This window comes from Zingiber officinale, chromosome 10B, assembly GCF_018446385.1.
Source record: "Zingiber officinale cultivar Zhangliang chromosome 10B, Zo_v1.1, whole genome shotgun sequence".
NCBI lineage: Eukaryota > Viridiplantae > Streptophyta > Magnoliopsida > Zingiberales > Zingiberaceae > Zingiber > Zingiber officinale.
The window spans coordinates 28719522-28863700 of record NC_056005.1 but is presented as its reverse complement, the minus strand read 5'-3'; the positions used below and the strand labels follow the sequence as shown (position 1 = coordinate 28863700).

The window sequence follows — 144179 nt, the reverse complement described above, 5'->3', positions numbered from 1 at the left end:
AAACTCTGCAGGTGGACTTAGTCCGACATGACGATAAGGTTGAGTGGTACTACTCTTGGATTAAGATATTAATTAAATGAGTTGTCAGTAACTCACTTAATTAGTGGACATTCGATATCTTAAACACAGGGAGACTAATACACTCATAATAAGAAGGAGCCCAAAAATGTAATTTGGGATTAGTGTGGTAGTTCAATAATAGTTCTCTAGTGGAATGAATTATTATTGATAAAATTAAGTTATGTGTTCGGGGCGAACACGGGATGCTTAATTTTATCGGGAGACCAAAGCCAATTTCTCCTCTCGATCCCTATCGTAGCCTCTTATTTGTAGAGTAATATACCCACCTATACCCACCTTCTATACCCACCCAAAGGGGGCCGGCCAAGCTAGCTTGGGAACCAAGCTAGGGCCGGCCTAGGTATAAATTGGGGTGGCCGGCCCTAGCTTGAACCCAAGCTAGAGGGGCCGGCCATATTAATTTAAAAAAGGATTTTAATTTTAATTTTTATTATGTGGGAGATATAATTTATTAAAGAGAATTAAAATTAAAATATCTCTCATGTAAAAGATCTAAAAAAGATTAAAGAAAGAGATTAGATCTGTTTCCTTATTTGTAGATTGGTGAGATATTTTATTTTCTCTTTAAAAAGTATTCACATGTTGTAAAATTAAAATTATAGAAATTTCCTTTTATCAACCATGAAGAGATTTTTAAAGAGAAATTTTAATTTTAAAAATTTCCGGAAATAAATTAGGAAGTTTTAATTGTTGATTAAAACTTGTCTAATTTATCTCTTTTAATGTGGCCGGCCATTAGAGATTAAATTGAGAAATTTTATTTTATTTTTCTCAATTAAATCATGTCAAGGAAATTTTATTGTAATTAAATTTCCTAATTTGCCTAGACCAAGGAATATAAAAGAAGGGGTGAGGGTGCCTTCACAAGACACAACCTCTATTATTTTCTCTCCCTCTTTTATTCCTTGGAGTGGCCGGCCATCCTCTTCCTCTCTTCCTCTTTGTGGTGGCCGAAACTCTCAAAGGCTTGGAGCTCTTGTGGCGGCCGGATACTACTTGGAGAAGAAGAAGAAGAAGAAGGAGAGAAAGCTAGCATCTCTTGGAGCTTGGTTAGTGTTTTGTTCTTCATCCTTGGTAAAGCTTTTTGTGGCCGAACCTAGCTAGGAGGAGAAGAAGGTGGTTGGTGGTTTCTCATCTCGGAAGATCGTTGCCCACACAACGTCCGAGATTAGAAGAGGAATACGGTAGAAGATCAAGAGGTCTTTCTAAAAGGTATAACTAGTAGTTTTTCCTTTTCCGCATCATACTAATTATTTATGGAAATAATACCAAATACAAGAGGCTTACGTTCTAGTATTTCGAATATGATTTTTCGATGTTGTGTTCTTTTGTTTTATTTTTCCTTGTGATTTGATTGTTGTTTTCGGTTAACCTAAAGTTATTTTAGGAAATTAAATATTAGCTTTCTATAAAAGGTTTTGTCTAGTCGGTGGTGGTTGCTCCCATATCCAAGAAGGCCATGTGCCTCGCCACGTCAGTACTGGGAACCAATTATGGAAATTAATATTTAATGGAATTAATAACTTAAGGTGATTTGGGTCGAACGTGTTAAGTTCCGCAGGAGACCCAAGTCAAAACCTAAAAGAACGAATAGATTAAGTTTTGGATCAAACGTGTTAAGTTCCGCAGGCGATCCAAAATTGAATTTAAAAGAACACATGGTAGCTAAGAAAAGGTTCAGTCCTTTGTACAAAATTTTTGTACAGTGGAACCTCTAGGTTTTCCGAGTAGCAACCAACAATTAGTATCAGAGCTAGGGTTTTGCCTCTGTGTATTTGGTATTAGTTTAATTATGCACATGTCATACATAAATTAGGCAGGTTAATAGTAGGATGTGCTAACTTTGTGGATGCAGGATTCAACTATTATGGCTTTTAGTTATTATGTGTGTGATTGGACCCTTGGACATGTCAAGGGCATTTATATGTGTGTGCATGATTGTATTAAAATACAGCAGGAGCTGTATTTAGTTTTATTAGGATTTTATTTTTGATCTAGATACATGTACATTCCTTTTATGGAATATAGGATCAAAAATATAAAATTCTATTTATGTCGCGGATCAAATCTTGCAAAGCGTGGAACCTTCTAAGAACCAGAGGCGCAGCGGAACTAGGAGCAAGATGGATGCGACAGCTAAACCCGGTGGCGGTGGCCAACTATGGCAGCAGCTTGGGATGACAACACGCGGAGGACAACTAGAGATAAAAGCCATAATAGTTGAAAATTAGATTTTCTATTTATTGCTTTTATGTTGTGCTGTGTGTGTATGTTAGTTTACATGTTTAGTAGGCTAGCATAGTTAAAATTCCTCATTTATAAATAACTAAGTGGGAGAGGGATTTTTAAGTAAATCCCATGGTCTCCATTACTAGTTTGTAAGTGATGCAAACAAGCTTGCGCGTTGGCTCTGAGTGCCTTCCTCCATAACGGATGAGCTTGTTTGTGGATCATTAAAACAGATTTCCATTTTTGGATGACTATAGGAAGTTAATTAAGAGCGTGTGATCTTCCCCAACGGAAGGGGCATAATCTTTTTAGTGGACTTAGTGTCAAGTAATGGTATACACTTAGACACATCTAATAGTATCCTTCCCATCGGAGTCACTGCTATTATTTGTGTGACCAAAAGACACCAACTATTAATTTTATTTGTCAAAAAGTTAGGTTGACAAGATAATAAAATTAATGGGTTAAAACCCTCCTTTTACAAATGATGAATTTGTATACGTCCACACTAACGTGACATACAAAATTCACGGTGCTTTGAGGTGTTGGTTAATTTAAAATAGTATTGTTTGAGGAATCAATATTATTCTAAATTTAGAGTTCTGACCAAAAGTTATTTGTGATTCTTAGGATGACTTTCAACCCACTGTCCATCATACTTCAACAGAATAGACTTACTGGACCAAATTACATAGATTGGAAAGAAACCTGGACATTGTTCTTACTGCTGAAAGCTATAAATTTGTACTGACTGAGCCTTGCCCTGAAGCACCTACTGGTGAATCTACTCAAGAGGAGATTGAATATCATAGGAAATGGGTAAAAGCTGATGAGATGGCGCGGTGTTACATTTTGGCTTCAATGTCAAATGTATTGCAACATCAGCATCAGGATTTACTAACAGCTTATGATATTATGAACAATCTCAAGGAACTCTTTGGTCATAGGATAGGGCTTCTAGACAAGAAGCCATGAGAAAGATAATGACAGCCACCATGCAAGAGGGTACTCTTGTGAGGGATCATATCCTAAAAATGATGGCTTATCTAAACGAAATACAGATCCTTGGAGGAGAAATTGATGGGGAAACCCAGATCGATATGATCCTCCAAATGCTACCTAGAAGTTTTGAGCAGTTTCGCCTGAACTATAATATGAATAAGAGGATTTATTCATTAGCGGAACTACTGACAGAACTTCAAGCAGCAGAAGGATTATTTTGTCACAATGCTCAAATTCACTATGCTGAAAATGGTTCTACTTCTAAACCGAGAGGAAAGAAGAAGAAGAAACAAGTAGATTCAAAGAAAGAAAGTGAATAGATCTCAGACGGGATTTAAAGTCGGAGTGAAGAAGCAAGGGCAAGTGCTTCATCTATAAGCAGGACATTGGAAGGCGGACCGTCCTCGTAGGAACCAAAACAAAGGTATATCTCATACTCTAGTTGTTGAAACATGTTTAGCGGTGTTATCTACCAGCACCTGGTGTGTAGATACGGGAGCCACTGATCATGTCTACAATTCCTTGCAGGGGTTCCAGGAAACCCGATGACTATCTGAAGGAGAGATTACCGTCTACATGGGCAATGCTACTCAGGTGGCAGCAGTTGCAGTGGGAGACGTCTACTTATCTTTGAGTAGAAATAGAAATTTGATTTTAAGAAATTGTCTTTATGTACCCAGTTTTAGAAAGAATTTAATTTCAGTTTCTAAATTATTTTTAGATGGATATTCAGTTTCTTTCAGTAACGATGTAGTTATTAAAAGAAATAAAGTGATTATCTGTTCTGGTGCATTAGTTGGCAATTTGTATACTTTAAATCCAATTTCTTCCACAAAGCAAAACATGGAATTTATAACTCATCTTCTAACTCTAATAAGAGAAAAGAACCTTCGGAAATGAACCAAGCATATCTTTGGCATCTAAGGCTTGGTCATATTAACTTGAATAGGATTCAGAGGCTTATAGCCGATGGACTTTTGAGTTCATTAGAGTTGGAAAATTTTCCAACTTGTGAATCTTGCTTGGAAGGAAAAATGACCAAGAGGTCGTTCAAGGCCAAGGGGTATAGAGCCAAAGAAGTGTTAGAATTGGTTCATTCTGATTTGTGTGGTGCTATGTCTGTCCAAGCAAGAGGTGGTTTTGAATATTTTGTCTCTTTTATAGATGATTATTCAAGATACGGATATATTTACCTAATGCGCCGCAAGTCTGAGTGCTTTGATAAGTTCAAAGAATACAAGGCTGATGTGGAGAAACGATTAGGTAAAAGTATCAAGACACTACGATCTGATCGTGGTGGCGAATACCTCTTAGGAGAGTTTAGGAATTACTTATCAGAGGTCGGGATCCAATCCCAATTGTCTGCACCTGGAACACCCCAACAGAATGGTGTAGCAGAACGAAGGAATATGACTCTTATGGAGATCGTTAGATCGATGATGTGTTATTCAGAATTACCAAATTCGTTTTGGGGATATGCTCTGGAAACAGCAGTATACGTTTTGAACTTAGTACCTTCTAAATCAGTTTCTTCTACTCCCATAGAATTGTAGAATGGGCAAAAACCCAGTCTAAGACATATTCGGATTTGGGGTAGTCCAGCACATGTGCTGAAACCAGATGCTGATAAGTTAGAATCTTGTACAGAAGTTCGCGTGTTTGTGGGATATCCCAAAGGAACGAAAGGTGGTTTATTTTATAGTCCTAAAGACCAGAAGGTCATTGTTAGCACCAATGCCCAGTTTTTAGAAGAAGACTATATAATGGATCATAAGCCCAGTAGTAAAGTTGTTTTAGAAGAACTAAGAGAGGACACGTCTACTTTAGTACCAACAGTACAAGATGAAGTACCACAAGAGATTACAACACGTGTCACACATGATACACAACCACAGACAGTGCCTCGTCGTAGTGGGAGGGTTGTGAGGTAGCTTGAGAGATTCATGTTTTTGGGAGAGTCTTCGGACTTGATCTCGGGTAAACATGAACCTGATCCCCGGACATATGACGAAGCATTCCAAGATATAGATGCAGTATCTTGGCAAAAGGCGATGAATTCAGAAATAGAGTCTATGTACTCTAATAAGGTGTGGGAGCTTGAAGAACCACCTGATGGTGTAAAAGCCGTTGGATGTAAGTGGATCTACAAAAGGAAAAGAGGGATAGACGGGAAGGTAGAAACCTTCAAAGCTAGGCTTGTTGCGAAAGGGTACACTCAGAAAGAGGGAATCGATTATGAGGAAACCTTTTCACCGGTAGCCATGCTTAAGTCTATCTGGATACTCTTATCCATTGCTGCTCATATGGATTATGAGATTTGGCAAATGGATGTCAAGACAGCTTTCCTTAATGGAAGTCTTGAAGAGAACATCCATATGAAGCAACCAGAAGGGTTCATTGAAAAGGGCAAAGAGCATCTAGTGTGTAAGCTCAATCGGTCCATTTATGGACTGAAGCAAGCTTCAAGATCTTGGAACATCCGGTTTAATGAAGTAATCCAGTCATATGGATTTATTCAAAGTCCGGATGAGTCTTGTGTATATAAGAAGTGTAACGGAAACGTGGTGATATTTCTTGTACTATACGTAGATGATATTTTGTTAATTGGCAACAATGTCAAAGTATTATCAGACGTAAGGGTATGGTTGTCCAAACAATTTGATATGAAGGACTTAGGAGAGTGTGCACACATTTTTGGGATCAAAGTAATAAGGGATCACAAGAAAAGAATGTTGTGTCTGTCCCAAGCTTCATATATAGATACAATCCTTGCTCGTTTTAGCATGCAGAATTCCAAGAAAGGTTTCTTACCTTTTAGGCATGGAATAGCTCTATCTAAAGAGATGTCTCCTAAGACATCAAAGGAGATAGAAGACATGAAAGCAGTTCCTTATACCTCGGCTGTAGGAAGCCTTATGTATGCAATGCTATGTACGAGACCTGATATTTGTTTTGTCGTGGGCATGGTCAGCAGATATCAGAGTAACCCTGGACAAGGACATTGAACTGCGGTAAAGCATATATTAAAGTACCTGAGAAGGACTAGAGATTATATGCTAGTTTACCAAGCAGACGATTTGCTCCCTGTGGGTTACACGGATTCAGATTTCCAATCAGATAGGGACAACAGTAAATCTACATCAGGCTATGTGTTTACTTTAGGAGGTGGAGCCATTTCATGGAGGAGTGTTAAGCAGAAATACGTTTCGGACTCAACCATGGAAGCAGAGTATGTAGCAGCCTCTGAGGCAGCTAAAGAAGCAGTATGACTTAGGAACTTTCTAATGGACTTACATGTGATTCCTGGTTTGCCCAAAATCATCACAATTTATTGTGATAATAGCGGTGCAGTTGCAAACTCAAAGGAACCACGAGCTCATAAGGCAAGTAAACATATAGAGCGCAAGTACCACCTAACAAGAGATATCGTGAAGCGAGGAGAAGTTGTCATCGCCAAGATTGCATCAGCAGATAACCTGGCAGATCCTTTCACTAAGGCCCTTCCGGCGAAAGCTTTCGATCGACATGTGGAGGGAATGGGAATCAGATGTATGGTAGAAGATATGGCAACTTAGTCATTAGTATAAGTGGGAGATTGTTGGAGTGTATACTGAAAGCCTAAGCTTTGTAAACATTCATTATGAATATAGAATCACATTTGGTCAAATTGTCTACATTTAGTTGTAGTTGTTCAATTAATTTATACTGTAGATAACATAGTATGTGGTGTCACATGCAGAAGATGATGTTATCAGTACCTTATAAATTATAAACAATAGCTCACGACCAAAATGGAAAGGAACAAACCATTAGAAGGTCGTAGTGTAATTAGGTATCAGTTTATCTTGACTGTATAATTACACTAGTACACTTAGAGTGTATTGAGTAGGACCATTTGAGGTCATTTCTTTTATACTGACTTTATAAAGAAACAAAGACCTCGGTTATTATGGAAGTGTGTGCTCTTAATCCTAATATAATAACAAGCACATATATTTGATATTTATTTCTTTAATTTATCAGTGGGTGAGATTTGGTTCGATAAATCAATAAATCAATAAATCCGATAAGTTGGGAAATGATATCACTTATAGTGTGTGTTGTTGATTATAGAAGGAAACTGTGTCCTAGAGATACTAGGTTGATAATGTCCCCAAGAGGAGCTCATAAGGATTGTCATGTTAAACCCTGCAGGTGGACTTAGTCCGACATGACGATAAGGTTGAGTGGTACTACTCTTGGATTAAGATATTAATTAAATAAGTTGTCAGTAACTCACTTAATTAGTGGACATTCGATATCTTAAACACAGGGAGACTAACACACTCATAATAAGAAGGAGCCCAAAAATGTAATTTGGGATTGGTGCGGTAGTTCAATAATAGTTCTCTAGTGGAATGAATTATTATTGATAAAATTAAGTTGTGTGTTCGGGGCGAACACGGGATGCTTAATTTTATCGGGAGACCAAAGCCAATTTCTCCTCTCGGTCCCTATCGTAACCTCTTATTTGTAGAGTAATATACCCACCTATACACACCTTCTATACCCACCCAAAGGGGGCCGGCCAAGCTAGCTTGGGAACCAAGCTAGGGCCGGCCTAGGTATAAATTGGGGTGGCCGGCCCTAGCTTGAACCCAAGCTAGAGGGGTCGGCCATATTAATTTTAAAAAAGATTTTAATTTTAATTTTTATTATGTGGGAGATATAATTTATTAAATAGAATTAAAATTAAAATATCTCTCTTGTAAAAGATCTACAAAAGATTAAAGAAAGAGATTAGATCTCTTTCCTTATTTGTAGATTGGTGAGATATTTTATTTTCTCTTTAAAAATTATTCACATGTTGTAAAATTAAAATTATAGAAATTTCCTTTTATCAACCATGAAGAGATTTTTAAAGAGAAATTTTAATTTTAAAAATTTTCGGAAACAAATTAGGAAGTTTTAATTGTTGATTAAAACTTGTCTAATTTATCTCTTTTAATGTGGCCGGCATTAGAGATTAAATTGGGAAATTTTATTTTATTTTTCTCAATTAAATCATGTCAAGGAAATTTTATTGTAATTAAATTTCCTAATTTGCCTAAGCCAAGGAATATAAAAGAAGGGGTGAGGGTGCCTTCACAAGACACAACCTCTATTATTTTCTCTCCCTCTTTTATTCCTTGGAGTGGCCGGCCATCCTCTTCCTCTCTTCCTCTTTGTGGTGGCCGAAACTCTCAAAGGCTTGGAGCTCTTGTGGCGGCCGGATACTACTTGGAGAAGAAGAAGAAGAAGAAGGAGAGAAAGCTAGCATCTCTTGGAGCTTGGTTAGTGTTTTGTTCTTCATCCTTGGTAAAGATTTTTGTGGCCGAACCTAGCTAGGAGGAGAAGAAGGTGGTTGGTGGTTTCTCATCTCGGAAGATCGTTGCCCACACAACGTCTGAGATTAGAAGAGGAATACGGTAGAAGATCAAGAGGTCTTTCTAAAAGGTATAACTAGTAGTTTTTCCTTTTCCGCATCATACTAATTATTTATGGAAATAATAACAAATACAAGAGGCTTACGTTCTAGTATTTCGAATATGTTTTTTCGATGTTGTGTTCTTTTGTTTTATTTTTCCTTGTGATTTGATTGTTCTTTTCGGTTAACCTAAAGTTATTTTAGGAAATTAAATATTAGCTTTCTATAAAAGGTTTTGTCTAGTCGATGGTGGTTGCTCCCATATCCAAGAAGGTCATGTGCCTCGCCACGTCAGTACTGGGAACCAATTATGGAAATTAATATTTAATGGAATTAATAACTTAAGGTGATTTGGGTCGAACGTGTTAAGTTCCGCAGGAGACCCAAGTCAAAACCTAAAAGAACGAATAGATTAAGTTTTGGATCAAACGTGTTAAGTTCCGCAGGCGATCCAAAATTTAATTTAAAAGAACACATGGTAGCTATGAAAAGGTTCAGACCTTTGTACAAAATTTTTGTACAGTGGAACCTCTAGGTTTTCCGAGTAGCAACCAACAGTTATTATATCATGATTAAGAGTACACACTTCCATAATAACAGAAGTCTTATTCTTTAAAGAGTCAGTATAAAAAGACACTACCTCAAATGGTCCTGCTCAATACACTTAGAGTGTACTAGTGTAATTTTATAATCAAGATAAACTAATACCAAATTACACTACGACTATTCCAATGGTTTGTTTCTATCCATCTTAGTCGTGAGATACTATTTATAACTTATAAGGAACTGATAACATGATTTTCTGTGTATGACACCACACATCATGTTATCTACAATATAAATTAATTGAACAACTACACTTAGCATATAAATGTAGACATTTGACCAATGTGATTTTTTATTTCAAAATAAATATTTACAAAAATTAGACTTTTAGTATACACTCTAACAACCTTGACTAGATCCTAGTTTCAAGGAGACAAGATCTAATTACTACTATTATCCTACTGTATTGTGTTAACTTTGTTTTGCAGGATAATCTTATTTTTTGTTGCCTACGACTAACTCTTTTTTCCAGGGAAGGAGGCTGAAAAAAAGGGTGTCCGGGCGCTCAGAAGGGTCCCATTGCTCGAAAGGGATCCGGGCGCCCAGACTCCTGGTACTTGGAGCTGGTTCGGGAGCTCAGACTAGCCTCACCCGGGTGGCCTGCCAAGTACCTAGCGGTCTAGGCGCCCGGAGCTGGTCCAAGCGCCCGGACCAGAAAAAATATCCAGAAACTGAGTTGGAGCGCGACGACTGGCCGAACCCACATCAACGGTCAAGGCGCCCGGAGGTTGATAAACTTTACGGATAAAGTTTCAACGAGAGATCACCACGTCAGCAACGATCCAAGCGTCAGGAGGGGTTCTAGGTGCCCGGAATGGGCCTATAAAAAGGCCTTCAACCAGCATCTTCAGAACAACAATTGCTACAATTTTCATTCTTGCGCGTTGCTCTGAAAAGGCTCCGACGACATCGAAAGGCTACTCCGAAGTTCAAATTTTCTTTCTATTTGTCGATAACATTTGTATTTAAGTTCTTGTACTAAATCTTTGTAACCCATTTTTGAACTGGTAGCGATTGTCCAACGAAAGCATTCGAAGAGTGTGGACCTTGGAGTAGGAGTTGTCAAAGGCTCCGAACCAAATAAAAAAAATACTTGTGTTAGCGTTTGAATTTTTGTATTTCCTTTCCGCTGCGTATTCTCGATTTTTAAAAAAACGAAGATCGCTATTCACCCCCCCCCCCTCTAGCGACTTTACAATCCAACAAACTCCACTACTTATCTTCGTAGCAACGACTCCAATTCTTTGGAGGCATCTCGAGTAATCAGAGGTGCCTCAAGTCTTCAAATTATCGGGGTGCCTCCATTCTCGGAGGTGCCTCGAATGGTCAACTTTTGAGTTGACCATTTTTTTGACTCCACTTGCTTGGATGATACTCCATTCATCTAAAATTTAGCTCACTCCAACCCAACTCTAACTTTCTCTTCGAGTAGACTTCCTCCCGGCTTCTCGCCCCTCGAATACACCACATGCGTCCTTCTTGCTCCACCAGTGTACTCTTTCTCAGCTTCTCGTGTAACGACCCACCTTTCTACACTACTACTACTCTCTAAAGGTGACCGTTACTTGACTACTAACTCTACTTAACAGGTACGCTACTTAACTTCGAGAAATCCCTACCGAAAAATTTCGGCAGAGTCTCCCCTATACCGGTGACCCCAAACTGGGATACAAACACTATATACACAGCCACAGGCGGCTGGAACATATTTTTCACAACCACGCAGAAATAATAACACGACACTAAAAAGAAACTATTCTAGCAATAGGAAACTATATAGCTCCAACAATAGGAAATAACTCAACTAACAATGCGGAATAGACTCAATTAATCAACATAGACAAAGGAAACAACTAATACAATCTCTATCAACTTAATAACTGAAAGAAAACTCAAAAGGAGTCTTGACAGTTTTCTTAGCAAACTCATGATCTCTCCATAGTCCTGGCATCACACACCGTCACAACATCTCCTTGTCGCCTTCCTTTCATACTTTAGCTTTTCCTTTATCTGCAGTAGGAGGAAATGCAGTCTATAAGCATAAAGCTTAGTGAGCGCTATCTACTCACAAAAACTCGATATGCATGTATATGAATAAAAATATGCTAAAACTGAATGCTAACATGTAAAGCTACTCATGCTCATAAATAGCAAAGGAACTAACTGAAAAGCTAACATGTAAAGCTAATCATGCTCATAAATAGCAAAGAAATCTAACTAACTGAAATACTAAACATGTATAGCTAATCATGCTCATAAATAGCAAAGAAATCATACTAACTGAAATACTAAACATGTATAGCTAATCATGCTCATAAATAGCAAAGAAATCATACTAACTGAAATACTAAACATGTATAGCTAATCATAGAACTATCATGTATATCAATAGGAAACTGAACTGATACATTAGTTGATCTAATTAATGCTAAACTGAGTCTAACTTGTATTCACATAACTAATTTGTGAAGTTTTGAAAACTATTTACATAATAGATCAAAATAATAATCATGCTGCTGATGGGCCCGGCAACTGTACTTGCTGTGCGCGCATCCCTAACTAAACCCGGGATTGCAAGTTCCGAGTCTAGTAGGATTTACTAGGTTATCTAAACCTAGGGACGACTGTGGGAGCCCAACCCAATGGATATCTAATCCAGTACAGTGCCATTGCTGAAAATAAAATACTGATTTCATAGCTAATTTTCTTATCTTGCTTTTACTAGGTTATCTGAACCTAGAACTAGGTTATCTGAACCTAGAGGCGACTGTGGGAGCCCACCCATTGGACCGTAGTCCCATATAAGCTGAAGCAAGACTAAATAAGTTATTTTAAATGCTTCTACTGCATTTACTGAGCTATTAAAATGCCTACTGTAGCATTATATTGAGCTAAGCATTTTATCAAGCACTTGGGGTGCACTAGAACACACTCTACGTACTGAAAATCGGTATACAAAGCTTAACATAAATCTGCATGTAAAGCTTAATAAAAATCTGCATACTGAGTTTATCAAAATCTGCATACTTTACTTATAAAAATCTGCATTCAAGCTTAATAGAAATCTGCATTCATGAGTAGTAAAAATCTGCACACTAGTACTTAATGAAATCTATACATATTCAACAAAATATCATGCTTACTGAATAACAAAGAGGCTAAATCTGCAATGCCATTAAACAGGACTGATCATGTTTGTTAAATAGCAAAGAAAACTAATACCACGTACTTAGATTAAAGGCTGTTCGTGCCCTCTAACTAGCACAAAAAGGTCTAAACAGAAAATGCTAAAACATAGGGCTGTTCGTGCCCATTAATGGCACAAAACTATTAAAAACTTTGCTGGAATTCTATAAAAGAAACTAACTTTGCTTTACTTACAACAACCCATAAATCTCTAAAGGTCTACTAGACACAAACCATTTTACTACATAATTCATTAAAGACCCCCATTCTTATACATGGCAACAAAAAGGTTTAAAACTACATGGTAACAGGAAAGAAGAAGAAACTGTACAGGCTGACTAAAAGTACTACAACTATGAGCTAAATGAGAATTAACAAATTCTGAAATAGAGAGCTCTGTAAATTTAGTATGAGCTAAACTTGACATGGAACAAATTCTAAAAGGATAAGTACTGCTCAATGTACAATTTGTTCATGCACGTCTAAACTTGTTCACAGTAAATTTCTGCACACCTATATCTGTGCACTAAATTCCAACCTTCACTAAAAATCGATCACACCCCAACAGTCATCACACGAAGATAAATACACAACCGGAAACAACTACTGTCTTAACAATCGATCCTCTTTAGGTATGCTACGACAGGACACTAAGGAGCAATCAGACCTTCTTAAGCTTGCTACTACAGAACTTTGAATTCAGTCCAGAAACTAGCACACATGGTAGAGAACTAGATTAAAGTCCAACACCTATAGCATAAATCCGTAATCATAACTATTAGGAAAGTTTAAAGCCGAAACATGCAAACATGAAAGGAAGCTATACTGTCATTCACCATATGGTTCACGAATCAACTTTTGGAAGAGACAACTAAGAGCTTGTACACATGAAAGGGAAACTAGATTGAAATCTCTGTACAATACTATTAAGCTATTCCAAACTAAACCCCTTCTATCTCCTTTATGTGATCCACGGCAGCAAGCACAACCAACCAGCTGTACAATATGACCCGAAAACAGAGAAGACAAGGAAACTCATGCAAGCTTGGGGATCAAGAAGAGGAACAAGGAATAAGCCTCGGAACTACTCCTACTGCAGGTGAGAAGCAACTCACCGGGATTTGCTTGGACTTACAACCGAAGGAGAGGAAGAAGATCTAGGGCTCGGAGGCTTGAAATACTCGGCTTCTTCTTGTGCTCGCGCCTCTTCTTGACGAGAGGAGCTTGGTGGTGTGATGACCTCTCGGAGAAGAGTGCTCGCCGGCCACCGCAATGCCCTAGCTTTGCTCACGCCGTCGCCGAGAGAAAGGGGAGGAGAAGATTTTGTCACGGGAAAACCTAAGTTCTCTTCTTATAACTTTAATATTCTGTTAACTAACTATTGCTTAAATACAACTTGATTCGGGTTTTATTAACAAACCCGGGGCTGTTCTGCTTAAAGCCCAACTCGAGGGATCGAATCCCAGCTGCAACCATTTTATTTCCTATTATTTTACTGTTCCTAACTATTACTTAAATATATATCGCTCCATATATGATTAACAAAACGAGCGTAACTCAGCTGGTTGGGCCGGTTTTGCTTGGGTCAGTCCGACCCGAGGTCGTGGGTTCGAATCTCACCTTCAATGTTTTTTATCAAAACTTCTTTCTTTTTGTAACCCTACTAAACGACCTCCAAAAATTACATAAAAATACTCTAAAAATTCTTTAAAATCTCTAGAATATTTTAAAAGTATTTCCAAATATTTTTATGGACATTTGGAACTCGAAATAAGGAAAATTGGGTCGTTACAATTCTCCCTCCCTTATAAAAAGTTCGTCCTCGAACTTAGAATAATTCTGGATATATTTCTGTCTCATGCTGTCTCCACGCTCCCCTAGTAACTTTCTCGTGCTTCTGGTTCTACCAGATGACTTTTTCTAATGACACTTCTCTGTTTCCTAGTATCTTGTCTGCTCTGTCCACTATCTGTGTCTGCTCTCATAGCTAAGATCCTCTTGGATCTACACTGTCTGAGGCTGAATCACTTGGCTAAGGTCGTGAATACACTTCTTTAGCATGGAGACATGAAATACATTGTGTATTGCTGACATATCTTGAGGTAAGTCTAGCTTATAAGCTACCTTCCCAATTCTCTCTATGATCGGGGTAGGGTCCTACGTATCGAGGACTTAACTTGCCCTTTTTCTCTTGGGTTCTCCGATGTACTCGAACTGTGCTTATGTTTCAGGTTGGAATATGACTTTCTATTTACGGCACTCTATGGAGGCACCGTATCTGATCAGGAAATTCATTCCAAATATGACATCGTAGTCAGTCATGTCTAGCACTATCAGATCACAAAAGAGTTCTCTGTCTGCTATCATGACGGGCACTGTTCTGAGCCAGTGCGTGGATGCCATAACTTCTCCCGAAGGTAATGTTGTTAGAAACTGACTACTGAGTACCTCTGGGGGTATTGCTAACTTTTCGGCGAATGCCCTGGCTATATAAGAATGGGTTGCCCCAGTATCAAATAGAACAGTAGCACTATACTGAAAAATACTAATCTGACCTGTGACAACTGTCGAGGCATTGGCTACGTCCTCTCTGGCTTCTAATCTGCCCTGGCTGATAGGTGGACCTTCTAGGGCGGCCTGCATCTGATATAACTGAGCTGGCTGGCCTGCATACTGAATCTGCTGTGGCTGAGGGAGACCGATCTTTTTCGGGCACTGCTTGGCCATGTGCCCTTCTTGTCCACATTCAAAGCATCCTCGTGTGCCCTTGCGACAAACCCCTGGGTGGAATTTCCCACAAGTGGCACACTTGGGATAACTTGGCTGCTTGCTAGCTGGAGTTCCCTTTCCAGTTAGAGCTGTGGCCTTGAGATTTCTGAGTATCTGAACTTCCTTGGCTTTTGGAATCTGAGGAGACTTGCTTCTGCTGCTTGATGCTGTTCTGGTAGTGCTCGGTGATCAGAGCACTACTCACTAGTTCTTCTGTGGTTTGTGGCCTATGTATGCCACCAGCCACGTTCATCGCTATTTCCGACCTCAACATTTTGAGCATCAGTCGAACTCGTTCCTTTTTTGAATTTCTTCACGGCTTCCTCAACTGATAGGTTGCCCGACGAAACTCCGTGAACTCGTCGTAGTGGCGGTTTGTGACCCGCATGTGAAAGAACTCCTCAAGAATTCTTTCTCGAAGTCTGCCATGTCATGCTCACTTGCTCTTAACTCTCTCCCACCACATACGTGCGTCTCCTGTCCGTAAGGAGGCACACTTCACCTTCTCCTGCTCCGGCCAGTCTCCAGTGTTTTGAACCAGGCTTGAGCATCCCATGGTTTGTTGGTGCTTGAGAAGTTCTCGGGCTTGATTCGCCCTGGATCGTAAGCCTCTCTCTTGCTTCCTGGAGCTACTGTGTAATGGGTGGTGGAACCTCTATAAATCTTGGGGTCGCTAGGTTAGGTTCCGGGGTGACTGCTTATTAGCCTTTAAGGTGGCTATCTCTTGTTGCTGTTCAGCTAGCTGCCGTCTGGAGGAGGCACTGAACTGGCTGCCTCTTGCTGGGGCTCAGTAGCTAGTGCTTAGCTGGGCGTCCTCGTGCCATTTCTAAAGACATAGAGGATGTACATAACTAATCTAATCACGTTTAACTAGCTACTATAAACATGTTAGAGGCTATCACACATAAGCATGCTATAATTATTCCTAAACATGAAAGCAAGAAACATAAATAGAGTAAAGGTATTCTTACTTGGAAGACGGCAAGGCTGATGCTGATGTGTGTGATGCTGGAGAATGGGAACTGCTCTGATACCAACTGTAACGACCCACCTTTCTACACTACTACTACTCTCTAAAGGTGACCGTTACTTGACTACTAACTCTACTTAACAGGTACGCTACTTAACTTCGAGAAATCCCTACCGAAAAATTTCGGCAGAGTCTCCCCTGTACCGGTGACCCCAAACTGGGATACAAACACTATATACACAGCCACAGGCGGCTGGAACATATTTTTCACAACCACGCAGAAATAATAACACGACACTAAAAAGAAACTATTCTAGCAATAGGAAACTATATAGCTCCAACAATAGGAAATAACTCAACTAACAATGCGGAATAGACTCAATTAATCAACATAGACAAAGGAAACAACTAATACAATCTCTATCAACTTAATAACTGAAAGAAAACTCAAAAGGAGTCTTGACAGTTTCCTTAGCAAACTCATGATCTCTCCATAGTCCTGGCATCACACACCGTCACAGCATCTCCTTGTCGCCTTCCTTTCATACTTTAGCTTTTCCTTTATCTGCAGTAGGAGGAAATGCAGTCTATAAGCATAAAGCTTAGTGAGCGCTATCTACTCACAAAAACTCGATATGCATGTATATGAATAAAAATATGCTAAAACTGAATGCTAACATGTAAAGCTACTCATGCTCATAAATAGCAAAGGAACTAACTGAAAAGCTAACATGTAAAGCTAATCATGCTCATAAATAGCAAAGAAATCTAACTAACTGAAATACTAAACATGTATAGCTAATCATGCTCATAAATAGCAAAGAAATCATACTAACTGAAATACTAAACATGTATAGCTAATCATGCTCATAAATAGCAAAGAAATCATACTAACTGAAATACTAAACATGTATAGCTAATCATAGAACTATCATGTGTATCAATAGGAAACTGAACTAATACATAAGCTGAACTAATTAATGCTAAACTGAGTCTAACTTGTATTCACATAACTAATTTGTGAAGTTTTGAAAACTATTTACATAATAGATCAAAATAATAATCATGCTGCTGATGGGCCCGGCAACTGTACTTGCTGTGCGCGCATCCCTAACTAAACCCGGGATTGCAAGTTCCGAGTCTAGTAGGGTTTACTAGGTTATCTAAACCTAGGGACGACTGTGGGAGCCCAACCCAATGGATATCTAATCCAGTACAGTGCCACTGCTGAAAATAAAATACTGATTTCATAGCTAATTTTCTTATCTTGCTTTTACTAGGTTATCTGAACCTAGAGGCGACTGTGGGAGCCCACCCATTGGACCGTAGTCCCATATAAGCTGAAGCAAGACTAAATAAGTTATTTTAAATGCTTCTACTGCATTTACTGAGCTATTAAAATGCCTACTGTAGCATTATATTGAGCTAAGCATTTTATCAAGCACTTGGGGTGCACTAGAACACACTCTACGTACTGAAAATCGGTATACAAAGCTTAACATAAATCTGCATGTAAAGCTTAATAAAAATCTGCATACTGAGTTTATCAAAATCTGCATACTTTACTTATAAAAATCTGCATTCAAGCTTAATAGAAATCTGCATTCATGAGTAGTAAAAATCTGCACACTAGTACTTAATGAAATCTATACATATTCAACAAAATATCATGCTTACTGAATAACAAAGAGGCTAAATCTGCAATGCCATTAAACAGGACTGATCATGTTTGTTAAATAGCAAAGAAAACTAATACCACGTACTTAGATTAAAGGCTGTTCGTGCCCTCTAACTAGCACAAAAAGGTCTAAACAGAAAATGCTAAAACATAGGGCTGTTCGTGCCCATTAATGGCACAAAACTATTAAAAACTTTGCTGGAATTCTATAAAAGAAACTAACTTTGCTTTACTTACAACAACCCATAAATCTCTAAAGGTCTACTAGACACAAACCATTTTACTACATAATTCATTAAAGACCCCCATTCTTATACATGGCAACAAAAAGGTTTAAAACTACATGGTAACAGGAAAGAAGAAGAAACTGTACAGGCTGACTAAAAGTACTACAACTATGAGCTAAATGAGAATTAACAAATTCTGAAATAGAGAGCTCTGTAAATTTAGTATGAGCTAAACTTGACATGGAACAAATTCTAAAAGGATAAGTACTGCTCAATGTACAATTTGTTCATGCACGTCTAAACTTGTTCACAGTAAATTTCTGCACACCTATATCTGTGCACTAAATTCCAACCTTCACTAAAAATCGATCACACCCCAACAGTCATCACACGAAGATAAATACACAACCGGAAACAACTACTGTCTTAACAATCGATCCTCTTTAGGTATTCTACGATAGGACACTAAGGAGCAATCAGACCTTCTTAAGCTTGCTACTACAGAACTTTGAATTCAGTCCAAAAACTAGCACACATGGTAGAGAACTAGATTAAAGTACAACACCTATAGCATAAATCCGTAATCATAACTATTAGGAAAGTTTAAAGCCGAAACATGCAAACATGAAAGGAAGCTATACTGTCATTCACCATATGGTTCACGAATCAACTTTTGGAAGAGACAACTAAGAGCTTGTACACATGAAAGGGAAACTAGATTAAAATCTCTGTACAATACTATTAAGCTATTCCAAACTAAACCCCTTCTATCTCCTTTATGTGATCCACGGCAGCAAGCACAACCAACCAGCTGTACAATATGACCCGAAAACAGAGAAGACAAGGAAACTCATGCAAGCTTGGGGATCAAGAAGAGGAACAAGGAATAAGCCTCGGAACTACTCCTACTACAGGTGAGAAGCAACTCACCGGGATTTGCTTGGACTTACAACCGAAGGAGAGGAAGAAGATCTAGGGCTCGGAGGCTTGAAATACTCGGCTTCTTCTTGTGCTCGCGCCTCTTCTTGACGAGAGGAGCTCGGTGGTGTGATGACCTCTCGGAGAAGAGTGCTCGCCGGCCACCGCAATGCCCTAGCTTTGCTCGCTGCGGTTTCCCCCGTGGAGAGATGCGCCGTCGCGTGAGAAGAGGAGAAGAGAAGATTTTTGTCACGGGGAAAAACCTAAGTTCTCTTCTTATAACTTTAATATTCTGTTAACTAACTGTTGCTTAAATACAACTTGATTCGGGTTTTATTAACAAACCCGCGCTGGTCTGTTGGTGGGCTGCGTTCTGCTTAAAGCCCAACTCGAGGGATCGAATCCCAGCTGCAACCATTTTATTTCCTATTATTTTACTGTTCCTAACTATTACTTAAATATATATCACTCCATATATGATTAACAAAACGAGCGTAGCTCAGCTGGTTGGGCCGGTTTTGCTTGGGTCAGTCCGACCCGAGGTCATGGGTTCGAATCTCACTTTCAATGTTTTTTATCAAAACTTCTTTCTTTTTGTAACCCTACTAAACGACCTCCAAAAATTATATAAAAATACTCTAAAAATTCCTAAAAATCTCTAGAATATTTTAAAAGTATTTCCAAATATTTTTATGGACATTTGGAACTCGAAATAAGGAAAATTGGGTCGTTACATCTCGTCCCTCGGACGCACCAAGCTCAACGACTTCCTTCTCGTACCATCCTTCTTGCTCACCGTGTCTTCTGCTCGACTTCTTGTGTTCCTAAGTCTTTATATGCTTAAACACAAGGCATCAAACATACATGATCTAACTTAACTCAATTGATCAAAATCAAAACTAACCCAGGGTACTTACATGTGATCCATAGGAGAGGGGTGTGGTGACCTAACCCTGATGGCTATCTCATTTTCCCCATCAGATTGAGACTACAGAGTCATTGCCCTCGCACCTATTGAAGAACACGCCCTATAGCTAATTGGTGTTTTGATCTTCAGATTCTTCCTGTGACAATAAGGGTGAGGATGTCTCTGAATTCAAGTGCAAATGTATAGTTTATGTCTTTATGCTTCCACTTTTGTTTTATGCATATTAGTTATAAATCTTCGACAAGATCCTATGTTGGATCGTTGAATCATTTCCTTAATGATTCTATGTTGTTGAACAATCCTAAATAGGGATTGTAAAATTTCTATCATATTTCACTTATGGAAGTTTCATAATTCCAAAAACACTTAGCCAGTGAATATTCAAAACTTACCATTGTAAATTATGAATATGGTTCCTTACCATTGTAAATCAGCCAGTGATATCCAAAACTTACCTTTTGCACGAATCCATAATTTTATATGAAAGTTGAACACTGCAGTATCTTTAGAACTACTCCACGGGACCTATCAAACCACCATTTTGACTGTTTTAATTACAACTTTGGATTAACAATTGGTTGGTAGGTGGGGAGAAGCAAATTTGTCCATCTACATAGAAGATTGTTTGGCCAATACATCTAGAATCTGATCTCCCGAAGCAAAAGGTAAAGTGCAAGTGGCAGTTCTTAGATTATCCATGTCCTTATGAATTAAAACCGCTAGACATCTTCCTCTTCATTAACGTAAAAACGTTCATACGTGCACAAAAAGATTCTCGTATTTTTTTCGGAAACAAACTAAAATTCATCTGGGGTTAACTTTTGGGGTTCTTAACAGCTTTACAACAGGTCACTATCCATGTACAAAATGCTCTGTTTGCTTGACAGATCCGACAAGAAATTTTTCTCGGATTCGTCGCTCTCTCCTAAATGCTCAATAGATCTTAGTAACTGCAATGTAACCACCAAAAAGGCTAGAAGCTTGAAGCTATAGATGTAATCACTTTATTGAAATTGCACTTTATCAAAATTCAAATTTCCCAAAAAAAACAAACAATTGAGATAAAATCCCCATTTACAGATAGGAAACCCCTTCCATACCTTTCTCCAGAATCTGGTGTTGCTATAAGAAATTCGTACGAAACAAAAACTTGCAGTGCTCTTGGAAAAGAAATCAGAGAAGAACTCACCGTTAGAAGAGCGATCATGAATAAATGAACAGGTCTTTCATGAACCAAATCCCTCTCGTCTTCTTGATGTGCTCGTCGCACACCCTTCCTTTGATTGCTTTGAGCACATATATATAGTAGGAGAAGAGGAAGAGGAATGGAAAGGAAGAGGAATGGGCAAGTAGCGTCCATTCTCTCATTAACATGTGTAGTCACTACACACGTCCAACATCTTCCACTCATCCAAGTCAATCTATAAAGATTATCTAGTCACAAAGAACATGTAAGAACATTCAATTCACACTTTAAGGAAAATGGTTCATGCAACAACAAGTACACTGAGCAATCACTACTCAAAAGTTATTACATTTAATTTAGCTGCTCTATCAAACGAATCAGAGACATTAACATCGTGTCTTTACCTCAGATTTAATCATTTACATTAATATGAATATCTTTAATCTCTCATAATGACTAATATATCGAGAGCATGTTCATTATCTCCAATCAATATAATTGTTCACAATTACATTTTATGTACTCAAAAAAAAATATAATTGGTCGACCAATGAATAAATATTAAAGATGTAAAATTATTTTAATTTTTTTTAACTAGAATCTATTCATTTTAATCAGTCACTTTCCTAATTATGCTTCGACCGAATCATTTATAGTGAATAGGATACATGGTAAAATAGGAAATATATATAGAACTTCAAGTAGACAACTAAATAGTTACTTAGGATAAAATTGAAATTAACTTATAATATTAAGGGTCTCACATAACAAAGAAATAGAGATTCATTCCTCTACTACCCTTATTGTCATCATAGCATATATGGTATGTATCACATACTACCATGTTTTTCTCTTTACCAATAAAGAATACATATTTTTCTCAAAATTTAACATCGTATAGATTTTAATCTCAACATACCTAATGTCTAATCATGAATTTAACTTATGATCTCCAATATAACCTTTAACATATTTAGTAAATGGTGGGTTCATTTACTCTGATCATTATTAATACATAAATGATTTCATCTTGACACAATTATGAAGGCATCCCTAATTTATGGGTATGTCTCTATTCACAGCTACACATGTTGTCCCATAAGTAATGGTCTTATCTCTATTTATACTCAACAAATACATATGATTGTCCATATGAGTGGACTAATCTCAACCTACCAATATACTCACCGAGACTTTTATCCAAAATGTAACAATAATACACTAAATAAATCATAACATTTTATAATATGTTACATTTTACAAAGTCCTAAAGACTTTACATACCTTTGAAATGACTATTTAGTTAATGATTTAGTAAAAGGATTTGCAAGCATAATACGTATAGGAATATACTCAAGAATTATCTTGTTCTTATCAATAATATCCCTTATAAAATTATACTTAATTTCTATATACTTGTCTATGTTGTGATATTTGGGATCTTTGAAAACAACTATAGCATCTTGATTGTCATAGTACAATGTAATATGGCTCCCACTATTCTTAGCAATCTTCATATGCTTCAGCAACCTTCTTAACCAGACAGTTTCTTGCATAGTCACTGTATAAGCCACATACTTAGTTTCTATTATTGACAAGACTACACAAACCTGCTTCTTGCTATTCCATAAGATGACATCACCATTCAGCAAGAAGGTATAGCTAGTTGTGGATTTTCGGTCATCAAGGTCTTCTACCTAATTTACATCTGTGTAATCCTTCAGGCTTATCTTGAATCTTTGAAAATAAAGACAATAATCTACTATCCATTTGAGATATCTAAATATCCTCTTTACTACTTTTCAGTGTCTAGACCCCGGATTTGATTGGAATCTAATGCTTAGTTGTACTCTGACTCTTATTCTAAACTTGAATACTCTTGGATCGCCGTTAGTGCCAGTAAGTTGACATGATCTGAGTCTAATTTAGATTCAGATGATGACTCATCCCAAGTCACTTTCTTCTTCTTCTTTTTCTTCTTCTTCTTCTTTCAAGTTCTTTCTCCTTTTCTTCTAATAAGGGCAGTTTGTTTTGAAGTGTTCCTTTTTCTTGCATTTGAAACATCGAACATTAATCGGGCCCTTGTTCAAGATTTCCTTCTTCACAAATTTTTGAGTGAATTTCTTCCATCGGATCATCCTTTTAACTGCGTGACTTCTGAAGCGAGAACATCTTCGTCAGATGTTGATTTAGTTTTAAATTTTAATTCGGGTTATTTCTTGAATTTGGATTTTCCAACAATCAAAGTTATACTATTCTCTTTCTGATCACGATTAGTCTGTTCTTGCAGTTCAAAATCACAAAAGAATTCATCTAGTTTAATAGTAGACAGGTCCTTAGACTTTTTGAACGCATCAATCATAGATGCCCACAAGATCATCTGTAGAAATACCTTAATTGCTACTTGATCAAATTGTGGTTGTTCACCGATTCCATGGATGTCATTTAGCATCTCTTTAAAGTGGTTGTATAGCTGACTTATCATTTCACCTTTTTTTTTCATTTGTATGTTTTGAAGTTGGCTTAGTAATAAGTCATTTTTAATGGTTCTTGACTCAGCTGAACTTTTGTGGACTTTAACCAGTTTCTCCCAAAGTTGTTAGAGTTGTTGAACTGGTTGACTTTGGTCAGTTGTTCTTGTGTTAGCCCACACTGTAATTGTTGGATTTTTTGGGCCACAAAAATCACTTTTTGTGTTGCGGAAACCCCAAAATTCCCATGCCACGGATCCGTGCGAAGAAATAAAATTTCGTAAAAACTTTCACGTACGAGTTTTCTAAGCCTAGATCTACTTTAGATCTACAAGATAAGAATTTACCCTTGATGCAAAGCCCTTCACTTAATCCCACTCGTCCACGGTTCGCCGGATCTCGAGAGTATCAAAGTAGATACTCCTCTATGTGTATCCACACAAGCAAGAGATGGAGAAGAAATCTTGAGTGTGCTAGCACTCCAAGAAGTCTCAACCAAGAGGAGGAGAGGGAGAGAAGAGAGAGCTTGAGGAAGAAGAAGGAGGTTTCAAAAACAAAATGAAAAACTCCCAAGATGATTAAGTGGCCGGCCACACTCATGAAAGGCTTTTAAACCCCATGGAATATCAAGAGTCAAGGCTCTTGATCTCCCTCATGAGGTGGCACACACATGTGCTAGCTTTGATGATGTGGCACATCACCATTAGCCACTTAATGCCAACTCACCAATGAGGTATCAAATGGTCAAGTCAAACTTGACCCTTCATCTTCCTCTCAAGTCAAGTCAAACTTGATCACTTCTCTCCCATGGTTGATCTAATCTAACCATTGGTTCAAGTCAATTTTAATTTAATGAATCTCTATTCATTGAATTAAATTGATTCAATGAGTCTAAGTCCAAATTAGACTCATCTATCACATGAACCAAATTGAGACCAAGTCAATTAGCCTAATTTGAATTACTCTTAATCCAATTTGGTTCATCACATGAACCTAATCTTATAGGTTCATCAAATAAACCTAATCTCCATCTAATTGCCCTTTGTGTGTGACCCTATAGGTTCTTGTAACGTTGGCAATGCTCCTAAACCCATTTAGAAGCATAAGTAATGAGTGGTATCTAGCAACACATCATTACTACCCAAGTTACAAGAATGTTGAGATCCAACATCACCTTGTGACTACTAATTGCGACTCCTCATAATATATGACAAGTGTCCTTCTATCCTTGACATTTAGATTGATCAATGTGAGGCATAGACCGTATCATCCTCTAATCAATCTAAATCTTGAATCCCAAGTAGACTCACTCAATCAAATGAGCTCAATATCTCATATTGACTCATTTGGACATGGCCATGCACTTAGTGGTCTCACTCTATCAAGAATATCAATGTCACTCCCGTCATATAGGAGGGATAGATCCCATCTACATCACTCACATCCCTCCGCATAATTTGTTACATACCCAGTAATCGCTTTTATAGTCCACCCAGTTACGGGTGACGTTTGACGAAACCAAAGTACGTAACTCCTTATGTAGGGAACCATGGTGATTTTAGGTCCAAGGACTAGTAGTCATACTAATAGCCACATGAGAAAGTATATGACACTCATATAATGATCCATGATACTTTCTCATGGCGGGTCATTCAGTATACATTCTTTAATGCATACCCATGTGTCAACTTGATATCTCCATATCCATGACTTGTGAGATCAAGTCATCAAGTTGACCTACATGCTAGTCTCATCGCATTAACATTGCCCTTGAATGCTAATACTTGACTATGAATTATTAAGAGTAGTGTTCCCTATATCATCTCACTATCGATTCAACTAACCGATTGATATAGGTAAGAACCTTCTACTCAAGGACACTATTATACTTAGTTATTTGACACCAATACAAGTAAGTATAATAACCAAAATAAATACCTTTATTTATATATACAAGAATATGATACAACGAGTCCATACAACAATCATCAAATAATTGGCTCTAGGGCTCTAACTAACAATCTCCCACTAGCACTAGTGTCAATCAGTGTAGGCTCTAAGGCCTAATGACCTAGTGTGATCATCATGCTTTCTCTGTGCCAAAGCCTTGGTCAAGAGATCTGCGATGTTAGCCTCTGTAGGTACTCTACAAATCTCCACATCTCCTCTCTCGAATGAGATGGAAGCGCCGTAGTATGTGGTTGGTCCGTTGGTGTGAGCAAGGTTCCTTAGCCTGTGCTATTGCTCCATTGTTGTCACAATAGAGCTCTATGGGATCAGCTATGCTACGAACCACCCCAAGCTCAGTAATGAACTTGCGGATCCAAACTGCCTCCTTTGCTGCTTCTGATGCAGCAATATACTCGGCCTCTGTTGTAGAATTAGCAACTGTGTCCTACTTCGAACTCTTCCAGCTCACAGCACCACCATTTATGCAAAACACGAACCCTGACTGCGATCGATAATCATCCTGGTCGGTCTGAAAGCTGGCATCACTGAAACCCTTTACAGCTAGCTCGTCATCGCCTCCATATATCAAGAAATATTCTTTAGTCCTTCTCAAGTACTTAAGAATATTCTTGACCGCTATCCAGTGACTTTCACCTGAATCTGATTGGTATCTTCTCGTCATGCTCAAAGCATACAAGATATCAAGACGAGTACATAGCATGACGTACATGATAGATCCTATGGTTGAAGTATAAGGGATCTGATCCATGTGGTCTCTCTCCTCTCTAGAAGAGGGACTTTGAGTCTTCGAAAGACTCATACCATGTGACATTAGCAGAAATCCCTTCTTGGAGTTCTGCATGGCAAACTGAAGTAGTATCGTGTCAATGTATGTACTCTGACTTAGGCCAAGCAATCTCTTAGATCTATCTCTATAGATCTGTATGTTGGGACCGAAAAGTAGCTAGAGGGGGGGGGTGAATAGCTCGTCGTGCGCTTCGTGGTTGGCGTTGCTTGTTTCTTTGAAGATGTGCAGCGGAAATACAAGAAACAAAAACATACAACACTAACACTTGTGATTTTACTTGGTATCCACCTCACAAGAGGTGACTAGTCCAAGGATCCACGCACACACACACACACCTCCACTAATAAACACTCCTTTTCGGTAACTACCGAAGGCGGAGAAGCACTACAAGTTCACATTACAAGAAGAAAGGGAAAGGATACACAAATACAAGCAAAAGCTTACAATGAGTATATAAACCCTAACCCTAGCTTTCTTCTTTAACTGTAGATCCGCCTCTTGACTTGGAAAACCTCCAAGAACCTTCAAGAATTGGCGATCTGATCTTTGTGGAGAAGCTGTGGAAGCGCTGAAGTGATCACGCCTGCAGCTCAAATACGACGCAACGGTCGGATCCCGATCGATTCGAAAGCTCCCAATCGATCGGGGAGGCTTTGGATCGATCCACGGATCGATCCAGCACTTATCGCGCGAACCAGCAGCGTCCCAATCGATCGGCTGATCGATTGGGACCTCTGGATCGATCCACTGATCGATCCAAAGGCTCTCTGTTCGCTGGGAAAGGCCTGGATCGATCCAAAGGCTTTCTGTTCGCTAGGAAAAGCCTGGATCGATCCACTGATCGATCCAGCTCCTGGATGGATCCACTGATCGATCCAGCTCCTGGATGGATCCACTGATCGATCCAGCTCCTGGATGGATCCACTGATCGATCCAGCTCTTGGTTTTTGCCCAAAACCAAGTCCCAAGACTCTCAAACCAACATTCGGTCATCCTTGACCTGTTGGTGTTGGTTGCTACTCGGAAAACCTAGAGGTTCCACTGTACAAAAATTTTGTACAAAGGTCTGAACCTTTTCCTAGCTACCATGTGTTCTTTTAAATTAAATTTTTGATCGCCTGCGGAACTTAACACGTTTGATCCAAAACTTAATCTATTCGTTCTTTTAGGTTTTGACTTGGGTCTCCTGCGGAACTTAACACGTTCGACCCAAATCACCTTAAGTTATTAATTCCATTAAATATTAATTTCCATAATTGGTTCTCAGTACTGACGTGGCGAGGCACATGACCTTCTTGGATATGGGAGCAACCACCACCGACTAGACAAAACCTTTTATAGAAAGCTAATATTTAATTTCCTAAAATAACTTTAGGTTAACCGAAAAGAACAATCAAATCACAAGAAAAAATAAAACAAAAGAATACAACATCGAAAAAACATATTCGAAATACTAGAACGTAAGCCTCTTGTATTTGGTATTATTTCCATAAATAACTAGTATGATGCGGAAAAGGAAAAACTACTAGTTATACCTTTTAGAAAGATCTCTTGATCTTCTACCGTATTCCTCTTCTAACCTCGAACGTTGTGTGGGCAACGATCTTCCGAGATGAGAAACCACCAACCATCTTCTTCTCCTCCTAGCTAGGTTCGGCCACAAAAAGCTTTACCAAGGATGAAGAACAAAACACCAACCAAGCTCCAAGAGATGCTAGCTTTCTCTCCTTCTTCTTCTTCTTTTTCTTCTCCAAGTAGTATCCGGCCGCCACAAGAGCTCCAAGCCTTTGAGAGTTTCGGCCACCACAAAGAGGAAGAGAGGAAGAGGATGGCCGGCCACTCCAAGGAATAAAAGAGGGAGAGAAAATAATAGAGGTTGTGTCTTGTGAAGGCACCCTCACCCCTTCTTTTATATTCCTTGGCCTAGGCAAATTAGGAAATTTAATTACAATAAAATTTCCTTGACATGATTTAATTGAGAAAAATAAAATAAAATTTCCCAATTTAATCTCTAATGGCCGGCCACATTAAAAGAGATAAATTAGAAAAGTTTTAATCAACAATTAAAACTTTCTAATTTGTTTCCGGAAATTTTTAAAATTAAAATTTCTCTTTAAAAATCTCTTCATGATTGATAAAAGGAAATTTCTATAATTTTAATTTTACAACATGTGAATAATTTTTAAAGAGAAAATAAAATATCTCACCAATCTACAAATAAGGAAAGAGATCTAATCTCTTTCTTTAATCTTTTGTAGATCATTTACCAGAGAGATATTTTAATTTTAATTCTCTTTAATAAATTATATCTCCCACATAATAAAAATTAAAATTAAAATCCTTTTTTAAATTAATATGGCCGGCCCCTCTAGCTTGGGTTCAAGCTAGGGCCGGCCACCCCAATTTATACCTAGGCCGGCCCTAGCTTGGTTCCCAAGCTAGCTTGGCCGACCCCCTTTTGGTGGGTATAGAAGGTGGGTATAGGTGGGTATGTTACTCTACAAATAAGAGGCTACGATAGGGACCGAGAAGAGAAATTGGCTTTGGTCTCCCGATAAAATTAAGCATCCCGTGTTCGCCCCGAACACACAACTTAATTTTATCAATAATAATTCATTCCACTAGAGAACTATTATTGAACTACCGCACCAATCCCAAATTACATTTTTGGGCTCCTTCTTATTATGAGTGTATTAGTCTCCCTGTGTTTAAGATATCGAATGTCCACTAATTAAGTGAGTTACTGACAACTCATTTAATTAATATCTTAATCCAAGAGTAGTACCACTCAACCTTATCGTCATGTCGGACTAAGTCCACCTGCAGGGTTTAACATGACAATCCTTATGAGCTCCTCTTGGGGACATTATCAACCTAGTATCTCTAGGACACAGTTTCCTTCTATAATCAACAACACACACTATAAGTGATATCATTTCCCAACTTATCGTGCTTATTGATTCATCGAACTAAATCTCACCCACTGATAAATTAAAGAAATAAATATCAAATATATGTGCTTGTTATTATATTAGGATTAAGAGCACACACTTCCATAATAACCGAGGTTTTTGTTTCTTTATAAAGTCAGTATAAAAGAAACGACCTCAAATGGTCCTACTCAATACACTTTAAGTGTACTAGTGTAATTGTACAGTCAAGATAAACTGATACCTAATTACACTACGACCTTCTAATGGTTTGTTCCTTTCCATTTTAGTCGTGAGCTACTGTTTATAATTTATAAGGTACTGATAACATCATCTTCTGCATGTGACGCCACATACTATGTTATCTACAGTATAAATTAATTGAACAACTACAACTAAATGTAGACAATTTGACCAATGTGATTCTTTATTCATAATGAATGTTTACAAAGCTTAGGCTTTCAGTATACACTCCAACAATCTCCCACTTATACTAATGACTAAGCTGCCATATCTTCTACCATACATCTGATTCCCATTCCCTCCACATGCCGATCGAAAGCTTTCGCCGGAAGGGCCTTAGTGAAAGGATCTGCCAGGTTATCTGCTGATGCAATCTTGGCGATGACAACTTCTCCTCGCTTCACGATATCTCGTGTTAGGTGGTACTTGCGCTCTATATGTTTACTTGCCTTATGAGCTCGTGGTTCCTTCGAGTTTGCAACTGCACCGCTATTATCACAATAAATTGTGATGATTTTGGGCAAACTAGGAATCACATATAAGTCCATTAGAAAGTTCCTGAGTCATACTGCTTCTTTAGCTGACTCAATGCTCATACTTCCATGGTTGAGTCCGAAATGCATTTCGCTAACACTCCTCCATGAAATGGCTCCACCTCCTAAAGTAAACACATAGCTGATGTAGACTTCATCGTTGTCCCTATCTCGATTGAAATCAATCCGTGTAACCCACGTGAGCAAATCGTCGCTTGGTAAACTAGCATATAATCTCTAGTCCTTCTCGTGTACTTTAATATATGCTTTACCGCAGATCCAATGTCCTTGTCCAGGTTACTCGATATCTCCTGACCATGCCCACGTAAAACAAATATCGTGTCTCGTACATAGCATTGCATACATAAGGCTTCCTACAACTGAAGGGAACTGCTTTCATGTCTTCTATCTCCTTTGATGTCTTAGGAGACATCTCTTTAGATAGAGCTATTCCATGCCTAAAAGGTAAGAAACCTTTCTTGGAATTCTGCATGCTAAAACGAGCAAGGATTGTATCTATATATGAAGCTTGGGACAGACACAACATTCTTTTCTTGCGATCCCTTATTACTTTGATCCCAAGAATGTGTGCACACTCTCCTAAGTCCTTCATATCAAATTGTTTGGACAATCATACCCTTACGTCTGATAATACTTTGACATTGTAGCCAATTAACAAAATATCATCTACGTATAGTACAAGAAATACCACCACGTTTCCGTTACACTTCTTATATACACAAGACTCATCCGGACTTTGAATAAATCCATATGAATGGATTACTTCATTAAACCGGATGTTCCAAGATCTTAAAGCTTGCATCAGTCCATAAATGGACCGATTGAGCTTACACACTAGATGCTCTTTGCCCTTTTCAATGAACCCTTCTGGTTACTTCATATGGATGTTCTCTTCAAGACTTCCATTAAGGAAAGCTGTCTTGATATCCATTTGCCAAATCTCATAATCCATATGAGCAGCAATGGATAAGAGTATCCGGATAGACTTAAGCATGGCTACCGGTGAAAAGGTTTCCTCATAATTGATTCCCTCTTTCTGAGTGTACCCTTTCGCAACAAGCCTAGCTTTGAAGGTTTCTACCTTCCCGTCATCCCTCTTTTCCTTTTGTAGATCCACTTACATCCAACGGCTTTTACACCATCAGGTGGTTCTACAAGCTCCCAGACCTTATTAGAGTACATAGACTCTATTTCTGAATTCATCGCCTTTTGCCAAGATACTGCATCTATATCTTGGAGTGCTTCGTCATATGTCCAGGGATCAGGTTCATGTTAACCCAAGATCAAGTCCGAAGACTCTCCCAAAAACATGAATCTCTCAGGCTGCCTCACAACCCTCCCACTACGACGAGGCACTGTCTATGGTTGTGTATCATGTGTGACACGTGTTACAGTCTCTTGTGGTACTTCATCTTGTACTGTTGGTACTAAAGTAGACGTGTCCTCTCTTAGTTCTTCTAAAACAACTTTACTACTGGGCTTGTGATCCATTATATAGTCTTCTTCTAAAAACTGGGCATTGGTGCTAACAATGACCTTCTGGTCTTTAGGACTATAAAATAAACCACCTTTCGTTCCTTTGGGATATCCCACAAACACGCGAACTACTGTACGAGATTATAACTTATCAGCATCTGGTTTCAGCACATGTGCTAGACTACCCCAAATCCGAATATGTCTTAGACTGGGTTTTCACCCATTCCACAATTCTATGGGAGTAGAAGAAACTGATTTAGAAGGTACAAAGTTCAAAACGTATACTGCTGTTTTCAGAGCATATTGTTGGTTGCTACTCGGAAAACCTAGAGGTTCCACTGTACAAAAATTTTGTACAAAGGTCTGAACCTTTTCCTAGCTACCATGTGTTCTTTTAAATTAAATTTTGGATCGCTTGCGGAACTTAACACGTTTGATCCAAAACTTAATCTATTCGTTCTTTTAGGTTTTGACTTGGGTCTCCTGCGGAACTTAACACGTTCGACCCAAATCACCTTAAGTTATTAATTCCATTAAATATTAATTTCCATAATTGGTTCCCAGTACTGACGTGGCGAGGCACATGGCCTTCTTGGATATGGGAGCAACCACCACCGACTAGACAAAACCTTTTATGGAAAGCTAATATTTAATTTCCTAAAATAACTTTAGGTTAACCGAAAAGAACAATCAAATCACAAGGAAAAAAAAACAAAAGAACACAACATCGAAAAACATATTCGAAATACTAGAATCGCATGCCTCTTGTATTTGGTATTATTTCCAAAAATAACTAGTATGATGCGGAAACAAAAATTACTAGTTATACCTTTTAGAAAGACCTCTTGATCTTCTACCGTATTCCTCTTCTAACCTCGGACGTTGTGTGGGCAACGATCTTCCGAGATGAGAAACCACCAATCACCTTCTTCTTCCTTGCAAGTTTCGGCCATCAAAACATCTTCTAGGATGAAGAGGTTCGGCCACCACCACCATGCTCCAAGGGATGCTAGAAACGAGGCTTGCTTTCTCTCCTTCTCCTTCCTTGATCCGGCCACTAACAAAAGCTCCACCAAGAGATAAGTTTCGGCCAACAAGAGGAGAGGAGAGAAATAGGGCCGGCCACACCACCAAGGAAAAGAGGGAGAAAAATAGAATAGAGTCGTTAGCCTTGAAGCCTCCTCTACCCCCTCTTTTATAATCCTTGATCCTGGCAAATAAGGAAAATTTAATAAAATTTCTTAATTCTTTTCCATTGAAAAGGAAAAATATTTAATTAAAATAATTTTCTTTCTCAATTTTATTTGGTCACATAAAAGTTACAAACAAGGAGAGTTTTAATTAATTAAAACTTCCTAATTTGTCTCCGAAATTTATAAAATTTCTTCAATAATTTAATCCTTCATGATTGGTTTATAAAATGAAATTTAATAAATTAAAATCTTCTTTTAAACATGTGGATAAAAAGAAAGTTATCTCTAAAAATTAAAATCTCTTTTAATCTACAAATAAGGAAAGATATCAAATCTTTTCTCAATCTTTTGTAGAAACCAATAAAATAGAACTATTAATTTTTAAACTTTCTTTTAAATCATGAACATGGTTAGAAAGGAAAGTTTTCTTAAAATTTAAAATCCTCCTTTAATCAACAAATAAGGAAAGATTTCAAATTTTAAACTCTCTTTTAAACATGTAGATGATTTACAAATAAGGAAAGTTTTTAACCAAAAATTAAAACCATCCTTTTAAACTACAAATAAGGAAAGAGATTAATCTCTTCTCTTAATCTTTTGTAGAAAACTATAAAAGGAAATTTTTAATTTTTTAAACTCTCTTTTAAAATCATGATATCCACATAAGAAATAATTTTAATAAAAATCATTTTTAATATTCTAGTGGTCGGCCACCTAAGCTTCGGACCCAAGCTTTGGCCGGCCACCTACATGGCTCATCCACTTGGTCTTGGCCGGCCCCATTGGATGGGTAAGAAGGTGGGTATGCGGTGGGTATAAATCTCTATATACTAGAGGCTACGATAGGGACCGAGAGGAGGAATTGGTTTTGGTCTCCTGATGAAATTAAGCATCCCGTGTTCGCCCCGAACACACAACTTAATTTCATCAATAATAATTCATTCCACTAAAGAACTATTATTGAACTACCGCACCAATCCCAAATTACATTTTGGGCTCCTTCTTATTATGAGTGTGTTAGTCTCCCTGTGTTTAAGATAACAAATGTCCACTAATTAAGTAAGTTACTGACAACTCGCTTAATTAATATCTAGCTCCAAGAGTAGTACCACTCAACTTCATCGTCATGTCGGACTAAGTCCACCTGCAGGGTTTAACATGACAATCCTTATGAGCTCCTCTTGGGGACATTCTCAACCTAGATCACTAGGACACAGTTTCCTTCTATAATCAACAACACACACTATAAGTGATATCATTTCCCAACTTATCGGGCTTATTGATTTATTGAACTAAATCTCACTCATTGATAAATTAAAGAAATAAATATCAAATATATGTGCTTGTTATTATATTAGGATTAAGAGCACACACTTCCATAATAACTGAGGTCTTTGTTTCTTTATAAAGTCAGTATAAAAGGAACGACCTCAAATGGTCCTACTCAATACACTCTAAGTGTACTAGTATAATTATATAGTTAAGATAAACTAATACCTAATTACACTACGACCTTCCAATGGTTTGTTCCTTTCCATCTTGGTCGTGAGCTACTGTTTATAATTTATAAGGAACCGATAACATGATCTTCTGTATGTGACACCACACACCATGTTATCTACAATATAAATTAATTGAGCAACTACAATTATCATAAATGTAGACATTTGACCAATGTGATTCTTATTTCTAGATAAATGTTTATACCAAAAGCTAGGCTTTTAGTATACACTCTAACACATATCCCCAAAACGAATTTGGTAATTCTGAATAACTCATCATCGATCTAACCATCTCCATAAGAGTCCTATTCCTTCGTTCTGCTACACCATTCTGTTGGGGTGTTTCAGGTGCAGACAATTGGGATTGGATCCCGGCCTCTGATAAGTAATTCCTAAACTCTCCTAAGAGGTATTCGCCACCACGATCAGATCGTAGTGTCTTGATACTTTTACCTAATCGTTTTTCCACATCAGCCTTGTATTCTTTGAACTTATCAAAGCACTCGGACTTGCGGCGCATTAGGTAAATATATCCGTATCTTGAATAATCATCTATAAAAGAGACAAAATATTCAAAACCACCTCTTGCTTGGGCAGACATAGGACCACACAAATCAGAATGAACCAATTCTAACACTTATTTGGCTCTATACCCCTTGGCCTTGAACGGCCTCTTGGTCATTTTTCCTTCCAAGCAAGATTCACAAGTTGAAAAATTTTCCAACTCTAATGAACTCAAAAGTCCATCGGCTATAAGCCTCTGAATCCTACTTAAGTTAATATGACCAAGCCTTAGATGCCAAAGATATACTTGGTTCATTTCCGAAGGTTCTTTTCTCTTATTAGAGTTAGAAGATGAGTTATAAATTTCCATGTTTTGCTTTGTGGAAGAAATTGGATTTAAAGTATACAAATTACCAACTAATGCACCAGAACAGATAATCACTTTATTTATTTTAATAACTACATCGTTACTGAAAGAAACTGAATATCCATCTAAAAATAGTTTAGAAACTGAAATTAAATTCTTTCTAAAACTGGGTACATAAAGACAATTTCTTAAAATCAAATTTCTATTTCTACTAAAAGATCCTATGAGGACAGTCCGCCTTCCAATGTCCTGCCTGCTTGCAGATGAAGCACTTGTCCTTCGGCTTCTTCACTCCAGCTTTAAATCCCGTACTCTGAGATCTATTCACTTTCTTTGCTGAACCAGCTTGTTTCTTCTTCTTCTTTCCTCTCGGTTTAGAAGTAGAACCATTTTCAGCATAGTGAATTTGAGCATTATGATGAAATAATCCTTCTGCTGCTTGAAGTTCTGTCAGTAGTTCCGCTAATGAATAAATCCTCTTAATCATATTATAGTTCAGGCGAAACTGCTCAAAACTTCTAGGTAGCGTTTGGAGGATCATATCGATCTGGGTTTGCCCATCAATTTCTCCTCCAAGGATCTGTATTTCGTTTAGATAAGCCATCATTTTTAGGATATGATCTCTCACAGGAGTACCCTCTTGCATGGTGGCTGTCATTATCTTTCTCATGGCTTCTTGCCTAGAAGCCCTATCCTGATGACCAAAGAGTTCCTTGAGATTGTTCATAATATCATAAGCTGTTGGCAAATCCTGATGCTGATGTAGCAATACATTTGACATTGAAGCCAAAATGTAACACCGCGCCATCTCATCAGCTTTTACCCATTTTCTATGATATTCAATCTCCTCTTGAGTAGATTCACCAGTAGGTGCTTCAGGGCAAGGCTCAGTTAGTACAAATTTATAGCTTTCAGCAGTAAGAACAATGTCCAGGTTTCTTTTCCAATCTATGTAATTTGGTCCAGTAAGTCTATTCTGTTGAAGTATGATGGATAGTGGGTTGAAAGTCATCCTAAAAATCACAAATAACTTTTGGTCAGAACTCTAAATTTAGAATAATATTGATTCCTCAAACAATACTATTTTAAATTAACCAACACCTCAAAGCACCGTGAATTTTATATGCCACGTTAGTGTGGACGTATACAAATTCAACATTTGTAAAAGGAGGGTTTTAACTCATTAATTTTATTATCTTGTCAACCTAACTTTTTGACAAATAAAATTAATAGTTGGTGTCTTTTGGTCACACAAATAATAGCAGTGACTCCGATGGGGAGGATACTATTAGATGTGTCTAAGTGTATACCATTACTTGACACTAAGTCCATTAATAAGATTATGCCCCTTCCGTTGGGGAAGATCACACGCTCTTAATTAACTTCCTATAGTCATCCAAAAATGGAAGTCTGTTCTAATGATCCACAAACAAGCTCATCCGTTATGGAGGAAGGCACTCAGAGCCAACGCGCAAGCTTGTTTGTATCACTTACAAACCAGTAATGGAGACCATGGGATTTACTTAAAAATCCCTCTCCCACTTAGTTATTTATAAATGAGGAATTTTAACTATGCTAGCCTACTAAACATGTAAACTAACATACACACACAGCACAATATAAAAGCAATAAATAGAAAATCTAATTTTCAACTATTATGGCTTTTATCTCTAGTTGTCCTCCGCGTGTTGTCATCTCAAGCTGCTGCCATATTTGGCCACTGCCACCGGGTTTAGCTGTCGCATCCATCTTGCTCCTAGTTCCGCTGTGCCTCTGGTCCTTAGAAGGTTCTACGCTTTGCAAGATTTGATCCGCGACATAAATAGAATTTTACATTTTTGATCCTATATTCCATAAAAGGAATGTACATGTATCTAGATCAAAAATAAAATCCTAATAAAACTAAATACAGCTCCTGCTGTATTTTAATAATACACACATATAAATGCCCTTGACATGTCCAAGGGTCCAATCACACATAATAACTAAAAGCCATAATAGTTGGATCATGCATCCACAAAGTTAGCACATCCTACTATTAACCCGCCTAAATTATGTATGACATGCATAATTAAACTAATACCAAATACAGAGGCAAAACCCTAGCTCGATACCAATTGTTGGTTGCTACTGAAAACCTAGAGGTTCCACTATACAAAAATTTTGTACAAAGGTCGAACCTTTCCTAGCTACCATGTGTTCTTTTAAATTAAATTTTGGATCGAACTTAACACGCTTGATCCAAAACTTAATCTATTCGTTCTTTTAGGTTTTGACTTGGGTCTCCTTAACACGTTCGACCCAAATCACCTTAAGTTATTAATTTCATTAAATATTAATTTCCATAATTGGTTCCCAGTACTGACGTGGCGAGGCACATGACTTTCTTGGATATGGGAGCAACCACCACCGACTAGACAAAACCTTTTATAGAAAGCTAATATTTAATTTCCTAAAATAACTTTAGGTTAACCGAAAAGAACAATTAAATCACAAGGAAAAATAAAACAAAAGAACACAACATCGAAAAAACATATTCGAAATACTAGAACGTAAGCCTCTTGTATTTGGTATTATTTCCATAAATAACTAGTATGATGCGGAAAAGGAAAAACTACTAGTTATAACTTTTAGAAAGACCTCTTGATCTTCTACCGTATTCCTCTTCTAACCTCGGACGTTGTGTGGGCAACGATCTTCCGAGATGAGAAACCACCAACCACCTTCTTCTCCTCCTAGCTAGGTTCGGCCACAAAAAGCTTTACCAAGGATGAAGAACAAAACACCAACCAAGCTCCAAGAGATGCTAGCTTTCTCTCCTTCTTCTTCTTCTTCTTCTCCAAGTAGTATCCGGCCGCCACAAGAGCTCCAAGCCTTTGAGAGTTTCGGCCACCACAAAGAGGAAGAGAGGAAGAGGATGGCCGGCCACTCCAAGGAATAAAAGAGGGAGAGAAAATAATAGAGGTTGTGTCTTGTGAAGGCACCCTCACCCCTTCTTTTATATTCCTTGGCCTAGGCAAATTAGGAAATTTAATTACAATAAAATTTCCTTGACATGATTTAATTGAGAAAATTAAAATAAAATTTCCCAATTTAATCTCTAATGGCCGGCCACATTAAAAGAGATAAATTAGATAAGTTTTAATCAACAATTAAAACTTTCTAATTTATTTCCGGAAATTTTTAAAATTAAAATTTCGCTTTAAAAATCTCTTCATGATTGATAAAAGGAAATTTCTATAATTTTAATTTTACAACATGTGAATAATTTTTTAAGAGAAAATAAAATATCTCACCAATCTACAAATAAGGAAAGAGATCTAATCTCTTTCTTTAATCTTTTGTAGATCTTTTACAAGAGAGATATTTTAATTTTAATTCTCTTTAATAAATTATATCTCCCACATAATAAAAATTAAAATTAAAATCTTTTTTTAAATTAATATGGCCGGCCCCTCTAGCTTGGGTTCAAGCTAGGGCCGCCCACCCCAATTTATACCTAGGCCGGCCCTAGCTTGGTTCCCAAGCTAGCTTGGCCGGCCCCCTTTGGGTCGGTATATAAGGTGGGTATAGGTGGGTATGTTACTCTACAAATAAGAGGCTAAGAAACGGACCGAGAGGAGAAATTGGCTTTGGTCTCCCGATAAAATTAAGCATCCCGTGTTCGCCCCGAACACACAACTTAATTTTATCAATAATAATTCATTCCACTAGAGAACTATTATTGAACTACCGCACCAATCCCAAATTACATTTTTGAGCTCCTTCTTATTATGAGTGTATTAGTCTCCCTGTGTTTAAGATATCGAATGTCCACTAATTAAGTGAGTTACTGACAACTCATTTAATTAATATCTTAATCCAAGAGTATTACCACTCAACCTTATCATCATGTCGGACTAAGTCCACCTGCAGGGTTTAACATGACAATCCTTATGAGCTCCTCTTGGGGACATTATCAACCTAATATCTCTAGGACACTGTTTCCTTCTATAATCAACAACACACACTATAAGTGATATCATTTCCCAATTTATCGGGCTTATTGATTCATCGAACTAAATCTCACCCACTGATAAATTAAAGAAATAAATATCAAATATATGTGCTTGTTATTATATTAGGATTAAGAGCACACACTTCCATAATAACCAAGGTCTTTGTTTCTTTATAAAGTCAGTATAAAAGAAACGACCTCAAATGGTCCTACTCAATACACTCTAAGTGTACTAGTGTAATTATACAGTCAAGATAAACTGATACCTAATTACACTACGACCTTCTAATGGTTTGTTCCTTTCCATTTTGGTCGTGAGCTACTGTTTATAATTTATAAGGTACTGATAACATCATCTTCTGCATGTGACACCACAAACTATGTTATCTACAGTATAAATTAATTGAACAACTACAACTAAATGTAGACAATTTGACCAAATGTGATTCTTTATTCATAATGAATGTTTACAAAGCTTAGGCTTTCAGTATACACTCCAACAGTTGGTATATCATGCCTAGCATCTGGTCACTCCCTTGACCTGCCAGAACTCCCCACCAAGTGTCCGGTCAATCCCTCTGACCTACTTGGACTTTTCTTCATCTTGCCAAGTATCCGGTCACTCCCTTGACCTACTTGGACTTTCACCAGATGTCTGGTCAATCTTGACCCGTCTGGATTTCCCCGTGCCTGGCTTCACTTACCAGGACTTCCAATCTGCCTAGCTTCACTCACTAGGACTTCTCTTTTGCCTGGCTTCACTCACCAGGTCTTTCAATTTGACTAGCTTCACTCACTAGGACTTCTCTTCTGCCTGGCTTCACTCACCAAGTCTTTCACCTAGCTTCACTCACTAGGATTTTCACCTGGCTTCACTCACCAGGATTTTCTTCACTGCCTAGCTTCACTCACTAGGTCTTTCCTTCTGCCTAACATCCCAGTTAGGACTTCCCAGTTAAGTATCCGGTCATCCTTGACCTACTTGACTCTTCTTCGATCAACCTTGTATTGTCAAACATCGAAACTCAAACCAAGACTCAAGCTTGGTCAACCAGGTCAACCTTGACCTGAGGGATGTTGCACCAACAATCTCCCACTTTTTGATGTTTGACAATACCAACACTATCACTTACAATTACCACATGTAAGTTAGGCTAATCCCATAGCCTAAACCTTCTTCATGCCACTAGGTAATGAATACATAAGTTAAGCCCTTCATTCTCCCCCTAAGAGGGCAAACTCCCTCTAGGTAATGAAAGCCTAACTTACTCCCTTTCATTCTCCCCCTATTGGCACACATCAAACCATGCCCCATTTTTGGGCACACATCAACAAATTCACTTGTTGAAAACTCTCCCCCTGAAGAGTTGCTCATCGTTGTTCACAACTTCACTCGTTGTGATCAACACGATAATGAAGGTCTCATACCCTTCATTATCCTTAACCCTACATTCTCCCCCAATGTAGGCAAATGCCCATCCTTGAGCATTATTCACTTGAAACCACTTGAACAATGAGGATATCCACTCCCCATTAAAGTTCAAACGCTCAACCTTGAGCATGTTCTTAACGGAAGGTTAACCACCTTCCAAGGTTCATGAAAATTAATTTTCATGTCTTTAAAGAGTCCCTCCCCTAAAGACATGGTGGTAACTTCTGTCATTGCACCAACAATGACTTGGAATCCCTAAAACTTTAGGAAACCCAATTTTAGAAGTTTTGAGGTTCAAAAATTTAAAATTTGAAACAAACCTCAACCTAAACTTCAACTTAGCCTTCCTTAACCAATCCATCCTTGTTTTCCACACGAAAACACCCTTTTTATGTATACAAATGTATTTTCAGGGGTTTAGAATGGTTACCTAGACTAAAATAGGTTCAAAGATGCTGAAATCAGGCCTTCCCAGCCAAAATCAGCATCTTCGATCGATTGGAGTTGGGTTCCAATCGATTGAACCCTGCTGAATCGATCCACTGATCGATTCAGTCTTCTTGGATCGATCGGCTGATCGATCCAGCGAGCTTCTGCTCGCGAGAAATGCCTTCTCAATCGATCGGCTCCAATCGATCCACTGATCGATTGAAGGCCTGAAATTGCTGAAATTCAATTTCAGCCAATTTCAGAAACCCCTAGAAAATTCTACGAAATTCCAAGATCGTAAAAATTTGTGTAGACATTATTTAGGGTATAATTTATCATAGAAAAATAGTTTTCTATGAAAATACATCATATTTTCAAAGATTAACACAAACTTAAGAACTTGCAAAAACTTTAGTGTTTTCTTCAAGTTTGTGTCTAACTATTCAATGGTGATTACTATCAAAAGATAGCCTTCACCAAGGTTTTCCAAAATTATTTTAAAATAATTTTCAAAACCAATATCCCATCACATTCCTTGGGCTTAATGCACATGACTTGTACATTAGCTTTCCCAATGATGGGAAAACACATAACTATGTGTTTTGATGAACCTAAAACTCAAAAGAATATACTAAATCAACATCTTGAGTTTTGTTCATCTTCCTAACATCTCTCTTGTATCTAATGTGCACTAAAACACATACAAGTCACCTTATGGTCCTTGTGAGATGTGAGATTTTGGTTTTGCCCTATACTGGGGATCATGCATATCTATCTAGGCATTTTAGAGATATTAGACATCCACCTAGGATGTCACTTGTTAATATGTGTTGTTAAATGCCATTTGTCCTTAATTACAAGGAATTTAAACTTAATGCATGATTATGTTATGACATACATCAAAAAGAAATAATTTTCAAAAAAAAATATCCTATAACTACATGATGTATGAATGTCATGACATGGTATTTTTGGATCTTTCATAATAAAACATGAATAAAAAAAATAAAACATGATGCCATGGCATATAATGGCCAAACAATCATGGCAAGGTTTAGCATAAATAAAATATACCTAGATTACCTTTCTAAGTATCCTTAACCACTTAGCTAACTCAAAATATACCACTTGTTTTAACTTAAAACGTTAAACCTAGATTGCCCTAAATGCTTCAAAGAAATGCCAAAACCTAAATTGACATTTCTATTTCTCTTGATTTGTTTATGCCACTTAAAAATTAAGCATATCCTCAAATGTTGGCATATTCCATTTTTCCTCAAGAGTAATCACATAAATCAAGGTCCGGATTGCCTTATATTTCTAAGAGAATACCAAAAACCCAACTTGGTATTTCTCTAGGTTTTCCCAATTTATGTCATTTTAAGATAAAATCAATTTTCCACCATTAGGCACATTTTACTCTTTCAAGGAGTAAATAATAATTCCATTTCATTTTCAAAGGTTAACAAAAACCTTGAAAATGCTCCTTGAGTGTCAATTTCCTCAAAGTTGGGTTAACTACCCTTCTAATCGGAGTTGACACTCTCTAACCCATCTATGGGGTAGAGAAGATGCTCCTAGGAACCCAACACCTATTGGTGCTCCTTGGATGCTCTAGGTACTCACTAGGGATAACTTCCCTAGATACCTTCCTAGTGACCTTGTTGGGCTTCTTAGAAGCCTTGGTCACATTTTCTAGGTCAACTCTAGGGATAGCCTCCCTTGTGGCCTTGTTAGTGACTTTCTTAGACTTCTTAGAAGTCTTAGTCACTTTGGTTGCAAAGATACTTCTAGGGATATCTTCCCTTGTATCCTTGACTTGACCTCTAGACTTAGGGTTTGTTCCATAACTATATGGAACCCTATGATAACTAGGCACATCCTTTTTTGCTTTGGGTTTGTATCCCAAATCTCTATGGCCATTTGATGGCTTTTGTACCCCTAAACCTAGGTTATGCTCATTTTGCCCTAATAGGATATTTTCCAATCTTTTTAGGGTCTTTTCTAATTTATCAAGTCTTGACCTCAAGACTTGATTTTCCCTCACTAAGTCATTAGTATTTGATTTTTCATTTGATCCATGAGCATTTTTATTCTTGGGCTTGTATCTATTATCCTTAGTGTTCTTACCCAAATGTCTATCTACCTTCCTAACCTTAGGTTGGGTAGTTTTGGCATGTAGGGTCACATGCTTTTCCTTAATGCCCTCATGCTTTCTATTCTTATGGTAAATTGCATTAAAATGATAAAAATTAGAACTATCATGCTTTTTACCATAACGTAAAGGGGTAGGCTCAATAAATGTTACCTTCTTCTTTACCTTGGAGGCTCCCCCTTGACTAGTGCCTCCTTGAGCCTTGACCATCTTCTTCCCCTTGGGGCATTGACTTCGGTAATGCCCTTTTTGTTGACACAAGAAGCACATAATGTGCTCCTTGCTCTTCTTTGTCCCGGGGGTGGTCTCCTTGGGCTTCTCCTTGCCCTTTAATGCCACTTGGCCCTTCTTCTTGGCCAATTTAGGGCATTTGCTCTTGTAATGCCCATGTTCCCTACATTCAAAGCATATAATATGATTTTTATTATTAATTGAAATGTTTATACCTTTTTGTGTAGGGATGACACTTTCTCCTTTGGATCCGGAGGTAGAAACTTCCTCTTGATCCGAAGATGATATTCCTCCATTTGATTTTGCTTGACTTGTGGAGGTGGAAGCTTCTTCATCCTCTTCTTCTCTTGACCCAGATGTGGAGGATTCTTCTTGCTCTTGTTCCGATGTCAATAAAGATTGCTCCCCCTCAATCCTAGAGGTGGAGGCTTCACCTTCTTCTTCATCTTCATCCTCTTGTACATGAAACAAGGAATATACTCCTTCTTTGCTCTTTTGATTGCTCTCCTTTAAGGATGAAGCTTCTTGGACCTTCTCTTCGGAGGTTGAGCATCTCTCAACCTCGGAGTCCTCCTCTTCTTGGTTTTGATCCATTGAGTCGCCCTCTTTGGATTCTCCTTGATTTGGTACAGTGGAGGAGATCTCATGAATCCTTGCCAATTTGCTCCAAAGCTCCTTGGCATCTTCAAACTCTCCAATTTGCTCCAGGATGTTGCTTGGCACTAAATTGACCAAAAGCTTAGTCACTTTTTCATTGGCCTCACATCTTTGGATTTGGTCTTGGCTCCACTTGCTCCTCTTGAGTACTTTGCCCTTGGAATTTGTGGGAGCTTCAAAACCTTCCATGAGAGCAAACCATTGCTCTATCTCCACCATTAAGAAGTTTTTGATCCTTGATTTCCAAAGATCGAAGCTTGTAGATGTGTATGGTGGAGGCATCCTCGTGTCGAATCCGAGTCCATCTCGGAATTCCATTTGAAGTTGAGCTTCTTGTGATGAAGTCTTTGACTTGTGAAATTGCTCCAACTTCTTCACCCTCTAGCTTTGCTTGTTTTGTTTGCCCCTTCCGGCGATGATTCCGGTGAAGAGCAACCTTGCTCTGATACCACTTGTTGGGACCAAAAAGTAGCTAGAGGGGGAAGGGTGAATAGCTCGTCGTGCGCTTCGTGGTTGCCATTGCTTGTTTCTTCGAAGATGTGCAGCGGAAATACAAGAAACAAAAACATACAACGCTAACACTTGTGATTTTACTTGGTATCTACCTCACAAGAGGTGACTAGTCCAAGGATCCACGCACACACACACACCTCCACTAATAAACACTCCTTTTCGGTAACTACCGAAGGCGGAGAAGCCCTACAAGTTCACACTACAAGAAGAAAGGGAAAGGATACACAAATACAAGCAAAAGCTTACAATGAGTATAGAAACCCTAACCCTAGCTTTCTTCTTTAACTGTAGATCCACCTCTTGACTTGGAAAACCTCCAAGAACCTTCAAGAACTGGCGATTTGATCTTTGTAGAGAAGCTGTGGAAGCGCTGAAGTGATCTGAGATGAATCGGTGAAGTTCTGCCGCAGCCATCGCACGCCTGCAGCTCAAATACGACGCAACGGTCGGATCCCCATCGATTTGAAAGCTCCCAATCGATCAGGGAGGCTTTGGATCGATCCAGAGCGCCTCTGTGCTCTGGGAAAACGCCTGGATCGATCCAGCGCTTATCGCGCGAACCAGCAGCGTCCCAATCGATCGGCTGATCGATTGGGACATCTGGATCGATCCACTGATCGATCCAAAGGCTCTCTGTTCGCTGGGAAAGGCCTGGATCGATCCACTGATCGATCCAGAGGCTTTCTGTTCACTGAGAAAAGCCTGGATCGATCCACTGATCGATCCAGCTCCTGGATCGATCCAGCTCTTGGTTTTTGTCCAAAACCAAGTCCCAAGCCTCTCAAACAAACATTCGGTCATCCTTAACCTGTTGGTATATCATGCCTAGCATCTGGTCACTCCCTTGACCTGCCAGAACTCCCCACCAAGTGTCCGGTCAATCCCTCTGACCTACTTGGACTTTTCTTCATCTTGCCAAGTATCCGGTCACTCCCTTGACTTACTTGGACTTTCACCAGATGTCTGGTCAATCTTGACCCGTCTAGATTTCCCCGTGCCTGGCTTCACTTACCAGGACTTCCAATCTGCCTAGCTTCACTCACTAGGACTTCTCTTCTGCCTGGCTTCACTCACTAGGTCTTTCAATCTGCCTAGCTTCACTCACTAGGACTTCTCTTCTGCCTGGCTTCACTCACCAGGTCTTTCACCTAGCTTCACTCACTAGGATTTTCACCTGGCTTCACTCACCAGGATTTTCTTCACTACCTAGCTTCACTCACTAGGTCTTTCCTTCTGCCTAACATCCCAGTTAGGACATCCCAGTCAAGTATCCGGTCATCCTTGACCTACTTGACTCTTCTTCAATCAACCTTGTATTGTCAAACATCGAAACTCAAACCAAGACTCAAGCTTGGTCAACCAGGTCAACCTTGACCTGAGGGATGTTGCACCAACACTGTATGCCTAGAATGCGGGATGCTTCACCTAAGTCCTTCATTGAGAAACAAGTCCCTAGCCAAGTCTTGATATACTGCAGCAAAGGGATGTCTTTCCCAATGAGTAGTATGTCATCCACATACAATATAAGGAAGACAACTGTGTTTCCTACAATCTTCTTGTAGACATAAGACACATCTTCATTCTTGATGAAACCAAATTATTTGATTGCATCATCGAATAGAAGATTCCAGCTCCGAGAAGCTTGTTTTAGTCCATAAATGAACCTATGCAGCTTGCATACTCTGCTAGTATGCTGTGGATCTTCAAAACCCTCATGTTGTGTCATGTACACATCCTCGAGCAGGTTTCCATTCAGAAACGCAATTTTGACATCCATCTGTCAGATCTTATAATCGTGGTACGCTGCAATAGCAAGCATGATCCGAATGGATTTAAACATCACTACTGGAGAAAAGGTTTCATCATAGTGAATACCATGAATTTGCTTGAAACCTTTATCTACCAAGAGACCCTTATAAATAATTCCATCCATGTCAGTCTTTCTCTTAAAGACCCACTTACACCCAATGGGTTTGACTCCTTTAGGTGGATCAACCAAAGTCCATATTTGGTTGGTGTACATGGATTCCATCTCGGATCTCATGGCCTCTAGCCATTTCTCAGAATCTGGACTCATCACAGCTTCCTGATAGGAGGTAGACTCATCCTCAATGAGCACAACGTCATCATGGTCAGACAAGAGAAATGAGTATCTCTCAGGCTGACGACGTACCATATCAAACCTGCGAAGAGGTATGTCTACTTGAACTGATTGTTGTTCCTCAACTACTTGTGGAACAACATCATCCACAACACTTTGTGGTTCCAGTTCAACTTTCATCGAGGCTTCAGTGCTATGGTTCACATCTTGAACTTCTTCAAGATCGAACGTACTCCCACTAGTCCTTCTAGAAACAAAATCCCTTTCTAGAAATACCCCAGTCTTAGCCACAACTATCTTGTGGTGACTGGGAATGTAGAAGTAATATCCCTTCGTTTCCTTGGGATATCTAATAAAATAGCACTTATCGGATTTGGGTCCCAGTTTGTCTGAGACTTGACGTTGAACGTAAGCCTCACAACCCCAAATCCTCATAAAAGACACTTGGGCATCTCTCCCAGTTCATATCCTATATGGTGTCTTTATTACAGCCTTAGATGGAATTCGGTTGAGAATGAAGGCTGCTGTGTCTAGAGCATAGCCCCAAAGATACATAGGAAGATCTGTGTGACTCATCATAGACCGTACCATATCTAATAAGGTATGATTCCTCCTTTCAGATACACCATTCCATTGTGGTGTTCCAGGAGGAGTGAGTTGAGATAGAATCCCACACTCAGCTAGATAGTCATGAAACTCATGGCTAAGGTATTCACCACCTCGATCTGATCGAAGTATCTTAATACTCTTGCCAAGCTAGTTTTGTACTTCATTCTTGAATTCTTTGAAATTTTCAAAAGATTCTGACTTATGTGTCATCAAATACACATAGTCATATCTACTGTAGTCATCAGTAAATGTAATGAAGTACCTATAACCACCTCTGGCAGCGACATTGAAAGGGCCACATACATCACTATGTATAAGTCCTAACAAGTCAGTCGCTCTCTCGCTGTGTCCACTAAAGAGAGTCTTGGTCATCTTGCCCAGTAGGCATGACTCGCATGTCTCATAAGATTCAAAATCAAATGAGTCCAGCAAACCATCCTTATGGAGCTGAGATAAACGTTTGTCATTTATATGACCTAAGCGACAGTGCCAGATATAGGTTTGGTTCATGTCATTTGACTTGAACCTCTTGGTACTTATGTTATAGATAGGGTTTTCAAGGTCTAGAATGTAGAGTCCGTTCATCAGAGGTGTATTACAATAGAACATATCATTTAAATAAACTGAACAACATTTGTTCTTTATTATAAATGAAAAACCTTTCTTGTCCAAACAAGAAACTGAAATTATGTTCTTAGTTAAAGCAGGCATATAACAACATTCATCTAATTCTAATACAAGCCTAGAAGGCAGAGATAAATGATAAGTTCCCACAACAACAGCAGCAACCCGTGCTCCATTGCCTACGCGTAGGTCCACCTCGCCCTTCGTCAATGTCCTGCTATTTCTCAGCGCCTGCACATTAGTACAAATGTGAGAAGCACATCCGGTATCTAATACCCATGATGAAAAATAGATAGATTGACTTCTATAACATATATACCTGAAGTGGAAGTCTCACTTCTCTTTTTCTTAAGATCTTCCAGGTACACTTTGCAGTTCCTCTTCCAGTGGTCGGTCTGACCGCAGTGGAAGCAGGTAGCATCCTTGGCAACCCCTCTTTTGGGTTTCAGTGCTTTGCCTTTGCCCTTGGCTTGGGACTTTCCCTTACCTTTGGGCTTGCTCTTGCCCTTGTGTTTTTGAACCATCAAAATAGAGTTGGGCTTAACCTTCTTAAGGTTGAGCTCAGCAGTTCTTAACATGCTAAGTAGCTCGGGCAGTGGCTTGTTAATTTCGTTCATGTTATAATTTAAAACGAATAGACTATAGCTATCTGACAAGGATTGTAAGATCAGGTCAGTGGTCAGCTCTTGGTCAAGCGGGAATCCCAACCTCTGTAGGTTTTCTATGTACCCAATCATTTTGAGTACATAGGGGTCTACGGGAGTCTCATCTTGCATCTTGCACTGAAATAGTGCCTTAGAGATCTCGAATCTCTCGTGCCTCGCTTGTCCTTGATATAGTTGACGAAGATATTCAACCATATCATAAGCGCTCATCAACTCGTGTTACTTCTGAAGCTCAGAGTTCATGGTCGCGAGCATAAGACATGACACATCTAATGCGTCATCTTGATGTTCCTTGTAAGCATCACGGTCAGCTCGCGTGGCAGTGGCAGGAGGTGCCTCGGGAATGGACTGCTCTAGAACATATAGTTTACGTTCTTGTGTGAGAACGATTCTCAGATTCTTGTATCAGTCCAGGAAATTAGCTCCGTTGAGCTTGTCCTTCTCAAGGACGGAACGCAGGGAGAAAGAGTTCGTATTTGATGTCATGGTTATCTAGTACAGAAAAATACAGAAAAATAAATAAACATCATATTCTATTAATCATCTAATTAGTCCTTTAATTAAATGATGCTCCCACTGAATTCTATAATTCATGTGGGACAAGATCCACATCATACTATGCCCTGAGTTAGCTTTGGCTAAATTGCCCAAGACTTAGTATGATCGGTAGGTAACTACTTACCAATTACATCTCTATGCAACTCTTGTTTATAGGATCAAGATCCGCATTTATATTAAAACTCGAGTTAGCTTTAGCTAATACGCCCAAAAGTTAATATAAACGTGATTTTGACCTATCTACCAACCATTGGAAAATGATTATAGTTACACTCGATCCAATTGAGTTAACTAGTTACTCAATCTAATTGAGTTGTACTCACCCATGCATTGATAGGCGGGACCAAGATTGTCCCTCCGTACCCTACCAAGATAATATGTGTTGCTCTGCTTTGGCAGATTCAACAACAACATGTGATCGAGATAGTGATAGGTATCACGGCATGGTAGGAATTTTTGAGTTGACGCGATTGAGATCTAATCTAATCGACGATGTGTATCATATACTCGATTTAGATCTAATCTAATCGTGGAGGTGAATCATGTGCGCGACTTAGATCTAATCTAATCGTTAAGGCACTAATTAATTACTAATCTAGCATGCATCACATATACACACACAAGCAATTAATTAAACTTTTTGTGATTAGTCATGGCCCTACTACGATCTTCTCAAGCTAATGAGAAGATCGGATGGTCAACCTAAGGTCAATAGTTTCTCAAGCTCCTTCCTTTGACCACCTCGTGTTGCTCGCACCCTCCTCGTAACTCCGTCTCGAGTGGATCTTCCACCGCCTCAATTTTGTACATTACAAAAGGTGAAACTCGAGTTACATTCGAGTCTAAACTATTTACAACAGGAATAAATAAATAGAAGGGCACGACGCGTAGGTCGCGTATCAAATATACAACACACACAATCACATGACGGCACGCAGACCGTATTATGAATTACAACACACAATATCCAATCAAATTAGGTCTTTTGGGTCATGACCATCACAAAATAATATATAATTTTAAATTATGTAATTTCTATAAATTTCTATAATTTTTCTTACAATTTTTACCATTTTTATGAGTAAAAATTCCCGGCGGTCCCGTTTAGCGATTTTCGGGCGCAATCGCGGAACGAAGCCCCTTGCGGGGTCAGGGGCAGCACCCCTACCCGCAATATAACAATCGCGAGTGTTCCTAATCGATCCTACAGCGCCTTAGCCCGCTGTCCCAAAACGATTTGGGGCGAAACCTTACCGTTTCGGAAAAATTTTCTCGGTAGTCGAAGCCTATAAGTGTCTAAACTCTTGTGCTTCGCTTCTACGAGAAAAATACCCATAAAATCTATAAAAACACAAACTTATAGAAATTCATAGATCTGTAATTTTCATAAAAATACAAATTAAAACTCGTACGCGCTTCGCACGTGACTCTAATACCACTGTTGGATTTTTCGGGCCGTAAAAATCGCTTTTTATGTTGCGGAAACCCCGAAATTCCCATGCCATGGATCCGTGCGAAGAAATAAAATTTCGTAAAAACTTTCACGTATGAGTTTTCTAAGCCTAGATCTACTTTAGATCTACAAGATAAGAATTTACCCTTGATACGAAGCCCTTCGCTTAATCCCGCTCGTCCACGGTTCGCCGGATCTCGAGAGTATCAAAGTAGATACTCTTCTATGTGTATCCACACAAGCAAGAGATGGAGAAGAAATCTTGAGTGTGCTAGCACTCCAAGAAGTCTCGGCCAAGAGGAGGAGAGGAAGAGAAGAGAGAGCTTGAGGAAGAAGAAGGAGGTTTCAAAAACAAAATGAAAAACTCCCAAGATGATTAAGTGGCCGGCCACACTCATGAAAGGCTTTTAAACCCCATGGAATATCAAGAGTCAAGGCTCTTGATCTCCCTCATGAGGTGGCACACACATGTGCTAGCCTTGATGATGTGGTACATCACCATTAGCCACTTAATGCCAACTAACCAATGAGGTGGCAAATGGTCAAGTCAAACTTGACCCTTCATCTTCCTCTCAAGTCAAGTCAAACTTGACTACTTCTCTCCCATGGTTGATATAATCTAACCATTGGTTCAAGTCAATTTTAATTTAATGAATTTCTATTCATTGAATTAAATTGATTCAATGAGTCTAAGTCCAAATTAGACTCATCTATCACATGAACCAAATTGAGACCAACTTAATTAGCCTAATTTGGATTACTCTTAATCCAATTTGATTTATCAAATGAACCTAATCTTATAGGTTCATCAAATGAACCTAATCTCCATCTAATTGCTCTTTGTGTGTGACCCTATAGGTTCTTGTAACGTTGGCAATGCTTCTAAACTCATTTAGAAGCATAAGTAATGAGCGGTATCTAGCAACACATCATTATTACCCAAGTTACAAGAATGTTGAGATTCAACATCACCTTGTGACTACTAATTGTGACTCATCACAATATATGACAAGTGTCCTTCTATCCTTGACATCTAGATTGATCAATGTGAGGCATAGACCGTGTTATCCTCTAATCAATCTAAATCTTGAATCCCAAGTAGACTCACTCAATCAAATGAGCTCAATATCTCATATTGACTCATTTGGGCATGACCATGCACTCAGTGGTCTCACTCTATCAAGAATATCGATGTCACTCCCGTCATATAGGAGAGATAGATCTCATCTACATCACTCACATCCCTCCGCATAATTTGTTACATATCCAGTAATCGCCTTTATAGTCCACCCAGTTACGGGTGACGTTTGACAAAGCCAAAGTACGTAACTCCTTATGTAGGGAACCATGGTGACTTCAGGTCCAAGGACTAGTAGTCTTACTAATAGTCACATGATAAAGTATATGACACTCATATAATGATCCATGATACTTTCTCATGGCGAGTCATTCAATATACATTCTCCAATGCATACCCATGTGTCAACTTAATATCTCCATATCCATGACTTGTGAGATCAAGTCATCGAGTTGACCTACATGCTAGTCTCGTCGCATTAACATTGTCCTTGAAAGCTAATACTTGACTAGGAATGATTAAGAGTAGTGTTTCCTATATCATCTCACTATTGATTCAACTAACCGATTGATATAAATAAGAACCTTCTACTCAAGGACGCTATTATACTTAGTTATTTGGCACCAATACAAGTAAGTATAATAACCAAAATAAATGTCTTTATTTATATATACAAGAATATGATACAACGAGTTCATACAACAATCATCAAATGATTGGCTCTAGGGCTCTAACTAATAGTAATGTTCTTGTGCTATAGCATTGTCTTGAGCCTCTTTCTTATTGTTGCTTATCTAGTTTTCAAAAAGAACTAGAGTGTCATCTGGAGTTCTGGGAAGTTTAAAGCTCATCTTAACGATAAGATAAATTTCTATATCATTCATCATATAGTACTTCATTTTGTTTTTCCAATACACAAAATTATCGCCATTGAAAAGTGGTGGGTGGATTGTGCTAAAACTTTCATGCAAAGACATATCTGCAAATAAGCATTTGTTCAAGTTGTATTAAGGCTTAAGATAGGATGTGTGTTTGGTTTAGAATTGGTATGATTGTAATTAAGATTTGGATTTAGGTATGAACTAGACTCGGATTATTAATCAATTAATTATTTGTCCTTGATTCTAAGTACAAAGTTAAACCTAGGTTAGATTCATGTTTTGCTTTGGACGAATTTATTAAGAGTTTTAACAATTGACTTTCAGGTTGTGATAAGAGATAATGTTTTCTTAAGTATCTGAGTAACGACCACTTCCTAGATAATGCTTTCTAAGAATCAGGAACTAAATTAACTTTAATATTGGTATAACTAGTTTAGAGTGAGGTGAGATAATTTCTACTAGTTCCACTTGACTAGAAGTACCAAGTAGGGAAAAACTATCCAAACTTTCCTAGTTTCTATATAATTTAACTTAGTCTGATTCAACCTAGTAAGATAAAGACAACAATGCATAACAATATAAGTATGCAAGTTAATCAACTAAGTCCAAAGTATAGATCAGAAGTATAGAAATGCAATAATTAAAAAATTAATTCTTATTTCTAATTTCTCCTAAGTGGAGAAACCTTACAAAAAAAATCTAAAAATTAAGTATAAAAAAAATTAAGGCAACACTAAAATAAAGAAAGATATTATTCTAGGTATTACTGATCAAAAATGAAGCGTGTGTAGCAATGTGCTACATCATAGAAGGTGAATGAGCACTCAGAGCACTAGAACAGAACTAGATGGTTGAGCAAGGGATGGTTTTCAAGTTTTTCCTTGAAACTCCTAATATAATACTCTCACGAGTGCTTAGAGGCTTCATGGTCGCCTGTACAGGCACTGGTGTAGCTGCAACTTCTACCCATGAGATAATGTTAATGAAGCTTCCCGGTTGCCCGTGCACCACCCAGTCGTTTGGGCACAGGTCAAAGACATGTTCGGGTTGCTGATAACATCGTCTCTCGATCGCCTAAAAGTTGCTCGGTCGCTCGTGTACCCGGTCGCTTGGACCCATATGATCGCCTAGACCTCCGAAAATCCTTCGTCGGGAGTTATCAACAACCAGTCGCCTCCGAACTTCATTCAATTGCCTGCATGTTTTCCTGTCGTTGTTACACGTAATGAGTATAATATAGAATATGAAGTTACTCATATTTACTTGAATAGATTAACTCATCTAGTTCGATTTTGCCAAATAATCAGCCTGCAGCTGATTCCATACACTTAGGCTTTTTGTCAAGGCTGGTTGCATGCACTTAGACTTGAGTCACCTAGCACCCAGCGAAGAATTTTATCTACCAAGCCTTAATCATTTAAACTTGATTCACCTAGCCTTTAAGTAGAAATTTTGTCTATGAAGTCTTAATCACCTGGATTTAATTTACCTAACCTCTAGCTAGGAATTTGTTGACTTAGTCCCAACCAAGACTTACCTTATGTATGATTTTCAATCAGAACTTAGATGCCTAGATCCATTAGGACTTGAATACTGTCTAGTTCACAACCTAGACTTTAACACCTGTCAAGTATCTTACACATACAAACTTGACATAACTGATTAAATCACAACTAATCTAACTTTAACCTTAATCATATATCAAAATCCTGAGTTATATGTTGTGCACCTTACACCAACACCATTGGAAATGGACCCACAATATTCATACTCCACTGATCAAAGGGGGACAATATAGTGGAAGCATTTAGGAACTCAATAGGGCGATCAGATAGGTTCTGGTGCTTCTGGTAGTGAACACAGGCAACAACAAATTGGGCAGTGTCTGCATGCAGAGTCAGCCGAAAATACCTAGCCAATAATGTCTTCCGAGTAAGCATCCTTCCTCCAATATGATTTTTGCAAATACCTTTGTGGACCTCCCTCATGACATAATCTGTGTCCTCAGGGATAAGGCATTTGAGGAGAGGGCACGGGAAGGATCATCGATATAATATATCCCCAATCAGAGTGAAATAGAGAGCTCTTCTCTTAAGCAGTCAGGCTTATTCTAGATCAGTAGGCAAACTTCTTTGTTCGAGATAAGCAATGATGGGTGCTCTCCAATCGACGAGCTTATCCCGACTTGATGCTTGCTCAACTTACAAAATCAATAGAGTCTAAGACACAGTCATATATTCTCTAGGTTGCCAATACGCTTATTAATTTGGCCAGCTTGTCTGTCTTGTGATTATTTGTTCGGGGAATCTTTTGCGGAGTGACCTCTTAGAAGTCAGTCTTCAACTTCTCGAAAATGTTCACGTAGCATCGTAATTGATCGCTTTTAATCTCAAAACTTCCCTCTAGCTGCTGAGTGACCAGCTGAGAATCCAAGTAGATGATAACTCAGGAAGCCCCGACTCGTTTGGCTGCCTGAAGTCTCACGAGCATGGCTTCATACTCAGCCTTGTTATTAGACGGTCAAAAGTTAAGCCAGACAAAGAGCTGGAGTACATCTTCCCAATGAGATATTAATAATATTCTGACTCTATTGCCTTGCCAAGTGGATGAGCATTCCACATATATCTTTTATGTTTTGTCGGCTTCTTGGTCGGGAACTTCAGTTAGGAAATCCATCAAGGCTTGAGCTTTGATGGCCACCCTCGGTTGATACTGAATGTCATACTCGTTTAACTCGATAGTCCACTTAATCAATCTTCCAAAGGCATCTGGGTTGGTTAGCACCCAGCCCAAAGTACTGTTAGCGAGAACCATAATTGAGTGAGCAAGAAAATGTGACCTCAATCGGCAAGTGGCGAGAGTCAATCTAAATGCTAATTTCTCCAGATTGGTGTACCTGCACTCAACATCTTTTAACAGATGACTCAAGAAATATATTGAGCGCTTCACCTTGTCCTCTTGGTGTACCAAGACCATGATGACTACTCCCTTAGATGCTGACAAGTATATACCCATAACATCTCGCCCTTTACGGGCTTGGAGAGGAATAATAAACAAGACATATACTCCTTCAATTCCGTGAAGGCCTGGTCACAGTTTCCATCTCATTCGAACTTAGAAGCCTTCTTCATCACCTTAAGTAAAGGTAAACTTCAGTCGACAGAACGGGAGATGAATCGAGAAAGCATCGTGATGCAGCCAACCAATCGTTGTGCTTTTGTAAGATTATGGGGATGTGACATATTTTGGAGCGCTTGGACCTTATCGGGGTTAGCTTCGATTCCATGCTCGATTATGATGTATCTGAGATATTTCTCCCTCTTGACTCCGAAGAGGCACTTGTTAGGATTAAACTTGAGTATGTATTGCCTCAACATATGACATGTTTTCTCGATATCTGAGATCAGGATCTCGATTCGAACAAACTTGATTAAGATGTCGTCCACATACACCTCGACCTTCCTCCCAATTAGTGCTTAAAGACTCGATTCATAAGTCATTGATAAGTTGTCCCTGCATTCTTTAAGCAAAATGGCATGAAGTATAACAAAGGGTTCTGTTAGTGGTGATGAAACTAATAATTTCTTGATCTTCGGATGCAAAGGGAATTTGATAATAGCTTTGATAGACATCCAGCACGCATATGAGTTCATAGCCAGAAGTTAAATCTACTAGCTGATTAATGCGAGGGAAATGGTAGCAATCCTTTGGGAAAGTCTTGTTGAGGTCGCAGAAGTCGATACAGACCCTCCACTTGCCTGCTGACTTGGACACTAATACCACGTTGGCGAGCCAAGTCAAGAATTGAACCTACCTTATGAGTCTGGCTTCCATTAACTTGTCAATTTTTGCCTGAATCACTTGGTTCTACCCTAGCAAGAAATTTCGCTTCTTCTGTCGAATAGGCCAAACATCTAGAAGTGTGTTTAGCCAATGAGTCATCATAGTCGGTGAAACACCTGTAACATATTTGGTCGACCAGGTGAAAATATTGTGGTTGCGCGGTAGGCACACAATCAAATCTTGTTTGAGCCCCAAGTTAAGATCTGTGGATACTCGAGTGACCCTAACCTATTGGTCGACATAAATTCACACATCTTCATAGCCTTCTGTTGGCCAGGATAATGGCACCTCCTAGACAACTTGGAAGAAGGTATCTTGAGTTCGGTGAGTCTTTCATGAGTCAGTCCAAATTACATCAACATAACATTTCTGGACCACTAATTAGGCCCCTTCACTTATCCGACTTTATTTTCGATGGGGAATTTGATCGTTTAGTGATATATGGAGATTGCGGCTTAGAAAGCGCTCAATGTCGGTCGGCCCAATATGATGTAGTAGGTGAAGGTGGTATTTACGACAATAAAGGTTGTGCACTGAGTTCTCATCAATGGTTCTTTTCCCATGGAAAGGGAAAGATGGATATGGTCGATCAACTATACTTCGTGTCTGGTGAACCCATATAGGGAGGTGTTTATGGGGCATAGTTCTTCCCCATCGAACTGCAGTTGGTCAAAGGCCTCCTTGAAGATGATGTTGATAGAGCTATCTGTGTCTATGAACACTCTTTTCAAGATGTAGTTGGTGATGATAGCTTGGATCACTAGAGTGTCATTAGAGGAGTCTCCAACCCTTCCAAGTCACTGGGCTCAAAGCTGATTGAGGAACCACTTCCTTTTCCTTGACCAATGCTAACTCCATAATTCTCCAATCTTCGGCCATGAGTCTTTCTAGCCTTCGTAGAATCTCCATTTGTTAAACCTCCAAAGATCATGTTGACCATTCCTTGGGGGCAACCTTTCCCTTACCTTTGTTGTCTTTATCCTTCTCCCAATTTGCCTCCCAACGGGATCGGGAGTAGGCCCAGGGTTTCTTAAGGGGGAGCGAGACCGCCAATCTGAATGATGATCAGCATCAACATCACAATTGGGACGATGACAATGCCTGGAAGGCTCGAGAGATCTTTTACTGGGCCAACTCCGATTGGCCTTCCGTTGATGAGCCACTCACCATGGTTCCCTCGCGTACTATTAACAATCCCGAGTGGATCCCGATTGATGGTAGGCATAATATTAACCCCCCTTAGGAAACCCTTGACTGAATTTCGGAGTAAGAGTCGGGGTCACTTTCACTGTTTGTACCACTTTTTCGACTCTCCGATTCATGAACTCCTGATTCCGTAAAGGAGGAGAAGGACCTTTGCGGTCTGGCTGAGTAGAGGTGGGAGTTGGGTTCGACACTTCCTTTCTTTTGGCTGACTGGGCTTCCTCTACCTAAACATACTTGAGTATTCGGGCTTGCAACCCATCAAAGTTGACTAAGGACTTCTTTACCAGAGATATAAAGAAATTCCTATCAGTCAGGCCCTGTGAGAAGGCATTAACTTGCACCTCCAGGGTAACCCAAGGAACATCCATGACTATCCGATTGAACCATTGTAGAAATTCCTTCAAAGGTTCTTCTTTAGGTTTCTACTTGAGGGTGAATAAGTCATGCAGAGTATTCTGGTACCTCCGACTGGTAGCGAAGTGTTGCACGAGCATGGCCTTGAAGTCCTCGAAGGTCCAAATGGAAAAGGCGGAGAGGCGATTGAACCACCTTTGGGTCGAGCTTGACAGAGTCATCCGAAAGACTCGACATTTAACATCATTTGTATATTAATATAACAAAGAGACATTTTCAAACTTGTAGATATGGTCTTGGGGATCAATCATGATGTTATATTCCTCAATCTATAAAAATGTCATAGCAATTCGTCCTGCAGGATGCTCTACGAAAACGGAGGGCCTTAGGGGGGCTTCGCTTTGCCAGACGCGGAAGCTTTTTCTTTTGACGGATTCCAATATAGGGTCTCCCTCGAAAATTCCAAGGACTCCTCCCTCACAGTCAACGTATCGACTTAAGTGGGGAACGCCTCGTGGGGTGTTCTTGTAGGTCAGGCCGACCTTTGATGGGGCACTGGTAGTACTTCCACCGATTGGGGTGACATCTCAGTTGAGGGTTGTTGGGGTTGTCCTTGTAACACCGCCTGCATGACAGTAACCAACCTATTGAAATCATCCATTGCCATGACGATGACATTAGATCTTCCGATGTCATCGACATTGGGTCTTCTAGTGTCATCAACATTGGGTCTTTCAGTGTCATCCATCTTAACATCTCAATTTAGTTCTTAACCTAGTGTTCTCACAAATGACGTCAATTTAATCCAGCCTGAGAATATCAATGAACGAGCCACCGGTGAGTTGCATCTATGTTGACTTTGTCATCGTCTGCCTTGGCACAGTAAAGATTATTGTAGAGGTCCACCGAAGCCTGAAAATAAAGCACTAGGAACAATACTAGAATAATGTTGAAAAGGGTACACATAAACGTCCTTATAATATACTTTTACTGACACTAAAGCTAAGATGACATTATCGAAAAATGCATTGAAATGCGATGTTGTCTTAATCCCTCTGGTATTCCTAATATTTATATAATGTCATTATAAAATATCTATACTAATTTTAAAAGTGTTTTGATTCTAGAGATATACTAACATTCAAAAAAATTAGGAAAGATAATTTATAAGGTCATTTTAAAATGTCACCTTAACTAATTTATAATAACACTATTAAATATCAATTATAATAATTTATAAAGACATTACAAATTGTCATTTATACTTATTCAGAATATATAATCTTAACTCAAAATTTACACATCATCACAATTCACCCACCACATAAAATAGAAAAAAATACATCTAATTCATCTACCACATCATCACATCATCACAATTCATCCACCACATGTCGCTGAATTTTTATTCATCTAATAATTATTTGAGTCAAATTTACAAAATGCAATACTAATGTAAAAGTATTGATTCCAAAACTAGCTAAATATTAATAAAATGCAGTCAAAACATTAAGTTTTAGAACTAACAAAATCTTATAAATTAAAAACTTAACTAATTTACTATGAATCATCTTCAACCATCATATTATAAGTAAAATCCAAATCACATACAAATACAATGTGTTTATTTATATAAGTAAAAGAAACAATGAAAAAATATAAAAATAATAAAAATAATTTAAAATATTGAATATCATGCCAAACGAGAAATAGATGAAATATCATTTTATATACACTAATAGTAGTCTTTGCTTACTGTCAACTGCAAATACATTTCATATTTATTTAAAATTTTAATAACACGATAAATATAAAAAATTACTAATATTTTACTAAAAAGTTAAATCATACTAGATGATAAAGTCAAGTTATCATTCCTCCAAGTATATCATCAAAATTTTGTAAAAAATCATAAGATCTAATTAAACTCTTTTCTAGTTCTAGAACAACTAGTACTTCCTTCAAATGATTTGTCAAGACACCTATATCTTTCATATAACATATGCAGTCACCTCTTGATATGAATTTTGTTAATGACACTACTTGCTATAAAACGAGTCTATAATTTTACATAAAATCTTTTGTTCTTATATAAACATGAATGATATAATCTACAACATCTAGTAGGATGGTATGGCTTATTTCGTTATCATTATTTTGAATAGTCACCTCTAATACTTGATAATTTGTCCTTCTCTCTGCCAAATTGAATACTCTGCAAACCCTTTTGCATCAATAGATCTAGCACCCTCAATCTTGATAAACAAAAACCAAACCTCACATCGAACCTCTAAATAAGAAACCTAATGATGCTTATCAAAGTCTTTGTGTAGAAACTTTATGAGTTCCATAATGCTGAATGTTGTACTCAACAAAAATTTTTAAATCCAAAATGCCAATATCTAATAACCTTAGCTCTTTACTACCTATTGCAATCACAGTGCCTTTAACATCATTAGATCTGGTTGGAGACCCAACTACTGTATGGCTTGTTGAATTTTACTGCTTCAAACCATATGCTTACATTTTCAAATTAGTGTCTATAGAATTCAAAATAATCTCACCACAATCTCATATGATTGAATCTTTATCTTTCTTTATTTTTGGATATATAAATAAATATTATCCAAAAGGTAAAGATGTCCAATCATGATTGAGCAAGCTCTGTTAAGTCCATAATCTTGAACAATACTCAAAGTTAGCCAAGGCTACATTGAGAAGGCTTAGTAATCTCCCCAAATACAGGACTCATACTCTATATATAACAGTTATCGACAAGGAACCAACTCTTTGGCCACATCCAAATTTAGCTTCAATTTCATGTTTGAGGTCCACCAACAACAAAAATAACCAACTCCTCCAAGCATAAGACAAGCTGATGATGATAATTCTTGAGTGGCAAGGAGTTTGGCCTATTAGCACGCTCAAATGCCAGCCAGTGGTCATCTCAAATCTCTCCTTGCTTGATCTCAAAACTGAACTGAGAGGACTCTTCCTTTGGCAAAAGGACAAATTGGTGCTTACAGAAATAATTCTTGAGTGGCAAGCAGTTGTGAAGCAGGAACTCAATGGCATTATTTTGCATTTAAAGTTGCTTACAGAAATAATTTCTTGAACATAATTGTAGGTGAGTAGATAATTAGTCAATTAAATAGCTTTTGTTTTCGTTCAACTTTTAAAGAAACCTGAAGAAGACAGAATCCATGGGGAAAAAAGGAATTGAAAATTTCAGTGATAATAAGAATCAGGTTTAGATCTGGAAAGATTTTAGATCTGAAGGAGACATATTTTGATTCTCTTCCAAGCATATAAGAAATTCATTTGTATTGATCATCACTTTTATATAATTGGGATTCTTTAAATTGTATTTCCATAGAGGACAAAAAAAGGAAAGGGAAGAGAAGAGAAGAGAGAATTAAAGGAAAGGACGAATGCCCTTAGTGTTGGTTGGTTTCTTAAAAGGAAGAAAGGAAAATAAATAAATAAAGATTACTAAAACAAGCTGAGTTTCGACTTTTTGATCTTTCTTTATTATGAACTTTGTGTGCCAAAAACAAGCTCTATATTGTAGGCGAGCTCACTTATTATGGTGAGATCTATCGATTTCATTTAACATAGGCAATGATGGTGTTATTATCAATCATTATTGTTGAGAGAAAAATTAAGAATATCATGGATGAGGTATTTTTCCCATTTTAAGCTACACACATCTTTACCAATGGGATAGATATAACTCTAAATTGTAGTTATTTAATTATTTAAATTTAATCTTGTTCACATCTTTACCAATGTGATTGTAGTCATGGAGATTAACGGCACCAAGACAACATCAATTGATGGAAAATCTAAGTTCTGCAACTCATTCCACATTAAGAAGGCTTAAGATCATCTCCAATCCACATCATCAAATTTGATATAATTTTCACATTAAAATTATGCAATTTCAACACCAAATACTATTTCAACTCCAACCCATCAACACCATATCACACCAAAAAAGAATATTCTTTAGAATATTCTATTATTCTTATTAATTTTTTTATATGATAATTATTATATTTAAAATTAAATGTATTATAATTAAAATATATTAAATAAAATTAAAATAATAATTTTAATAAATTAAATATTTACAAATATACATAATAAAATTTAAATATGCTATTAAATACACTTAATTTAAATTTATAATAAATAATAATTATATTTAATTATACTATAAATAAAGATAAAGAAAATAATAATTATTAATTAATTACATTTGATTTTATAATAATATAATAAAATTAAAAAAAATTCTCTCCATCATCGAATATGGTGATGTGAATAGTGGAACAATGTTCATGACTCAGGCATCATCTCATGTTCAGCTAAAAACTCAAGCTTCGATATCCTAACCACTAGGGAGGTGACCAGGTCGATGCTATAGTTGTGGAGTTTTATGCACATGTCAAACAAGTGCACCCAAAATCAAATTGTCTACTTTCACGGTAAGTAATTAGCGCATAAGGAGAGATTGTTACAAAGGGAGTGATAAACTCCACCTCAATTGTAGTTACAATTAACCCAACCACACTTATGATAAAAGCAAGCTTACGATAAGTTTGTAAAAATCAACATTTACAAAAACCAAAGTATGCAAAAATCAACATAAGCAAAGACCAGCAGAGGAGCGGGCTGGAAACAACATCATGCTCCATAAATCAGCCACAGGAGAAGTAAATCCCATTCTTGTCCACCGTCTCAACTAAAAGAATAGCTTCGCGGGCGACTGCAAACGAGGGGTGCCGGAGCTCGCTGGGATTTTATTTTAACGAGAAATAAGAAATTTAGGATTACCTTTGAGCTCCTCCTTGCTTGCTGCGGAGAGGAAGAAGCTTGCTGTGGAGAGGGTTTGCTGCGGAAAAGGAAGAAGCTTGCTGCGAAGAGGGAAGAAGCTTGCTGCTGCAAAGAGGGAAGAAAGGAGGCACGCGATGGAGTCGGTGCCGCGGGGAGGGAAGAAGCTTGCTGCTGCTATTGAGGGAAGGAAAGTAGGCGAGGGATGGAGGGTAAAAAAATAAATAAATATAGTGACATCTATAAAAAAAAAATTGTCATTATAAATAGATATTTTATTTGTAAATATAACTCACAAATGTCATTAAAAAAAATTTATAATTATATTTTTAATTAAATGTGAATGTGAAGGTGTCATAATAAGCCTTATTTCTTTTCTAATACTATAGGGAGTTTGAATGATGACTAAAGATTTTTAATATAGTTATTCTTATGTTTAAGTCTCTGATACATAAGTCTCCGATGGAGGAGAATGAAGAAGTGGAAGATGAACAATAGCTTTAAGGTTTTGGATGTATGTACATGTATACCTATGTTCGTAGGAATGAGCTACCTTTTATAAGGTTATGACTCAGCTCTCCTTGTCCCGAGATTCTCGCTAATGTTACATACGTTCCTAAAATAAATAGTGATGTTGTCCACCTTTCTCGAAGTAAAATGACAATATTTTTCACGTTCTTTGAGGAATAATGATTACATTATCTGTGTCTTCAGTGAACCACAACTTATCATCTTAATTGCCACCGGTCGGTGTGCTACTCCGGCTAGTTGGGTTGATTTAGAGGCGGGATCATCATAGAGCTGGGGCCGCTTGGAATTGAGATTGAGTGGATTCAAGGTTGTGGGTAGTTGGCGTCACATGAAGTTGGGGAATAACTCAGCTCTCCATTGACTTTGACTACCATCTCAATATGACTATTGACCTTCTTGGCCACGTGACATCCTTTGAGGACCTCCTATATCACTAACCAATGTCAAGATTCAACGCTGTCCCTTGATGAGATGTAGCTAGAACAACTTGTAGATCAAGAAGAGAAAAGCACAACAGGACTTGATCTTCCGTAGGAATCAGCAGGATGTTTGTCATATCTCTTCTTGGCAGACAGAAGAATCGTATACAATAATGATAAATCACAATAATGATAAATCGTATATATATATAAGTGAACGAGTTTCCACCCGCATAGGATTCACATACAAAAAACCAAACTCGTAATAAGCATATCCCATAGGTATTTATCAGGTATATCCGCAATATTCGCATATTAGGATCTTAACATGTAAGTCCACCGACTCGGAGAAATATTGTCCAAAAGAGAGATCATCGAGATCACTTGGGAAAGGGTATGTGGATGCAATGAAATAGTAAGGACCAAACAATAGAGGAGGCTTGAACGTTTGATTGCTGAGATTGAACCCAATGTCTTGGATCTCAGACCTACTGAAGTACATTCCAGTGGATGGGAAAATTTGGACCTGTATTTGCATATAAGAGTTGTCGTTGAAAAATGGATTTTGCAAGAATACTGATCCAGGTGTGAGATCAAGTACTGTCTGCAATTTATTTTCCAGTTCTTGGAACAGCGTTCTATTTGACACATCTCTGAAAAAAGGTGCTCTGAAGTACATCACTCCCTGGAATGGGTAGGCACAACTGCAACTCTGAGGATTAGGACTCTGATCCGGGGGGCACAAGTTCGACACACAATTAACGCTGGTTGAGTAAGGAACTGGTTGTTGTCGGCCAAGCATGCATAATGATGGTATTCGATTCCGATAGCAAATAGGATTTCCTACGAGTCTAAAATGACTGATGGATTACTGAAAATTATGATGAATAAATTGCATTGAAACTAAATTAAAAAAAAAAATTGCATGTTAGTGTTCTCACGTCAGGAACGTATGGTTATAATCGTTTGGCAGTTCGATTCCTGTGAGATCATTATATTCGAAGCTCACAAGTTGTAATTGTTTGCTGACAGACGGGCCCAGTCGAAGGGTGCCATTAAAATGATTGTAATCCAGTATCCTGTGAAAAGTATGGATTTCACTATTTGTGGTGAGAATATTATCTTTTTCCAATGAATGCTCTGGTGTGACACTTACACTTGCTGTAACTGAGGAAAACTGAAAAGTGTTTCAGGTACTTCTCCATAAAGCCCTCCTAACTGTATCACTCTGGAGCAATCAACATGGAAACATTAGTCATGGTTATCAACTAAATTGCTTGATTCATAATCATGATGGATAGTTGTTGAACTAACAGCACAGTGAGCGATGTAACATTCGAGAACCATGCTGGGCTTTCTGAGGGAGCAAAGGTGTTGTTGCTCAAATCCCTGAAAATCATACAGTTGGTGTTCGAGTGTTAAATCAAAGTTAATTTACTCAACTTAGGGAAGTGCTTAAGGAAATTCTGTGAAGTCTTACACATAATAGAGGCTATCCATTCCACTCAGATCTGGTATTAAACCCGTTAACATGTTATTTGCTAGGTTTCTGAAAAAGATTGATGCAGGAAGTGAGTTCTTCTATTGCATTGATAAACTTCATCTGATGATGCATGCTAAACCACATATGACATATCAAACCATAAATATATACAATCTGTGTTTGACATTGCATTATTCTTATATTATTCTCATTGTTTAATAACCTATGATGTTCCTGTTCATGCTAAGACCATAGAATGTTGGCTTACATCTTTTGTAGTTTGGCTGATGGTTGATGTTAGTATGGCTTACATCTTTTGCAACATCTTAAGTTGTTCAAAAATGTAGCCAATTGCCTATTTATACTTTTAACAAGTAGAATATGACATATCATACAGTTCATTGATGCTTGTAAGATTGTTGATATTGGATGGAACTGAGCCACTTAGGAAATTCCTGTCCAATCGCCTGCCATGGAAAGAATTAACCAGTTACTAACGAAGATCAGTTAGAATTTATGTTGGATTGAAGGATATATACTTACAGAACCTGAATGGTTGTTACTAAACATATGGAATCTGGAATTCTTCCCGTTAATTTGTTTCCAACAAAAAGTCTGCCAAATATTGTTGTTATCAGGAGTCAGAATTTATTTAAAATTTTCTCAAGTTTTAGAGGAAATGTGAATCTACAAAATTCAACTTACACGTGTAACAATATCATGTTTGAGTGAAAGAGTTTTTCCGGGATGTCATCAGATAATTGATTTTTGTTGAAATGGCTGTCAAGCAGGCCGAAAAGAACGAACATTAATAGAAAAGAAACGAAAATTAAACGGACTATGGTATTTAATAATTCAAATGTGCAAAAGTCGACTTGACTTTCATTGCTTTATGCCCTTTGGAATGACTTACAAATATTTTGCGTGGTAAAGTAGGTCCAAGCCAGGTTCTAGTTCATTGGAGACTGGAATAGGTCCACTGATATGGTTATCGGAGATATCGAACCAGAAAAGATTGGAAAGCTTGCCCATGGATGATGGGATTTCGCCAGTGAACTGGTTTGAGTTTAGAGCGCTGGGAAAAAACAGATCAAAGTGAGTGAGCATTGAAGGCTCGACATTCCCAACCAGAATGATTTAGCTTACAGATATGAGAGGTTTTGTAGAGATCCTAGTTCATCTGGGATACTCCCAGTAAAGCTGCAACCAGCTAAGATTCTGCAAGATAGTACGCATTTTATCAGGTCTAAAACACTGCATAATGGACAGTTGAAAATGATTTGAAGCGAGTGAATTCTTGTTATAAAAGGAGTTCTGCCTCACAGGGTGGTCAGTTTCATCAAGCTTCCAATACTCGGAGTTAGTTGACCACCAAGCTTATTGTTGAATGATAGATCCCTGCAAGTTTTCTTGTCTGTAAGATCTCTTAAGTAATGGCTATTCTATTTGTTTAAACAATCAGAGAATCAATAGTGTTCTCGGCAAAGGTTTATGATTTCAGAAAAGCTGCACCAAGTTTACATCTGCCATGAGGTAAGACTGCAAATGAACTTACAAAATTCTCAATTCGCTGAGTGTTCCGATGTCTGCGCTCAGTGTGCCCTTGATCCCCATGGTTGACAATTTGCTGATTGATCCTGTCCGAACCAGGAGTCAACGAACGCTGGGGATGTGGCGCTCCCTACTAGATCCTCAGGTGCAACAAAACCGAGCCGGGAGGGGTGTCCCGGCGACGACCCTCCGACGCTCAAGTCAGGCGAGGAAATAGCAAAGAAGTGGCTTTGAAGTAGAAGACTCTCGTACCTCCGGTGAAGAAATGAAGGCCTTATATAGAACTATCGAAAGAGCCCAGGCACGTCAATCGAAGCAGTCATCTGCTTTAGACCATACCCAAGTATGGGTCTGTCAGAAGAGCATATATGAGGCCATACTGCTACTGTATCCACCTCTCCCTGATGTGACGGCGAGATCTTCCATCATGCAATCTTGTGTACGGCCTAATCATCAGACATGCCTTCTCTGACATCCCATATCCCAAGACAAGCACATAGGCCGCTCGGCTACCTCTGTACCCTCGCCCTTATCTTGGCCGAACGGACCACCCGCTCGGCCCTTCGATCCCAGCCGATCGGTCTCCCGCTCGGCCCTTCGATCCTCCTGCCTTGGCGTCGGAAACCCATGCCCATGGATGGATTATTTCTAGCTCCGCTCGGACCATTACCCGCTTGACCAGCCTTCCATCCGTCCTTAGGCTGGGACCCTTCAGAGGGTGGGCCCCCCATTCTTACCGCCGGATCACTTGCCTTCCCTTCAAGTCTAGTCGAAGGAGGCAGTGAGTCCGACTGACTGGACTATGTGTCCGAGCGGGCGGTCGTCGCCTTTCAGTCGCTTATAATATTCCTGGGGCCGTTCGGCCCTTTTGCCAAGTTCAGCCGCTCGGCTCTTAGTTATGGTTGTCTTGTCGCTCAACGTGGATGTTTGCTTGTCTAAATCTTCTCGAAAATCACGCAAATCCTCTTCATTAAGGCGAAGCGTGCGCGGTATGGGCGCATTAATTGCGCTTGGTGACAGAGCGCCACGTGTCGACCATTGTGTGGTGGCGGCGTCACTTACGATGGGATGCCCCCGTTTAAAATGGACGGCCCGATGGCGTCCTTGTCTGTCGTGACCTGGATCGGACGGCGGAGGCCGACTGATCCCGGCTGTATAAAGCCTCAGTTCTCCTCCTTTGCCGCACGCTCGCTCGTGCTTTCTCCTTCTGCCTCCTCTGCCGCTGTAGCCTCTGGCGATCCAGTTCCCCCTTCCGGCTGCTACCTTCTCCCCGGTGATCTTTTCCGTCCATTTTCTTCTCAGTGAGTCTTCTCCCTTCGTTTACAAGGTCTTCCCAACTTGTTTTGCCTCTTTTGCTCCCATTCCTTCGATTCCTCGCTATCTTTTTGCTTCTTCGAGATGGCAAACTCCTCCGAACCCGCTGTTGGTGTTCATGGCCCTTGGTATCTGACCATGGAGAGTCGGTTTGATGAGGAGGGTGCTCGGCGCCTTGCTCGGACGTATGGGATTCCCGATAACTACGAAATAGTTGTAGCCGACCCGACTGACCGGCCCCATGACCCCCCGATCGGCACCATTTGTTTTTTTCTAGACCAATTCCAGGGCGGCCTTAGATTTCCTACCCATCCCTTTATTTTAGAGGTTTGTAACTATTTTCGCATCCCGCTCGGCCAACTTGTGCCGAATTCCTTTAGGCTGCTGAGCGGGGCAGTCGTCCTCTTTAAGCTGCACAGTATCCCTCTTGACCCCAAAATATTCCACTTCTTTTTCTACCCTAAACAATCCGAGCCGGGCACTTTTATCTTCCAAAGTAGAATAGGCTTTAGATTTTTTGATAATATGCCGACCTCCAACAAACACTGGAAGGAGTTTTTCTTCTACATCCGACTTCCCGAGCGGCCAGCATTCCGTACCAAATGGCAGACCGCTGTGCCGACTCAGCCGGAGCTCGGCAAGTTCAGAAGCAACCCGGCTTACCTTCATGCGGCGAACTGGTTGTCCGGTCAGCGGTACAAGATCGACCAGTTGCTTCTCAAGGGGGTGTTGTATATTTTCGGATTATCACCCGTTCGGGCCAATCTCCCCTACCGCATGAGTAAGGACCTTTTACTCTCTTCGCCTTTTTTGTCTAACTGATTTTAATTTCTTCCATTACAGCTGAAGTCATGTGGCGCTCCAAGGCCACCGATCATCTGAAGTTGAAGTCCGTGGAAATCGAAGCGGCGACTAAAAGAGAACTCGCCGAGCGGGGTCTTATCCCCAGCCGCCCGGCAGCTACAGGAGAGGGGGGGACGCAGTCTGCCCCTGAAACAGAAGTCACCTCAGCCGCTTCAACGGATGTTGAGGCGGATCCTGTTTCCTCTGCTCCAGCAGAGCTGGGAGTCCCCCAGGTCGGGGATCCCCCACTGGAGGTTCGGCGGAAACGTCGAAGAGACCCCGGCCTTCCGACTCAAGGCGAACCACAAGCGCCGATCGGGGTAGATTCGCCGGACCGCACACCGCCGCAGATCGGGACCCCCGTGGCTTCGCCTACCGCACGGCCCTCTGGCTCTCCTCCCCAAACTCGTCGCCGCTTACGTCGGTTGGGCGAAACTTCCACCATGGAGGAGTCCTCGCATCAGGCGGTCGAGACTGTAGAAGCACCGTCCGGCCATCCGACCATCAAGACTACCCTCCGATTCCCATCGGAGGAATATTTACTGTCTGCTGATCGGCCATCAAGCCCCGTCCATGAAATAACCCTGACGGGCCCGCTCGCCAAGCTCTTCGAGGACGCCCAGATTCAAGTGGCCCTCATGACGCCTAAGCAGCTCGGCGATAACAATATGCAGCAGGCGACTCAGGTAAATTCATTTCTCTTGTGCCATGTTTCCGTTGGGTCGCTGATCTTATTATTTCCCTTACAGCGTTGGGCTGAGCAAATCGCCACTAGCCATCGGCTAGCCGAGCTGGAGGATCTCCTGGAGAAACTCCAAGTGTCAGGGGGTCCATCGGCCGAGCGGGAGAAACAAACCCTCGAGGCCGAACAGAAGAAGTCCGCCGACTTGGCGACAGAGGTGGCTCGACTTGAAGGCCTGGTCAAGACACGCGATGCAGACGTGAAGCGCGCCAGCAGCCGGAAGAGGCGGGCGATTGCTGATTTGGACAAAATGAAAGTTGAAGTCCGAGCCCTAGATCAGCAGTCTAAGAATCTGGAAGCCCAACTAGCTGCCGAACGGGAAGGGCGCTCGGCTGAACGCACCAAAGCGGAGGTGGACCTGAAAGTTCTTCAAGATTCGCTGATTGCCTCCCGAGCGGCGCTCAGACAATATAAGGAGGGAGAGTCGAGTCGCCTAGCAGCAGCTCGCCAAGAATACCTCTGCTCGGAGCGGTTCGGCACAAAATTCGGTGGCAACGTCTCCTCAACTTTCCTCGAGGCGGTCAAGGTCACCATGGCGTACTTGAAGAAGGGTGGCCACCTTCCCGAGGAAATGCACATTCCAGCCTCCGACCTGGCGGCCATGATTGATGATATCCCGGACACCTTCTTTAATTTTGAAGACCCAGAGTGAGGCGAGTTGTTTCAAGTGCTTTCTGTATTTCATCCGCTCAGCGGATGCAAAAATTTTTGTACGTGCCGTTCGGCCTCCTTATGTTCCTTTGCTTGCATTTTTTGTTTGCCCTTCATTGTCTCGTTTTAGTGTGTTGCTGCTTATTCGTAGAATCAGTTGGACTCCCCTAGCTTCCTACTAAACGGCCGATCGGGTTAACCAATTGACTTGTTTCCTCAAAATCGTTTAGCGCTTGGCTATACTAATTGCCTTCAGTGAATGCGAAGTGTTGGCAAACCGACGGCCGATCGGGTTAATCAATCTGGTACTTGCGAACGATCATGATCGGCGCGGCTCTTGATCTTTAACGACGGTGCTCGTCGATCTTCCGCTCGGGGATTTATAGACGCCGGCTCGTCTCTCGATTTTTAACGTCGGTGCTCGACGGCACGGTTATTTATAGCCGATCGGCGCGGCTCTCGATCTTTAACGACGGTGCTCGTCGACCCTCCGCTCGGGGATTTATAGACGTCGGCTCGTCTCTCGATTTTTAACGTCGGTGCTCGACGGCGCGGTTATTTATAGCCGGTCGGCGCGGCTCTCGATCTTTAACGACGGTGCTCGTCGACCTTCCGCTCGGGGATTTATAGACGTCGGCTCGTCTCTCGATTTTTAACGTCGGTGCTCGACGGTTATAGCCGGTCGGGGCGGCTCTCGATCTTTAACGACGGTGCTCGCCGACCTTCCGCTCGGGATTTATAGACGCGGCTCGTCTCTCGATTTTAACGTCGGTGCTCGGGGCGGTTATTTATAGCCGGTCGGCTCTCGATCTTAACGACGGTGCTCGTCGACCTTCCGCTCGGGGATTTATAGACGCCGGCTCGTCTCTCGATTTTTAACGTCGGTGCTCGACGGCGCGGTTATTTATAGCCGGTCGGCGCGGCTCTCGATCTTTAACGACGGTGCTCGTCGACCTTCCGCTCGGGGATTTATAGACGCCGGCTCGTCTCTCGATTTTTAACGTCGGTGCTCGACGGCGCGGTTATTTATAGCCGGTCGGCGCGGCTCTCGATCTTTAACGACGGTGCTCGTCGACCTTCCGCTCGGGGATTTATAGACGCCGGCTCGTCTCTCGATTTTTAACGTCGGTGCTCGACGGCGCGGTTATTTATAGCCGGTCGGCGCGGCTCTACGGTTTAACGTCTGGGCTAGACGGCCTTTAAGGCTAACTCCTTACCAGGTCGAGCGACCTTGGCCTTCCTTCCAGCAGAAAATACTCAATGTGCTTTCATCTTTCTACTTATTCGGGCCGAACGGCTCAGGGTCTGCTTCGTCGGGCATTTTGGCTCGGATAATTTACCTCCGACCGGACGGTACGGGGCCTTCGTTCATCGAGCGTTTGGCTCGACCCATTTACCACCGGCCGAGCGGCGCGGGGCCTTCGTTCATAGAGCGCTTGGCTCGACCCATTTACCACCGGCTGAGCGGCGCGGGGCCTTCGTTCATCGAGCGCTTGGCTCGACCCATTTACCACCGGCCGAGCGGCGCGGGGCCTTCGTTCATCGAGCGCTTGGCTCGACCCATTTACCATCGGCCGAGCGGCGCGGGGCCTTCGTTTATCGAGCGCTTGGCTCGACCCATTTACCACCGGCCGAGCGGCGCGGGGCCTTCGTTCATCGAGCGCTTGGCTCGACCCATTTACCACCGGCCGAGCGGCGCGGGGCCTTCGTTCATCGAGCGCTTGGCTCGACCCATTTACCACCGGCCGAGCGGCGCGGGGCCTTCGTTCATCGAGCGCTTGGCTCGACCCATTTACCACCGGCCGAGCGGCGCGGGGCCTTCGTTCATCGAGCGCTTGGCTCGACCCATTTACCACCGGCCGAGCGGCGCGGGGCCTTCGTTCATCGAGCGCTTGGCTCGACCCATTTACCACCGGCCGAGCGGCGCGGGGCCTTCGTTCATCGAGCGCTTGGCTCGACCCATTTACCACCGGCCGAGCGGCGCGGGGCCTTCGTTCATCGAGCGCTTGGCTCGACCCATTTACCACTGGCCGAGCTGCTAACTGATCTCCCCGTACCTCTCCCACCTTGTCTTCGATGGGGAACTTCATCTTCTGGTGGAAGGTTGAGACGACTGCTCGGAATTCTCCGAGCGCCGGTCGGCCCAAAATGACATTGTAGGACGAGGGAGAATCAACCACCACAAAATTTATTGTCCTGGTCCTCCTGAGCGGCTCCTCTCCCAGCGAGGTAGCCAGCCGGATCTGTCCAACCGGCTGAACTTCGTTACCCGTAAACCCGTAGAGCGGAGTTGTCATGGGAAGCAGCTCGGCTCGATCAATTTGCAGCTGGTCAAACGCCTTCTTGAATATGATGTTGACCGAACTCCCTGTGTCAACAAATATGCGGTGAATAGTGTAGTTTGCTATTACCGCTTTAATGAGCAGGGCGTCGTCGTGGGGCACTTCGACTCCTTCTAAGTCCCCGGGCCCGAAAGTGATTTCCGGCCCACTTGCCCGCTCTTGGCTGCAACCGACTGCGTGGATCTGGAGCTGCCGGACGCCTGCCTTTCTGGCTCTGTTGGAATCTCCTCCGGTCGGCCCACCAGCAATAACGTTGATCTCGCCTCTGGCAATATTGCTTCTATTCTCCTCTTCCCGAGCGGACGGTCGTGACCGTTCTCTGGACGCCCGGCGATTATCCTGTCTCGGAGATCGGTGCCGATCGGGTGTCTGTTGATGTCGCCTCTCGGGGCGGGTCCGGTCAGCTTCATGAGTCCTTTGTCTCCTGTCGGTGGGAGGTGACCGTCGTTCGGCCCTTCTAGGAACGGGATTGGCCACGAAGGGAAGACTTCGACAATCCTTCGTGTTGTGCGTATCCGTCTTGTGGAAGGAGCAGAACATAGGGGTCCTCCTCTTCTTTGGCTTGGGCCGAGCGGCAGCCACTTCTTGTACGTGCGACCTGGCGTGGGGAGATCGTATTGCTTCGGCTCTCGGTCCTCTAGGTGGCTGCTGAGCGGCATGCTGTTTCCGCTCGGCCTGAATAGGTGCCCGCTCGGTAGGAGTTTCCTTTTTCCGGGCGGTTTGTGCTTCTTCCACGTTTATGTATTCGTTGGCCTGATGTAGCATATGATCATAATCTCCGGGCGGCTTTCGGATGAGCGACCGGAAGAAGTCCCCATCCACAAGGCCCTGCGTGAAGGCATTCATCATCGTCTCCGATGTGGCCGTTGGAATATCCATCGCCACTTGGTTGAATCGCTGGATGTAGGCTCGAAGCGATTCTCTCGACTCTTGCTTGATGGCAAACAAGCTGACACTTGTCTTCTGATAACGCCGACTGCTAGCGAAGTGGTGGAGGAAGGCCGTTCGGAAGTCCTTGAAGCTAGTGATGGATCCGTCCGGCAGCCTCCGAAACCACCGTTGAGCCGATCCCGAGAGAGTTGTAAGGAAGACGCGACACTTTACTCCATCTGTATATTGATGGAGTGTAGCTGTGTTATCAAACTTATCCAGATGATCATCCGGGTCCGTTGTTCCGTTGTACTCTCCGATCGTCGGAGGCACGTAGTGCTTGGGTAGAGGGTCTCGTAGAATAGCCTCCGAGAATTGGCGATTGATCCGCTCGAGAGATGAATCTGCTCGGGGAGCTTTCCCCTTTCTGGCGTCTCGCCTGGGCATTTCGTCGGAAGAAGATCCTCTATCTCTTCGAGCTAGTGCGGCTTCAGGGGTGCGAAATAAGGCCCGATGGAATGTGACGGTGGCTTGAGGTGCGTCCGCTCGGCCACCCGACGTAGATGTTGCTTGTTGCTCCGGCCGCTCGGCTGCCTCTTTCTGTTTTTGCTCCACAAGTTTGGCGGCCCTCATCTCGACCAGAGCATCCAACTCTTCTTGTGAGAGTGCCACATTGTGTATCCTTCCAGCCTCGTCCATTGTCCCTTGATCCGCATGGTTGACAAGCTGATTGATCCTGTCCGAACCAGGAGTCAATGAACGTGGGATGTGACGCTCCCTACTAGATCCTCAGGTGCAACAAAACCGAGCCGGGAGGGGTGTCCCGGCGACGGCCCTCCGACGCTCAAGTCAGGCGAGGAAATAGCAAAGAAGTGGCTTTGAAGTAGAAGACTCTCGTACCTCCGGTGAAGAAATGGAGGCCTTATATAGAACTATCGAAAGAGCCCAGGCACGTCAATCGAAGCAGTCATCTGCTTTAGACCATACCCAAGTATGGGTCTGTCAGAAGAGCATATATGAGGCCATACTGCTACTGTATCCACCTCTCCCTGATGTGACGGCGAGATCTTCCATCGTGCAATCTTGTGTACGGCCTAATCATCAGACATGCCTTCTCTGACATCCCATATCCCAAGACAAGCGCATAGGCCGCTCGGCTACCTCTGTACCCTCGCCCTTATCTTGGCCGAACGGACCACCCGCTCGGCCCTTCGATCCCAGCCGATCGGTCTCCCGCTCGGCCCTTCGATCCTCCTGCCTTGGCGTCGGAAACCCAAGCCCATGGATGGGTTATTTCTAGCTCCGCTCAGACCATTACCCGCTTGACCAGCCTTCCATCCGTCCTTAGGCTGGGACCCTTCAGAGGGTGGGCCCCCCATTCTTACCGCCGGATCACCGACATTTGCCAAAATCAGGTCGAAACTCGTGGCAACAAAAACAAGAAACTTGTTTCAGTTTCAGAAAAGATGCTCATGTTCGATATAATTATTCTATTAGGTGGACGGATAAAAAGCTTTTTTGCACAGTAAGATCTCTTGTTTGCTTCCGCTTCTTCTTCCTCGAGATCTTTTAGATAACGTTAAAAGATAAAGATATGGCTTTTCATCAGGCTCTTTATCATTATGTTCATGTATTTATTTTTTTATATTATGTTATCGATGAAACGATGATCCATTATATATATTCTTGTCTTTTCTCTATTCAAACTCTTATTTCGTTTTTAGAATTCATGAAGTTAGGAGAAAATTCAATACTATCAATTAGTATCAGAATCATAAGTTTTGTTTCGTCATTTTCATTGATTATAAAAGTTAAGTTTTCATCGATTTGTTATTTATATGTTAGATTAAGTCTACTAGTATAACATAATTTCTAATCGTCAAAAATTATATAAGCTAAAATTAAGTAGATTTATTTTTTGTGCTTTTCATGTTTATATGAAAAACACAAAGAACAGTAAAAATCGTCGTAGTCTAAAATTACTTTAAACAAATGATCGTTCTCGAGTCTGAAATTTTAAATAGAAATAATTGAAATTTAATTTATTAAGAGTTTTAAACTCACGATTACATCAATTATTAATTTATTTTTAATTAGTTGAAATTGTTTTTTTTTCCGAATAACTTTTGTTAGTCTATCTTTTTCGTAGAACATTAATGCTTCATGCATCAAATAATAACTGTTTCAACATGAAACAGACGAAACAGTAAAAAAAAAATTTGTTTCAACAACGAAACAGTATGTAATTAAAACAAACTGTTTCAACAACAAAATTAAAAAAAAAAAAAACGTTCCATTGAGACTACTGTTTCAACAACGGTGTCTTTTTTTCATCTGTTCTGTTTAACGTTGAAATATTAAACATTCTTTTTAAATTAGTTTACTGTTTATTAAAAAAACAAAATGCATTAAATAAATTTTAAAACAATGATTAGGACTTAAAGGAAACTTTAATTTATTAAGAAAGGGTTCTATACATAATTATATGGTCACATATAGTAAATTTTCGAATTAATTGAGAGAATGAATTGGATCATATCAATCGATTATCTTAATATATAAATCGATTAATAAGTTTAATTTTATATTGTTAAAGTTGATTAAGTAATTTCTATTCAAATTAAGTTTCTAGAGTTTTCTTAAGTCTATCTACATAACAATTAGTTTAACTAATGTGTTAGCTCAAAGGAAGGCATCTTAGGTAGGTTTAGTACATTTTACGTTGATAAACATATATCTATGCTAAAAGTAATCGACCCAAAAAAAGATTACTTTTTTGTCAGATATATGCATATAGTAGCTTCCAATTATAGAATAAAATATTATTTTATTCAGATTATGCACAAAATATGTCGACCCAAAGGAAGACATATTACGTGGTTGATTAAAGTTGTTGTGAGATATGAACCAAAAATAACTCATATAAAGTATCATATTATGCGTACAATGGGTCGACCCAAAGGAAGATACATTATGTGGCTAATTAAAATTTGAATTATATCAGAGAGTATCGCTAATAGATAATATGTCAACCCAAAAGAAGACACATTATGTTGTACTTAATATCTCATAAAGAGTTCATTTATGTGCATTTAAAATTTTATTTTATTTACATAATTTTATGTTACTTATATGTTTTTGGCTTTAGTTAAATCATGAGCTTAAATAAATATCTCTTTTTAAATTTCAGTGCAATTTGTAACTACAGTATTAATAATATCTCAACATTAACTGGTTCGAATTTGCTGAATAAAAAGAATATGTGATAGTAGTCTTAGGTTACATAGACTTAGACATTAAGGAATAATCGTCCTGTACCTCTGACCAATGCTAGCACTATAGAGCATAGGGCTAAATTTTAGCTGTGGGAGAAATCAAATCACATGTGTCTGACTATCATGAGGCTTTCCATACCGGCATCAATAAAGGACTCAATAACAGAGGGAGGAGATACTAGGAGTTTCCTGGACCAATTGGCAGACCGATTCACCTTAAATGAAAAGGTCGAGACTACCACACTTCTTACGAAGTTAGTAATCATACGGTACAGTGGTAAAGAAAACATAAGGGAATACATTAGGGAGATGTCCAATATAACGACAAGTCTGAAAGCACTAAAACTTTATATGCTTAAAGGTATGTTAGTACATTTTATCTTGATGTCTCTACCTACACGGTTCACTCCTTTTAAGATATCGTATAATACTCAAAAGGAAAAGTGGACATTAAATGAGCTCATTGCTCAATGTGTGTAAGAGCAGGGGAGAGACTAAAGATTGAGACAATTGAGAGTGCTCACTTAGCATTTGGTTCTCAAAGTGCGAGTAAGAAGCGAAAGAGAATCAATAACAAAAGAAAAGGAAAACAAACTGTAGATTCTAGAGGCAATGGTCATAAGGAGCACAAGAAGTAGGATAAAGAATCTACTTATTTCTTTTGCAAGAAGAAATGTCATATGAAGAAAGATTGCCTCATGTACGCCAACTGGCGTATAAAGAAGGGTAAACTTCTCAACTTTGTTAGTTCGGAAGTCAATTTAATTATTGTACTCACTGACACTTGGTGGATAAATACCAATGCTACTACTCACATAAGTGACACTATGCAGGGTTGTCTCAAGAACCGACTTCCGCTTGATGGTGAAAAATACATCTATACAAGAAATGAAAAGAAGACTAAAGTCGAGTCGATTGATGTTTTTAGGCTTTATTTAGGAACCAATGTCTTTCTAGATTTAGAAAATATATTTATTGTATCGTATTTTGACAGAATTTAATTTTAATTTTTTGTTTGGACAAATTAGGATATTCTTGTTCATTTAGAAATGGAATTTTTAGTATTTTCTTTAATTCAATGTTGGTTGATAATGTTTCCTTGGTTGATAAGCTTTATAAATTGAACACCTTTACTCCTATAGTTGACAATGTAATAATACATAGTATAGGTACGAAACGTAAATTGTCTGACGAAAATTCTTCCATGTTGTGACATAGGCATTTAGGACATATATCCAAACAGCGCCTAGAAAGGTTAAGTCACATGAAATTCTTGATTCCCTTAATATGTCAGACTTTGATATCTACATGGAGTATGCTAAGGGGAAGACCACAAATAAAAGGAACAAGGGGGCTAGCGATTGTAGTGAAGTTTTGGAGCTAATACATACGGACATTTATGGATCATTCTCTAAAGCATCTTGAAATGAATACACATATTTTATTAGCTTCATAGATAACTATTCTAGATTTGGCTATCTGTACCTTATTCATGAGAAATTGTAATCTTTGGACATGTTCAAAATTTTTAAAGTCAAAGTTGAACTTCAACTACGTAAGAAAATTAAAGTCGTCTGATCCGACTGTGGAGATGAATATTATGATCGATATAATGGATCAGGTGAACAATATTTAGGACATTTTGTGAACTACCTTGCTGAGTGTGAGATTGTGCCTCAATATACTATGCATAGTACATCCAGTCACAATGGTGTAATTGAGCGTCGCAATCAAACCCTAAAAGACATGATAAGAAGTATAATGACTTTCACTTCTCTACCAAAGTCTTTGTGAGGTGAAACACTCAAAATTACAGTTTACCTCCTCAATAGAGTATCTAGTAAGGCAATAACTAAAACCTCATTCGAGATGTGGACGAGTAGAAAGCCTAGCATTAAGCATTTATACATTTGGGGTTGTCCAGTTGAAGCTAGGCCTTACAGGGCTAATGAAGGAAACTAGACTCACGAATAGTTAGCTGTAATTTTATAGGTTATTCTGAGAAGTCAAGAAGATATAAATTTTATGATCCCTCTAATAGATCATTCTTCGAAACAAGAAATGCTAAGTTCATTGAGGACAATGGGAGTGATAATGTCAAGGAAGTATATTTTGAGGAATGTGTTGGCAATCCTCTTGTGGTCACTACTAGTGCGATCAGTAGCGATGTGGTTGCCATACCGTACATTATAGATATTACATGATCCGACGGTAAGGATGAGGGACCCCTTTTGAGGGGAGGCAACGCCACGTGGAAGTCAAAAGGTCAAACGGCCGACAGGAGAAGGGGGGAACGGTCGGCCAAACGGGGTCTAAGCGGAATCAAAGACAACCCGACGGGGGAGTCGGGTCTCCGACGCTCATGGAGAACAGGGTCGCCTGGCCGATCGAGTAGCCCGCTCGGCTGAGGTAGAAAGCAGCAATACAGTGAACAGTCAGCAGAGCACAACAACCGGGAGTATCCCGAGCGGACCAACACCTACGACCGGACAGACGTGAGGGGACTGCCGACCGGCCGGACGCTCGGCATGGGGTAAGAAGAGACAAAAGGACAAGGGAACATCTTTTGACAGAAGGTATGTTCAACGACCAGGCCATACGCAGGATCTTACGACAGAGGGTACCGCTGTCCCATCGGAGAGGTGCTCGGACTGTAGCAGTATGGTGTCAGACAAGCTCCTCTGACAAGCCCATACTGAGGTATGGTAAGAGGACACGTATTCGCCTCGGTATGTGTGCATGAGCCTCTTCCTGGCTCTATATAAGGGTCCTCATTCTTCACCGGAGGTACGCATTCTCTCGTATTCGAAGCCACTTTTGCATCCCCTCTTGCCTGACTTGAGCGTCGGAGGGTCGTCGCCGGGAATCCCCTCCCGCCCTGACTTCCTTGCAGGTTCGCCGGAGATCCGTACGGCCGGCCAGAGACCCACGTCGTCCTTTCGGAGAGCGCCACGTGCCCAGCGTCCGTCGATTCAGTGTTCGGACAGGATCAAATTGGAGTCATCTGTGGGAACACACCTGCATCCGATCGGAAGAGATGGACGAAGCTGGACGACAGCACACCGTGATGCTCTCCTCAGAGGAGCTCGACGCACTAGTTGAGGCAAGAGCATCTAAATTAGTGGAGCAACAGAAATTGAAGGTGCAAGCCGAGCGGCTGGAGCAATAAGCGACATCAGCATCAGGAGGCCGAGTGGAAGCAATGCCTGCCACAGTTCCATTTCATCGGGCCTTATTCTGTACGCCCCCTGAAGTTGCAACAGCTAACCGTGACCGAGGATCTTCGTCCGACGAGGCGCTCGTGCGAGACAACAGAAAAGGAAAAGCCCCCCGAACGGTCGTTTCGCCCGAGCGGATCAACCGGCAATTTTCGGAGGCCATCCTGCGGGACCCTCTGCCAAAGCATTATGTTCCACCGGCGATCGGGGAATATAACGGAACCACCGATCCGGACGACTATCTGGGTAAGTTCGACAATACGGCTACCCTACATCAATACACAGATGGAAGTGTCGGGTGTTCCTTACCACCCTCTCGGGATCGGCGCAACGGTGGTTTCGGAGGCTGCCGGACGGATCCATCACAAGTTTCAAAGACTTCCGCACGGCCTTCCTCCACCACTTTGCAAGCAGTCGGCGCTACCAGAAGACTAGCGTCAGTCTATTCACCATCAAACAAGAACCCAGGGAGTCGCTCCGAGCTTACATTCAGCGATTCAACCTGGTGGCCATGGATATTCCAATGGCCACCTCAGAGACGATGATGAATGCGTTCACGCAAGGCCTAGTGGACGGTGATTTCTTCCGTTCACTTATTCGGAAGTCGCCTTGCGACTACGATCATATGCTACACTGGGCCAATGAGTACATCAATATGGAGGAAGCCCAGGCGGCCCGAAGAAAAGAAGCTCCAACCGAGCGGCCAGCCACTACCGAGCGGAAGCATGTGGCCCGTCAAGAGCCGCCCAGAGGACCTCGAGGCGAAGCAGGCTGACCTCACCACGTAAGGTCCCATGCTGTTCAAGAGGTAGCCGCCGAGCGGCCCAAACCAAAGAAGAAAGTATGGACCCCGATGTTTTGCTCGTTCCATCAGACTGACACACACAACACAAGAGATTGCCGAAGCCTTCCCCTGATCACCCACCCCGTTCCCTGGAGTGGCCGTCGTCGATCGCCATCATCCGACAGGCGACAGAGACATCATGAAGCTGATCGACGACAGTCTCCCAAGCGGTATCATCCTCAGAGGCACGAGGACAATGTTGGATCGAGACCGCGCTAGAGGGGGGGGGGTGAATAACGCTCGTGGCTATTTTGTTCGATTATCGGAATCGTAAGAATTATCGGAGTAATTAAGCAGCGGAATAAAACAAAACAAGCACACAGAGACAGGAGGATTTTTACTTCGTTCGGAGCCTTGATCGACTCCTACTCGAAGGCCCGCGATCCTTGATCGCTTCCGGTGGGCAACAACTATAAGCTCGATAAAAGGATTACAAGATGAAGTACAAGTAAATGGAAAAACTAGTTATACCGACGACAAGAGTAGAATTTTGGAGCTTCGGGTCGTCGGAGACTTGTAGCAGCACTTCCGGGCGTCTTTCGGAGCAGCACGTTGAAAAGAGAAGACTTGGAATGCGTTGTCTTGAAGTGCTGGTCGAAACCCCCTTATAAAGGGTGTTCAAGGCGCCTTGAAGGCTGTTCAAGGCGCCTCTATGCTGCCTGGTCTTCCGTATGGATAAAACCTGAACTGGTCGAACTTCATCCTCTCAAGGCACCTTATAGCCCTCTCAAGGCGCCTTCCAAGGCGCCTTCTACCTGCTTCAAGGCGCCTCCAGTGGTGCTTCGCAGCCAGCTCAGCTTTAGGTTGTTCCTTTGCTCCTGCAGGATCCGTTAGTCCCAAACACTATCCTGCAACACAAAGTTAGCACAATAAACATGATAAATGAAGTATAGACAGTCTTCGGACTGTCCGAGTCTGACTTCGGGTTTCCAACCGGAAATCCTAGGTCGACCCGACGCCTACTGTTCCCTCTTCGGGGAACGCGTCCTCACCTACTCTGTTGTCAGCCGATCCTCCAGATCGATTGGACTTTCTGCTGGACATCCGCTTCCCGGCTAGTCTAGTCTTTCACCTGGTTCGTGACACCAGGACTTTCCACCTAGGGTTTCCACCCCCTAGGACTTTTGCCTGAAGACATCGACCTACCAAGACTTTCCGCATAGGGTTACCACCCCCTATGACCTAGGATTACCACCTCCTAGGGTTTTTCCCTTTGCCTAACCGCAGCTAGGACTTTCCTGAAATCTTATTTAACCACGTTAGATAACAAGGAATCTTAACTTTGAATCCCTTTGCCATTATCAAAACTGAGGTTCGATCGTCGGATGCTTACTGCACCAACAATCTCCCCCTTTTTTATTATGGCAACCGAAATTCAAAGTTAAGTAAAAATGCAATAAAGATACGCATAAATAAGCACATGCATAAATAAAGCATAGGCACATTCACAACAAAATTTTCATTTTAATTTTCTTTTAATTTATAATATTCTTTGAATTTCTTCTTACTCTCCCCCTTTGCCATACATCAAAATACCTAAGAGAGTGAAGAAAATCTGGGTCTTAGCTTAACTTTCAAAGATAATTTTCAATCTTATCTTCCAATCTTTTAATTTACTTTTGATAAACACTTAGTTTTTCTTGTAACACTTTTAGATCATAATTTTGAAAGCAAAATTCTTCCTTTAATTTGAGAGATATTTTTAGCTGAGATAAAGTTATTTTGTCTTTAAACAGTAACTTAGCAAATTTTTTTGATTTCAAAAAGATTTAGTTTTTTTTTTTAAATTGTTTTGATGAAAATTTTGAGAATGCTTTGGAAAATACTTAGCATTTTCAGCAGAACTTAGCATTTGAAAACAATTACTTTGAGAGATACTTAGCTAAATTTCTTTTTTTTTAAGCACTTTAAAAAGTACTTAGCTAAATGTTTTTGAAAAAAATATTTAGCTATATTTGAAAATACTTAGCTATGTTTTCAGCGTAAAAATGATTGCGTTGAGAAAATATCTTGCCAAGTAGCTAAGTTTAGAAAATAATTTAACTAAGTTTAGTTAGAGAAAACTTAATTAAGTACTCAGCTTTGAAAACATTTAGCTTATAGAGGAGTTATAATTTAAAAGTCAAGTCATAAATAATTTTAATTTTAAAGCTAAGTTAAAAATAGTTTGAATTTTCGAAGATATGTCAAAAATAGTTTTTAATTTTAAGGTCAAGTTAAAAATTTTAAAGAAAAACTAATTTTAAAACCGACTCAAAATCACTCCCCCTTAATTAATGCCTTAATAAATTTTTGGGTTCAGGAGTTCAAGCATGAGAGGTTAAAAAATTATTTTCCTAATTTTCCATCTCACTCATTTTAGATTAACAAGCATGTTTAGCATATGAGTGAGTGTGACATGGAATTTACTTTAATTTACAACATTGAAAATATCAGATAGAATTCCAAATAAGTGACCATTATTTTGAAGATTTAAAAATTAATTGAGTTTAGAATTTCAAAGAATTTAATAACTTCTGAAAAGGGTTTTGAAATTAATTTTTCAGAGGATATTACAAATGATTTTTCAAATAATTTTTTAAGTAGTTTTGAAATAATTTTGAAATTAATTTTTCAAGGGATTTTTCAAATGATTTTGAAATGATCATTTTTCAAATGATTTTACAAATAACTTTTAAGTTTTAAAAGATTTTTTAAAATAATTTTTCAAAGATTTTTCTAATAATTTTTAAATGATTTCTTAAAAGATTTTTCAAATAATTAAGCTTTAAAAGATTTTTAAAATAGTTTTTCAAATAAATTTTGAAATGAAGTTTTCAAAGATTTTGAAATGATTTTTGAAAATATTTTTCAAATAATTTTTAAAAGAATTTTGAAATTAAGTTTTGAAAAGAAGTTTTAAAATAATTTTGAAATTAAGTTTTGAAATGATTTTAAAATGATTTCGAAATTAAGTTTTGAAAGGATTTTGAAATTAATTTTTGAAAAGATTTTAAAATGATTTTTGAAAAGAATTTTTAAAAGATTTTGAAATGATTTTGAAATTAAGTTTTGTAAAGATTTTAAAATGATTTTTGAAAAGAATTTTTAAAAGATTTTGAAATGATTTTGAAATGATTTTTAAATGATTTTTCAAAGATTTCGAAATTATTTAAAATGATTTTGAAATTAAGTTTAAAATGATTTTGAAATTAAATTTTGAAAAGATTTTAAAATGATTTTTGAAAAGAATTTTTAAAAGATTTTGAAATGGTTTTTAAATGATTTTGAAATGATTTTTCAAAGATTTTGAAATTATTTAAAATGATTTTGAAATAATTTTGAAAGATTTTGAAATTAAGTTTTAAAATAATTTTTAAAAGATTTTGAAATGATTTTGAAATTAAGTTTAAAATGATTTTGAAATTAAGTTTAAAATGATTTTGAAATGATTTTTCAAAGATTTTGAAATTATTTTGAAATTATTTTGAAATAATTTTTAAAAGATTTTGAAATTATTTTGAAATAAAGTTTTAAAAGATTTTGAAATAATTTTTAAAATATTTTTAAAATAATTTTTGAAAAGATTTTAAAATGATTAAGTTTTGAAGAGATTTTAAAATGATTTTTGAAAATAATTTTTAAAAGATTTTGAAATTAAGTTTAAAATGATTTTGAAATAAAGTTTTAAAAGATTTTTTAAAATAATTTTGAAATGAAGTTTTAAAAGATTTTGAAATAAAGTTTTAAAAGATTTTTTTAAAATAATTTTGAAATGAAGTTTTAAAAGATTTTGAAATAATTTTTAAAATAATTTTTGAAAAGATTTTAAGATGATTAAGTTTTGAAAAGATTTTAAAATGATTTTTGAAAAGAATTTTTTAAAAGATTTTGAAATTAAGTTTAAAATGATTTTGAAATTAAGTTTAAAATGATTTTGAAATGATTTTGAAATAAAGTTTTAAAAGATTTTTTAAAATAATTTTGAAATGAAGTTTTAAAAGATTTTTTAAAAGATTTTTCAAATTGATTAATTGATTATAGAATTATAGTTATGAGTTTAATTTGAATTTTAAATTCCTTAGTCATCTCACCCGATCTAAGTTTTCAATCAGGTAATCCTATAATTTTTGTGAGATGAATTGAGGTTCAATTTAAGGGTTTGGTTTAACTTTGTGTTAGATTTAGATTTAGTTTTGGGTTCAACAAGTAAGCATTCTTTGGATAAACTTCTGGGCTATGGTGAGTCACAAGGAACTCATTAAAGTAACCATGCCTTCGAGGTTTTCCAAATAGTCCTACCCACTGAACTTAATACTAAACCTTGGTCTAACTAGTTAGGATCCATTTAAGGGTAGCTTCGGTCAGTTCCACTTGGCCAAATGCACCAGGTCGAAGCCATATCTTCCTAGACATGTGATGCCCAAGCTTCCCTAACGTACTATCATCCAAAAACTTCACCAGTACCGTGGGTCAAGTTAAACCTCGCCCATTTATCTAACCTTAATTACCCTGCCGGGTAGTTTACTCTTGTTTACCCATTCCGGGTAGATTAAGTTCGGTTACCCAGTCGGGTAATTTAGTTGGGGGTGCCAGCTATTCTGGATCCTCCTTCTATTGACTTTTGAATTTTAATTTAATTTCGAATTTAGAATTTGTAATTTGATTTTTGAATTTTATTTTAATTTCGAATTTAGAATTTGTAATTTGAATTTTGAATTTAATTTCGAATTTATAAATTTGAATTTTTTAATTTTGAATTTTGAATTAAGTTGGTTTGATTAATATCGTTTTTCTTTTTGCTCCCCCTGGATCATGGCCTCGATATGGTCTATCGAGGTAGTGTATTTGATCCTTCGGAACCCAGTATTGGCCAAGTCCAACTTGGTTGATCAATTTGGACTTGGGGACCCATGCTTGGACTACCTTTATATTATTTCTATTAACTAATGATAAATACGATTTGTATTTCGTTTTGGTCTTAAATCCAAGTCCGGCTTTGTTGTAAACGGCTCGTTGTTTTCCAAGAATCAGATCCAGATTCTTGGAACCCAAGGTGAACCGTTCCAACGTGTTCTTGAGTTCTTTAATTTGAGCTTTCAAATTGGAATTTTCTTCCTCAAGTTGTTGGACTTGAGTTGAACTTCCAATTTGAACTGACTCAGTTAAAGAACTTGAGTCAGTCGCTTCCTTAAGGGTTGTTAACTCCTTTTGGAGCGACTTAACCCGAACGTTGGATTTAGCCAATTTTTTAAGCAAGTATGGAATTAAATTTTGCGAGTCATCTAAGTTAATACTAGACATTAAAGCACTTACTGTGGGTTTTGGTCCTTCGGAAACGGATGCGGATCCGTGGCTTCGCTCGGACTCGGTGTCTGATTCGCTTTCGGTCTCTGAATCGGACTCGAACTCGGACTCGGTGTCGATAATGTTCGCTAGTACTGGTAGAGCGAGAAGGCTCGGTTGCTCTTCAACGGATCCGGATTCATCTGATGACTCAGACCAGGTTGCTTTCAACATATGTTTCTCTGTCTTACTTGTACCTGCAACCATCATAATACCTTCCTCGGCCGAAGTAGTATCATTCTGCTCATCCAATTCAAATAAATCATTTAAATCATGCTTACTTGTGTTTGACATACCTTCGTGAAGCTCTATCAGATTCTTCCACAGCTCCTTGGCGCTTGAGAATGGGCCGACACGATTCAGCTCCTTATTCGTTAAGCCGCACTGAAGTGTATACGTTGCTTTTGCGTTTGCTTCTACCTTTTTGATAAGGTTCGCGTCCCAGTTCTCGTACGGTAGTGGCTTGCCGACACCGTCAGTTGGCAGGTGAAGCCCGGTTTTGACGATCATCCAGACTTCAAAGTGAGTCTGGAGATACGCCTCCATCCGACCCTTCCAGTCTTCGAAATCATCTCCGGAGAAGAGCGGTGGGCGAGCAGTGTTGTAGCCTTCTTAATGGGCCATTTTAGAAACACAATCTCACAAAATAAACACAATAAAGCTTGTTCCAAGACTTAGTCTTGGATTAGTAGTGCGGGAGAGAAATAAAGATAGTAATTCAGGAATTTTGAGAAAAAATAATAAAATATTATTAAAATAATATTAAAATAATATTACCACAAATTTTTGAAAACGCAATATTTTATCAATACAAATAAATCGTGAAAGGATGAAAATGTATTTTTTGAAAATAATTTTGGAGGGAAAAAACGAAAGGCGTAAGGTTTTATTTTTACCCTATAAACACGACAAAGCCACGAAAAAATGCTTGAATGGTGGTTGCACTAGTTCAAAGCGACCCCGCTCTGATACCAATTGTTGGATCGAGACCGCGCTAGAGGGGGGGGTGAATAGCGCTCGTGGCTATTTTGTTCGATTATCGAAATCGTAAGAATTATCGGAGTAATTAAGCAGCGGAATAAAACAAAACAAGCACACAGAGACAGGAGGATTTTTACTTCGTTCGGAGCCTTGATCGACTCCTACTCGAAGGCTCGCGATCCTTGATCGCTTCCGGTGGGCAACAACTATAAGCTCGATAAAAGGATTACAAGATGAAGTACAAGTAAATGGAAAAACTAGTTATACCGACGACAAGAGTAGAATTTTGGAGCTTCGGGTCGTCGGAGACTTGTAGCAGCACTTCCGGGCGTCTTTCGAAGCAGCACGTTGAAGAGAGAAGACTTGGAATGCATTGTCTTGAAGTACTGGTCGAAACCCCCTTATAAAGGGTGTTCAAGGCGCCTCTATGCTGCCTGGTCTTCCGTATGGATAAAATCTGAACTGGTCGAACTTCATCCTCTCAAGGCGCCTTATAGCCCTCTCAAGGCGCCTTCCAAGGCGCCTTCCAAGGCGCCTTCTGCCTGCTTCAAGGCACCTCCAGCGGTGCTTCGGAGGCGCCTCGGACACTGTTCATCCGAGGCTTTAGGTTGCTCCTTTGCTCCTGCAGGATCCATTAGTCCCAAACACTATCCTGCAACATAAAGTTAGCACAATAAACATGATAAATGAAGTATAGACAGTCTCCGAACTGTCCGAGTCTGACTTCGGGTTTCCAATCGACCCGACGCCTACTGTTCCCTCTTCGGGGAACGCGTCCTCACCTACTCCACTCAGGAGATTTACCTGTTGCCAGTCGATCCTCCAGATCGATTGGACTTTTGCTCAGCACTCGATGCTTCCGGACTTTCTGCTGGACATCCGCTTCCCGGCTAGTCCAGTCTTTCACCTGGTTCGCGACACCAGGACTTTCCACCTAGGGTTTCCACCCCCTAGGACTTTTGCCTGAAGACATCGACCTACCAAGACTTTCCGCATAGGGTTACCACCCCCTATGACCTAGGATTACCACCTCCTAGGGTTTTTCCCTTTGCCTAACCGCAGCTAGGACTTTCTTAAAATCTTATTTAACCACGTTAGATAACAAGGAATCTTAACTTTGAATCCCTTTGCCATTATCAAAACTGAGGTTCGATCGTCGGATGCTTACTGCACCAATAGACAATATAATCCTCGAGTATCCAAGGAGCGGCCGAGGCCGTCCGCCCAGGAGGAAGAAAACAGAAGCAACACGTCCCGCGGCGAAATCAATATCATCGCTGGCGGGCCGACCGGAGGAGACTCCAACAGAGCAAGGAAGGCAAGTGTCAGGCAACTCCAGATTCATGCAGTTGGCTGCAGCCAAGAGTGGGCGAGCGGGCCCGATATCAGCTTCGGGCCCAGGGATTTGGAGGGAGTTGAAGTGCCACATGACGACGCCCTTCTCATCAAAGCGGTAATAGCTAATTATACTATTCACCGCATCTTCGTTGATACAGGCAGCTCGGTCAACATCATATTCAAAAAAGCTTTCGACCAACTGCAAATCGACCGAGCTGAGTTGCTGCCCATGACAACCCCCCTCTACGGGTTTACGGGCAATGAAGTTCTGCCGGTCGGACAAGTCCGACTGCTATTTCGCTGGGAGAAGAGCCGCTCAGAAGGACGCGGACGACAAACTTTGTCGTGGTTGACTCTCCCTCAGCATACAATGTTATCTTGGGATGACCGACACTCAGCGAGTTCCGGGCGGCCGTCTCCACCTTCTACCAGAAGATTAAATTCCCGGTTGAAGACAAAGTTGGAGAAGTGCGAGGCGACCAGCTGGCGGCTCGGCGTTGCTACGTCGAAATGGTCCGAGCCGAAGCTAGTTCCGCTCGGAAGACGCCACGGATCGAGGTGAACGCTATAACCGAAAAATCACCCTCTTTGGTTTATGAAGAAAATGAAGAAGTGCAGATTCACCCGACCCGATCGGAGGCCACCACATTCATTGCAGCCGATCTGGAGGCAAACCAGAAAGAGGAAGTGATCAAATGCCTCCAGAGAAACTGTGAGGTCTTCGTTTGGTTGACACATGAGCTGCCCAGAATCTCGCTGAGTATAGCACAGCATGAGCTCCATGTCCGACCGGACGCTCGGCCGGTGAAACAAAGAAAGAGGGACTTCAGCGCCGAACAAAACGCCATCATCCGAGCGGAGGTCGAGAAGCTCCTGGAGGCCGGCCACATACGTGAAGTGCAGTTTCCGAGCTGGTTGGCGAACGTGGTGCTAGTCTCCAAACCGGGCAACAAGTGGAGAGTTTGCATCGATTTTCGGGATCTCAACAAAGCATGCCAAAAGGATTTTTATCCTTTACCCTGGATCGATCAACTGATGGACTCCACAGCCGGCTGCGAGTTGATATGCATGCTCGATGCCTATTAGGGCTACCATCAAGTGCCGCTCGCCTGATAAGATCAAGAGAAGGTCAGCTTCGTTACAGCCGACGACACTTACTGCTACAATGTGATGTCGTTCGGACTGAAGAGCGTGGGAGCAACTTACCAGCGCTTGATGAACAAAGTGTTCAAGGAGCAGATCGGACGAAATTTGGAGGTGTACGTGGATGATATTCTCATCAAGTCCGTCCGAGCGGCCGACCTCTTTAAAGACATGGAGAAGACTTTCCGAATGCTGAGGAAGTATGGAGTTAAGCTGAATCCTCAGAAGTGTCTGTTTGGAGCAAAAGGCGGGCGTTTCTTGGGCTATATAGTGACCGAGCGGGGCATTGAGGCAAATCCCAGCAAGGTGAAAGCATTACAAGATATGCCGCCCCCAAGAAATCTTAGGGAAGCCCAGCACTTGACCGGTCGGATAACGGCATTGTCCAGATTCATCTCGAAAACGGCCGATCGGAGTCTCCCGTTTTTCAAAATCCTGCGCAAAGCTACTAAGTTCCATTGGAACGAAGAATGCGATCGGGCGTTCGAGGAGCTGAAGACATACTTGAATTCCTTGCCTGTGCTAGCCAAGCCAGCTGTAGGTGAGCCGCTCTGCATTTATTTATCTTCAACCGAGCAGGCAGTAGGCTCGGCATTAGTAAGGACGAGCGGAGAAGAACAACCCATGTACTTCTTGAGTCATATTTTAAAAGAGGCTGAATCTCGCTACACTGGGCTCCAGAAGCTAGCTTTTGCTTTGGTACTAGCCGCTCGAAGACTTCATCCTTACTTCTTGGCACACACGATCATTGTCCGGACAAATAGCCCATTGGGAAGAGTGTTGCTGAACCCAGAAGCGTCCGGACGGCTCATCAAATGAACAACAGAGTTGAGCGAATTTGATATTCAATATCAACCCCGATCGGCGATAAAGGCGCAGTCCTTGGCAGATTTCGTCACCGAAGTACAAAAGCCAGAGCTTGAAGCTATGTGGAAAATATTTGTGGATGGATCGTCTACTCTGCTCGGAAGCGGAATTGGGGTGTTATTGCTCTCTCCACAAGAAGAACGGATGCATTTATCCGTCCGGCTGGACTACAGAGCCATAAACAACGAAGCGGAATATGAAGCCCTCATAGCCGGCTTGCAGGCAGCCCAGTATATAGGGGCCGATCGGGTAACACTCCACTCAGACTCCCAGCTGGCCGCTCAGCAACTTTCGGGCACGTTCGAGATTAACAGCGCTCGGCTCAGGCTCTACGTGGAGGCCTTCGAAAAGCTTAAGGCCCATTTCAGAGAAGTCATTATCCAGAAGATACCCCGAGCAGAGAACCAGGCAGCAGACGAGTTAGCCAAACTCGAAAGTTCAATATCACCGGTCGTCATACAGCAGCCAATTGAACAAATATCATTGGTGGCGCATATCGACCGGATGGAGGGTCTCACTTTCCCGAGCGACTGGAGGACAGCCATCATAGAGTTTCTACGCTCAGGTGCGACACCGTCCAATCGGGAGGCCGCTCAGCTACTATCGAGAAGAGCCAGTCGGTTCACACTCATTGGAGACCAACTTTACAAGAAGGCCTTCTCCTGCCCGCTTTTTAAGTGTGTAAGCTCGGAGGACGCGGAGTACATCATCCAGGAAGTACACCAAGGATCGTGCGGCGGACATCTGGGCGGACGATCACTGGCTAGGAAGATCCTACTGGCCGGGTACTTCTGGTCAACCCTGTAAGAAGACGCCGCTCGGACTGTCGCAACGTGCCTTTCCTGCCAGAAATACCACAACGTCTCTCACCGACCAGCGGAGGAGATGAAGGCATCTACAGTATCCTGCCCATTCGATCAATGGGGAATGGATATCGTGGGCCCATTCCCTATGGTGACCGGTCAGCGGAAATTTCTTCTAGTGGTGGTCGACTACTTTTCCAAATGGGTGGAGGCCGAGCCGCTGGCCAAGATCACCAAGCAGATGGTCAAAAAGTTTATTTGGCAGAATATAATCTGTCGATTCGGCATTCCCCGCCGGCTCATATCGGACAACGGACGACAATTCACCGGGAAGCAGCTCGAAGAATGGTGTAAAAGTTATGGCATTGAACAACACTTTACTTCCGTAGCGTACCCCAAAGCAACGGCCAAGCGGAAGTAACCAACAGAGAAATCCTTAGAATTCTTCGAACTCGGCTCGACCATATGGGAGGAAGTTGGGTGGATGAGCTGCCAGGCATCTTATGGGCTATCCGCACGATCCCAAAGGAGGGAACGGGAGTCACGCCGTTCCATCTAGTGTACGGCGGCGAAGCAGTCATCCCAGTTGAAGTCGGCGTAGAGTCCGTCCGGATCCAGAATTATGATGATGATAACGCCGAGCGGAGGAATATGGAGCTGGACTTGATCGAAGAAGAGCGAGCCAAGGCGTCCGTCCGGCTAATGCCGTACCGACAGAGAATGAAGCAGAACTACAACCGGCGCGTGATCCCGAGAGCGTTCCAAGTCGGCAACCTAGTATGGAAGAAAATAAAGCCGGTCGGGGATGTCGGCAAGCTGGAAGCTTCTTGGGCAGGCCCCTTCAAAGTCATCGAAAAGCTCCGCTCGGGTGCCTATTATCTGGAGGATGAAGACGGATGACAACTGGATCGACCATGGAGCGCGAACCACCTCCAGCCTTACCGAGCGGGGTGAAAGGTGCGCCAATGTAATGTATTATGCATACTTTCCGTTCGACTGTATATTTGGAATGCAGGAGTAAAAATCAGAAAATTAGCCCAAGTATAAGGCATCGTCAGCCGAAGCGGAAGACCGTCGAGCTCCGACGTTAAATATCGAGAGTCGAGCCGGCGACTATAAACCCGCCGAGCGGAAGACTGTCGAGCTTCGACGTTAAATATTGAGAGTCAAGCCGGCGACTATAAACCCGCCGAGCGGAAGACCGTCGAGCTCCGACGTTAAATATCGAGAGTCGAGCCGGTGACTATAAACCCGCCGAGCGGAAGACCGTCGAGCTCCGACGTTAAATATCGAGAGTCGAGCCGGCGACTATAAATCATCCGGCCAGAAGAAGACAATAAAGAGGTCGACTTCTAAATCGTTTAGTCGATCGACCTTGAGCATCAATTCTTCGGTTGGGAGGTGAAGTGAGGCCCTGACGGTACGACGCTGACCAGGAGTCGTCTGGGCGGAAGCCGGGGAAGGATCGGAGGCTAGCGCCTAAAATTGGGACAAAATCGCTGAACGCTGGACTTGGCGGGGAGCAGGTGGAAGGGTGCTGATCGGAACAGCCTCAAGGGGGCTCGCAGATGCGTCTAGTTGGGAGGCCGTCCGATCAGATGAGATCGCCTCCACCTCTGGCGCCTTACCGCGAGAATCGGCGGTGGCCCGCTCGGATGGATGGACCGCAGATGTAGTCGAGCGAAGTGGCGTCTCTGTGCGGCGCCTCTTTTGTCGGTGGGGGCGCTCTTCCACTTGAGCCGAGCCTTCCTCCCGGACGGAAGGCTCTCGACTAGCAGTTGCGCCAGCCGCTGGCTCCGGGAGAGAAGCCTGAGCGGCCGACTCCCCCGCATTCGTCCTAGTCTCCTCCTCATGCGAGCCGACCGGCTCAATACCCAGTGCCTCCATTTCCTTGGCAGCTATGGCCTCGAGTGTCGTCACCTTCCTCTTCAGGATACCAGCCATCACCGACTCCATGACAATGTTCGCTGCAAAGGAAAAAGAAGAAAATCAGTTAGCAATCAAGGCAAATGTACAAGTAAAATTCTTACCGAAGCCGCTCGGGAGGGGGGTTCTGATCAGACTCAGGCTGAATATGTACATAACCCCTTCAGGCAGGAACTTATTGATGTCAACCCGCAGTCCGGCTAGCATGTTGGCGGCGTGAAGATAATCCGGTCGGGTCTTGAATCTTTTAAGCTCTGGGGAGACTGGTGGTCCGACCTACCACTGAGTTCGGAAGGAGGCCCGCTCGGGAAGGCGAATGTAGAAATAGAACTCTTTCCAATGTTTATTGGAAGAGGGCAACTTATTAAAGAAAACTAAACCAAGCCGAGCCTGGAACATGTAGGTGCCCAGCTCGGACTATTTAGGGTAGTAGAAATAGTAGAATACCTCCGGTCGGAGGGGAATATTGTGGATTTTGAATAAGACGACAACGCCGCACAGAAGGCGAAAAGTGTTGGGGACTAGGTTTCAGAGCGGAAGGCCGAAAAAATTGCAGACGTCAATGATAAAGGGATGAATTGGAAATCGCAGACCGGCTGTGAACTGGTCGCGGAAAACACAAAAAGTTTCGCGCGGCGGTTTGTGTGGCCGAGCAGAGGGAATGTGTAAAATAAGTTCGAGGTCGGAAGGAATTTCAAAATTATTTATCAAAATGTCGACTTCGCGCCGATCGAAGCACAACTCCATGGTGGTATACCATGGGCTGAGGGTTTGGTCATCAGGATGAGAAGAACTGGTCATGGTCCGAACGGACGAAACCAAAAAAGGCGAAGAAAGGTAGAAGACAGAAGAAAGAAGATGGCAAACGAAATAGAACCCTGAGGACCAAAACGCAGGAAAAGAAAGAAAGAAACCAAAGATAGAGCGGAAAAAGAGCCTTATAGAGAAGGAGGATCGACGAAGAACACGAGATCGCCGGAAAAAGGAGAATTGAAGCTGCCGGAGCACTGAAACACCGAAGGAAGCTTCTGGGCACGCGAGAGCAGAAATGCAGCGAAGGCGGAGGAGGCGAAGGCTTTATAGGGTTGAGCCCGAACGACCTCCACCGTCGGATTCAGGTCGCGAGAACCGAAGCGCGCATCGCACCGTCCATTTCAAACCGCCTCGATCCCGTCGGAACACCACGCCGCCGCCGTACAATGACGGCAGCATCACCACGTGGCATTCCGCCACTGGAAAGCATTTAATGAGCGCGTGCTCGACCTTAATGATGGAGATTGGCGAAAACTTCGAAAAGATACCGAGGAATGTTGGCGTTGACTGGCGTTTCAGCTGCCCCCTCGGAGCCGAGCAGGGGATAGTTGCATATGAACGCCGCTCGGCGCGACTGATGGTCCAGTCAGTCGGACTAATCGCCTCCTTCGACTAGACTTGAAGGGGAGGCAAGTGATCCGGCGGTAAGGACGAGGGACCCCTTTTGAGGGGAGGCAACGCCATGTGGAAGTCAAAAGATCAAACGACCGACAGGAGAAGGGGGGACTGGTCGGCCGAACGGGATCTAAGCGGAATCAAAGACAACCCGACGGGGGAGTCGGGTCTCCGACGCTCATGGAGAACAGGGTCTACTGGCCGATCAGGTAGCCCGCTCGGCTGAGGTAGAAAGCAGCAATATAGTGAACAGTCAGCAGAGCACAACAACCGGGAGTATCCCGAGCGGACCAACACCTACGACCGGACAGACGTGAGGGGACTGCCGACCGGCCGAACGCTCGGCATGGGGTAAGAAAAGACAAAAGGACAAGGGAACATCTTCTGACAGAAGGTATGTTCAACAACCAGGTTATACGCAGGATCTTACGACAGAGGGTACCGCTGTCCCATCGAAGAGTTGCTCGGACTGTAGCAGTATGGTGTCAGGCAAGCTCCTCTGACAAGCCCATACTGAGGTATGGTAAGAGGACACGTATTCGCCTCGGTATGTGTGCATGAGCCTCTTCCTGGCTCTATATAAGGGTCCTCATTCTTCACCGGAGGTACGCATTCTCTCGTATTCGAAGCCACTTTTGCATCCCCTCTTGCCTGACTTGAGCGTCGGAGGGTCGTCGCCGGGAATCCCCTCCCGCCCCGACTTCCTTGCAGGTTCGCCGGAGATCCGTACGGCCGGCCAGAGACCCACGTCGTCCTTTCGGAGAGCGCCACGTGCCCAGCGTCAGTCGATTCAGCGTTTGGAGAGGATCATTACACATTTAGTGAACCTAGTGAACTAAAATGTTTCCATGACATCTCTAGTGCAATTGAAAGAACCTACCACTGAAATTGAAATATTGCCTCATATTGATGATGAAGTACCTCAGCCACCTCAAACAAAAGTACCTTTAAGGTGATCCACGGAGAACCATGAATTCTCGTGATTCTATTTGTCTCCAAGAGCATGATTTTGACATAGGGTTGGAAAGTGATCATATATCTTTCCAAGAAGTCAAACAATGCTCTAACCCTGAAAGGTGAATTAACGCCATGAAAGAAGAGTTGAAGTCTATGGTAGACAATAATATTTGGTAACTGGTCGAATTGCATGAAAGAAAGAAACCCGTTGGTTGCAAATGAATATCTAAAACTAAACGGGATTTAAGGGGCAATATCAAAAAGTATAAGGTTCATTTTATTGCTAAGGGATTCATTTAGAAAGAAGACATTGATTATAAGGAGACTTTCTCACCTATGTCAACGAAAGACTCCCTTAGGGTAATCATGACACTTGTAACTCATTATGATTTGGAGTTACATCAAATGAACGTAAAGACTGCATTCCTTAATAGAGACATAGAGGAGTCTATATATGGTGCAACCAGAGAACTTTGAGTCTAAGGACTCAAAGCACCTAGTATATAGATTAAAAAAGTACATTTATGGTTTAAAGTAGATGTCCCATCAGTGGTACCGAAAATTTGATCAAGTGGTTATCTCATTTGGATTTAAAGAAAATCCTGTTAATCAGTGCATATATGTCAAGTTCAGTGAGATCAAGTTTGTTATACTTATTTTATACGTGGACGATATATTACTTGCAAGCAATAATAAGGGTATGTTGTATCAAACTAAGTCATTTCTATCTAGTAATTTTGAAATGAAAGATCTTGGTAAAACATCCTTTATTTTAAGCATACAAATCTATCATGATCGTTCAAGAGGTATTCTTGGACTTTCACAGCATACCTATATTGAAAAGGCCCTTATAAGGTATGATATGTAGAACTGTACACCTAGTGACATACCTATAGTAAGAGGTGACAAGTTCAACTTGTAGCAGTGTCCACGACTTGAACTTGAAATAAAAGAGATGGAATAATTCTCATATGCGTCAGCAATGGAAAGTCTCATGTATGCACAAATTTGTACTCGACCAGATAAATCATTTATAGTGGGGATGTTAGGTAGATATATAAGCAACCCAGGGCAACGCACTAGAAAGCGGTTAAGAGAGTGATGCAGTATTTGCAAAGAACTAAAGGATATATGCTCATGTATCAGAGATCAGATTACCTGGAGGTAATTGAATATTCAGACTCTGATTTTGTTGAATGCTTGGATAGCAGGAGGTCCATTTTGGGCTATATTTTCATGCTTGCTGGAGGGGATATATCTTGGAAGAGCGTCAAGCAGACGTCAGTAGCCACTTCTACTATAGAGGCAGAGTTGGTAGCATGCTATGAAATATCCAATCACGAGATTTGACTATGGAACTTCATCACGGTATTGCAGATCATTGATGACATTGACAGACCATTGAGGATCTACTATGATAATAAAGCCGCAGAATTTTATGCTAAAAACAGTTGTAGTTCGTTGAAGTCTAAACACATCAATATTAAGTTTATAGTGGTTAAAGAAAGAGTTTAGAGTTGTCAGACCATGGTAAAGCATATCAGTACAAATTCCATATTGGTCAATCCACTCACCAAAGGCTTGGTATCTAAGGTGCTTCATGCGCATATTGTGGATATTGGAGTCCTTCTTACGAAAGAAGAACTCATCCAGGAGTCTGTATTTATTTTATTGCCTATGTTGTTTAATAAAGATAAACATTTATTTTAATTAGTGTACATACTTAAAGTTCAAAATATTAATGAGAATTTATATGTTTGTTTGACTTTCTGATTATGATATCATCATTTACTGCTACTATTTAGCATTTGATGTTTGTAAATATGATATAGATTCCTTTTGGAATCATACAATTTGGATCATAATTTACTATTGCAGTTTAGCATAAAGTATTTTACAAATATGATCTAATATCTTTTGAGGTCATCTTAGGACTAGTTGGAAATTGACATGTATTGATCACATTTCATGTAATTTCCACTCTACACATTTACATCTTGATCTATGTCATTAATGACATTGGTATTGTGATTATTGTTGGGGCTTGTTACGATCATATACAATAGCTATGACCTCTTTAGTCTTATACCAATGAAGTTAATGGATTAGATTGTTTATAGAGGTATCTTGTACCCATACAATTTGATATCAACTAAAGTTTTACTTGTATTTCACGTACAACTCACATATATCCCAAGTAAGATATTGTTGAATATAATTATTCCTATTAGGTGGACTTGATTGTAAGTTGCACATGTGAATACAATTTAAACCCTTTAAAGCAATCTAACTTATGTTTAGTAGGTTTTGGATAATTGGATGTGGGTTAATGTGTAGAACTCTTAGTCCGATCTGTTATCATCTATAGGTTAATAACAAATTGGTTGCCTATATAAGAGGAGGTCCTCAAGGATTTAAGGAAAAATCTTGACCTAGTTTCTTATTCCTCGTTGACAAGAAGTTTTTCGACGCCGTCATCCCCTAAGCCCCTTGGAAGATCCTCCCTATTTGTTTCCACTTCTTCTTCCTCAGGATCTTCTAGACGACGCTAAAGAATAAAGACATAACTCTTCAATCAAATTCTTTGTCATTATGTTCATATATTTACTTTCTCATATTATGTTCTTGATAAAATAAAAATCCAGACTTATATGTTCTTATCTTCCTAAAATTTATGAGGTTAGAAGAAAATTCATATTCGATCAGCTCACATAATGGTGACTTTAGAGTTGTTGCATGAGACACCTTCCCAAGGTGTTTCACAAGGATCGTTGGATGTCCCCCAGCTCGGAGGCGTGTTCTGCCACTCGCTCATTAGAGACATCAGAGCAGCAGCTGCAAAGGGAAAATGAGAAACATTTGTTAAGAAAACAACAAGAAACATCCACTCCAATCTTCGCACAAGAAATTATCAGAGATAAACAAAAGGATACCATCTTGGGGGTCTGTGCTTCCCAAACCGGTCTGAAGACTTGCAACGAATGCACACAGGATGAAAATAAGAGTTCTCATCTCTGTGCTCTTGCTGAACACGTACTGTGAGCTGCTGACTCCACTATCAGAAGTTCAACTCTTCTTTCCGTCACTCTGCAGAAGAGGTAACAACTGATCTACCTGCCATGATTCACCTCATCATCCCCCCTGCAGCACTCCAGTGGAAGAATAATCATAAGAACTTGCAACCAGCAACAGGAGCCTATTCAAAAATGCCCTGCCTTGACTTCAAAGTCAATGGCACGGATTTTGTGGCTAACTTTCAAACTTGGGCTACTGAAAAAGTCGCAGTCATGAGAAAGAAGAAGATATTATGCGTCCAATGGGAAGAGTAGTTGGCTGCGGATTGTCAATTGTGGACCTTCATCATTGAGCCTTCTCTTCCACTACTTTTAGCACTCAATTAAGAACTCACCCAACTTGCAATGGTCTACAAGACCGAGGCATGCCCATTTGCACTTGCTTGTGCAGTTCAATCAATAGGAAGTAGGAACACACTCGGGGACACTCAGTTGGATCGGGGACCACAGTTATTTAATGTGCTCAAAGTTGGCTCGGCCACTGGACCTCAAGAGGTCGACTGTGATGGGTTCCGCTACAATGATGGATTTAAACATGCCAATAATGCTTTTGAAAATCAAATCAAATTAAAATGGGAACAATGACACAACAGATCATGTTTTTTTAGCGGAGCCAACTCAAAGTACAGTTAATTGACATGAACTAAATATTTAATCAAAGCTTTGATGGTAATAAATTAGTGAAATGTTTATTGTAATTTTATGAAAACTTAAATGTACATCAAATTTTAGTCTTTAGATCTTATTGATTGATTTCTGAATGGGTGTCAATGTTCTAGTGATATTTAGATAATCATAAATTATCCTAAAATTTCTTATAAAAAACTTAACTTCTTCCTTAGTCCCTACATGAGAAAAAATTTATTTTCACTTCGTATAATTTTTTTTCCCAACTTCATATTGTATATTGATTTACTTAATTATCCTTATCTTTTTAGGTAAAAAAGTTTAAAATAAAATATAATTCTTCCTAAATACAATACATTTAAATTAGAATATATTATATTTTTCCATCAAATTGAGGATGATTTTTTTCTATCTGATTAATTGATTGATATATTCGATTTTAATTAAATAGTGTTGAATTTTGAAGGAACTATACTTCATTTTAGATTTTTTATATCTATAAAAAATAATGAAAGATCCTATTATATGAAAATAATGATATAATTCTATCTAAATTTATACTAAATTCTATTTTAAATGTGTTAAATTTAGAAGAAATTATATTTTATTTTAGATTTTTATATTTTTAAAAAATAAAAATAATTAGATAAGTCGATGTATATTAAGAGTTAAAGTAAAAAAAAATTTTAGAAATAAATTTTTTCTAATATAAAAACTAAGGAAGTTAAATTTACAAAGGATTTAGGACAATTTATCCTTTGGATAAACACTTTCGACAAGTCTTCGTTGGAAAATTGAATTCTCGTACAAATACGCTATTGTTGTTACGTTGTTGCTGATTGATGTGCATCGGAGCCAAGCTTAAAGCATTGCACAGCTCATGGAAACTAATGCAATAAAATTACCCGTTTAGTGGTCCTGAACTCATCAATTTATATTTAAGGATATCTCCTATGATTAGAATCCTATAAAAGTTTTTTTTTATTTTAATATGTCACATCATAACATATCAATTTTTAAAAAAATCTATTAAAATATCTTCAATAATTAATAATTAAAGCTCTAAATAATTTTTTATAGATCAATTTTAATATATAATTACATACATATTACATCAATTTCAAGATAAAAAAATATCTTTGAAATTTCACTACTACCCTTAAACTATAAATTTTAAATATTATACCTACAATGATTAGAACTTTTTGTTCAGTTTTTTCATTTCATAAATCTCTTTAAAAATCTTACATTTGAGATGTCCTCAAGTGCTCTATCATTAGAATGGCTAATAGCGGATTCAGATAAAAGTTTAATGGGGTGCTCAAAGAATAAATTAAAAAATATTTCTTGCTATCAAATAAATATATCAAAAATAAAAATATTGAATTAATAATTATAATGATACAGATATAAAAATATGTACATACCAATAAAGTAATTATTTCTTGACACTTGAACTACTAGTACTAGGTCTGAACATACAAACAAGAGGAGACAATTGTATTCTACGAGTGTTCATCTGTTAAAAAGATCGTAAAATTTGTTCATTTTTAATTATGGCAAAGATATCCTTCTCAATGTATACTACCAAATTGTCATTCATCAACTCATCCCACATCATATTACTCAAATCAATCTTGATAATTTTCATCACAGAAAAAACTCTTTCAACAGAAGTAGTTGTAACTGGTAAAACCAATGCTAACTCGATCAAATGATGTACCAATGAAAAAACTGTATTCTTGCTAGTTTCAACCATTTTTTTAGCAAGACTTCCCTAATCTTCAATCAGTCAATGAAAAGTCCTCCGGATAAAGTTCAGCAAGGTGGAGTAGTTTACCAATATAAAATTGAGAAAAAGAGTCTTTTGGATCTAAGCAAGCAATACAAGTAAGTACTATAGCTTGCAAGGTTACAAACAAAGTCCCAATTTAAAAATACATAAAAAAAGATCATGAATTTATAAGGAAAAAATATCTCTATTAGTATTAGGAACGTCTCAAGATTCTTCAAGACCCTAGACAAAAATTTTAAAAATAAAGTTCTTTAATATATTTTTAAATCTTCTAACATTTTTCATTTAGATTTGGGACCGAAAATGATAAGTTTAAAAAAATATTTTTAAAAAATTAAATATTATTTTTCTAAAAAAATTAAATATTATTTTTTAAAAAAGATTATATAAAATTTAGTTATCTGGTTGGTATTTTGGTAATAATTTTATTTTTTTTATTAATAAAATTATTAAATTATTTAATCTTTTTTAGATAGAATGTAGATAAGAGTTTATTAATTTTAATTTTAAAAATTTTATTTTTGCTAAAGCATTTTACTTTGTATTTTATAGATAAAAAAAATCTCTAATTCATATTATTATCGAGGAAGAAAAAGAAAGAGCGAGAAAGAAATATTATCAGCAAGGGAAGAGAAGAGCGTTTCCTTAGAATATCATCGACGAAAAAAGATAAACATATAGAATCATTGATAAGAAAAGAAAGGGCACAATACATTGTTGAGAGAACGATTAAGATTTTTAAGAAATATTGAGAAGAAAAGAGTTTATTAGATTTTATGAGAATAGTGTTGCTAATTGTAAAATAAAACGGAAATTAGAATAATAATTCAAAAAAAAGAAATATGTTAATTAAAAAATGAATTATATTTAAGGTATAATATAATCTCATATAAAATTATGATAGGAAATTAATGATGAAATAAAGATAAGCGTGGTATAAATAGGAGATGAAATCAATAATGAATTAATTGATAAGGTGTAATTAATTAATTAGCAAGATATTTATAATTAATTAATATTAATAATGTTAATTTATTTTTTTTAAACATTTTCAATTAATTAATCAATGGGCCCCAATAAAATTGGGCCCTAGGCATAGACCTTAATGATCTATGCTTTGAGTCGGGCCTGATTGCTATGAGACCTTTTGGATAAAGTCCAAAAATAAAACATAAGGACTTAGGTTCAAGTGAACAATATCATGCCATTATGAAGATATCTAAATTTCTTTTGGTCATAACAATTGATATTAGAGTCTAGATTGCCAAAAGGTCTAGCCACCGACTGTGCACAAGAGCTATAGTCTAATTGAGACATGCGAGTATAATATTTACCTCGAACAAAGGAAGTGGGGGGGGGGGGTCCAGTGTCTGAATCAGGAGGACTATACACCAGGTAAGAAGTCCTAGTTGTGGCTAGATAAGAAATTCCTAGTAGATCGGGTGGATCGAGGGGCAAGAAGACTTGGTGGGTCGAGTATCGGACGTGAGAAGCCTGTGATCCTTCGTTTGAAAGGGAGATTGTTGACATCTAAGGTTGCAAACAAAGTCCCACATTGAAAACATATGGGAAAGGATCATGAATTTATAAGGGAAAGATATCTTCATTGGTATAAGACCTATTGGGTAGAGACTAAAAATAAAATCATGAGGGCTTAGACTCAAAGTGGACAATATCATATTGTTCATCTCTTGAACCATCATATCAAGAACCTAATATTGTAACAATAAAAAGTGAATAAAAAATACTATTAGAAAATTAAAATTAATAACATATTTAGAAATAATACCTCATAAAAAATTTCAACACGATAGTGATGAAACTTAGTAATCATTTGCCCATTATGTCTGTACAACCACGAGTTCTCATATTTTCTTCCACATTCGATACTGGGATCATATGATTACTACAAAATTTGTTGACGACATCTAAAAATTTCTCCCATCCTTCCTCTCTTAATTTTTGTAATCGAACTTTCATCGTCTTAATTAAACTAATAGCTAGTACAATGTTTTGATCCTTATGTTGTAAGGCAAGTGACAATTCATTTGTGATTCCCAATAAAGATTTCATCATATTCATCACAAACACAAATTCATAACTCTCCATTTTATCAATCAAACTGGTGGCGATACCATTATTATTATCATTAGTATCATCATCATACACATTTTTAAGTACTTTTAAAGTAGAAGTCCACGTAGAAATCAAACGGATAATAGTCATATAATGTGAACCCGAATGAGTATTCCTTGGTCATTTTAAGCTGATTTCCTGATTTTTTTCCTTTACCACTAACAATATCTCCTTTCTCCAAACATTCTACAAGTCTATCATGTTCAAGTTGTCTAAACTTGTTTTTTCTTTCACATGAAACAACTGTAATATTCACAATCATAGTAATATATTGGAAGAAATCACACATAATTCGATTGTTTTAAGCAACTGTAACAACAACTAATTGAAGTTAGTGAGCAAAACAATGGGCATACATTGCAGATGAATTTTCCTTCAATATGAGAACCTTCAATCCATTCTACTCACCTCGCATATTTGAAGCTCTATCATACCCTTTACCTCTCAATCTTGATAATAACAACTTATGTTTTGCAAATAATTCATTAATAACCTTCTTCAAAGAAATAATAGAAGTATCAAATACATGCACAATAGCAAGAAATTTTTCAGTAACACATCCATGTTTATTCACGAATCTTAAAACAACTCCTATTTACTCTTTGACTGAAATGTCTCAACGCTCATCAACCATAAGAGAAAATATATTGTCTTTTATATCATTAAGAATGACATTTGTGACTTCAGCAGCACAAGCCTGTGTTAAATCCTTGTGTGTTGGGACTAAATATGTAGCTAGAGGGGGGGGGGGGGGTGAATAGCTCGGCGCGTGCTTGGTGCTTGCCGTTGCTTGTTTCTTCAAAGATGTGCAGTGGAAATACAAAGAAACAAAATACACAACGCTAACAAAAAGGATTTACTTGGTATCCACCTCACAAGAGGTGACTAATCCAAGGATCCACACACTCACGCAGCCTCCACTATGAAAACCCTCCTTTATGGTAACTAACAAAGGCGGAGAAGCCCTACAAGTTCACACTACAAGAAGAAAAGGAAAGGGAAACAAAATACAACACAAGCTTACAATAAAACCATAACCCTAGCTTTCTTCTTCAGCTGTAGATTCGCCTCTTGACTTGGAAAACCTCCAAGAACCTTCAAGAACTGGCGATCTGAACTTTGTGGAGAAGCTGTGGGAGCACTGTGATGATCGGAGATGAATCGGTGAAGTTCTTGCCAAAGGAATCGAACGCCTGCAGCTAAATATGACGCCAACGGTCAAATCCCGATCGATTGGATTGCTCCCAATCGATCGGGGAGGCTTTGGATCGATCAGCTGATTGATCCAGAGCGCCTCTGTGCTCTTGAAAAAATTCCTGGATCGATCGACTGATCGATCCAGGACTTATCGCGCGAAGACGCACCTCCCAATCGATCCACTGATCGATTGGGACCTCTGGATCGATCAGTTGATCGATCCAGCAGGCTTCTGTGCACTCGTGACTGTCTCCCAATCGATCCACTGATCGATTGGGACGAAGGTTTCTTGTGGGGATTCCCCAATCGATCGACCGATCGATTGGGCTCCAGCCAATCGATCAGCTGATCGATCCAGCTGCTGGTTTTTGCCCAAAACCAAGTCCCAAGCCCCTCAAACCAACATTCGATCAATCTTGACCTGTTGGTACATAAAACCTAGCATCCGGTCACCCTTGACCAGCTAGGACTCTCTCACCAAGTGTCTGGTCAATCCCTTTGACCCACTTGACTTTTCTCCTCGTGCCAAGTATCTGGTCAATCCCTTTGACCTACTTGGACTTCCACCAGATATCTGGTCAACCTTGACCCATCTGGATTTCCCTGTGCCAAGTATCCAGTAAATCCCTTTGACCTACTTGGACTTCCACCAGATGTCTGGTCAACCTTGACCCATCTGGATTTCCCTTGCCTGGCTTCACTCACCAGGACTTTCACCTAGCTTCACTCACTAGGACTTTCCAACTGCCTTGCTTCACTCACCAGGACTTTCACCTAGCTTCACTCACTAGGATTTTCACCTAGCTTCACTCACCAGGATTTCCTTCTGCCTAGCTTCACTCACTAGGTCTTTCACCTGACTTCACTCATCAGGACTTTCCTTCTACCTAGCTTCACTCACTAGGTCTTTCACCTGGCTTCACTCACCAGGATTTTCCTTCTGCCTAGCTTCACTCACCAGGACTTTCCAGTCAAGTATCCGGTCAATCCTTGACCTACTTGACTCTCCATCACAACTGGTCAACCTTGACCAAACGGGAATTGTATCAATAATCTCCCCAAATGAACAACTGCACCTTCATTGTCCATATCATCTAAACCCAATATATTGTCAAATATCGAAACCCAAACCAAGACTCAAGCTTGGTTAACCAGGTCAACTTTGACCTAGGGAATATTGCACCAACAATCTCCCCCTTTTTGATGTTTGACAATACCACTTGTTAAGTTAGGAAATTAGGCTAATCCCATAGCCTCAACTCCCTTCATGCCAACATGTGAATGATGGTTTCATTCATTCTCCTCCTTTTCTAGAAGGCAAACTCCCCCTTTAGGTACTGAAGGCCTAACTTAACCATGCATTCTCCCCCTATTGGCACACATCACAAACATGCACCCATCTTTGGGCACACATCAAAAACAAACTCTCCCCCTGAAGAGTTACCCATCGTTGTTTACAACTTCACTCGTTGCTCACAAGACAATAATGAAGGTCCCATACCCTTCATTATCATCAATTGCTCATCTGTGAGCAAACACCACTTGAATAATGAAGATATCCGTTCTCCATTATATCCCAATGCCCAACCTTGAGCATTTTCTCTAAAAGAAGGTTAACCACCTTCCAAGGTGTATGAAAAATAATTTTCATGTCCTTAAAGAGTAACTTCCCCTAAAGACATGCATGAAACTTCTGTCATTGCACCAACAATGATTTGGAATCCCTAAACCTTTAGGAAATCCAAATTTAGAAGTTTAGAGGTTCAAATGTTCAAAATTTGACGCAAACCTCAACCTAAACTTCAATTTAGTCTTCCTCAACCAATCCATCCTTATTTTCAACATGAAAACACCCTTTTTACGTATACAAATGTATTTCGAGGGGTTAGGAATGGTTGCCTTGACTAAAACTGGTTTGGAATGCTGAAATCAGCCTTTCCCAGCCAAAATCAGCTTCCTCAATCGATTGGAGTTGGGTTCCAATCGATTGAACCCGGCTGAATCGATCCACTGATCGATTCAGACTTCCTGGATCGATCGGCTGATCGATCCAGCGAGCTTCTGCTTGCGAGAGAACCTTCCTCAATCGACCCCCGATTGATTGAGTCACTCCAATCGATCGGGTGATCGACTGGAGTTCTGATAGTTGCTGAAATTCCATTTCAGTCAACTTCAGAAACCCCTAGAAAATTCTACAAAAGTCCAAAAATTATAAAAATTTGTGTAGATACTATTTAGGGAATATATTATCATGGAAAAATAGTTTTATAAGAAAATACATCATATTTTCAAAGATTAACACAAACTAAAGAACTTGCTAAAACTTTAGTGTTTTCTTCTAGTTTGTGCTCAACTATTCAATGATGATTACTATCAAAAGATAGTCTTCATCAAGGTTTTCCAAAAACATTTTAAAATAATTTTTAAAATCAATATCCCACCATGTTCCTTGGGCTTAATGCACATGACTTGTACATTAGCTTTCCCAATGATGGGAAAACACATAACTATGTGTTTTGATGAACCTAAAACCCAAAAGAGTGCACTAAATCAACATCTTGAGTTTTTTTCATCATCCTAACATCTCACTTGTATCTAATGTGCACTAAAACATATACAAGTCACCTTATGGGTCTTTGTAAGATGTAAAGTTTGGTTTTGCCCTAATCTAGGGATCATGCATATTTATCTAGGCATTTTTGAATAATAGACATCCACCAAGGATGTTACTTGTTAATAAATGTCATTAGTCCTTAATTGCAAGGAATTAAAAATTAATGCATGAAATGATATGACATACATCAAAATGAAATATTTTCAAAAGAAATTTTTTTTATAACTACATGATGTATGTGTGGCATGACATGATATTTTTGTGTTTTTCATAATAATGCATGAGTGCAAACACAATTAAACAAATATGATGTCATGTCATTTGATGGACAAGCAAAGCATGGCAATGTTTAGCATAAACAAAATATACCTAGATTATCTATCTAAGTATCCTTAATCACATAGCTAATCCTGAAACTTAAACCTTAGATTGCCCAATTTTCCCAAGAAAATGTCAAAAATCAAATTTGACATTTCTTTTGCTTTTCCTAATTTGTGCCACTTTAAATTAAGCATATTCCTCAAATTTTGGCACAATTTACTCTTTTAAAGAGTAATCAATTGAGTTAAAGCTTAAATTTGCCTTTAACTTCCTAAGAGCATACCAAAATCCCAACTTGGTAGTTCTTATGATTTTCTCAAATTGTGTCATTTAAAATTCATCCAATTTCTCAAAATATGACACATTTTACTCTTTCCAAGAGTAAACCCTTTATCCTTTTCATTTTCAAAGGTTAATAATCACCTTAAAAATGCTCCTTTAGTGTCAACTTCATTATGATTGGGTTAACTACCCTTCCACTTAAAGTTGACACTGTCTAATCCATCTAGGGGGTAGAGAAAATGCTCCTAGGAACCCAAAACCTATTGGTTCTCCTTGGATGCTCTAGGTACTCATTAGGGATAACTTCCCTAGATACCTTCTTAATGACCTTGTTAGGCTTCTTAAGAGCCTTGGTCACACTTTCTAGGTCAACCCTAGGGATTTCTTCCCTTGTGACCTTCTTAGTGACTTTCTTAGACTTGTTAGAAGTCTTAGTCACATTTGTTGCAAAAATACTCTTAGGGATAACCTCCTTAGTATTTTTGGTTTGCCCACTAGGCCTAGGATTGGTTCCATAGCTATATGGAACCCTATGGTAATAAATTATATCCTTCTTGGTTTTAGGTTTGTATCCCAAACCCTTATGACCATTGGATGACTTTGATACTTCTAGACTTAGGTTTTGACTCTTGGACCCTTGTGTCATATTTGTGATTTTTCTAAGAGTGCTCTCTAATTTGTCAAGTCTTGACCTCAAGACTTGATTTTCCTTCCATAATTCTTCAATCTTAGGTTTTTCACTAAAACCTTGATTTTTCTTCTTCTTAGGCAAATACCTAGAATCCTTAGGGTTCTTGCCTAAATACCTATCTACCTTTCTAAACCTAGGTTGAGAGGTTTTAGCATGATAAGCTACATGATTTTCTTTAACTTTATCATGCCTCATATTTTCATGGTAAATAGCATTGAAATGATATAAATTAGAACTATCATGCTTTTTACCATTATTTAAGGGGATAGGTTCAATGAATGATACATTCCTTTTTACCTTGGAGGCTCCCCCTTGAGTTATGCTTCCCTTATGAGCCTTGACTGCCTTCTTCCCCTTGGGACATTGACTCGGGTAATGTCCCTTTTGATTGCAAGAGAAGCACACAATGTGCTCTTTGCTCTTCTTTGTTCCGGGAGCAGTCTCCTTGGGCTTCTCCTTGCCCTTTTGTGCCACTTGACCCTTCTTATTGGCCAATTTAGGACATTTACTTTTGTAATACCCTTTTTCCCTACACTCAAAGCAGATGATATGATTTTTGTTATTTTCTATTGAAATTGTTATACCTTTGCTTGTAGGGGTGGCATCTTCTTCTTTTGATCCGGAGGTAGAAGCTTCCTCTTGATCCGAACTTGATACTCCTCCAATAGATTTGTCTTGACTTATGGAGGTGGAAGCTTCTTCATCCTCTTCTTCTCTTGACCCGGATGTGAGGATTTCTCCTTCTTCTTGATCCGGTGTCATCGAAAATTACTCCCCCTCAATCCTAGAGGTGGAGGCTTCTTCATCTTCGTCTTGTGTATGGAACAAGGAGTGTGCCCTATCATTGCCCTCTTCATTACATTCCTTTGAAGATGAAGCTTCTTGGTCTTCTTCTTCGGAAGATAAGCATCTCTCATTTTCAGAATTCTCCTCCTCTTGATCTTGCTCCAATGAGTCACCCTCTTTGGATTTTTCTTGGATTGGTACAGTGGTGGGGATCTCATGAATCTTGGATAATTTGCTCCATAGCTCTTTGGCATCTTCAAAATCTCCAATTTGCTTCAAGATGTTGCTCGGCAATAGATTGACCAAAAGCTTGGTCACTTTATCATTGGCCTCACATCTTTGGATTTGTTCTTGGCTTCATTTGCTTTTCTTGAGGACTTTGTCCTTGGAATTTGTTGGAGTCTCAAAACCTTCCATGAGACCAAACCATTGCTCTATCTCCACCATTAAGAAGTTTTCGATCCTTGATTTCCAAAGATCGAAGCTTGTAGATGTGTACGGTGGAGCCACCCTTGTGTCAAATCCAAGTCCATCTTGGAATTGCATCTTGAAGTTGAGCTTCTTGAATTCTTTGACTTTGATAATTTTGCTCCAACTTCTTCACCCTCTAGCTCTTCTTGTTATGTTCGCCCCTTCTGGCGATGATTCCGGTGAAGAGCAACCTTACTCTGATACCACTTGGTGGGACCAAATATGTAGCTAGAGGAGGGGGGGGGGGGGTGAATAGCTCGGCGCATGCTCGGTGCTTGATGTTGCTTGTTTCTTCAAAGATGTGCAGCGGAAATACAAAGAAACAAAATACACAATGCTAACAAAAAGGATTTACTTGGTATCCACCTCACAAGAGGTAACTAATCCAAGGATCCACACACTCACGCAACCTCCACTATGAAAACCCTCCTTTATGGTAACTACCAAAGGCGGAGAAGCCCTACAAGTTCACACTACAAGAAGAAAAGGAAGGGAAACAAAATACAGCACAAGCTTACAATAAAACCCTAACCCTAGCTTTCTTCTTCAGCTGTAGATCCGCCTCTTGACTTGGAAAACTTCCAAGAACCTTCAAGAACTAGTGATCTGAACTTTGTGGAGAAGATGTGGGAGCACTGTGATGATCGGAGATGAATCGGTGAAGTTCTTGCCGAAGGAATCGAACGCCTGCAGCTAAATACGACGCCAACTGTTGAATCCCGATCGATTGGATTGCTCCCAATCGATCGGGGAGGCTTTGGATCGATCAGCTGATCGATCCAGAGTGCCTCTGTACTCTTGGAAAAATGCCTAGATCGATCGACTGATTGATCCAGGACTTATCGCGCGAAGACGCACCTCCCAATCGATCCACTGATCGATTGAGACATCTGGATCGATCAGCTGATCGATCTAGCAGGCTTCTGTGCGCTCGCGACTGCCTCCCAATCCAGCTGCTGGTTTTTGTCCAAAACTAAGTCCCAAGCCCCCCAAACCAACATCCGATCAACCTTGACCTGTTGGTACATAAAACCTAGCATCCGGTCACCCTTGACCAGCTAGGACTCTCTCACCAAGTGTCTGGTCAATCCCTTTGACCCACTTGACTTTTCTCCTCGTGCCAAGTATCTGGTCAATCCCTTTGACCTACTTGGACTTCGACCAGATGTCTGGTCAACCTTGACCCATTTGGATTTCCCTGTGCCAAGTATCCAGTCAATCCCTTTGACCTACTTGGACTTCCACCAGATGTCTGGTCAACCTTGACCCATCTGGATTTCCCTTGCCTGGCTTCACTCACCAGGACTTTCACCTAGCTTCACTCACTAGGATTTTCACCTGGCTTCACTCACCAGGATTTCCTTATGCCTAGCTTCACTCACTAGGTCTTTCACCTGGTTTCACTCACCAGGACTTTCCTTCTACCTAGCTTCACTCACTAGGTCTTTCACCTAGCTTCACTCACCAGGACTTTCCTTCTGCCTAGCTTCACTCACTAGGTCTTTCACCTGGTTTCACTCACCAGGACTTTCCTTCTACCTAGCTTCACTCACTAGGTCTTTCACCTAGCTTCACTCACCAGGACTTTCCTTCTGCCTAGCTTCACTCACTAGGTCTTTCACCTGGCTTCGCTCACTAGAACTTTCCTTCTGCCTAGCTTCACTCACTAGGTCTTTCACCTGGCTTCACTCACTAGGATTTTCCTTCTGCCTGGCTTCACTCACCAGGACTTTCCAGTCAAGTATCCGGTTAATCCTTGACCTACTTGACTCTCCATCACAACTGGTCAACCTTGACTAAACGGGAATTGTATCAACAATCTCCCCAAATGAACAACTGCACCTGCATTGTCCATATCATCTAAATCCAATATATTGTCAAACATTGAAACCCAAACCAAGACTCAAGCTTGGTTAACCAGGTCAACCTTGACCTAGGGAATATTGCACCAACATTGTGAACTATTGGAGACTTCATTTGATTGTTCCAGAGGCACTCTCATTCATTGTCTTGGCAACCTCATCATTTCTTTAGGTATACTACTCAATCAATTCAAGAAAATGACTCGTCATGTTCACAGAAAGACAAACCTTGTTTCAAAAGAAAGTGTGTAAAATCCAAAGTTGTCATTAATCGAGTGCGATATGCAACCTCCATTCCATGACCCTATGCTTGTAGCAAATGCGCACACTTTGTCATTGATTTTGAAAAGCCTCAAGTTGTGTTCTTGCATAATTGTGAGCATTAGATACACCAACAATATGCATATTAAATACTTCCATTGCTTTTCTCCAATTATTCATCCTTGAATTAGTAAATGCCTCATCTTCAGCTTTACATCCTCTATGAGAATTTTTAAAGAGACAGCACAAAAAATAAAAAACTGCATCTTTTGATATGTTGTACTCTAACCATGGAAATTTTTTAAACCAAGTAACTTTGAATCTTCTATACTTTTTACCAAATTATCTTTAGGGATAACTATGACCAAATGGTTGATAAGGTCCTCTAATCAAATATTCTCTTCGAATCTGATCTCTAATTGAAACATCAAATTTATTAATTGGTTTTGTAGCCCTGGGTCACTAACAATATCAACCGGGTTGAATTCAATGCGAGAATATTTTTCTTACTATTTTCTTCCTTAGAAGGCAATATTTCATTTTAAAAATTTCTCCATAACCTATGTCAATTTATCAAAATTATTAAATTATTAAATAAAAATAAAATGTAAAATAAATTCACGTATTATGTGTAAAAAGGTCACAACATAATAAAATAAAATTAGTGACAAATTAATATCTTTCAACCCCAAGGAAGGGGCAAGGGCCAAGGTAGAGGCTTGGTGGGCGATGGTGACATGCTGACGTGTTATGGTAGTAAGTCAGTTGGCAGCGATACCGCAGTAACACAGGCTACAATAGACAGTAACAGTCGAGGCAAGCATTGTAGCCTGCGGCAGGCAGGCCGCAGGCGAGGGGGCACTAGGCAAGTAGGCAAACCACTTCCAGGCACATCGCAGGCGAGCGGACAAGCGGACGCTAAGCAAGTAGGTAGGCAGAGGTAGGTGGCATTGTAGTAGTCGAGGCGAGCAACTGAGCAAATGCTTGAATTAGATTATTAACATTTTTTAATTTCCTTGATTCCTTCCCAACTTAAACACAAACACGTGTCATTTAAAAAAAAAAGGAAAAAAAGTAAAAAAAAAATAGAAAAGTCATCTTCTTCCATGACTCTTTTGTTTCTTTTACAGTGGGGAAAATGACAGGGACTATGAGTCTGTGATACCAACACCAACACCGAATGATAGGTGGTGCTGTTCGAGCTCGTCTTCCTCCTCCTCGTGACCTTGCCCCTCGTGCTATAGCTTGCAGGTGGAGTGCATTTTCATGAGCAAGAGGGTGTTTCCACACACCCTCATGCCCCCTTGTTGGTTGTATTTAGGACTCAATATTCTCATACTTACGTGGAGCATGATGAGATGGAATGATTGCAGAGTTCCATTGCTGGTTGTCTTCAATACAAGCACTTTCTATATTTATTTCGATGATGACTGGTATAAAATTTTTATAAGAATGAATCAATTATTTTTGTTGGTGTAATATCCCCTGGGTCAGGTTGATCAGATTGACTAAGCTTGAGTTGCTTAAACTTGAGTCTTGATGTTTGGATTTCGATGTTTGACAATACATGGAGATTGCAGATGTAATCATCTGATTGGAGAGATTGTTGATACAATTTCCCTTTGGTTAAGGACTAACCAGTTTGATGTGAAGATAAGTCAAGTAGGTCAAGGTTGACCAGATAATTGACAGGGAAAGTCCTAACTGGAGGTTAGGCAAGGGAAAATCCTAGTAAGTGAAGCCAGGTGAAAGACCAAGTGAGTGAAGTTAGGCAGTTGGAAAATCCTGGTAAGTGAAGCCAGGTGAAAGACCTAGTGAGTGAAGCTAGGTAGTTGGGAAATCCTAGTGAGTGAAGTTAGGTGAAAGTCCCGGTGAGTAAAGTCGAGCAGTGGAAAAATCCTAGTGAATGAAGCTAGTTGAAAACCCTAGTGAGTAAAGCTAGGTGAAAATTTTGGTGAGTGAAGCCAGGCAGATGAAAAGTCTTAGTGAGCGAAGCTAGGCAGATGGAAAGACTTGGTGAGTGAAGCTAGGCACGTGGAGATTCAGGTGGGTCAAGGTTGACCGAACACCTAGTGTTGGGAAGCCCAAGTAGGTCAAAGGATTGACCGGATACTTGGCACGAGGAAATCCAGATGGGTCAAGGGTGATCGAACATCTGGTGGAAGTCCAAGTGGGTCATGGAGGACCAGACACTTGGCACGAGACGGTAAGTCCGAGTGGATAAAGGTTGACCGGACACTTGGCACAAGGAGAAAAGTCCAAGTGGGTCAAAGGATTGACCAGACACTTGGTGAAGAAATCCCAACAGGTCAAGGTTGACCAAATGCTAGGCAGAAGGAGTCCCAACAGGTCACGGTTGACTGGATGTTGGGTTTGGGAACCTTGGACTTGAGTTTAGGCAAGTCAAGGTTGGGGCAATCGATCAGCTGATCGATTAACCCAAACTTAATTGATCAGCCGATAGATTAGGAGAGTGCTGCGACAAGCAGCGGCCCAATCAATCTACCGATCGATTAGGAGCAAAAGTCGCCAGCATAGAGAGCTAACCAATCAATCAGCCGATCGATCGGACACCGCCAATCGATCAGCCGATCAATTGGAAGCTTGTTTTCTTGCGCGACCGTGAGGAAGCTTGAATCGATAGGTAGATCGATTCAAGCCTTCATCCAAAAAGCACAGAGGCGCTCTGAATTGATCGACCAATCGATTTAAACCTCCCCAATCGATCAGTCCATCGATTGGGATACAACCATTGCGCATGATGCAGGTTTTGGACGGTCGAGATTACTGGGATCTGACATGGCAATTGATTGGGAGGAGCCTCAATCGATTGGAAGCCCTAGAAGCGCAGATATAAAGGCGACGAAGCGTTCAAACGCTGTAACCTTTCTTCCTGATCTTCACGCATTCTTCAACGACATTCACCGCCAGTTCTTGGAGGCTCTTGGAGACCAGTGCAGGTGCACTTCCAAGGTTCAAGAGATATCAACAAGCAACAAGGGAGCAAGAAAAAGGTTTTTCTTTGTATTCTTGTATTTTTCTTCTTGCTTGTGTTGTATTTGTTGTGTGTGAGTGTTGTACGAGGTTTCTCCACCTTCGGTAGTTATCGAGAAAGAATATTTTTGTTAGTGGAGTGAGCATCGTGTGTGGATCCTTGGATTGATCACCTCTTCTTGAGATGGATATCAAGTAAATCCTTTGTGATAGCATTGTAAGTTTGCTTCGAGTTCATTCCACTACAACAACATCATCACAAAGCAAGACAACAAGCGCGATGAGCTATTCACCCCCTCCCCCTCTAGCACAAATCAACCCTAACAAGTGATATCAGAGCAAGGTTGCTCTTCACCGAAATCATCGCCGGAAGAGGCAACAAGATAGAGGGAGAAGAAGTTGAAACAAGTCCAAAGTCAAAGAATTCATCAAAAGCTCAACTTCAAATGGAATTCCAAGATGGACTTGGATTTGACGCAAGGGTGCCTCCACCATTCATATTAATGACGAGCTTCGATTCTTGGAAATCAAGAATCGAGAATTTTTTCATGATGGAAATAGAGCAATGGTTTACTCTAATGGAAGGCTTTGAAGCTCTAACAAATTCAAAGGGCAAGATTCTCAAGAAAAGCAAATGCCGAGAACAAATCTAAAGAAGTGAGGCCAATGACAAAGTGACCAAAGTATTGGTCAACATATTACCGAGCAACATTTTGACTCAAATTGGAGAATACAAGGATGTCAAGGATCTTTAGAGAAAATTGGCAAAGATTCATAAGGTCCCCTCCACTGTACCAAACCAAGAAGAATCCAAAGAGAATAACTCATTGGATCAAGACCAAGAGGAAGAGGACTCCAAAGTTGAGAGATGCTCAACTTCCGAAGAAGGGGTCCAAGAAGCTTCATCTTCAACGAGGCAAAATGAAAAGGGCAAAGAGGGAGCATACTCTTTGTTCAATGTACAAGATGAAGATGAAGAAGTCTCCACCTCTAGGATTGAGGGGGAGCAACATTCATTGACACTAGATCAAGAAGAATGAGAAGCTTCTACTTCCGAATCAAGTGAAGAAGAAGATGGTGCCACCTCCAAGACTCAAGAAAATTCAAATGGAGGATCAAGTGTCATCCCTACATGTGAAGGTATATCCAGTTCAATTAAAAATAAAAATCATATTATATATTTTGAGTATAAGGAACATGAGTATTACAAGAGTAAGTGCTCTAAGTTGATCAAGAAAAAGAGTCAACTGGCACCAAAGGGCAAGGAGAAGCTTAAGGAGACTGCCCCCATAACAAAGAAGAGCAAGGAGCATATTGTGTGCTTCTTGTGCAATCAAAAAGGACATTACCGGAGCCAATGCCCAAAGGGGAAGAAGCCGGTCAAGCCTAAGGAGGAAGCTCAAGTCAAGGGGGAGCTTCTAAAAGTAAACCCAAGATATCATTTGTTGAGCCCATTCCTTTAAGTAATGGTAACAAGCATGCTAGTTCAAATTTATATCATTTTAATGCTATTTACCATAAGAATAGGAAGCACAATAGTGTTAAAGGAAAACATGTAGCATATCATGCTAAAACTACCTCACCTAAGGGTAGGAAGGTAGATAACCACTTGGGCAAGAACACTAAGGATAATAGATACAAGCCCAAAAATAGAAATGCTCAAGGATTTAATGACAAACCAAAATTTAAGGATTTATGGAAAGAAAATCATGACTTGAGATTAAGACTTGATAAAATGGAGAATACCCTAAAAAAATTTTTTTTTTTTAAAAAAAAACATTCTTAAGGGTCAAAATGAGCATAATCTAGAGTTAGGGAGAGTTAGACAAGAACCATCCAATAGTAGGAGGGGTTTGGGATACAAACCTCAAACCAAGAAGAATGTTCCTTCTTATCATAGGGTTCCACATACCTATGGAACCAACCCTAGGTCTAGTGGTCAAGTAAAAAACACAAGGGAAGCTATCCCTAGAAGTGTTTTTGCAAAGACAAAAGTGACTAAAACTTCTAAGAAGTCTAACAAAGTCACTAAGAAGGTCACAAGGGAAGCTATCCCTAGAGTTGACCTAGAGAAAGTGATCAAGAATTCTAAGAAGCTTAATAAGGTCACTAGGAAGGTATCTAGGGAAGTCATCCCTAGTGAATACCTAGAGCATCCAAGGAGCACAAATAGGTTTTGGGTTCCTAGAAGCATTTTCTCTACCCCTAGATGGGTTAGAGAGTGTCAACTCTATTTGGAAGGGTGGTTAACCCAACTTTAATAAATTTGACACTTGGAGTTATTTTCAAGTTTTTGTTAACCTTTAAAAATGTAAAGGATGAATTGTTTACTCTTTGGAAGAGTAAAATGTGTCAAAATTTTAGAAATTGAATTTAATCTAAATTGGCACACTTGAGAAAAATATAAGAAATGTCAAGTTGGGATTTTGGTAGTTTCTTAAAGGCAAATTTAAGTCTTAAGTTAAGTGATTACTCTTTGAAAGAGTAAAATGTGTCAAACCTTGAGGAATTATGCTTAATTTAAATTGACACAAATTAAGAAAAGTAAAAAAATGTTAAATTGGGAGTTTGACATTTTCTTGGGAAAAAGCGGACAATCTAGGATTTATTTTAGGTTAGCTAAGGTTTAAGGATACTTAGATAGGTAATATAGGTATATTTTATTTACGCTAATTTGTCATGATTGTTTGTCCATCATATGCTATGACATCATATTTAACATTCATGCTTTATTATGAAAAGTACAAAAATATCATGTCATGTCATACATACATTATGTAGTTATAGCAAATTTTCCTTTAAAAATTATATATTTTGATGTATGCCATAAATCATCATGCATTATTTTAATTTCCTTGAAATTAAGGATAATGACATTCACTAACAATTAATATCCTAGGTGGATGTTCATAATTCAAAATGCCTAGATAGATATGCATGATCCTTAGTTTAGGGTAAAACCAAAATCTACATCTCACAAAGATTAGAAGGTGATTTGTATGTGTTTTAGTACACATTAGATACAAGTGAGATATAAGGATGATGAACAAGACTCAAGATGTTGATTTAGTGCATCTACTTGAGTTTTGATTTCATCAAAACACATAGTTATATATACTCCAATCATTGGAAAAGCTAATGTATAAGTCATGTGCAATGAGCCCAAAAAACATGGTTGGAAATTAGTTTTGAAAATCATTTTAAATATATTTTGGAAAACCTTGGTGAAATCTATCTTTTGATAGTAATCATCATTGAAAAGTTAGACACAAACTTGGAAGAAACATTAAAGTTTTTATAAGTTTCTAATTTTGTGTCAATCTTCGAAAATAAGATGTATTTTCTTAGAAAACTATTTTTCCATGATAATATATACCCTAAATAATGTGTACAATAATTTTCATGTTTTTTTAGAGTTTTGCAGAATTTTTAGGCAGTTTCTGAATTTTGGCTGAAATTCACTTTCAGAAAATCAGAACTTCAATCGATCAGCCGATCGATTAAGAAGGATTTTCTCATGAGCAAAAGCTCACTGAATCAATCAGCTGATCGATTCACTCAAGTCTGGATCGATCAGTGGATCAATTCAAGCACTTTTCCTCGAACAAGAAGCTCGCAGAATCGATCAGGCGATCGATTAAAATGGTTTCAATCATTTGAAACTCAACCCCAATCGATTGAAAAGGCTAATTTTGGTTGGGAAAGTCTGATTTTAGCACTTTAAGCCATTTTTAGCCTCTTTAACCATTCCTAACTCCTTGAAATACATTTATACACATTTAGGGAAGTTTTCATGATGAAACAAGAGAGGATTGGTTAGGGACCACTAGGTTGAAGTTTAGATTGAGGTTTGGTTTCAATATTGAATTTTTGAACCTCAAAAATTGGTGTTGTGAACAACGAGTGAGGTTGTGAACAACGTTGGGTAACTTAAAGGTATGGGATAATGAAGCCTAACTTAAAGGTATTGTCAAACATAAAAAAGGGAGAGATTGTTGGTGTAATATCCCTTGGGTCAGGTTGACCAAGTTGACTAACCTTGAGTTGGCTGAAGCTTGAGACTAGATGTTTGAGTTTCGATGTTTGATAATATATAGAGATTACAGATGCAATCGTCCAATTGGAAAGATTATTGATACAATTCCCTTCTAGTCAAGGACTAACCTGTAAAATACCAAAAAAGGGCAAATAACCATAAGGGAATTTTCAAAATTTTTTAGATCTAGGGATTTTTCAGAGCTCGTATGACGAGTTTAAGGGGATCAAATATTGGGCCCCGAGAAAGCTGGTTTAGGCTACCTCATTTAAATGAGGAAAAGTTTGATTTTTTCTATTCTTTTCTTTTTCTTTCTTTTTCCCCACAAGCCGTGCCCTAGCCTCCCTCTCTGCCTGACGCCGCTCCTCACCCGACACCCTTTCTTCCTCCCGATTCTTCATCTTCACCACCCGACGACGGCGCCACCAATGACTCTTCTCCCCTCCCCCGCGTTCATAACCCCTGGCCCAAGGAAAGCCCAAAGCCCCATCGTCACTTTCCCTCTACCTCTTGCCTCTGCCTAAAATCACCGATCGCCTCTTGCGTCGCCGATCGCCCTCTCGCGTCGCCCCCGGTCGCCACAGCCGGCGCCACTCCGATCTTCAATGCCACTGACCGCTGGGTGCCACTCCAATTAGTGCAACCATCTTCGCTAACTGATTGTTGATGCCGGCACCGCTGCACCCTCTTCCCTAGTGCCGGCCACCTCTACTCTCAGCCCCCTCCGATCGCATCGATTAGCGGACGCTGAGCATCGACGTCAATTGTTCAAGCCCTATCATCGAGTTTCTCCAGCGTCGGTACTTGCGCGTAGTCTCGATCTTGCAAAACACCGACGATTCTTCTTTGCCATGCACTAGTTCTGTTGTATTTGGTTGAGGTCAGCCTAACAGACAGTTACTTCTTGCTCTTGTACCTTGATACCGAACTACAACTATTGATTTCCTTCCTTGTTGGTATCAACAATAGTTGACGGTGTCACTATCGGAGAAGAAATCAGCTGGTACCAAGATTGGGTAAGTTAATTTAGTCTTGAGATCTAGATTCGTAGAGCTTTGGGCTTATGGATGTTGCTAACTGAGATAAATGATTACGACAGTGGTTTCGTTGTAGTTTCAGCCTTGAATATCTAGCATTATTCCGACAGCCACCCCTATTAGCAGTGGGGCAGCAAGGGAGATTTGGTGATAGGGTAAGATGATGGAAATATGATTCTTGTTTTAGCTTAAAAATTTGTATTGCTGCTAGTAGCTTAATTGGCATGGGGTAATTCAGATCATAATTATAAAATTTGTCAGATCAGTAACTTAAGGTGAATCTGGACAAGTGCTTACATGATCAATAGCATTTATTTAGAGATTAAATAAATGAATTAGGGTTCCTAGTAAATAAGAATTTAATTTAGCCATTTGATATTTGTGTTAGTAGCTAAATTAAAGGTGTTGATACAGGACTCTTATTTACGACGAGCTGCCTTACATGAGATACCTTTGGTACACGCTATATTGGAGGCGGGTACTTTGACTTATCTTCTAAGATATTATCATTTGATATGCATAGTAATATTTAACGAGTAGTAATATTTATGTTCATTTTTGCATTGGTATGTCATTATCTATTACCTGAGCATGCTGTATTTATTACCTGCTTTTGCATTCATATACCTTTGATTATTTATGTCCTTAAGGTAATGACATACCATGCCTCATTATGTTCAGGACCTAGATTTATTCTACTATACCTGACCTATGTACCTAGGATATTCTATTGGTCCATATACCTTTTGGTACACATTATATAGAGATGGATAGGATCAGGATATTTCCATGCTTAGTGTCATGCACCATTTCGCATGATTGCATGCTGTGTAATAGTCGGCTCAATTATTGTTGAGCACATCGCTAGTTACATGGATCTGCACACACAACCACTCATGGGTTAATGATTTTTATTCAAGCAAGGTGTGTTACAGCAGGTTGTTCTATCAATCCGTCGGTCCACTCATGGGTAGTGTGACGCAGCGTGGTAGCAGGACAGAGATCCCTCCTCTAGATTATCTTAGGGAGATGAGAGCATTGAGCTCCCCCACTTATGATTTGGGGTAGGAGGATAGGTGTACTCCGACAGCATCCCGTCCACTTGGTCACTCATCAGGAGCAGTGATGACAGAGTGCACGGTTGTCATAGCCTACCTACTCGGTCTCACCATCGTGTGTGAGATGGCTGACTGGCGTTAGGGGTGACCATGTCATTGGCATCATATGTATGATTGCATTTATTGCTTGTATTTGCTGCACTTTATTTGCTGCATATTTGATGGATGCATATGATTGATATGCATACAAGATCATGATACTCCTCGGTCTGACGACCTTGTATACCTTATACCCAGGCCCTGGTTAGTACAGTTTTCCCCCTTTATTTCAATTTTGCATTGTTCCTTTATATATGTATATATATATATATATACACACACACAGGAGGTTATACTCATATTTATTACTAGTTGTTATATCTTACTATACATGTCAGTCGGTACCCGCTGAGGATTTGACTCACCCCATTGATATTACCATTTCAGGTTGATATTGTCGGGAGGTTCTAGTAGCTAGTCCCCCATCACTTCGTGTTGCGATAATTTTTGGTTTACGGACTTGGGTTCCTTATTTGTGTTAATATACTATGTTGATTTATATACTTGTGATGTTGGATTGTACTCGAGGATTTTATCAACTTCTAGTTTACTGCATCTGTTTTTCCACTGCGTTGTTTTCTCTGTTGTGTTTTGGGTTTTCCATTGTGTAGTGGAGTAGGTGGTTTTCAAATATAAACTGCTTGGTTGTGTCAGCCTGAGGCTGAGATTATATAAACTGCGTGGGTGTTTATTTATTTCATTATATATGTTCCGGCCGTGTCGGTCGAGGTATGTGTGGCCTTGAGGGAATTGTAGTTAAAATCTCATATTGTCACCCGTACAGGGGAGATGCTGGCGAAATTTTTTCTGGTAGGGACTACCTGGGGTGTGATAATATTTTTGGTATTAGAGTCAGGTTTATGATGCCTGTCTATTACGTGTTATATCTTTCGTGTTTTAGATGTTCAAGTTAATCTGATACCAATATTTTTGGTATCAGAGCTAAGTTGGTGTGTTCTGTTTGTTTTTCGTGTTTTTGATTTTCGGGTTAATCTTATACCAATATTTTTGGTATCAGAGCGAGGTTGAGATGCCTATGTTTCGTAGTCTGGATTTTCAAGTTAACCTGATACCAGTATTTTTGGTATCAGAGCAAGTTATACGATACTTGCTTTTTGTTCTAGATTTTTGAGTTAATCTGATACCAATTCTTTTGGTATTAGAGCCTGAATTTGCGAGTCAATCTGGGTATTTTCGGTTTTATACGGCTTTTTGTCAATTTTCATGGTTTAGAATTCTGTTTCGGATTTATACGGATTTTCGTCAATTTTACGTTTCGAAATTTCGAGGTATTATTTAACCTTGTCAAGGAAATGTTATTTTAGGGACTAGACAGCGATGTAATATCTCCAGACGGTAAATAGGTATGATGTTTTAATTTTATAATTTTGGTACTATATTAATACTTGGGTAACATAGATATCTTTATTGGTCATAAGGAGATATGTAGTTTATATTGGAATTAGCTTCATTGATTGTAAGTTATGGTGTGGCGTCCTTCTCATAAATGTGGCATACTTACTAGACAATAGGTATAAGACCACTCTGTAGCTTATTATCACAGAGAAGCACTTATATTAAGGCAAACGTGAGATAAACCATACAAGGACGACCACGAAGGAAATAAAGAGGTGAATTTTGGCAAACACTAAGAGAAGGTATCAAGGTAAGATTTGCATGAAAGGATTTAAGTGATGTGCATTTAAGTGGACCATGCATTAATTTTGGCCTGTTTGGTACGAGCTTGTACCTGTACTACTCCACAAGGATCACCGATTGGACTTCCTAAAATATCCTTTTCTTCTTGTATTTGATTTTGCCATTCATTCCTTTGTTTTTCCCTATCCTTTCTTACCTCCTCTACAACACACTTACATGAGTTATGCGATTCCTCTTCTTTTGCCTAGTCCTCCTCCTCCTATGTCTAGGGTTGGTGATTAGTACAACTACTAAAATTCAGTGGCTTCCTCCACTTAGAGTTGTGCTAGGGGCCAATACTAGCACCTCGGACACTTGAAATGTCTCATTCTGATAGTGGATCGAAAACCTATCTTGGAACTATTTTTCAAACTTAGTTAGACTCCTTTGTAGTTGACCTTTTCTTTATCTTGCCTTGATCAAACAATAATGAGCAAATGAAATGCAGTGTAGCAGACCCCTACCAAGTTAAGTCTCGACACCAATATGTAATTCACTGATTATGGTAGGCCAGAGACTGGGCAAATTCATGCAGTTACCAGATAGGATGTGCAGCGGGCCGACGGATCTTTTTCTGCGGTATGGTTTTACTTTATGCATTATCCGCTGATATGCTGATAGATACTGGTAGCTCGCATTCTTTTATTTCCTGTGCCTTCATGAGGGACATAGTTAGACTACCTACTTTTAAACCGCAATGATTGAACGTCTCCTTACCGTTCGGTGATACATTGGGTGTCACTAAGGAGGTCAGAGGTTGTCCGTTAGATTTTGGCAATATGATATTCATGGTTGATTTACTAGTACCAGAAATGGTCGAGTTCGACATTATCCTTGGCATGGATTGGCTGTCTGCATTTCATGCCACGGTTGATTGTCAAACGAGGGTGGTTACATTCTGACCTCCTAACCAACCCTCGTAGGATTTCATTAGCATTAGGGATGATGGTATATTGATCATTTCTGCGATTCAGGCTAAAAAGCTGCTGTCACATGGCTGTCAGGGATTTCTTTTGTCTTTGATTAATACTGATGATAGCAGTAGTTCTCAGCTCTCAGACATTCCAATGGTCTGAGAGTATCCGAACATATTTCCAGATGAGCTACCAGGCTTGCCTCTCAGAAGGTAAGTAGAGTTTGCTATTGAGATGATTCTGGGGACCGCGCCAGCATCGAAAGCTCCATATCATATGACACCGAAAGAGTTGGACGAACTAAAGGTCCACGTCCAGGAGTTATTGGACAGGGGATTCATTCACCCTAGTGTTTCTCTGTGAGGTTCTCCGGTATTGTTTGTCAAGAAAAAAAATGGTACTCTGAGGTTATGCATTGATTACAGACAGCTGAATGCAGTGACTGTCAGGAATAAGTACCCCTTACCACGGATTGAGGATTTATTTGATCAGCTTAGAGGTACATCAGTATATTCTAAGATTGATCTGTGGTTAGGATATCATCAACTGAGAGTTAAAGATTCAGATATTTAGAAGATAGCATTCCGTATAAGATATGGACATTATGAATTTTTGGTAATGTCATTTGGGCTTACCAACGCTCTAGTGGTGTTTATGAATTTGATGAACCACATCTTTTTGGAGTATCTAGATCAGTTCATTGTCATTTTCATTGATGACATTTTAATCTACTCACATTTTGAGGAGGAGCATGCACAGTATCTTCGCATAGTTTTGAAGACTCTTCGATGACGTCATCTATACGCAAAGTTCAGTAAGTGTGCCTTTTGACTATCTTCAGTCAGTTTTCTAGGTCACGTGATTTCTAGCCGAGGTATTTTTGTAGACCCTCAGAAGATCAAGGTTGTCACCAGCTGAGAGCAGCCAAAATCAGTTCAGGAGATCCATAGTTTGCTGGGACTGGCTGGATATTACAGACGGTTCATCGAAGGTTTTGTTGGGTGCTACTTAGAATTCTGTTCTGTTTCCCCTGTACAAAAATTTGTACAAGCACAGAACTTTTCCTAGCAACTCATGTGTTCTTCAAAAGTTAAACTTAGATTGGAAACGAAACTTAACATTTTTACTCTAAGTTCAAACCATGTGTTTTTCATAAGTTAAACTTGGATTGGAAACGAAACTTAACATTTTTACTCCAAGCTCAACTCATGTGTTCTTAAGAAGTTAAATCATATTATAGAAGTTGATTAAATATCTATTTCAAGGATTGACTTCTAGGTCATTGGCGAGGCACTCAGCCTTCTTGGTTATGGGATCATCCACCACTTCCTAGACAAAGCCTTTCAAAGAAATTGAATATTTAAACTCCTCACAGTAAACCTTAGGTTTAACTAAAGAGACCTCAATCGAAGCACAAGATGGAAACACAAAATCAAAGTACAAAATCGAAATACAAAATCGCTAGCCTCTTGTGTTGGTATTTCAGGATCCATACAAAGAAAAACTTAAACTAGTTCGCAGCGGAATAAAGAACTAGTTGTACCTTTCCTTGTAGCTAAAGATCTCTTGATCTTCTGCTGTATTCCTCTCCTATTCTTAGACGTCGTGTGGGTGACGATCTATCAAGATGAAGACACCCAACCCTCTCCTTCTTTTCCAAGCTTTCGGCCACCAAAGAATATAAAGTGAAGAGACCTCCTCCTCCTTCTTCTTCTCCTCCAAGCAACCGACCACCAAGGTAGAGTCTTCTCCAAAGGGGCACCGGTCCTAATGAAGAAGAAAGGATGGATGCCGCCGGCCTTTAGGGAAAGAAGACAATAGAAAAAAATAGAAGAAGGGTCGACCACACAAGAGAATAAAAGAGAAACCTTAGGTTGTGTTAGTTTTTGGGCACCTCCCTCCTCCTCTTTTATAATCTTTGCTAGTGGCTAATAAGGAAAGTTTTTAATAAAATTTCCTTTTATTTGCTATTATAGATGGTTACAAAAAAGGAAAGATTTTAACAAAATTAAAATCTCTCTTTAAACCATTGTAAATAGCTATAAAAGGAAAAATTATAACAAAATTTTGTTTTAAACAAAATCTTCCTTTTATTCCTATAATGGTTGGTTAAAAAAAGGAAAGATTTTAACAAAATTAAAATCTCTTTTTTAACCATTGTAGATAACTACAAAAAGGGAAAGATTTTAATAAAATTAAAATCTCTCTTTTAATCCATTGTAGAAAGCTATAAAAGGAAAGATTTTAACAAAATTTTGTTTTTAACAAAACTTCCTTTTCTCTTCTTGTATGGCCGGCCCCATGCTTGGGCGCCAAGCATGGCTTGGCTGACCCACATCTTGGGCACCAAGAGGGCTTGGTTGGACCCTTGCTTGGGCACCAAGCAAGGATGTGGTCGGCCCCTCATTTGGGTAAGAAGCAAAATCAAAACGGGTGAACGCGAGACTTTATAGAGGTTACAACAGGGACTAAGAGGAGGAATTAGTTTTGGTCTCCTGATGAGCTTGAGCTTCCTGTGTTCGATCCGAACTCTCAACTCAAGTTCATCAATAATAACTCATACTACTAAAGAGTTATTATTGAACTACCGCAACAATCCCATATTACATTATGGGCTCATTCTTATCATGAGTGCATTAATCTCCCTGTGTTCAAGATATCAAATGCTCATTAATTAAATGAGTTACTAACAACTCACTTAATTAATATCTAGCTCCAAGAGTAGTACCACTCAACTTCATTGTCATGTCGGACTAAGTCCACCTGCAAGCTTTACATGACAATCCTTATGAGCTCCTCAAGGGGGCATCATCAACCTAAATAACTAGGACATAGTCTCCTTCTAAATCAACAACACACCATATAAATAATATTATTTCTCAACTTATCGGGCCTATTGATTTAACGAATAAATCTCACCCTTTGATAAATTAAAGAAATAAATATATGTGCTTGTTATTATATCGGGATTAAGAGTATGCACATCTATAATAACAGAGGTTATGTTCTTTTATGCAGTCAGTATAAAAAGAACAACCTCAAATGGTCCTGCTCAATACACACATAGTGTACTAGTGTAATTTTATAGTCAAGATAAACTAATACCAAATTACACTACAATCATTCTAATGGTTTGTCCCAATCCATCTTGGTTGTGAGCTACTATTTATAATTTATAAGGAACTGATAACATGATCTTCTGTGTGACACCACACATCATGTTATCTATAATATAAATTAAATGGACAACTGCATTTTACTAAATGTAGATATTTGACCAATGTGATTCTCATTTCAAAATAAATGTTCATACAGAAAGATAGGCTTTTAGTATACATCCTAATAATCTCCCACTTATACTAAAAGACTATGTTGCCATATATGCTGTCATACATCTGATTCACATCCCCTCAATATGCCCATCAAAAGCTCTCGCCTGAAGGACCTAAGTGAAAGGATCCAGGTTATCTGCTGATGTAATCTTGGCGACAACAACTTCTCCTCATTTTACGATGTCTCGTGTTAGGAAGTACTTGCGCTCAATGTGTTTACTTGACTTGTGGGCTCGTGGTTCCTTCGAGTTTGCTACTACACCACTATTATCACAATAAATATTAATAATTTTGGGAAAACCAGGAATCACATCTAAGTCTATCAAGAAGTTTCTGAGCGATATAGCTTCTTTAGCTGCCTCAGAGGCTGTCACATACTCAACTTTCATGGTAGAGTCTGAAACACATTTCTGCTTAACACTCCTCCATGCTATAACTCCACCTCCCAAAGTAAACACATACCTCAAGGTCAACTTACTATTGTCCCTATCTGATTGGAAGTCAGAATCTGTATAACCCATAGGGAGCAAATCATCTACCTAGTAAACGAGCATATAATCTCTAGTCCTTTTCAGGTACTTTAATATATGCTTTACGGTAGTCCAATGCCCTTGTCCTGGATTACTTTGTTTTCTGCTAACCATGCCCACAACAAAACAGATATCCAGTCTTGTGCATAACATTGCATACATTAGACTTCCTACAGCCGAAGCATAAGGAATTGCCTTCATGTCCTCTATCTCCTTTGATGTTTTAGGACACATCTCTTTAGATAAAGGTACTCCATGCCGAAAAGGTAGAAAACCTTCCTTGGAGTTGGCCACCATTATATTTGCTTTGAAGATTTAGCAGCATCACTTGTATGGTATTACATTTGAGATTCTCACTGATCATAAGAGTCTCAAATATATTTTCACCCGGAAAGAGCTAAATCTCCGTCAGAGGAGATGGATGGAGTTCTTGAAGGATTATGACTGTACCATTAGCTACCACCCAAGGAAAGCAAATGTGGTTGCCGATGCACTTAGCCGGAAGTCCAAAGGGACTTTAGCTTGCCACCGAGTTGTGGTCACAGACTTGATTCATGGTTTCTCCGAGTTGGGCCTTCAGGAGCAGGGATAGACAGAGCAGGGTATTCTAGTTATCATGGTTGCTCAATCGTCTATCAAGACGAGGATCCGAGAGGCCCAAGCCAGTGATCAGCACTTACAGTCCATTAACAGCCAGATAGCTTTTGGGCATCCGACCGAGTTCACCCGAGATGACGAGGGCATTATATACTTTTGAGGTAGATTATGCGTACCTCAGTCTCACCCAGTCTTGCAGGAGCTACTTCAGGAGGCTCATTGCTCTCGATTTGCTATCCATCTAGATGGAACCCGCATGTATCGAGACTTGAGGTGTTCCTATTGGTGGAATGATAAGAAAAAAGACATCGCGGAGTTTGTAGCGAGATGTCTAGTATGTCAGCAGGTGAAGGTTGAGCACCAGAAACCTGTCAGATTACTTTAGAGGATTCTGATTCCAGAGTGGAAATGAGAGCACATTACCATGGATTTTGTGGTGGGATTGCCTAGGACACGACGAGGCCATAACGTGATTTGGGTAGTCGTTGATCGATTAATCAAATCCATGCATTTCTTAGCGATCCGGAAGATCAATTCTCTAGATCGATTGGCAAAGTTGTGCTGTCGAGAGATCATCATATTGCATGGTGTACTATTGAGTATTATATCGGATAGAGACCCACAATTCACGTCCCGGTTCTGGTAGAGTCTGCAGCAAGCCTTGTATAAGGAAATAGGTTGCTAAACATGCAAATGCGCAGCGAAAAAAATCTATTTCATCCAAAAGATCCATGCGAAGGGAGAAGAAAAATATACTAAGTTTACATAGGAACATGAGAGATTATACCTTTGTAGCATGCTCACGGACTCCCGACAGCTCGGATCACAACATGATCTCACGTTCGCGCCTCTAGGTATCCACACGAACAAGCGTTCGTTTGTCTCACAAACTCACAAATGGAGATAGGTTGTGCTAGCAACCTTGAGAGTGGATTTTCAGCCAAGAGAGGAGAAGAGCAAGGAGAATGAAGATCTAAGCCAAAATGAAGAGAAAAACACTTAATTAGCATTAATAGCCTTAATGAGCATTTACACTCCATTAAGGACCACACACTTGTAACTCCTCATTTCAAATTCAATTTCAAAAATTGAATTAAATGAATCATTGAATTTTGAAATTCAATGAATATCTAATTAATCCTCACTTGAGTCTAACTCAAGTCTAATTCACTTGAGTCTAACTCAAGTCTAATTCAATTGAGTCTTACTCAATTAATCTCATATAATTCAAATTCAATGAATCACATTTGATTAATTTGAATTGACTCCTTGAGTCTAGTTTGAATTGGACTTAATCCAACAATTAGATCCAATTGAGTCTAACTCAATAAGTCCAATTCGGATAAGACTTAATCTAATGATTCATCATATGAACCAATCTCCAAATCTACTTATTCTTTGTGTGTGGCCCAATAGGTTCTCATAACGTTGGCAATGCACCCAAATCAACATTTAGATACATAAGCAATGAGTGGCATCTAGAAAGGCATCATTGCTACCCAAGTGACAAGAAAGCCAAGATCCAACCTAACCTGTCTATGGCTATTATCTTGTATGACTTGGTCCCTCTATCCTTGATATCTAGATTGATCAATGAGGCATAGACCGTGTCATCCTCTTATCAACCTTTGTGTTTCTTGATCTCTAAGTAGACACACTTAATCAAATAAGCTCAATATCTCATATTGACTCATTTGAGCATGGTCATGCTTTCTTTGTGTCCTACTAATCAAGGGGCCCATAGATATCGCTTCCATCATATGGAAGGGATATATCCCATCTATATCACTCACATCCCTCCACATAATTCATTGCATACCCAGTGATAGACTTTATTGTCCACCTTGTTACAGGTGGCGTTTGCCGATACCAAAGTACACAACTTCTTATGTAGGGAACTGTGACTTCAGGTCTAAGGACTATTCATACCAATAGTTACATGAGAATGTTTATGCCACTCATATAACGATCCATGAAATATTCTCATGGCGGGTCATTCAGTATATATTCTCTAATATATACCCATGTGTCAACCTGATATCTCATATCCCTGACTTGTAAGATCAAGTCATCCGTTGACCTACATGCTAGTCTCAACGCATTAATATTGTCCTTGTATATTAATGCTTGACTAGGAATAGTTAAGAGTAGTGTTCTCTACAATATCTCACTATCAATTCAACCAATTGATAAACTGTAGATAAGAACCTACTACCCAAGGACATTATTATACTTATTCAATTGACACTGAACTTAAATAAATATAATAACCAACTTTACCTTTTATTAATAATGATATATGATACAAAATGAGCCTTTTACAATCATCTCATATTTGATACTAGGGCTAATACTAACACCTTGGGCACATAACTCCGATTTAGTATAGCCTTCCATCTGCAGACAGATGGACAGTCAGAGCGGACCATCCAGACTTTAGAGGATTTGCTGAGGTCTTGTGTTTTGGATTTCGAAGGAAGCTAGGAGGATCATTTACCATTAGTTGGGTTCGCCTACAACAACAACTATCATTCGACTATCTAGATGACACCATTTGAAGCGTTGTATGGTAGGCCTTGCCGGACACCCACCCTCTAGGAGGAGGTTGGGGAGGCCCAGCTGCTAGGACCGCAGAGAGCTCAGCAGGAGGCAGAGTTGGGCTGCACTATTAGACGGAGGATGTCTGAGGTGTAGGACCGCCAGAAGAGTTATGCCGATCGGAGATGCAGACCCCTGGAGTTCTCTACTGGTGACCATGTATTCCTGAGGGTTTCACCCATGAAAGGAGTGAAGAGATTTGGCCTCCGAGGTAAGCTAGCTCCACGATACATTCGGCCTTTCCAGATCTTGGAGAGGATTAGAGCAGTAGCTTATCGTTTGACACTACCACCAGCTCTGGCAGGCATCCATGATGTGTTCCACGTGTCTATGCTGAGGAGATACGTAGCCGACCCAGCACACGTGCTGTCTGATATACCAATTCCCCTTCAGCTTGACGTTACCTATGAGGAGGTTCCAGTACGGATTTTGGACCACAAAGAGCATCAGCTGCGGAACAAGACTATCCGGTTGGTTAAAGTCGAATGACAGCATCATTCCGACAAAGAGGCTACATAGGATCTCGAGGATACGATCCGAGCTCGATACCACCATCTTTTCACTTGACGTATGTGGGTAAATTTCTATTCAGCATTTATACTTTCTATCTATTGTTAGTACTTACTGATGGTAGAAAATAAAATATGGGGATCAAATTTTTATTAGTGGGGGAGAATGTGAAATACCGAAAAAGAGCGAATAACCATAAGGGAATTTTTAGAAATTTTTTGAAAATTTTTCGGAGCTTGTAAAACGAGTTTAAGGGGATCAAATATTGGGCCCCGGGAAAGCCTGTTTAGGCTAACCCATTTAAATGAGGAAAAGTTTGATTTTTTCTATTCTTTTCTTTTTCTTTCTTTTTCCCCATAAGACATGCCCTAGCCTCCCTCTCCGTCCAACGCTGCTCCTCACCCGACACCCTTTCTTCCTCCCGATTCTTCATCTTCTCCACCCGACGACGGCGCTGCCAACGACTCTTCTCCCCTCCCCTGCGTTCATAACCCCCGGCCAAAGGAATGCCCGAAGCCCCAGCGTCACTTTCCCTCTACCTCTTGCCTCTGCCTAAAGTCACCGATCACCTCTCGCGTCGTCGATCGCCCTCTCGCGTCGCCCCCGGTCGCCACAGCCGATGCCACTGACCGCCGGGTGCCACTCTGATTAGTGCTACCATCTTCGCCAACCGATTGTTGATGTCGGCACCGTCGCACCCTCTACCCTAGCGTCGGCCACCTCTCCTCTCAGCCCCCTCCAATCGCGCCGATTAGTGGACGCTGAGCATCGATGCCGGCTGTTCGAGCCCTAGCATCGAGTTTCTCCAGTGCCGGTACTTGCGCGCAATCCTGATCTTGCAAAACACCGACGGTTCTTCTTTGTTGTGCACTAGTTATGTTGTATTTAGTTGAGGTCAGCCTAACAGACGGTTACTTCTTGCTCTTGTACCTTTATACTAAACTACAACTATTGATTTCTTCCTTGTTGATATCAACAGTAGTTGACGGTGTCTCTATCGGAGAAGAAATCGGCTGGTACCAAGATTGGGTAAGTTAATTCGATCTTGAGATCTAGATTCGTAGAGCTTTGGGCTTATGGATGTTGCTAACTGAGATAAATGATTATGATAGTGGTTTTGTTATAGTTTCAGCCTCGGATCTCTAGCATTATTCCGACAGCCACCCCTATTAGCAGTGGGGCAGCAAGGGAGATTTGGTGATAGGGTAAGATGATGAAAATATGATTCTTGTTTTAGCTTAAAAATTTGTATTGATGCTAGTAGCTTAATTGGCATGGGGTAATTCGGATCATGATCATAAAATTTGTTAGATCAATAGCTTAAGGTGAACCGGGACGAGTGCGTACATGATCAGTAACATTTATTTAGAGATTAAATAAATGAATTAGGGTTCCTAGTAAATAAGAATTTAATTTTGTCATTTGATATTTGTGTTAGTAGCTAAATTAAAGGTGTTGATACAAGACTCTTATTTACGACGAGCTGCCTTGCGTGAGATACCTTTGGCACACGCTATATTGGAGGCGAGTACTTTGACTTATCTTCTAAGATATTGTCGTTTGATATGCATAGTAATATTTAACAAGTAGTAATATTTATGTTCATTTTTGCATTGGTATGTCATTATATATTACCTGAGCATGCTGTATTTATTACTTGCTTTTGCATTCATGTACCTTTGATTATTTATGTTCTTAAGGTAATGGCATACCATGCCTTATTATGTTCAGGACCTAGATTTATTCTACTATATCTGACTTGTGTACCTAGGATATTCTATTTGGTTCATATACCTTTTGGTACACATTATATAGAGATGGATATGATCAAGATATTTCCATGCTTAGTGTCATGCACCATTTCATATGATTGCATGCTGTGCGATAGTCGGCTCCATTATTGTTGAGCACATCGCCATTTACATGGATCTGCACACATAACCACTCATGTGTTAGTGGTTTTTATTCAGGCAGGGTGTGTTACAGCAGGTTGCTCTGTCAAGTGTCAAGGGCTCTGTTGGTCCACTCATGGGTAGTGTGACGCAACGTGGTAGCAGGACAGGGATCCCTCCTCTGGATTGTCTCAGGGAGATGAGAGTATTGAGCTCCCCCACTTATGATTTGGGGTAGGAGGATAGGTGTACTCCGACAACATCTCGTCCACTCGGCCACTCATCAGGAGCAGTGATGGCAGAGTGTACGGTTGTCATAGCCCTACTCACTCGGTCTCATCATCGTTTGTGAGATGGTTGACTGCGTCTGGGGTGACCATGTCATTGGCATCATATGCATGATTGCATTTATTGCTTGTGTTTGCTGCACTTTATTTGTTGCATATTTGGTGGATGCATATGATTGATATGCATACAGGATCATGATACTCCTCGGTCTGACGACCTTGTATACCTTATACCCAGGCTCTGGTTAGTACAGTCCCCCCCCCCCCTTTATTTCAGTTTTGCATTGTTCCTTTATATATATATCCAGGAGGTTGTACTCATATTTATTACTAGTTGTTATATCTTACTATAAATGTCAGCCGGTACCCGTTGAGGATTTGACTCACCCCGTTGATATTACCATTTCAGGTCGATGTTGTCGGGAGGTTCCAGTCGCTAGTCCCCCATCACTTCGTGTCGCGATGATTTTTGGTTTATGTACTTGGGTTCCTTGTTTGTGTTAATATACTATGTTGATTTATATACTTGTGATGTTTGATTGTACTCGAGGATTAAATCAACTTTTAGTTTACCGCATATGTTTTTCCACTGCATTGTTTTCTCTGTTGTGTTTTGTGTTTTTCGTTGTGTAGTGGAGTAGGTGGTTTTCAAATATAAACTACGTGGTTGTGTTAGCCAGAGGCTGAGATTATATAAACTATGTGGGGGTTTGTTTATTTCATTATATATGTTCCGGTCGTGTTGGCCGAGATATGTGTGGCCTTGAGGGCATTGTAGTTAAAGTCTCAGATTGTCACCCGTACAGGGGAGATGCTGACGAAATTTCTTCTGGCAAGGACTACCTTGGACGTGACATGACCAGTTTGATATGAAGAAGAGTCAAGTAGATCAAGGTTAACTAGATACTTGATAGGGAATGTCCTAACTGGACGCTAGGTAAGGAAAAATCCTGGTGAATGAAGGCAGGTAAAAGACCTAGTGAGTGAAGCTAAACAGTTGGAAAATCCTGGTGAGTGAAGCTAGGTGAAAGACCTAGTGAGTGAAGTTAGGCAGTTGAGAAATCCTGGTGAGTGAAGTCAAGTGAAAGTCCCGGTGAGTGAAGCCGGGCAATGGAAAAATCCTAGTGAGTGAAGGCAGGTAAAAACCCTAATGAGTGAAGCTAGGTGAAAGTCTTGGTGAGTGAATCCAGGCAGATGAAAAGTCTTAGCGAGTGAAGCTAGACAGATGGAAAGACCTGGTGAGTGAAAGCAGGCACGTGGAGATTCAGGTGGGTCAAGGTTGACCGGACACCTGGTGTTGGGAAGCCCAAGTAGGTCAAAGGATTGATCGGATACTTGGTACGAGGGAATCCAGATGGGACAAGGGTGGCTGGACATCTGGTGAAAGTCCAAGTGGGTCATGGAGGACCAGACACTTGGCACGAGACGGTAAGTCCAAGTGGGTCAAGGTTGACTAGACACTTGGCACAAGGAGAAAAGTCCAAGTGGGTCAAAGGATTGACCAGACACTTGGTGAAGAAGTCCCAACAGGTTAAGGTTGACCAAATGCTAGGTAGAAGGAGTCCCAATAGGTCACGGTTGACCTAATGTTAGGTTTGGAAACCTTGGACTTGAGTTTAGGCAAGTCAAGGTTGGGGTAATTGATCAGCTGATCGATCGACCCAAGCCCAATCGATTAGCCAATCGATTAGGAGAGTGTTGCGACAAGCAGCAGCCCAATCAATCGGTCGATCAATTGGGTGCAAGTATCGCGAGCACAGAGAGCTGCCCAATCGATCAGCCGATTGATAGGGTATCACTAATTGATCAGCCGAACAATTGACTATTGTTTGATACTCAGAATATCGTACTGGTTCTCTTGTACTAAAATTTTGAACAAGCCCTGAACCATTCCTAACAACCTATTGTGTTCTTTAGGAATTAAATTAGGAATCGCAAATGGAACTTAACATTATTGATTCCAAATTTAACTTATCTATTCTTGGAGGTTTAGACTTGGATCGCAAACGATACTTAACATTATTGATCCAAATCCACCCATGTTATAGATTCAATTAAATATTAATTTCAGAGATCGGCTTCCAAGTAAAACATGGCGAGGCACTAGGCCTTCTTGGGTATGGGAGTATCCACCACTTCTTAGACAAAGTCTTTCAACGAAATTTAATATTTAATTTCCTTATAGTAACTCTAGGTTTAACCAAAAGGAACAATCAAATCACAAGATCAAAAAAAAAAAAACAAAAGAACACAACTTCGAAACCTAGAATCATATGCCTCTTGTGTTTGGTATTTCAAAATCTATACAAAGAAAAACTAGTATGATGCGGAATAGAATTACTAGTTATACCTTTCTTTGTAAGCAACAACCTCTTGATCTTCTATCGTATTTCTCTTCTTATCTCGGACGTCGTGTGGGTGATGATCTACCGAGATGAGAACCACCCAAGCTTCCTTCTTCTCCAAGCAAGTTTCGACCACCACAAGAACTCCAAGAGAAGATGAGGGTCGGCCACCACCAAGCTCTAAGGGATGCTAAGAAACAAGACCTCCTATCTCTCCTTTTTCCTTTAACAAGATCCGGCCACCAACCAAGCTCCTTGAGATGAAGATGCCGCCAGCCAAGGAAGAAGAATAGGAGAGGGAGAGGAAGAGAGGGGTTGGCCACCAACCAAGGAAGAGAGGAAATAATAGAAGAGATATTGTTATGAGGTGAGACACCTCTACCCTCTCTTTTATATTCCTTGGTCTTGGCAAATAAGGAAAGTTTTATTAAAACTTCCTTATTATCTTTCCCAATGAAAGGAAAGTTTAATAAAATCTCCCTTTCAAACTATATATGGTCGGCCAACTTAATCCCTCCAAATAAGGAAAGTTTTAAACACAAAATTAAACCTTCCTTATTTGTTTCCGTAAATTTTTAAATAAAAATTTCTCTTTTAAAAAATTCCCTTCATAGTTGGTCATAAAAAGAAACTTTTATAAATTAAAATCTCTCTATTAAAAACATGTGGATGATTTACAAAAAGAAAAGTTTTCTCTAAAATTAAAATCTTCCTTTTAATCTACAAATAAGAAAAGATATCAAATCTTTTCTTAATCTTTTGTAGAAACTATAAAAGGAAAGATTTAATTTTAAAACTCTCTTTTAAAATCATGAGGATGGTCACAAAAAAAGAAACTTTTATCAAAAATTAAAATCTTCCTTTTAACTACAAATAAGGAAAGATATCAACCTTTCACTTAATCTTTTGTAGAAAACTATAAAAAGAAAGATTTAAATTTTAAACTCTCTTTTAAAACCATGGCTTCCACATAATAAAAGATTTTTTAAAAAATAAAATCCTTTTATTTTAATGTGGCCGACCACACCAAGCTTGGGTTCAAGCTAGGGCCGGCTACCTAATGAAACCAACTCACCTTGGTTTGGCCGGCCCTAGTTTAGGCTCCAAGCTAGGCTTGGTCGGCCACCTTAAGGTGGGTAAGAAGGTGGGTATGAGTGTATATAATGCTTTATAAATAAGATGCTACAATAGGGACCGAGATGAGGAATTAGTTTTGATCTCCTGATGAAATTAAGCTTCCCGTGTTCGCCCCGAACACCTAACTTAATTTCATCAATAATAATTCATACCACTAAAGAATTATTATTGAACTACTGCACCAATCCCAAATTACATTTTGGGCTCCTTCTTATCATGAATGTGTTAGTCTCCCTATGTTTAAGATATAGAATGCCCACTAATTAAATGAGTTACTGACAACTCACTTAATTAATATCTAGCTCCAAGAGTAATACCACTCAACCTTATTGTCATATCGGACTAAGTCCACCTGCAGAGTTTACATGATAATCCTTATGAGCTCCTCTTGGGGGTATCATCAATCTAGATTACTAGGACACAGTTTCCTTCTATAATCAATAACACACACTATAAATAATATTATCTCCCAACTTATCGGGCCTATTGATTTATCGAACTAAATCGCACCCTTTGATAAGTCAAAGAAATAAATACTAGATATATGTGCTTGTTATTATATCAGGATTAAGAGCACACACTTCCATAATAACAAAGGTCTTATTCTTTTATGCAGTCAGTATAAAAAGAACTTACCTTCAAATGGTCCTGCTCAATACACTCAGAGTGTACTAGTGTAATTTTATAATTAAGATAAACTAATACCAAATTACACTACGACTATTCCAATGGTTTGTTCCTTTCCATCTTAGTCGTGAGCTACTGTTTATAATTTATAAGGAATTGATAACATGATCTTTTGTGTGTGACAGCACACACCATGTTATCTACAATATAAATTAATTGAACAACTACACTTAGCATATAAATGTAGACATTTGACCAATGTGATTCTTTATTTCAAAAATAAATGTTTACAAAAAGTTAGTCTTTTAGTATACACTCTAACAATCTCCCACTTATACTAAGACTATGCTGCCATAAAAACTGTCATACATCTGATTCTCATTCCTTCATCATGTCCATCAAAAGCTCTTGCCTTAAAGTCCTTAGAGAAAGGATCTTCCGGTTATTATCTGATCCAATCTAGGCGACAACAACTTCTCCTCGTTATACAATGTCTCGTATTGGATGGTACTTGCGCTCTTATGTATTTACTTGCTTTATGGGCTCATGGTTCTTTCGAGTTTGCTACTGCACCATTTATTATTACAATATACTACAATAATTTTGGGCAAATCAGGAATCACATCTAAGTCCATCATGAAGTTTCTAAGTCATACAGCTTTTATGACTGCCTCAGAGGTTGCCACATACTTAGCTTCTGTGGTGGAGTCTGAAAAAGCATCTCTTCTTAGCACTCCTCCATTGTTATGGCTTTACCTTTTAGAGTAAACACAAAACCCCAAAGGTTGACTTACTATTTGTCCCTATCTGATTGGAAGTTAAAATCCATGTAACCCACAGGAAGCAAATCATCTGCTTGGTAAACCAACATATAATCTCTAGTCCTTCTTAGGTACTTTAATATATGCTTTACAGCAGTCCAATATCCTTGTCCAGGGTTACTTTCATATCTGCTAACCATGCCCATGGCAAAACAGATATCTGGTCTCGTACATAGCATATATTAGACTTTCGATAGTCGAAACATAAGAAACTGCCTTCATGTCCTCTATCTCCTTTGATGTCTTCGGAGACATCTCTTTAGATAAAGCTACTCCATGCCTAAAAGGTAGAAAAACTTTCTTGGAGTCTTGCATGCTAAAACGAGCAAGGATTGTATCGATATATGAAGCTTGGGACAAGCACAACATCCTTTTCTTGTGATCCCTTATTACTTTGATCCCAAGAATATGTGCACATTCTCCTAAGTCCTTCATATTGAATTGCTTGGACAACCATACTCTTACTTCCAACAACACTTTGATATTATTTCCAAACTAACAAAATGTCATCTACATATAGTACAAGAAATACCACCACGTTTCCATCACACTTCTTGTATACACAAGATGCATCCAGACACTAAATAAATCCATATGACTGGATTACTTCATTAAACTGGATGTTCCAAGACCTTGAAGCTTGCTTCAATCCATAAATAGATCGATTTAGCTTGCACACTAGATGATGTTTGCCTTTTTCAATGAACCCCTCTGGTTGCTTCATATGGATGTTTTCTTCAAGACTTCCGTTAAGGAAAGTTGTCTTAACATCCATTTGCCAAACCTCATAATCCATATGAGCAACAATAGATAAGAGTATCCGAATACACTTAAGCATTGCTACTGGCGAAAAGGTTTCCTCATAATCGATTCCCTCTTTCTGAGTATACCCCTTCGCAACAAGTCTTGCTTTGAAGGTTTCCACCTTCCCATCTGTCCCTCTTTTCCTTTTGTAGATTCATTTACATCGAATAGCTTTCACACTATTTGATGGTTTTACAAGCTCCCAGAATTTTTTACAATACATAGATTCTATTTCAGAGTTCATCGCTCTTTGCCAAGATGCTGCATCTTTATCTTAGAGTACTTTGTCATATGTCTGGGGATCAGGTTCATGCTTACCAGGGATCAAGTTCGAAGACTCCCAAAAACATGAATCTCTCAGGTTGCTTCACAACTCTCCCACTACGATGAGTCACTGTCTGTGGTTGTGTATCATTTGTGATACGTGTTGCAGGTTCTTGTGATATTTCATCTTGTACTGTTGGTATTAAAGTAGACGTGTCCTCTCTAATTTCTTCTAGAACAATTTCACTCATGGGCTTATGGTTCATTACACAATCTTCTTCTAAAAATCGAGCATTGGTGCTTACAATGATCTTCTGATTTTTAGGATTATAAAACAAACCACCTTTCATTCCCTTAGGATATCCTACAAACAGACAAACTTCTGTAGGTGATTCTAACTTATTAGTATCTCCTTTCAGCACATGTGCTGGACTGTTGGATTTTTTGGGCCGCGAAAACCGCTTTTCGCATCGTGGAAACCCCGAATCACCCATGCCACTGGATCTCGTGTGAAGGATAGATTTCAAAAATACGAGTACGAGTTTCAAACTATGATCTATAGTAGATCTACAAAGGAAAAACATTTTATACCTTTGAAGCGTGCCCTCGCAAATCCCGCTCGTCCAACGGTACGCCGGATCTCGAAGTTGTCAACGTAGACAACTCTCTAGTGATATCCACACGAACAAGAAGTGTTCTCTAACACTCAAGGATGGAGAAGAGAGCACCACAAGTGTGCTAGCACTTCTTGATGCTCTCGGATGGGATTGGAAGAAGAAGAAAAGAAAAGAAGAGAACACACTCCTCTAAAATCTCTATGTGACTTTCACTAACCTTTCTTCTTGGATTAGATTCACTCTCCTTTCTTCTCCCTTGCTTGAAACCCACGACCAAGAGAAGAGAAGGAGCAAGAAGAGAGCTTAGGAGGAGGAAGATCACTTGAATGAGAGTTACACTTGCAAAATGAAACTCTTTTCATCTAATTAAGTGGTTTGTAACCTCCATGGGATACCAAGAGTCACAACTCTTGGTAACTCCCATGAGGTGGCACTTCACTTAAGTAACCATGATGATGTGGAGCATCATCATTGGTCCACTTAATGCCAACTCACCAATGAGGTGGCATAAAGTCAAGTCAAACTTGACTCTTCATCTTCCTCTCAAGTCAAGTCAAACTTGACTTAATCTCTCTCATGGTTGATCTAATCCAACCATTTAATTCAAGCCAATTTAATATAATGAATCTAATTCATTTAATTAAATTGATTCAATGAGTCATAATCTAAATTAGACTCATTGAACACATGAATCAACTTGAGTTCAACTTAATTAGCCTAATTAGGATTACTCTTAATCCAATTTGATTCATCAAATGAATCTAATCCTCTTGGTTCATCATATGAACCTAATTTCCATCCACTTGTTCTTTGTGTGTGACCCAATAGGTTCTTGTAACGTTGGCAATGCCCCTAAACTCATTTAGAAATATAAGTAATGAGCGGTATCTAGCAATACATCATTACTGCCCAAGTTACAAGAATGTTGAGATCTAACATCACCTTGTGACTACTAATTGTGACTCCTCACAATATATGACAAGTGTCTTTCTATCCTAGACATCTAGATTGATCAATGTGAGGCATAGACCGTGTTATCCTCTAATCAATCTAAATCTTGAACTCCAAGTAGACTCACTGATGTGCGTAGATTATATACTCTTTTATTCATGTTTTTACGCACATTTACATACTTTGAGCATGCTTGATCTATGCATTTTTATACTTCCAGCTTTCCTTTTAGCATATTTACTCTTTTGGTTCGGAGATCTGCTTTTTGTGCATTTTCTGTACACAGGAGTCGATTTGGTGAAGAATCTACATCTTTGGGCATGCATTGGAGGAAACGAAGGGAGAAAGCACCGGGCCGTGTACCTCACACGGCCCTGCACTGGTATGGAGCTCGGGCCGTGTAGAGTTTGGCACCAACAGAAGAGGAAGATGACATGGCCGTGTGAACCTCGCACGACCGTGTCAAGATTTGAAGCCAACCAGAGCAGAAGCCTTACAGTGGAGGTTTCCAGAGACCAAGCAGGTGGTGGCCGTGTGCACCACACGGCCGTGTAGCATTTCCAGAGCGCAGAAGGGTCCTGGCCGTGTGAGTCGTGCAGCTTTGGCAGAGAGGAGCTGGACATGGCCGTATGAATCTCACACGGCCGTGTCACAGGGCCGTGTGGCGCCCGATTCCCTCCTCTATTTAAACCCTTCTTCATGAATTGAAAGGGGATCTCTCCCCCTTTGGGAGAAAGCAAGATTTGGTGGTTTCCTCCCATTCTTGGGAGGATTTCTGGGCGATTCTAAGGGAGATCTCGACGATTTCGACTCCGGAGCGAGGATTGGATCCGAAGACAAGGCTTCTTCGTAGATAAGTTTTCTCTTTCCCCCTCTTCTTGTTTTCTTGGATTGGGGATTCAAGGAAAGCTTGTAATATCTATTTCTTCGGATTTTCTTCCTCGATTCATGGAGTAGATCTTGTATTCTAGGATTAAGGGAGTATTTGTATGATGGATTGATGTAATCTCTTATGGATTTGCCATTTTCTTGTTTCAATGACATTATCTTGCTTGTATCAATTAGATCTTGAATGATTGATGGTGATTTGTGCTTAATTCTCATTCTTGATTGATTGTTTGGATTTCTTATGGACTTTGTAAAGATAAACTCTCATTCGATCATCCGAGGGATCCACGTGACAGGTGCAAGCCTGTGTAAGGACGTTTGAGAGATAATCTTGAAGAGGAAATAGGGATATTCGAGAGAGTAGGATGGATTTTATGATTAGCTTCTTGTATCTTGATAGATTAATGAGTCGTGGGCTTCTACGTTGATATCCGAGGAAGGCATAGTAATAGGTGCACTTCTGTGTAAGGACAACATAGGTTCATGTCTAATTAATCCTATTTAGATACATTTCTCAGTCCTTAGCCGGTTGTCTATTGCAAGAGGGAGCCGAGAACTTTCTACATGTTTGGCAATTGAGGGATAATAATTGGTGAACCATTTACATTCAAGAAATCTTACAAAGAAACCGAAACTCCTAGAATCTTCCTTTATCATAACCCAAAACTCTAAACTCTTGTTTGTTGATCTTTAATATTAGATTTGTTTACCTTTACTTTGCTTTTGAAACGATTGGATAGTTGTTTAGCTAATTCGCATTGAGACATTTCTAGTGCTTATTCCAGTTCCTGTGGATACGATAATCTTTTATATTACTTGCGACATTTCTGTACACTTGGGGAGAGTAACAAGTTTTTGGCGCCGTTGCCGGGGACTGCGCTATAACATTAAGAATTATCAATTAAGTTAGACTAAACATAACATTTGTTTTCCTTTCATATTGCATAGTTGTAACTAATCATTAGATTTCTATTTTTTTTTTTAGTTTCTTGTATAACTTTCACTTCTTGTTAATTCTTTTTGTACAAATTCAATTCTGCATTTTTGATTCTTTTAATTTTCTTTTTGTGTCGAATTGCTATCTGCTATCTTGTTCTTGTGTATGCGAAGATCTAACTTTGCAGGGGAATTCTTTCCTTTTGACCCTGAGATTGATAGAACTTTCCATAAAAGAAGAATTCTGCAAAGGCAAATCGAAGAACAAGAATATCTAAACATAGTGTGCAAGTCACTAGGAGATTATGGAGCTCCGAAGTCTGCAAAATAAATGGGAGCAATTGTTTACCCTAACATACAAGCAAGAAATTTTATACTCAAACCATCTTTTGTTTCCATGGTTCAGAAAACTCAGTTTGGAGGATTAGAGATTGAAAATCCTTATTCCCATTTGATGGAGTTTTATAGATATTGTTGTACTTTGAAATATGAAGAAGTTTCATCTGATATTATTCAGCTGCTTGCTTTTCCTTTTAGTCTGAAGGGTGCTGCAAAAAGATGGTACAATTCTCTAAAGTCTCAAAGTATCAGAACATGGGATGAGTTAGAGCAAAAATTCCTTGACCAATATTTCCCTCCAAGGAAAACTACTTATTTGAGAAGTCAAATTTTAAATTTTAAGCAATTGGATGGAGAAAAATTATACCAAGCCTAGGAAAGATATTCTTCTCTTCTGCAGTTATGTCCACATCATGGAATTGAGAAATGGTTAATTATGCATTTGTTCTATGTTGGGCTTTCTTTCTCAAATAAGAATCAACTGGATTTAGCATATGGAGGATCATTTTTGAAAATAAGTCTAGAAGAAACTTTTGAGATAGTTGGCAGAATCACGCAAAATTCCAATGATTGGGCAGAGCAAGATAGTTCATTCTTGACAATGGATATCATTAGAGGAAAGGATGATGTTGAAAAAGGGCTTATCTTAAATCAAAGTGATTTCCAAACATTATTTCCTTGGTGTTGTGCATCATTGTCAAAAACATTTGGTGAAAAAGCATTTTCAACAGAAAAGGGAGTGTGTCTTGGTGATCATAAGGAGGAAGATCTGTTTTTAGACAATGAAGAGTTGTTAGAAGAAAGCTTGGCTGAGGAGGAGACTATGTTGATAGAACAAGAGCCAGTTTTTCCAAAAATAGTACCACTTCAACTTGAACTTAAACCATTACCCCCAAATCTTAAGTATGAATTTCTTGGGCCAAATTCTACTTATCCAGTTATAATTAGTGCTCAGTTAAATGAGTTTGAAACAAAGAGACTGTTGGATGAGTTAAGGTTGCATAGAAAGGTCATTGGATATACAATAGATGATATAAAAGGGATTAGTCCATCT

The 144179-nt window shown here is 39.8% G+C and overlaps 1 protein-coding gene across 5 annotated transcripts; it reads right to left on the bottom strand.

Moving 5' to 3' along the window:
- Positions 1–62498: 62498 nt before the first annotated feature.
- On the bottom strand, positions 62499–98907 carry LOC122029753 (leucine-rich repeat receptor protein kinase HPCA1-like). Of its 5 annotated transcripts, none has more exons than XM_042588877.1 (14): positions 98631–98907; positions 98409–98532; positions 66603–66677; positions 66426–66497; positions 66193–66354; positions 65985–66059; positions 65823–65894; positions 65675–65746; positions 65277–65345; positions 65111–65185; positions 64953–65024; positions 64738–64875; positions 62850–63023; positions 62499–62781 (listed from the first exon to the last, which is right to left on the bottom strand). In XM_042588877.1, the coding sequence occupies exons 1-14, from the start codon at positions 98707–98709 to the stop codon at positions 62754–62756; spliced, it is 1287 nt and encodes a 428-aa protein (XP_042444811.1). In that variant the 5' UTR covers positions 98710–98907; the 3' UTR covers positions 62499–62753. The 5 variants fall into 5 exon arrangements, with proteins under 5 accessions (XP_042444811.1, XP_042444812.1, XP_042444809.1 ...); XM_042588878.1 differs by having other exon boundaries at positions 62850–63020; XM_042588875.1 differs by lacking the exons at positions 62499–62781; positions 62850–63023 and adding an exon at positions 63235–64647.
- Positions 98908–144179: the final 45272 nt, after the last annotated feature.

What these genes read in the sequence shown, in the direction of transcription:
- LOC122029753 (XM_042588875.1), bottom strand. Translation starts at nt 98,709, where the DNA reads ATGAGAACTCTTATTTTCATCCTGTGTGCATTCGTTGCAAGTCTTCAG. An exon ending in AACTCTAAAGTCACCATTAT is followed by an intron (nt 66,678 to 98,408) that starts GTGAGCTGATCG and finishes GAAAACTTGCAG; the next exon opens with GGATCTATCATTCAACAATA. An exon ending in TTTCCTCAGTTACAGCAAGT is followed by an intron (nt 64,876 to 64,952) that starts GTAAGTGTCACA and finishes TACTTTTCACAG; the next exon opens with GATACTGGATTACAATCATT.